The sequence below is a fragment of the Cricetulus griseus genome, chromosome 4, assembly GCF_003668045.3.
Source record: "Cricetulus griseus strain 17A/GY chromosome 4, alternate assembly CriGri-PICRH-1.0, whole genome shotgun sequence".
Lineage (NCBI taxonomy): Eukaryota > Metazoa > Chordata > Mammalia > Rodentia > Cricetidae > Cricetulus > Cricetulus griseus.
The window spans coordinates 35,174,720-35,278,273 of NC_048597.1; the positions used below are offsets into that span (position 1 = coordinate 35,174,720).

The window sequence follows — 103,554 nt, forward strand, 5'->3', positions numbered from 1 at the left end:
TGACTTTCTACTGAGCACGCCAAGGAATGTTTTCTTTAATTGAACATGTTCTACAACATGGCCACACCTAAAATGCTTTTCTGGACCAGTGAAATGACTCAGTAGGCTAAGGTCCTTTCAGGTGAGCCTGACAACCTGAGTTTTGTTTCTGGGTCTTACATGATAGAAAGAGACCAGACTTTCCAAAGTTGTCCTCTGGCCCCCACAATATGCTGTAGCACTTACCTTACTGTTGTACCCATAGATTAATAGCTTTCACCTCCTTCTGAGAAGCTTCTTTGTGAAGTAGAAGGTGATTAACACAGTGGCTAATGTGCAGAGAACAAGAGATTACCTAATCCTCAGCTCTAATTGGAACACATACACATCATCTCCTCCTCCCAAAGGTAGAAGATGCTTGTGTAACAGGGACCTAAAGGGCATTAACAGTCAGAGGCAGTGAATGACTGCAAGGAAACAGTGTCTTCTGGACATGGCAGGGCAGCTGCACATAGGAATTCATAGTGGTCATGACAGCAGGTACAAGATCTGTGCAGGCTCAAACCAGACCAAATCCCAGTATGGATAGGAGAATTGATCATGAAGTTCCTCTCTGTAGACAGATTTTCTGTTCTGCCTGGTCCCACAGAATGCCTGGCTGACTCTTCCATGAAGCAGGAATCCTGCAGAACTGTCCTGCCTTGTTTTGCAAGTTCAGCAGTCACTTTACTGTGGGAACTGTGTGTCTGGTTTGTACAACATACAGTCAAACAGTCCAGGCAAGAGCAGTTTCTTGCCCAAATGTCCAGTCTCGCCATATTGAAAGCAAATTCCATGTTCCTCTCTGATGAAATTGGTGTTGTCAGGAACAGTTGTATTTCATTGTCATGAAAAACTCTAATAATCCATTTTAAATACCATATTCTGTAAGTCTTTGAAAGGTTTTGAAGACTACCTATTCAATTAAAATATATCTCTGTATATCCAGAAAACCCAACATAAATTTTGACTGTTATAAATGACTATCTATAATCTGTGTTTAATTATACATTACATTTTTAAAAAGAGCTGTGCAAACACAATATTTAAACAAGAGTAGAAATATACTTATAACAAGGTTGACCTTAAATTTGTATCAATAAACCAAAATCCATACCAATGTAAAGTATTCATTTCCATATCATATAACCTTTTTCCTTTAGAAAAAGATTGGCTGTGATCATTAACCATTTATCACCAACCGCATTTAAATGAAAAAATTATAAACACTATTTGGGAATTTGAGTGTCATTCTCTCCAAACTGTTTCCTGTTGTTTAGGAGTGCTGTCAATCCCAAGGGGATCCTGAGAAAACCTAGAATCATGACCAAATCCTGGCTGTAGGAGTCTGTGAGGCTGCATGGTCTCAGCTGTTTTGGATGTTGGATCACCATCCAGCAGTTGGGCCACTGCTTCAGGGGTCTTACTTGATCAAACCATATTAGTCTGGAAGGAATTCACAGCTTTTCATATGTGGAAACAAAAGCAGAATCTCTTTTCCAAACTAACACGTCCTTAGACTTAAATTTTAAAGTCAAAGCATTTTCAAAATATCTAAGTTGGATTATCCCAGCAGCATTTATAATCAAATGTCTTTTAGCAGCTGTTGCTTTTTCCTCATCAATCAAACAATTAAAAAACAGCACAGTAACATGCAGTATCTGATTCTGTGTGTTTTCCATCTTTATGTGACTTTTTTATTGCTGTATTTCTTTTACTTTTATTTTTTCATTTTTATTTCTTTTACTTTTATTTTTTATTTTTCCATTTTTTTGAGACAGGGTTTCTGCCACGGACCACCCCAGGCAGGTATGGGAGTCCCTGGGATTTGGGGTCCTCAAAGACTAGGTGGGTAAGGATTCATTGGTGACAGAAACAAACACAGAGACAGTTTGAATCTGAGTGTATTTTGCAATTCTCAAACAAGGCTTTTTTTATAGAGATATTTTCTTTTTATATTTCCTTTTTATTTTAATTAGAAAGAAAATTATTTTACATGTCAATCCCAGGTCCCTTTCCCTTTACTTCTCCCATGCCCCCCCCCAACTAACACCCTACCTATCCCATACCCTTTCTGCTCCCAAGGGAGGGTAAGGCCTTCCATAGGGGGTCTTCAAAGTCTGTCTTATTCTTTGGGATAGGGCCTAGGCCAACCCCCTTGTGTCTAGGCTGAGGGACTCTCCCTCTGTGTGAAATGGGCTCCCATAGTCCATTCCTATGCTAGGGATAAGTACTGATCCACTTCAAGAGGTCCCATAGATTTCCAAGGTCTCCTCATTGACACCCACATTCAGGGGGTCTATATCAGGTTTCCCAGGTATCAGTCTGGGAACCAAGAGTTCCCCCTTGCTCAGGTCAGCTGTTTCTGTGGGTATCACCAACCTGGTGTGGACCCCTTTGCTCATCACTCCTCCTTCTCTGCAACTGGATTCCAGTTCAGTTCAAGGTTTAGTTGTGGATGTCTGCTTCTACTTCCACCAGCTCTTGGATGAAGGCTATACAATGTCATATGAATTAGTCATCAATTAGAGATATTTTCTTAGGTGATGTTTTTGTTAAGCAAACTCAGACATATGACATTATTGTTACTTGCCACAGCAACGCAGAAATCCAAAACATAGAATTATCCAGGGTTAATCAAAACACAGAATTAACCTTGGTTAACATAGAATCATCCAAGGCTAACTGCATATTTTTAAAAATAAACTTAACATATTTTTATGGTCAGTTATTGTTTAACATCTATTACCTAGTTCTTGTGAGTTTTTGAAATATTGAGCTACTTTAGCTATTTTAACTCTTTCTTATTAAAAAGCTTTCTTTACCAGATACTTAAGCTCACTCTCAATGACACAAGTACAGCCATATGAAATTTTACTGTTGGGAAAGTTTTTACTATTTGTACATATGTAAATGACATCAATGATTTGGAAAGTGCTGGTTTTTCTGGACATGAGGTCATGGCTAGTAACTCCATCTCAGGGGATGGTTTCTTATCTATTTCTCTCACTTGAAATGTCAGCATAGGCTTTCAGGAACATTTAATTAATATGAAAAAGGAATACAAGAACAAACAGAAATTGCCACCAGAATCACAGTCCAATAATTTTCTTCAGCCAAGAGTTTCATAACCAGTTTCAGGAGACCTCCTCCTTTTGAAGTTATCACCTCAGTCTGTGGAACTTGTCACACAGAATCTACTGGATTTGATGTGACAGGTTTCTCTGTGTAACTTTGGTTGCCCATGAACTCACTCTGTACACCAGGCTGGCTTTGATATCACAGAGATCTGCTTGCCTTTGCCTCCTGAGTACTGGGAATAAAGGTGTGTGCCATCACACCCAGCTACTCTATTTCTTTTTAAAGGACTTTATCTGTTTTTCTTTTTTCTCCCAGGCCTACACATATTTTTAAACACACTGTAGCATTCTGGGAACTTCTGTCCTGGGGACTGCAGGCAGGTCAACTCATCACCCCTACCCCCACAAAAAGGCCTCTCATCATACAATAATTAAAATACCAAATGTAAAGAATAAAGAAAGAATATTAAGCAGCAAAGGAAAAAGGTCAAGTGATATATAAAGGCAAACCTATCCGAATTACACCTGACTTTTCCATGGAAACTCTGAAAGCTAGAAGGTCCTGGATAGATATTCTACAAAGACTAAGAGACCACGGATACCAGCCCAGACTACTATATCCAGCAAAGCTTTCTATCACTATAGATTGAGAAAACAAGATATTCCCTGACAAAACCATATTTAAACAATACATAGCCACTAATCCAGCCCTACAGAAAGTTCTGAAAGGAAAACTCCAACCTAAGGAAATTAACTACACTCACAAAAACATAAGCAATAGATAATCCAAGTTTACCAAAAGCCAAAAGAAAAATCAGGGTAAATCCACACACAATACCACCACCACCAAAAAATCCAAAACAAACAAGAATTAACCCTCAACAGTCCTTAATTTCCCTCAATGTTAATGGTCTTAACTTGCCTATAAAAAGACACAGGCTAAAAGAATGGATACAAAGCCAGAATCCATCCTTCTGCTGCATACAAGAAACACCTGAAATTCAAAGACAGATAGTACCTCAGACTAAAGGGTTAGGATAAGATTTTCCAATCAAACGGACCCAAGAAACAAGCTGGTGTAGCTATCTTAGTATCTAACAAATTAGACTTCAAACTAAAATCAATCAAAAGAGATGAAGAAGGTCATTTCATATTCATCACAGGAAAAATCCATCAGGAAGAAGTCTCAATTCTGAACATCTATGTCCCAAATACAAAGGCACCCACATTCGTAAAAGAAACATTACTAAAACTTAAATCACACATTAGACCTCACACAGATATAGTGGGAGACTTCAATGCCCCACTCTTACCACTAGACAGGACAACCAGACAGTAATTTAACAAAGAGTCAAAGGAACTATTAGAAGTTATGACCCATTTGAGATTAAAGACATCTATAGAACATTCCATCCAAACACAAAAGAATATACCTTCTTTTCAGCACCACATGGAAGCTTCTCTAAAATCGACCACATACTTGGTAACATAGCAAACCTCAACAGGTACAAAACATAAATTGAATATCAGATCAATTTATGTGTCTTATCAGATCACCATAGTTCAAGTTAGATTGCAGAAAACCTACAAACTCCTGGAAATTGAACAATGTGCAATTGCACCATTCCTGGGTCAAGGAAGAAGTAAATAAAGAAATTAAAGACTTCCTGAAATTCAATCAAAACTGAAACTCTTAGAAGAGAAAGTGGGAAGTACCCTTGAATGAATTGGTACAGGAGGCTGCTTCCTGAACATAACACCAGTAGCACAGACACTGAGATCAACAATTAATAAATGGGACCTCCTGAAACTGAGAAGCTTCTGTAAGACAAAGGACACAGTCATCAAGATAAACTGGCAGCCCACAGACTGGGAAAAGATATTCACCAACCCCACATCTGACAGAGGGCTGATCTCCAAAATTTACAAAGGACTCAAGAAGCTAGTCTCCAAAACACCAAATAATCAAATTAAAAATGAGGTACAGAACTAAATGGAGAATTCTCAACAGAGGAATCTAAAATGGCTGATAAACACTTAAGAAAGTTCTCAACATCCTTAGCCATCAGGTACATGCAAATCAAAACAAACCTGAGATATCTTCTTACTCCTGTCAGAATGGCTAAAATCAAAACACCAATGACAGTTTATGCTGGAGAGGATGTGGAGAAAGGGGAACACTTCCCGACTGCTGGTGGGAGTGCCAACTGGTACAGCAACTTTGGAAATCAGTATGGAGATTCCTCAGGAAAATGGGAATCAGTCTACCTCAAGATCCAGCAATTCCACTCTTAGGCATATACTCAAAAGAAGCACATTCATACAACAAGAACATCTGTTCAGTTATGTTCATAGCAGCATTATTTTGTAATAGCCAGAACCTGGAAGCAACCTAGATGCCTCTCAAATGAAGAATAGATACACAATGGAGTACTACTCACCGAAAAAAAAAAAAAAAAAAAAAAAAAAAAAAAAACAATGGATCTTGAAATTCGAAGGCAACTGGATGGAACTAGAAGAAACCATTATGATCAAGGTAATCCAGTCACAAAAAGACAAACATGGTATGTACTCATATACCGATTTTAGACATACAGCCTACAATCCACACCGCCAGAGAAGGTAGTAGACAAGGAGGACCCTAAGGGAGACATACATGGTCCCCTGGAGAAGGGGAAAGGGACAAGATCTCCTGAGCAATTTGGGAGCATGGGTGGAGGAGAGAGAGAGTAGAAAGAGAAGGGAAGAAGAAAAGGGGAGGAGAGAACATGAGGGAGCAGGAAGATTGAGTCAGGGGAAGAATAGAGGAAAGCAAGATAAGAGATACCATAATAGAGGGAGCCATTACAGGTTTACAGAGAAATCTGGCACTAGGGAAATGTCCAGAGATGTATAAGGATGACTCCAACTAACAATCTAAGCAACAGTGGAGAGGCTACCTTAAATGCCTTCCCCTGATAATGAGATTGATGACTAATTATAAGCCATTTTAGAGCCTTCATCCAGCAGCTGGTGGAAGTAGAAGCAAGATACCCACAGCTAAACACTGAACTGAACTGGAATCCAGTTGCAGAGAGGGAGGAGTGATGAGCAAAGGGTTCAAGACCAGCCTGGTGAAACCCACAGAAACAGCTGACCTGAACAAGGGGGAGCTCTTGGGCCCCAGACTGATAGCTGGGAAACCAGCATAGAACTGAACCATGCCTCATGAATATGGGTGTCTGTGAGGAGGCCTCAGAAATCTATGAGGCCTCTTGTATTAGATCAGTACTTATCCCTATCATAGGAATGGACTTTGGGAGCCCATTCCACATAGAGGGATACTCTCTCAGCCTAGACACATGGAGGAGGACCTAGGCCCTATCCCAAAGGATATGACAGACTGAAGATCTCTCATGGAAGGTCTCACCATCCCTAGGGAGCAGAAAGGTTATGGAATAGGTAGGCTGTTAGTGGAGGGTAGGGGAGGGGGAGAACTGTAAAATTGACATGTAAAACAATGCTGTTTCTAATTTAAATAAAAATGGGGGAAAAGGAAGAAGAAAAAAAAAAGAAAAAATAAACTGTAAATTGACATGTAAAACAATGCTGTTTCTAATTTAAATAAAAATGGGGGAAAAGGAAGAAGAAAAATAAAAGAAAAAAATAAACACACTGTGAACCCTTTATAGGTTTTTTTCTTTATCTGAATCAGTCCTTACTGTATATCCCTATCTTTTTCTGACCACATGAATCTTTAAGCAGCATGGCTAAAATTAAAGCAGCAGCTGGCCCCACCCTGTTCCTTGGCTTTCTGAGAGTTTAGTTTCATTTCTAGCTTCATGTTTATTGCTACATCTGTGGAGTTTCTAGGAGTTTGTCACCATCAAGAACCATGCTGCTCATAGACACCATTTTATTGTTTGGTAGCAGGGCCTCTTAAAAGAGCCCTACAGTTTTTGCTGCTAATGCTTAGTCAGATCACCTCTCTTAAAGGAGCCATGAGCCTCTGCTTGTTTGTAGCAAGCAGAGTTCACCGGAGAAAAATGCTGCTACCTAGAAGCCATAGTTGACTTTGTTCTTTTGTTTTTAGAATCCCCTTTTAAGCTTTTGTCAGGTTTTATGTGGAAATTCTTTTTTTTTTTTTTCCGAGACAGGGTTTCTCTGTGTAGCTTTGGAGCCTATCCTGGCACTCGCTCTGGAGACCAGGCTGGCCTCGAACTCACAGAGATCCGCCTGCCTCTGCCTCCAGAATGCTGGGATTAAAGGCGTGTGCCACCAACGCCAAGTTTTGCTCCATGGGTGACCATCATTTTGTAGTTGGAAGTTTCTGTTGTGCCTGGTCCCGCAGCCCTTCAGCCCCAAATAAACACATTGATGCTTATATTAATTATAAACTGGCAGATTCCTTACTGGCTAGATCTCTCTTAATTATTAACCCATAACTATTAATCTATGTATTTCTACATGACCTTATCTTAGCAAGGAATGCCTGGTGTATCCTATCTTCCCAGTAGCTACATGGCATCTCCCTCAAGGCTTTCTCTGTCTCCTCTGCCCAGAATTCTCCTAGTATCATGGCCCTACCTATACTTCCTGCCTGACAATTGGCCAATCCGTGTTTTATTCATCAACCAATAAGAGAAACATATATACAGAAGGACATTGTAGTATTGTAAGACAAACTCCCATTTCTGGAGTTCTTACCTTCTACACTGATGCCAACAAATCAGGTAAGGCAGGTTATAAAGCAGGTGAGGTAAGTAAAGTAGTTCAAAGTCCATATACATCTGTACAGAAGGCAGAATTATATGCAATTCTCATGGTACTTAAGGATTTTACAGAACCTCTTAATATAGTTACTGATTCTCAGTATGCAGAGAGAGTCGTGTTACATATTGAGACTGCAGAATTTGTTCCTGATAATACAGAATTAACTTCTCTGTTTTTACAATTACAGGAAACTATCAGAAACAGAAGTAATCCTATGTATATTACACATATTAGATCCCATACGGGTCTGCCTGGCCCACTAGCACAAGGCAATGATGAGATTGATCGTTTATTAATTGGAAGTGTGCTAGAAGCCTCAGAATTTCATAAGAAACATCATGTAAATAACAAAGGTTTAAAAAAGGACTTCTCTATCACTTGGCAACAAGCCAAGGAGATAGTGAAAAACTGTCCTACTTGTTCCTTTTATAATCAAACTCCATTGCCAGCAGGTTGTAATCCTAAGGGCATTCAGAGAAATGAGGTTTGGCAGATGGATGTCTTTCACTTTACAGAGTTTAGAAATTTGAAATATGTGCATCATACCATAGACACATTCTCAGGGTTCCAATGGGCTACTGCTCTTAACTCTGAAAAAGCTGATTCTGCTATTATACACCTGCTAGAGGTGATGGCAGTTATGGGTATACCTACACAAATAAAAACTGACAATGCTCCAGCATATGTCTCTATGAAATTGGAACAATTTTTCAAATATTATAACATAAAGCATGTTACTGGTATACCACACAATCCTACAGGACAAGCAATGGTTGAGTGATCTAATAGAACACTTAAAGAGATGCTCAACAAACAAGCTTAAAAGACTAAACCCCCCAAACATAGGTTACATAATGCTTTATTAACACTAAACTTTCTTAATGCCAATAAAAAAGGACAAACAGCTACAGAAAGACACTGGACTAAGGAAAAAACTGCTAAACTCAATCAGCCAGTATACTTCAAAGATGTACTAACCTCTACATGGAAACCAGGACATGTATTACGTTGGGGTAGGGGTTTTACATTGGTTTCTACAGGAGAAGAAAAACTTTGGATACCATCAAAGTTGATCAAGATTCGACTAAAAAAGGAAAAACCTCTCGACAAGGACAAATGACAGGTATTCTACTAAGGTATATCTTATAAACTAAATAGAAACCTCCCAAAGGAAAGGGAAATGTTTTGCTTTTATCTTCACAGGAAAACTCATCTTCAAAAGACAAAAGACACTACATGGGTAGATACTTAAGAAGAAAAGGTAGCTATAACCATCAAATAGAAGGAATGTGCCATACGGTAAACTTTACAGCTGTCTCTCAAAAAACTCTATTTCTCTTTATTTCCTAGTCCCTATTCAATTAAACCAATGCTGGACTTAGAGGTGGATTTGGCTTTCCTCCTCTAAAATCCAAGCACATTATTTAACTAAGCTTTAGTGTTTCTGTATTGTATCAAGAAGCCAATTGATGTAATACAGAATAAAAGAAGAATTTGGGGACTGTCTTTGTCTTTTCTTGGATCTTTCTCTCAAGGTGTACACCCTTTCATAATTGTTATGCTCTCATGGTTGCATTCCCTAGCATGTGTACATACACAAGCAAACATTTCTCTGCTAACTGTTTATGTTTGAGTCCCACACAGCCAATAAAGACCTGCCTGACAGCAATCCCTGGACACCCTGGAAAGAAAATGGGCCACATCTCCTCGACTGCACTGGATCCAACTTGCTCCATTTCAACTGACACTCTGGCCAGAGGTTCGGGTACTGACTTCAATCAAGTTGAGGATTTCAAGCGAGACCTTCAATCAAGTAAATCCCATCTAACATGGACTGGATACTAACATTTTCTTTCTACAGGACCCCATATGACTATCAACGTCCCATTTCAACAGGAAGTAACTTGGAGAATACTACGCCCCCTTTCCCCATTGTTGTCACTTAGGATAGTGTATATACCTAGTTAGGAATAGCTTATGACTTTAGGGTTTAGTTATATTTTACCTTTATACTGTTAAGTTTTAATCCTCTTTTAGACTAAAAGGGGAATTGTAGGGGAAGCTGTAGCCACGCCTTCTTAGGGGCTGGCTACAGGAGTACCTGAGGGCTTGTGAGGGCGTGGTCAGAGTGAGTAGGGGGACTGCGTTTTCGGTTTCTCTTTGCTTCTTGCTGTACAGACTACCACCGGCTGGCTGGTTCGCTCTGTAAGTAAGGCTTTTCCCTATTAAATACCCTTATATTTCTACCTGACTCCGTATTGGTAATTTCATACTATAGGACATCTCCCATCACCCCTCCTTGATGAGGAGATTGGCAGTTGGTTGCTGCTGGGAGGAGACAGATTTCTCTAAGACTGTATGTAGCTCCTGGTGAATCAACAAGTTTCATTGGATGGCCCCATATGTCAGAGTATTTGGATGGCACAAATTTATTTAGATGATGTTTTCTAAGGATAACAAACTGGGTGTGTCGGGAAGGGGATGATTATCTGGGGAGAACTGGGTTAAAGCTGAATGGTCAATAGCTAGGCATGGGAGGAATAGGTAAGGCTGGCAAGCAGAGAGAATAAATAGGAGAAATTTAGGCTCGAGAACAAGAGAAGGAAGAAGAGAATGAGGGAGAGAGAGAGATACCAAGGATCATCCAGCCAGACATAGGAAAGCAAGAAAAGTAGGATATACGGAAAGAAAAAGTAAAAAGCCATGAGGCAAAATGTAGGTGAGGAGAAACACATTAAGTTGTAAGAGCTAGCATGAAATGAGCTAAGGCTGAGCATTCATAACTAGTAAGAAGTCTCTGTGTCTTGATTTGGGAGCTGATTGGTGACCTAAAAGGGAAAGCCTGATGCAGAGACTAGAGGACAGTATTTGTTGGTGTTCTTCAAGTACTTTCTCCATTTATTTATTTATTTATTTATTTATTTATTTATTTTGAGACAAGTTGTCCTCTTGTCTTGAGATTCACCATGTAGGCAAAGATGACTGTCTAACAGGGATCCTCCTGTCTCTGTTTCCTTAGCACTGGATTTGCAAGTATGTGCCATCATGCCCTGCTCTTCTTTTCGTGTGTGTGTGTGTGTGTGTGTGTGTGTGTGTGTGTGTGTGTGTGTGTGCGCGCGTGTGTGTGTGTGTGTGTGTGTGTGTGTGTGTGTGTGTTTTCTTAATGTGGGCTGCAAACTAAAGTTTGCAAGGCAAGCCCTTTATTGACTGAGATATCACTCCAGCCCATGCTTTATTGTGTTGAGTCAGCTGGTGCCTTTCTACACACTAGTATTTGTTTTACAAAATTGGTTATGATAATGTTCAGTGCATACATGCTTGGAATTGTATCAGCTGGATGGATTGATCCCTCAAGCAAAGTGAGATGATGTTCATTTCTATTGAGTAATTTTGGCTGGAAGTCTTACTAATTACTTTTCTGTTGTGATAAAAATATCAAGGCCAAAATAAATGCAAGGAAGAGTTTATTTTGGCTTATGGTTCTAGAGAGATAGAGTCTGCCATGGTCAGGAAGGCTTGGCATGGTTGCAAGATCTCGATGATTGTATTTTTTCATTAAAAAAATTTAACATTTATTGATGCTTTGTGTATTTCACATCATGCATTTTAGTCCCACTTATCTCCCTGTCTCCTCAAATTTGCCCTCTGTCCTTGTAGCCTCCCCCCAAATCAAAGCCAAATTTAAAAGAAAAATAAAAATCCAAAAAATAGACACAAAACAAAACAAAAACAAAAGAAAACAAACAAAACAGAAGAGTCTTGTCCTGGTAGTTATAGTGGTCTAGGGGTGGTGGTGGTTACAATCAACCAGGAGCCACCAGCCCCACCAGGGCTATTTTCATCATATTCAAGAAGCTGTGACGCAGAGCCAAGGGGCAAGGCTACCTCCAATGACTTCCTCCAACAAGTCCCTACCTCCTAAATATTCAATAACCTCCTCAAACAGTACCAACATCTGGTAACCAAGTTTTCAAACACATGAGCCTATAGAAATATTTCTCATTCAAATCACCACAGAAGTCCATTTTTTTTCATATGTAAGCATGGCTACCCTTGCTCCCACCTCAAACTCATCTATTTTGTAGGGTGAAAAGGGTCAAAGAAAAACACTCTGACCCTGACTTGACTTTAGATCAGGACTTGAAATTCCACCAAACCCTGAGCTTGCCACAGTACTTGTCAGGCTTCAGAATCCAACCTATTCCCTAAGCACAGAATCCCACAAATTCCTGAGGTTCCTGAGCTCAAAATGCCACCAATCCCTGAGCATGAAATACCACTAATTAATGAGCTTGCCCCAGAATCAGATCACAAAAATCCACAAATCCCAAGCCACCCTGGAAAGCCCCCCCCCCACAACCCAAGAAATCCTGAATAAGATCTATACTCCCTTCAGTTTCTCCCTGCTGTTTCTCATCTAAGGCAGCCACCCTCCTGGATTCTTTCCCAGTAAATCTCTTGAGTGAATTTTGTTGTGCAGTGTGACACTTTTGCTAGAGCGGAGCCCAGCTTTAATAACTTTCGCAGGAGCAGGAACAGAGAGGAATAGAGTAGAACTGTAAAGAAGTTTGTTGGAGAAGCTTTCCCCTAAAGGAGTAGAATTGTTACACTCCAGGGGACCTAAGCAGAGCTGTAACACTTCCCTGGGGAAACTTTTCCTTAATGCAGCAGAGTTGTAACATTTCACCAGACCTGAGCAGAGCTGTAACACTTCATAGAGCTGTAACAACTTCACTGAGGAAACCCTCCCCTGTTGGAATAGAGTTGTTACACTTGTATTGAGGAACTTAAGACCAAGTTTCTCTGTGTAACAGCTTTGGCTGTCCTGGAACTCTCTCTGTAGACCAGGCTGGCCTCAAACCCACAGAAATCTGCCTGCCTCTGCCTCCCAAGTGCCACCACCACCACGGCTAACTTTCTTCTTTACTACACAAAATATGATCCAACAATAAAAAACAAACATCTTTTTCCCTTTTCAATAAGTCAAATGGTATGGCTTTATAACAAATACGTTTGAACACAGCCCAACTCTGTTACTTATTCAGAAAGTGTTATTATAATTTACTGTATCTTCACTAACAAAATATTTAGCCCCTAAGGCAGCAATCATTTATAGTAATTCTGGTATCAACATCAATGGGAGAAAATGGTTTAAAAATGCTGCAAAAGCCATTCTAGATTGTAGTACAGAACATCCCAGAAAGAATATGAATATAAGTTAGTGATTTTATATATACAAACTCCAAGGAGTTGCATTTTTATTTATAGGTTTTAGAGTTTCAGTGGAGATAACTGCTATATATCTGAGTTTTAAAAATATATGATTTGGTAGTTCTTTCATATGGCTTTCAATATTATTTCCTTGTTTTCTATATTTAGCATTTGAACTATAGTGTGATACAGAGAAGTGTTCTTAAGAACACTTGTGTTTGGATAGCTATCTCCTTCCTAGATTTGGGAGATTTTCTTCAATGATTTATAAAATATACTTCCTATACTTTTAGCTTTTACTTCTTCTTTGTCATGATACATAAGTTTGACATATTAGTAATGTTAAATATATATATATATATATATATATATATATGTATTGTATTGTTAGCTTATTCATTCTTAGATGTAGTCCTTTGCTGTCTGAATGCCTTAATTAATCTACTTTGTCTTCAAGCCTGTATATTCTGTCTTCCTTTTGATCTATTGATGGATTTTACACTGAGGTGTTTTTTTATGTTTTAATTGGGCTTCTCATTTCCAAAATTATAATTAGATTTTTTTCAAATTCATAGAACAAAATAGAACAAAGATGGAATAAAATAAATTATTGGAATTAGATGAAAGAAAGAAACATAAAACTGAATTGCAAAATTATCTTCTAATTGATGTACTTGGATTGGAGAATTTTCTTTCTGGATCCTTTAATGTTGGAACCCATAAGGTATGCAAAGGGGAAGGCTAAACATAGTGGGTTGTAACTGAGGCCTGATGTGGTTTCTCCAAAATTCCATTAATAGATTCGCATTATATATAGGTGACCCATGTTCACATTTCCTGCCACCTTAGCAATTAAGGCTATTTTGATTCTCGATGGGATGTATTTACACCAAAGGGTTTTTGCCAAAGTGCCACTGAGAGCTCCCACTAGCCCTGAAAATTCAGAAGCATTTGTACTAACCAGACACTTATGCCAGAGTCTCTCTGTGTGATGGGCTGCGAGATAAAGTACAAAGCCTCCAGAGGCTCTGATGAGATTCAGTGGCATGTGAGTCACATGGACATGCACTCAGTCCAGAGGACCTCAGTCTGTTCACATGTGAGACCTCTGTTGAAGTTAAAGCTTATCTCTGAAGTCCAAGAGAGCAGAAGACAAATATGGATCATTGTGCTCTATGCTGGTGGGAGAGAGTGGAATGACAAGAACCGAACAATCCACTGGCCTTAGTCTCTATGCTTTCAACCAAGCAACCAGTTGTGCTCACTCTGTTGTGCCTGAAATTCAACTGTTTGTATATTTCATGGCATCACAGGTACTCTGTAAATAGAAGTGCTGGCATAGTTAGTGGCTTCATTTTCTTCAAGTGTCTTTATAGTATAAAATGCAGTTACATAAATCAATCTGAACTGGTATGATGGGGAATATCCTTCTGTGTATATGTACTCTTATTGGCTAATGAATAAAACACTGATTGGCTGATTGGCCAGGCAAGAAGTGATGTAGCTGGGCAGAATCAGAATATAAGCAGGGACAAACAGGAAATCACTCTCTTCTCTCTCTTCTCTGTGGAGACACTGAACAGTTGAGATGTAAGATGCTAGAGGAGTAAGAGGTCTCTGGACCCTTTCTCTAGTAAGATAAGACTACATGGAAATACATGGGTTATTAGAAAATGGGTGAATAATTAAGACTCAGCTAGCAAATAAGAAACCTTAGCCAAAGGCCAACAGTTCCATAATTAGTATAGCTCTGTGTGTCTCTTTGGGGCAGAGAAGGGTGGCAGGACCTAGCTGGGCCAGAGAATCTCACATTATACTGGTAGGGCAATGCACAGGTGCTGAGTGATTCTGTATGCCTTAGTGATACCAGTCCATGTCTCAGAATAACACCAAACACATTTGTATTCACACACAGCTAGTCTTTATATAGGTCAGCTGCATTTCCCTAGTGTAAATACCTTCCCTTTCCTTTTATAACATGCTCCAAATTTCTCACCACATGGGTATATGTCAACACGTCTATATTTAGCCTAACACTAATGTTAGTGTTTATTGTTCATGTTAGAAACCTAAAGTTTACATCTCCAGGTTTCACCTGTCCTCCACATGTTGTTTATTGTTGCATTTCTGTCCCTTTGCACACCACTCTCCTCTCCCTGCAGCCACGTACCTGAAGTTTTATGCTATGTTTGTGGGCATGCTAGAAAGTACTGGGGGTCCCTAATTCACCATCTTCATCAGAACTCTTTGGTTTAATTTTTTAATTCTTAATTTCAGAAGTCTTTCATTTCCCTTCCTTTAATTCCCTTCAACAACTAAGGACCCTACAGCTTTGAGGTGTTCCTATCAGATGCTATGTGTTGAATTTTTTCTTTCCCATGAAAATATGGATAATTCATGAAAGGTAAAAATATCTATTTGAATTCTCATTCCCATTAGGTACTTTCTTGACTCTCAATAGGAACCTTTTTGGGTTACTTAATTTATTTTACAGGGTTATGGACTGAGCTTCCCCAACTCACTCATACGATCAATACTTAAGACAGACAGCAGAACAGAAGTTCAATGTTTGTTCAGAACTAACTATGGGAAGCTTCTTCTTTATTTATAAAAATAGAAAATACTGAAATCAGAGATTGCTTCAATAATATATAATATGATGTAGAAAGTTGAAATTACACTCAATTTACATGATGATGCTGTTTTCTTTCATAATATAATAAAATTCCTAACCTAAAACTGTCTATAAGTAGTTGTATATCAAATATATATATATGTGTATATATATATATTTGACTCACTTTTACCTATAATTATTAATTCACCTACCAAAAATAAGTGTGAAGTACTGTGGTCATTTCTATATGCAATGGAGTTATTAGAAGTAGTTATTGGGGCTTGGGGGAAATTAAAAGAAAAGTAGTTATTGGTATAAAGATAAAAAATGCCAATAGTTGGAATACATGTGCTTAAAATTGAATTATGGGTTTCTTCTGAAATTCAAAGGAATATGAAAAAATATTTTCATAATATCTATTAAGAAAGAGAAATAGTCAAATCTCAGAATACATACCAAATAATTGTGACAGCCTTCACAGATTCCTGTGAAGGAATTAACACGTTAGTTGAATTTTCATCACTGTAATAAAATATCTGAGATTAAACAACTTAAAAGAGGAATGGCTTATGTGTGCTCACTGTTTCAGTGGTTTCAGTCCAAGGTCAGTTATCTTTGGTTTACCTCTTAAGTGGGGCAGCCTAGCATGGTGGAAATGTGTGGTGAAGGACTCTACTCTCATGTTATGGTGTCTGAGAAGCAGTAAGAAAATGAAAATGAGGCCAGGGACAAAACACATTACCTAAAGGCATGCTCCCAAAGAGCTGACTTTTCAAATCGGTCTCCATCTACTCATAAGCCTATCGAACCCTAAGTCTTCATTATCCAGTCACTTCCCCAATGCCAACTAGGACTTTAACACATGGCTCTTTGGGTGACAACTTAGATCCAAACCACAAGTAGTAATATGTTACTTTCTCTTAGTGCACAGTTATACTTTGTAAATTGAACACATTTAAAAAAAGTCATTTAAGATATATAAGGACGCTATGTACACATAGGGGTACTATACAGTACCTTGCCATAAGAGCAGTAAGTGCCAATAGAATTGAAGCTTTCTTTTATCTTCTCAGTTCCTAGTAAAAATTCATAAGGAAACAGAAAAGACCCAGTATAATCAAAATAATCTGGAACATCAGAAACACTGCTTGGTGTATCACTGTCACTAATTTCAACTTATACTACAGAATTAAAACCAACATGGTCCTGGCATAAAAACATACATAGAATTGAGGGTCCAATAGTCTGTGGTCCTGCAGTCACCTGATTTTTAGACAGAGGCCAAAAACACACATTGCGGGAAAGAAACATCTTCAACAAATATGCTGGTTGGGCTGGATGGCAACATGTAAAAGAATGAAACCAGATACTTATCTCATCCTGCACAAAGCTCAAAGATGGATCAAGGACCTCAACATGAGACCTGATATCCTGAATGTGATAGAGGAGAAAGTAGGGGATGTTTCAACTTATAGGCACAGGAAAGTACTTCTTGAACATGATCCTATAATACAGACATTCAGACCAGCATTTGACAATAGGACCCTGTAAAATGAAAAGCATCTGTATAGAAAAGGCCATTATTGTTTAAGGGAAGAGGCAACCTACAGATGGAAAATCTACAAATCTCATAGAAGGTTGGTTTCCAGAATATACAAAGAACTTAAAGAAACCAACTATCAACGAAACAAACAAAGCATAAACAAAACCAATTAAATATTGAATCATGGAACTAAAGAGAGGGTTCTGAAAAGTAGAACAAATGGCTGAGAAACATTTTTCAAAAATGTTCAACATCTTTAGTTAGGGGCCAGGGAGATGTAAATTCATATTACTTTGAGATTTCATTTTACCCCAGTCAGAATAACAAATATTATCAAACAAATGGGTTCCCTCTGAGGACTTGAGGACAGCATCACTTCTCTTACCCTTTCCAAGCTTGTGGAGGCCTCCTGGTCACCTGGATTCCCAGGCTTCCACCACCTTCCAGCCAGCAGCACAGTTCAGCCTTTCTCATCAACTCAGACCTTCGTGGTCATGATTCTGATCCTCTTGCCAGCCATATTCGAGCCTTGAGAATTACACCACATCTTCTAGATATCATTCATCTCTCTAGCCCCAAATACTTAGTCACACCTGTAATGTCCTTTTTACCATATGAAGTAACCTATTCCAGTTTTCCAGAAATTAGGTCGGCTTAACTTTGAGCACCATTGCTCATACAATTTCTTTAAGAACAACAGCTAGAGGAAGATTCTCTGGCAGTCATAAGAACAAAGTTTTTAAAGCTTGCCATCCAGGGTAGATGAGAATAGAAATTAAAAATAAATTCACAGGTTTCAAATCAGTGGGGCAGGCAGAAAGATGTGTGCTCTTGTCTTCAATACCAGCAATTATTGGGATCTACTGAAAAGCCCAAATAAACCCAAACAAACAAACAAACAAACAAACAAACAAACCCAACCCTTTAGTGCCAGAGCCATAATCACTGCGGATTCTATTTCATTAGTCAGGATGGACCTAGGAATCCTCATGCTCAAATACTTACTAGAAGATATGGGAGACCCAAGGTTCTTCTTTTTTTTTTGCAATAAGAAAATTTTAATATTGTCACCACAAAATAAAAATAAGAATTACATCTACCTTTCATAAAACTGTAAGTCAGTCACATAAAATATCTAAATTTTTGAAAATTAAAAATCAATAACAAAAAATATTTCATAATATCATTTTTTGATTACACAAGCTATTGTACAAAGGCACTAGAGGATACACATCAAGGCTGAGAATAAGTTAATTTTAATTATTTGTTTAGTGTGACGTTTGCTCAGAAATTTTGAACTAGCAGTTAGTTCACTATTGTGACTAAAATAATTTTCCCAATAATTTTATTTGAGGAAAAATAACAAATATTATCATTACTGGTCTGAAGTTTTTGATTGCACAGTGAGAATTAGAGAATAGAAATATCAGCAGAGCATGCCCCTTATCTCTGGTATTGTACCAAACATTTCAAAATATCATATTTTTCATTCTTTTTGTCTCTTCTTTAGGCAAGACAAGGAGACTGGAGATATTTGGTAATGAAAAATGACTTTTTCTAGGTAAGCATCAAGAATATTCAAATCAATAGATGGATTTTCCTGGCCAAAATTAATAATGATAACTATAATAATGATCTCGAAAAATGGGCTACAATCTTTCTTCTCTATGAGCTCTATTAAACTAGGAAAATAGAAACACTTCCTTGTCCATCATTTCTGATACATTATTTGGAAGTCTATTTTTTTTCTTCTTATATTTCACCTTTATGATTGTTTTTTTATTTAGAGAATACTTTATTAGTTTTTGTAATCAAACCCACATAGATAAGACCTTACATATTTAATACAGTGTGTTACTCCTGTACAAATGGAAAAAAATTAAGTTCAACATTTCTAGACCAATATGGCTGTTAATTTCTGTACAATGCCAACTCAACACAGTAAACTGGGATACTTTTTTCCAAAGTTGACAGCACAGCTAAAGTTTCCAAAAATTCAATATATATATATATATATATATATATATATATATATATATGTACATGCTTTTCCAGGTTCTGCAGTCATTTTGAAAAAAAATGTAGAGACATCCAGCACACTCCATTTAAAAAATAATTAAGAGACCCAAGGTTCTTGAATCAGATTATTCACATATATGGGCAGCTTTAGCATTGTACACTTGGTCCAGAACACATACTTAAGCTGTTTCACCTCAATCTAAACAATGAACAATGACATTAATAATAGTCTCCTGTAAGGCTGAGGGTAGGAGGCATACAAACATACCTTTGTCATATAGAAGTCACTGTCTAAAGTCAAGGTTGTTTCTGCCTGAAAACCACATAGCTTTCCAGGGGGTGCCTCATTTTGTCTGATGGAGGAACTCTGGGATTTCTGTGTGGCCAAGTTAGAAAGCAAAGGATTGAGAGACATTGAACAGACTCTCCACTGCCCTGTGTCATTGACATAGACTCTGGAAGTTCTCACTCCAGTGTCCCAAGGAAGGGTAGTATTAGGACAATAGCTTCAACTCTCACAGAACACATCATCAGCCTAAAATTCAGAAGGGCTGGAAATTGGAAAGATTTGATAAGCTGTGTGGTAGTTAAGGCTTTGCTGCCCTCTATAGTTGTTCTCAGCCTGGCCATGTAGACAAAACTCTTAAGGAGCTGTGTGCTCCTTAAGCCTCCAGAGAAAACTTTTGAAGAGTCATAAAAACATATGCACGATATCTAATCCTCACCCATGGCTTATTCAATCAGAATCTCTGTGGGTGAGTCTTGGGACTTTCTCTCTCTCTCTCTCTCTCTCTCTCTCTCTCTCTCTCTTCTCTCTCCCTCTCCCTCTCCCTCTCTCTCTCTCTCTCTCTCTCTCTCTCTCTCTCCTGATACTAATTCTCTTATATCTCCCTTGTAGGGTTGGTTGGTCTACCACAGGAAGTGAGAATCAATGTGGATGGATAGCAACCAGGTTCTTAATGTTTACAAAGATGTTCTACAAGCACCAATTAATTTAATGATCCTAATAATTACTCCCTACTTAAAGATAATAATAAAGAGCTGAATGCCAGAGAGATTATAATATACCTTACAATCCTCTTATAATAAATCCAGGTGTCAACCATAAATCTATGTCTGGAACAAATAACAAACAATTTAAATGTATTGGCACCACCTATCCACCAGTTACGTATGTGCTCTCAGTTCCATGAGATTGCATTTTCCCCATCTTACATTTGATATGAGTGTGCCAGAAAGTCATGAAATTTGCAGGTAAATGGGTGGAATTGGAAAAGACTAGGTAACCCAGATCCTCAAAGACAAAGACTGCCTGTTCTCTCCTATATGTGGATTAGCAGTCACTGAAGAAGCCAATCAAGTACAGAGGAGCCATGGGAGGACATGTAATACAGGGGGAAAGGAGAAGAAAAGACAAAACAACACTAAGAATGTTTGAAAAAGTCATAGTGAAACACTGTATTTTATAAGTGTAAATTTTAAAAATGCTTGAAGATTCAATGCCTTTTATTCAGATCAATAAATCATCATTTTATTTAGATCATGCCAGTTTGAAACTTAAACTGCATACCTGATTATTTTACAGCAGTAAGCACTCTTCAATCAAAAGACAGTTCTCAGTAGAAATGAAGAAGAAATTGTAGCTCTCAAAGACACAGAGCTTGATGATTGATAAAGTTCTGAGTTGACACCAATAAGTTCATCTTGAAATCGCTATTTTTAATTTTGGTTTAAAACCTGACAATATCAGTGTGTTTACCACTCTAGAACCAGTGGGACTTGGGAGAGTGGAGCTGACAAATGAGGCAGATTAAATTTTTGTGCAATAGCCACCTTCATTCAGAGCATCAGACAATTTATCATCTGACGGTTAAGAAGAGTCACACAAGGAAAGTGTTCAACCACAAGGACAAGCCGCACATGGAAAAAAAAAACCTGTTTTTCCATAGAGGCATATAAAGGATAGATTAAGCATTTATTGAATAACAGCAGCAAGCAATAATGAGCAAGCTGAAGTAAACTCATTCCTATCTGCTACACCTAGGAGAAGCACAAAAACACATTCCAAGAACAAATCCATGTTTTGAAGAAGCTGGAGTCATGAGAATCTTGTCTTGGTTCCTTTAAGTTTTCTCACAAGCACTCAGTGTCAGAAGTCTCCTCTCAGGACTCGGTTCCTAATTATTCCAAGAATAAAAACCTTGAAAAACTTTGTTATGTTAAAAAAGGACAGCATAGGCAATGATTCTCATGCTTTAATCTTATCATTTCAAGCTTAAATTTTTCTTATAACTGTAAGACATTAGTCATCTCTCTCTTTTTTTTTTGATAACATAGCCCCTTTCCCATTTACATGCAGAAAAATCTTACCCATATTCTGAGTGTTAACTGCTTATTGTAATTGTATCTTCTGTAATTTCTATTGTGGAAAGGATATTTAACATGAAGATGTAGAAGAAGAATCACATATAACTCATCATTTCACATGGATAAGTTTTTTAAATGTACATTGCTTAGAGGCATTGTGATTAAAATATGTCATCTTCTGTCCTTTGAATTTTCTTATTCTTGATTATTAAAAATGAAATAAAATATACCATTTTAATAGGTTTTAAGAAGGTAAGAGTATCTAAATTTGTAAGGCATTATGCAATTATCATATTAGGGAGATGTCCTTCTGTATGCTTTGAATATATATATTTCTCTTATTGGTTGATGATAAAGCTGTTTTTGACAATGGACAGGTAGGATGTAGCCAGGCAGGAAGTATAGGCTGGGTGACCAGACTAGGAGAATTCTGGGTAGAGGGACACAGAGAGTGAGTCACCATGGAGATACTGTGTAAATGCTAAGGGAACAAAAGGGTCAGGTATTCTCCAGTAAGCCAATACCTCATGAAGACACATAGATTAATAAATTGGGTTAATAATTACAAAAGAACTAGCCAATAAGAAGCCTGAGCCATCAGCCAAACAGTTTCTAATTAATATAAGCCTCTGTGTGTTTATTTGGGATTAAACATCTGTGGGGCTGGGTAGGACAGAAACTTCCATCTACATTCATGCTTTTTAATATAGCCACCACACACACACACACACACACACACACACACACACACACACACCTTAAATTAGGCATTTCCCAAATAATCCTTTTATTTCAAATTAAAATAGTGGACAAAACGAAGTGGTCACAGGTTTTGTTACTCAGTTGCTTTGGTGAATTCTAAAGGTAGACTGAGTCTTGTTCCATCGTGCCTTACGCACAAAATGATACACAATTCCATGAAAATGGTTATCATGAACACACATGACACAATTTCATTAAAACAAATAATACTTAGTAAAACAAAGAGAAGGATTTTAACTATCTTTGGGGAATCTGCAAGGCTGTTTTTTACTTTCTGCTTGTTGTTTTCTTGGGGACCCTCTGCTCTGTAAGGTAGTCATATTGGGGATTGGCCCCTTCCTTTTCTGGATATAGAGACAATTGTCCTTGCAATGCTAGGTTTCTATATCCTGGAAAATCAGACATGGCTTCAGGTGGTGGTTGATGGGAGATGGCTTTTGGTGCACTTACATGCTAAGTAGTTTAGCCTTTGTGTTTGCAGCAGGTCTAGTGTCTGCTTCTGTCTCAAAAGAATCCTTTAGTGGACAGGTCTATTGAAGAGAGCCTACAAGAGTAAACACAGCTATTTGATTCTTACTCTCCCTTTGTCCATTATCTCTTTCATTTTTTCATTATTGATTATTGAAAAGGAAGTATATGACTGCTGAGACCATGTCCCATATGAAACTTCTGAGGCTTTTTGCATGTGCCAGGTACTAGGTGACTAATGAAGTGTTCACCCAGAAGAACTTGTCCCTCAGTTTTAATGAGGGATTAAGATGGTTGAATTGTTTGAAAGCCTCAGTTGTTTGATAACTAGGGTAGGGATTGTTCTTTCTTTTCTTGAGAAATCTTTGTGTTTTCACAGTTGAAGTGTTTCTTCAATGTGTAACATGATGAAACTTTGTTACTATAAATCTTTCTGCCAAAAGCCACCTGAGCCCCATTGCCACGTGTGAGCTTTACGACAGCTGCCTGCCCGAATTAGGCCCAAATGAATACACAGAGAGACATGTATTAGTTACAATGCTGCTTGGTCAATGACTAGGATTCTCATCTGTTAGCTCAGTCTCAATTATCATAAATCTATATATTTTATAAGACTTATCTTATTGGACGCCTTATTGGCGTCCCTCCTGGCTGGTGGATCACATCGTGCCGCTGGAGCAGGAGCCGAGGGGAAAAGAGGGCCCTTCCTGTTTCTCTTTCCTTAAATATGAGTCTCCTTGCTATGTCACTTCCTGCCTGGATCAGCACTTCTCTACTACATTTCCCAGAATCCTCTTTGACTCTTAGTCCCGTCTAACTTGCTGTCTCATTGGCCAAACAGTATTTTATTCAATAATCAATAAGATAAACATATACAGTAGTACATTCCCCATCAAAACTCTATCATAGTTCTGTGTTTACCAGCCCCTGCTGGGGTGTTATAATCCCAAAGAGTGGATTCTTGATTTTGGAGATCTGTGCTTCTGGTAGATACTCAGTAGGATTTTAAGCAGTTACCAAATGGCCAAGACTAATTCTTCCTGAGTATAGATCTTTCCATGTAAGATCATAAGCTAAAGTTTAGGCCAAAAAGTCACTAGTAACTTAAGATAAATACTTAGAGATGGTTCCTAGGTTTTCCTCTCATTGACTGACGATCATGAATTCCAATTGTTCCAAGGGTCTGGGCATTTCCCTTAAGAGGAGTGCTTTGGGCTTAGAAGTAGAGAGTTGATAGGAATTTCCACTGCTTTTTTATTATACAGGGCTTGCCTCCTTGTTCTCTGATAATAGTATAAGCTGGAGAAAATGGAATAAGAGACTATGTGGAATAAGAGAGGTATTTTTTTCTTGGCTCTTATTACCTGCAGATTTCCTTTTAGAAAGCGGTGTTTGTACACAAACAGAATCATCTAGGATACTGTAAGTGTCCCCTTTGTTCTCCTTTAGTGTGATCCCCTTTCCTGTTAGAGACCACAAAGCCTTGAACATAAGATACTTTAGATCATTTCCTCTGTTTTCCACAAAATAAATCCAGCTATAAGGCAGTGTTGTGTTTTCAGCTCCTATACTTTGTCCAAACCTCCCCATAACTCAGTTTGTTTAAGACAGGGTTTCTCTGTGTAGCACTGGCTGTCCTGAAACTCATTGTAGATCAGGCTGGCCTTGAACTCAAAGATGTCTCTGCTTCTGCTTCCTAAGTCCTGAGATTAAAGGTATGTGCCACCATTCCCTGCCTGGCTAAGATTATTCTAATTCTTGAGGATGCATCATAGCATGTACTCCCTGAGTATTGTATGACCTGGTTGGCGGAGGGAGAGAAAGAAGGAGAGGAACACAGAGTGGGAGAAGAGGGGGGAAGGGGGAGAAGGAAGGGGCTATCCTGTCTATTAGTCTATGGGAATCTGTGTAACAAAGCAGTGAACTTACTCTGAACTATAGATGGGACAGAATACAGAATGTTCTTCCCATGAGATAGCCTTTTAGGAACAATTGCATAAACTATGATAAGTGAATGAACTTGCAAACAAGGACATGAAGGGAATGCCCTGGAATGTCCACATTATCTCTGTGGAAAAGGCATAGTCCTTTTCACATGACAACAGATGACATAACACCAGGTATGGTCTCTCACTATATTTGTATTTGTTTAAGCTAACTGTAAATATCACCTCATGTTTTGATTGCTTCAATAATAAAAATGGGAAGTACTTTGCACTACTCTTGAGTTCTAATGCCTGGAGTCCCATGCTACACTATACAGGTCTTATGAGTATCCTTCAATTTGTAAGACTTAGCCTCAATGGCTATGGGGTGGATTGACATTACTTTGTGTCTTTTTATTGGGTGATTAAGACTGTTGATATTGAGATTTACTGTTGAATAATGCTTATTAAATCCATGTTATTTTGTAGTTGTGTTTTTATTTTTTCTCTCTTTTGATTAACTGTTCTTGGAATATATATTCTTTGTAATTTTGGGGGGTATAGTTAACCTATTCAAATTAAGTTTTCCTTCTAGTGCCTTTTATAGAACTGGATTGTTGGGTAGAAATAGTTTTAAATTGTTTTTAATCATGAAGTATTTTTTATTTATCTATTACTTGTGGTTGATGGTTTTTCTCGTAGTCTGGACTGGCATCTGCAGTCTTTCAGAGATTCTAGAACATCCATCCAGGCCCAAATAAATGGTAATATATTGCAAGGGTTGGCTGAATAGGGCCACAAGGAAGAACTAGGGGGACCCTTTGTTCACATCACAGAGTAATAGACAGGAATAGAACAGGATCCATCTTTTTTCTGCACCCAAGAAACACACTTCACCATAAAGTACAGACATTATCTTAGGAAAAAAGGAACTCCAAGCAAATGGAACCAACAAACAAGTGGACATAGCTATTTTAATATCTGACAAAAGAGATTTTGAACTAAAACTCATGACAAGAGACAGGAAAGAACATTACATACTCAGTAATGGAAAAATCCACCAATGGGATATTATAATTCTAAATATTTAGTATTTGTAGTTGGAATTTTCTTTGGGCTGTCAACTAGCTCCCAAGTAAAGACACAGAGACTTACTATTGATTATGAATGCTTGGCCTTAGCTTAGGATTGTCCCATTAGCTCTTTTAACTTAATTTAACCTGTTTCTATTCATTAAAATTTTGTCTTGGAGCTTTATACCTTTCTTTCATTTTGTACATCCTACTTTCCTGCTTCCTCTGTGTCTTTCCCCTGGTGTCTCTTTTTCTTTCTTCTCAAGCCTAAATTCTTCCTCCTACTTACTCTTCCTCCAGACATTCCCTTATGCCTCCTCTCTCACTACTGGCTGTTTAGCTTTTTTTTTTTTTTTTTTTTAAAAAGACCAATTAGGTGCCTTAGGCAGACAAGGTGAAATAGCAGCACATCTTTACATAATTAAACAAATGGAACACATCTTTACATAGTTAAACAAATACTCTGCAACATCATTCAAGTTCATAAAAGATACACAACTACAGCTAAAATCACATATTGACCCTGACCCAGTGATAGTTTGAGACTTCAGTACATGACTCCCACCAATAGACAGGTTATCCAGAGAAATTCTGTATTAAATAACATCATAAATCCAAATTAATCTAGCAGACAGCTACAGAACATTCCACTCGAACACTAAAGTATACACTTTCTTTTCAGAAAACCATGGAACTTTCTCTAAAATTGACAACATATGAGGTCGCAAAGCAAATATGAACAGAGGTAGGAAAGTTGAACAACACCCTGAAATAACCTATTTGTCCATGATGGATTAAAACAGGATATCAACAGCAATAGAAATGGCAGATAGCTTGAAAACTTATGAAAGGTAATTAGTTCAATAATGAATAAAAATTGGGTAAAGACAGAAATCAAGAAGGAAACTGAAAACTTTTAGAACTGAGTGAAAATAAAAATATAACAGTTCTAAGAGGCAAATTCATAACACTAAGTCCAACAAACTGGAGAGCTCACATTAAAAACTCTTAATGATATACTTGAAAACTCTTGAAAAACAGAAGTAACTCAGTCTTGTTCTGACTCCATTTTGTGCTTGCTTAAGATAGTTCTCCGTCCTCTACCTCCTTCCCTATCGGTTAATTCTCCCTTGGCAACACATTTGAGATTCTCCTTTTCCCAGGAACTTTTATTATCAAAGTCATATTTGTTACTAATAAGATACCACAACACAAAAATAAAAATAGTGCACATTGCAACCTCAATGAAATTCAAATAGTTAACAAGAAAAACTACAAGTTCAGAGGTTGGGTATTGATGTTTATAAAAGCCAACTGCTTAAGCATTTACATTGATTCAAACGTCAATCTCTTATTGTCTCTGTGTGGTGTCTTGAAAGAAAATGGTCCCCAAAGGGAGTGGCACTATTAGGAGGTGTGGTCTTCTTGGAGTGGGTGTGATCTTGTTGAAGAAAATGTGTCATGGAGGCAGGCTTTGAGGTCTCATTTTGCTGCCTGAGGGACCAACCTCCAGCAATTCAGGGCTCAAAGGGAAGCCACCAAATCGGAGCATACTAGACTTTTCTATATGAAGGGGTTAGGGAAAAAGACACACAGTCTCTCTTGATAGTTCCTTCTCTATTCTTCTGTATTCTTTCTACAGTGTATTTTTTTTCTACAGATTATATACCCCAACCAAGTTTTTCAGGTAATATAGGGATTACAATGTGATTTTCCCTGTTTTTCAAGTGAATGAATACAAAACAAGCAGAAAAAAACCAGCATGTTTTCCATATCACTCACATGATTAAACATTTTACAAATTACAGGTGAAAAACAAATTATCCCAAGAACCTATATACATTCATGCCCAAGCGACTTGTCTGAGGTTGACTGTGTGATCAAGCAAGGTATTCTTCTCAGTCAGTTCTTTTACTGGCAGGTGCACTTTGCAGTTACAAAGAAAAGACCTATCACTTTATTACTTATCTTGAAAGGTAATCTTAAAAGGAATCACAAACCTAAATATTAACAGATGAAAAATAATCAGCCAGCTCTACTTTAAACCTTTAGGGTACATACCCACTCATCAATAGTTTTTGTATCATGAGATTGAGGCAGAAATGGGTATAAGGAATTAATAATCACCTTTGGTCATCAACCAATGCTTGCAAGAAAGGCACTTCAACTAATAATAATTGGGTTGCTTTGTTCTGGTTCCCAGACCATAACAAGATTCACATTCAACTATGTGCCTTTCTAAAACTTTATATTATCTTCTTGGTTTTTTTTTCTTCCAAGCTTTTTAACAAAAACAAACAAACAAACAAAAAAACCCATCTTAGTCTAACTTTTTATTTATTTATTTATTTATTTATTCTTTAATTACTACTCATATTTACATATCCACCCCCCATTCCCTTGCCCTCCCATCCTCCCATGTTCCCCACCATCCCCCCCCACCCCCCCAACTCCTCCCCAGGGATAGTGAGGCCCTCCACCGGGGACCTTCAAAGTCTGTCATATCATTTGGGGAGGGCCTAGGCCCTCCTTGCTGTATCTGGGCTGCAATAGTATCCCTCCATAGGGAATGGGCTCCCAAATTCCATTTGTGCTCTAGGGATAAACACTGGCTCCACTGTTAGAGGTCCCATAGACTGCCTTGGCCTCCTAGCTGGCACCCACATTCAGAGGGCTTGGTTTGGTCCAATGCTCTTTCCCCAGCTTTATGACTAGGATCTCCATGCTATCAGTAGGTCAGGTCCACTGTTTCTGAAGGTCTCTTCAGTCCTATCTTGGCTCCTTCGCTCATCCCTCCTCCCTCTCCACAACTGGTTTCCAATAGTATAGTTCAGTGCTTAGCTGTGGTGCCTGTTTCTGCTTTGAGCAGCTACTGGATGAAGGCTCTAGGAATGGTAACCAAGGTAGACGTCAATGTCATTATAGGGGAAGGGCATCAATGGCATCCTCCTTACTGCTGCCTGTCTTCTTAGTTGGGGGTCATCCCTGTGAATCCCCTAATATTTCCCCTGTGCCACCTCTCTCCAAACCTGTACTGTCTCCCTCTATCAAGACATCTCCTTTCTTGCCCTCCTCTATTCATACCCTGTCTCAGTCCTCTTGTTCTCCTCCCCCCTCTCTTTCTTGCCTCCCACCTCTTTCCTCTCTTCCCACCTGCCCCAGGCTCCCATTTTGGTCAGGGGTTCTTGTCCCCATCCCCTTCTACCCAGTGACCCTGGATGTTCTGTACCAGATCTTCTCTAAGTTTGGCACAGTCCAAACTCACATTCACCAAGAATAACCGGTTCCAGGTACTGCTGCAGTATGCTGACCCTGTGAGCGCCCAACATGCCAAACTGTCGCTGGATGACCAGAACATCTACAATGCCTGCTGCCTGTTGCGCATTGACTTCTCCAAGCTCACTAGTCTTAATGTCAAATACAACAATGAGAAGAGCAGAGTCAGAGCCCATCTGGATCAGGGCCAAGTCATTGCCCTGACTTGCCCTCTGGGTCAGCCAGACTGCGCTGGACCAGACCATGGCTGCAGCCTTTGGTGCACCCGGCATAAAGTCAGACTCTCCGTATGCAGGAGCCGGGTTCCCTCCCACCTGTGCCATTCCTCAGGCTGCAGGCCTCTCTGTTCCTAATGTCCATGGAGCATGCCCCCCTGGCCATACCTTCTGCTGCTGCGGCTGCTGAAGCTGGCCTCATTGCCATTCCAGGCTTGGCAGGCGCCAGAAATTCTGTCCTTCTGGTCAGCAATCTGAACCCTGAGAGAGTCACACCCCCAAAGCCTCTTTATTCTCTTCGGAGTCTATGGTGATGTGCAGCGGGTTCTGTTCAACAAGATTCTGTTCAAGAAGAAAGGAAATGCACTTGTCCAGATGGCAGATGGCAGTCAGGCCCAGCTGGCCATGGACCACCTGAATGGGCACAAGCTACATGGGAAGTCAGTGCACGTCAGACTGTCAAAGCATCCGAGTGTGCAGTTGCCTCGTGAGGGACAGGAGGACCAGGGCCTGACCAGGGACTATGGTAGCTCACCACTGCATCGCTTCAAGAAGCTGGGCTTCAAGAACTTCCAGAACATCTTGCTGCCCTCAGCTACTCTCCACCTCTCCAATACCCCGCCCTCTGTGTCAGAAGACGACCTCAAGAACTTCTTCTCCAGCAAGTTCTTCAAGGCTTCAAGTTCTTCGGGAAGGACCGAAAGATGGCCCTGATCCAGATGGGCTCTGAGGAGGAGGCGGTGCGGGTGCTGATTGAACTGCACAATGAACTGACCTGGGCGAGAACCAAAACCTTGTGTGACCTTCTCCAAGTCCACCATCTGTGGGCCTGCGACAGCTTTCCACCATTCCAGAAAAGCCACTTTAAAAGCAGCTGAAGTGACCTTACAGACCAGAGATTTTATTTTTTTTTAAAGAGATCAGTTTACCTGTTTTTTTGTTGTTTTGTTGTTGTTGTTGTTGTTTTTTAATAAATCTAGTCCACCTTGCCATGGCAGGATATGGCTTGGACCACAGAGGTCCAGTCAGGCCAGGCACCATGCCTTGAGGGGCTCAGGCACAAGAAGGCCACAGCGGTGCCCGGAACACTGCCGCTTTCTCGCGTCTTAACAAACCAGCCCACCTTGCGGCTGCGCTCTTAGCCTCTTAGACCACCAGTCTTGTCTCTAGACCTGCAGGTGAGCCAGTGGCCTGCACCAGAGGCTCCCTATGCTATGCAGGAACTGGGGCCACTGCCCCTACCCTTAGGGGGGAAAAAACTCCTCCCACCCATCTTGATGCATATCAAACAGCGATGGCCAGTAAACACAGATATAGCTCACACATCTTCAGTGGGTTGTTGAAAAGTCACAGTGCTTATTCCATGGATTTTCCCATCTTTACTTTCCAGGATGTTTGCGTGGACCACCACACCGGCCACATTAGCGACTTACTTCAGTTTCATCCAGCCAACTTTTTAATACAGATCTGCTACAAATACTGGCTTCCAAGTCTTCCAGCCAAGGTCGTGGCTCTACTTGCATGTTCACAGTTGGTATCTTCTTTGACTTGCTATGGTCTTCCATTCAAACTATGCTTGTTTAGAACTTCAGCGGCCTTTCTCATGCCCCCTCCATCTTTAATTCGACAAAATTGACTTTCCTACAGCATCTATTAGGAGCTTCACATGTTACCTCACCAACTTATTCTTTAACCAGGTTTTCAAGATGCTTCCATTTCTCATCAACAGGTATGACGAAGGGCTGGCTCTGTCTCGTATCTTTTAGCTGGGTTGTTATATGACTGAAAGTGATTGTCTCCTTTTTGTGTTTTTTTTTTTTTTTTCTTTCCTCTCATTCTGAGTAAGCCATTGTCCTTCACTCTTCAGGCCTGGAGCGTCTTGGCTGCTTGGTACATTGGGCAGATAACCTTCCTCCTCCATTTGGACTCTGTCACTTTGGCTGCCACTTTAACCCCTATCTCCTCTGCTTCTAGGAATCATTGTCCTGATTTCCATGGTTTTGACCATGGTCCAGATATATTAACCAAAACAATAAATGTAAACTAAAATAACTGAAAAAAATGTAAGTAAAAAAAGAATTGTCATGTTGTATCTGAAATAATTGCTATGCTCTGCAAAGAATGAACATTTCAAGGTTACTCTGACCCTCATTCAACTTTGATGTGAGTTGTGATCTGTGTGAGTTTTGCTATTACAATTTCCATACTACTGAGCTTAGGTACCAAGAGACTCCAAGGCACTAGCCTGTTCTTGGTCCAGCTAGTAAAAGATATACTTTTAAGTGGGTTAATCAGAGTGGTTGTCAGTATCTTTCTTCTGTTGATTATTATAAAACAAGAAAAAATAACACCCCAAAAGATTAGTTGGGAAGAAAAAAAGAAAGAAAAAAGAAACTCAGGGCTGAAATCAAAGAGAAAATATAAATCAAAGAGTTAATGAAATGAAGAGTTCATTGTTGGAGAAAATCAACAAGATTAACAAACCTTTAACCTTAAAAATGTATAAAAATCAAATAATGCTGCTATGAACATAGTTGAACAGATGTCCTTGTTGTGTGAGTGTGCTTCTTTTGGGTATATGCCTAAGAGTGGAATTGCTGGATCTTGTGGTAGACTCATTCCCATTTTCCTGAAGAATTGCCATACTGATTTCTGAAGTGGTTGTACAAGTTGGCACTCCCACTAGCAGTGTAGGAATGGTCCTCTTTCTCCACATCCTCTCCAGCATAAGGTATCATTGCTGTTTTTGATTTTTAGCCATTCTGACAGGAGTAAGATGGTATCTCAGAGTTATTTTGATTTGCATGTCCCTGATGGCTAAGGATGTTGAACTTTCTTATGTGTCTTTCAGCCATTCTAGATTCTTCTATTGAGAATTGTCAATTTAGTTCTGTACCCCACTTTTTAATTGGATTGTTTGGTGTTTTGGAGACTAGCTTCTTGAGTTCTTTGTAGATTTTGGAGATCAGCCCTCTGTCAGATGTGGGGTTGGTGAATATCTTCTCCTACCTTGCTAACCAAAAAAGTGAAAGACCTGTATCATAAGAATTTTGAGTTTTTAGAGAAAGAAATTAAAGAAGATACCTGAAAATGGAAGGATCTCCCATGTTCTTGGATAGGTAGGATCAACATAGTAAAATTGGCAATCTTGCCAGAAGCAATCTACAGATTCAATGCAATCCCCAACAAAATCCCAGCACAATTCTTCACAGACCTTGAAAGAACAATTCTCAACTTTATATGGAAAAACAAAACACCCAGGATAGCCAAAACAACCCTGTACAATAAAAGAACTTCCGGAGGCATCACCATCCCTGATTTCAAGCTCTATTATAGTGCTATAGTCCTGAGAACAGCTTGGTATTGGCACAAAAATAGACAGGTGGACTAACGGAATTGACTTGAAAACCCTGATATTAACCCCCACACCTATGAATGCCTGATTTTTGACAAAGAAGCCAAAGCTATACAATGGAATAAAGAAAGCATCTTCAACAAATGGTGCTGGCATAACTGGGTGCTGGCATGAAGAAGACTGCAGATAGATCCATGTCTATTGCCATGCATAAAACTTGAGTCCAAATGGATCAAAGATCTCAGTGTAAACTGAACCTATTAGAAGAGAAAGTAGGAAATACCCTTGAACGAATTGGTACAGGAGACTGCTTCCTGGACATAACACCAGTAGCACAGACACTGAGATCGACAATTAATAAATGGACCTCCTGAAACTGAGAAGCTTCTGTAAGGCAAAGGACACAGTCAATGTACCCCACTTTTTAATTGGATTATTTGGTGTTTTGGAAACTAGCTTCTTGAGTTCTTTGTAAATTTTGGAGATCAGCCCTCTGTTGGATATGGGGTTGGTTATCCATAGCATAGGAATGGACTTTGGGAGCCTATTTCATATAGATGGATACTCTCTCAGCCTAGACACACGGGGGAGGGCCTAGGCCCTATGGAAAAGGATATGACAGACTCTGAAGACCCCCATGGAAGGCCTCACCCTCCCTGGGGAGTAGAAATGGTATGGGATAGGTAGTGTGTTAGTGGGGGGCAGGGGAGGAGGGGAGGGAGAGGGAACTAGGATTGACATGTAAAACAATCTTGTTTCTAATTTAAATTAAAAAATGGAGAAAAAAATGTACACAAATCACCAAGAGGAAAACTTTAATAATATAGAGTCACCCCATTCAACTTAATCCTTCAAGTGGCTTTGCATTGCCTTTTAAATCAAATCAGATGTTTGTGTCAAGCTAAATTCCAGGAATTATCCTGCCAAGCCTATGTATCCACCTGTTTCCATTGCCTCATTTGCTAAGGTAAGGGAAGGCTGTCAGGTTTTGAGTGAAAACAGGTTTAACTGGAGAACACAAAATGACTGAGCCAGAGAGTTACACTTTGTTTTCTCGGTTATTAGATCAAGCATGGAAAGCACTTCCATTAGCATCTTTCCAGCACTGAAACCTTTTACAAGTTTCAAAACAAATACGATGCTGGGCCTAAAACCAAGTCTCTGTCAAAGGTCTTTACTTTAGACACACAATGTTCTGACTCCTCTGGCAACCCCAGCCTGTTTCCTCTTCACCACCTACAATTAATTTTAGGCAGTTCATTTCCTTTGCTAGGCATATGTCTGTTGTGGGCCAAGATGGTGGAAGAGATTGTTCTAAATGCCCTTGAAACTAGATAATAAAAAATTGGTTGTTGATGTTGTTACCACTACTGAAAATTCTTTGGTAAGAACACGTCTACCACTGGGCGTTGTTGGCCCACGCCTTTAATCCCAGCACTTGGGAGGCAGAGGCAGGAGGATCTCTGTGAGTTCAAGGCCAGCCTGGTCTACAGAGGGAGTTCCAGGACAGCCTCCAAAACAATACAGAGAAACCCTATCTCAAATAAATAAATAAAAAAGAACATATCTACCATTGTTTACTAGTTGCTTAGTGAACTAAGTGCAAACACAGATCTGGACACAGTGGTTTCCTGGTTGGTTTGGCTTGGACATTTTAGGTCTTAGTGTCTAAAGAAGCTCTGTGTGGATGCATCCAGGACTCTTCCTCCATCTCACCACTGAGCACTTCTGAGAGTCTATTGCCTTACCACAGTGATTTCTGGACTTTCATTGTCTTTGTTAACTAATTATTATAGCAATGGCGGCAAGTCTCACATTTTAGTTTCATGAAATCTATTGACTTTCAATAGATTTCATGTGTAGGGGAATATTTGATCACACTGTGATCAAAAAAAAAAGTTTGCTTTTGCATTAATTAAATAAGATTAACCTTGGGTCAGGAGGTTGAGCTAGCAACTAGTTGACAGAAAGTAACCATAGGTCATCAGAGGGCATCTGTAAGAGATAGAGAGACACAGCAGAAGTAGTAGGGAGGGGTTTTGAGTGGCACGACTTTTTCAGTTTTGGCAGAGCAGAAGAATGGGCGTTTGGAAAGCAAGGAGAGAAGGTTAGCTAGTTGCTATGCCACCTGTCTGAGGTAGCAGGTTTTTATCCCAGCCTTTGAGTCTCAAGTTTTATTTATAAATAGAATGATAGAGATTAAGTTATAGCTACCTTTAGCTGCAGTGGCCGAGCTGCTGTGGCCTGATCGGCCAGGCTGCTGCCAGAGAAGCAGGCTGATAACCGCAGAGTCAGAATTGCTGGTTGAAACAGCAGGTAGATGAAGGCACAGCCACCATGCTGAAGGTAAAACAATATTTGGGGATATATCAATGTGCATTTTTGGGAAGCATCCTAGATGACTCTGAGGTAAATGGTGTGAGTGTTACAGCTCTGGAGGTAAAAGTATCCTGACTTTTCAGGAAGTCAGGCTATACCTGGAGCTGCAAAGGGACAGCTCCGGGAAGCTGGGGCTGCAATAGGACAGCTTTGGAGGCTGAGGTGGGATGGGGGATGGTCTCCCTGCAGGATGTAGCAATCCTGCCCCTCTCCTAGGGAGAGCCATTATAGCTGAACTCTGCTTAGTTCCCCCAAGGGAAAGTCCTCACCGAGCTATCCATTTCTTCTGCTCTGCTTAGATCTGTCCTGAGATGTTACTTCTGCTTCACTCTGATAAACTGGAAACCCCTGCAGAAATGTAGCAATCTCCTCCAGCTCTGGTGAAAAGTTCCTTTTTCTGCTCCACTCCCAAGGGAGTTTCCCAGAAGATGCAACTGTTTCTTCTGTTTTGTTTTTTTTTCTACTTAGCCCCCTTAAGAGCTCATCTGAGGAAAGTATCCTCTTTGTTTTTTCTGCTCAGACCCTCTAAGGGGAAGTCTCAGCAAAGGTTCTTCTGTTTCACACCAGCAAAAGATCCTCACCTGAAACTCCTTTAAGAGATTTATTTGGGAAGTCCAAGAGAGTGGCTACCTCTGCCAGGGTGGAAAGGGACAGCCCACAACTGAACAGGCAGAGGGGCTTATATAGGGTTTCTTAGGGGTGGAGTTTTCCCAGGGAGAAATTTTTGTGCTTAGGGATTGGTTGGTTTAGTTGGTCATGGGCAGAGTTGGCTCTGGTGTCAGGGTCAAACTATGTTTCTTTCACTCGCCTGTTTTGGCTCTAGTTTTGGGGCTGGGGTGTATTTTTTTCACTGGCTCTGGTTCTAGGGCCAAAGTAGGTTTCTTTGGCTCTGGTTTCAGAGTCATGTTGGGTTTCTTGCACTGGCTCTGGTTTTAGGGTGAGGGTAAGTTTCTTTGGCTGGCCTTTTTACCCTACAAATGGTTCCAGGATCTGCCTTTGCAAACATGGGATAAGGGAGAATGACTCCTATGTATGGTTTATATCTTGGGTAAAGGAGGCTAAACTTTAAGAAGTTCTTTGACTAATGAAGATGAACATGACCAGATTTACGTTTGCCTAAAACAACTAAAAATATCAGATGAAATACATTTAAAATGCATTATACAACCTTGAACATCAGGCAATGAGGAAAATAGAGATGGTAGAAGCAAAAAGAGGCATTCACTTTGCCCTGGTTACAGCCTGCAGGGAATTTTCATGGAGGGAAGTTTCAAATGCAGGTGCAGTCTGGATTTCTTGAGCTGAGAAGTTGAAGGGAAAAATCGAGGGTCACTGAGATGTCCATGGTCAGAATAGAAACATAAGTCCCTCACAAATAATGGGGCACTCCTGTGCCCTATTAACATTATACTAATTAAAATACTGTTTGAGACAGACATGGTGGTGCATACCTTTAATCCCAGCAGTCTGAGGCAGAAGCAGGCAGATCCTGTGAGTTGGAGGCCAACCTGATCTACATATTAAGTTCCAGGGCAGCCAAGACTACATAGTATGACCTTGTTGCAAAACAAAAATAATAACAACAGAAACAAAAACCAACTATTTGTAGAAACTATTGGAAGCTGTGAGTAAAACTTGGAGGCTATGATTTTACTGTGTTCCCCCAAATAGTCATACACTGGAGAATGAATCTTCAAATTTCCATTCAATGATTGTGTTAGTTAGGGTTGGTTTTTTGTTTTGTTTTTGTTTTTGTTTTTTGTTTTCTCCTGTGAGGAGATATTGTGACCATGGCAACTTTTAAAAAGGAGCATTTTATCAAGGTGGCTCACTTATCATCATGACAGGGAGCATAGCAGCAGCAGGCAGACACGGTGCTGGAGCTGAGAGTGCTACTTCTTGGCTTGCAGGAAGCAGAGTCAACTGACAGTCACACTAGGGAAACGAGCAAAAGAGACCTCAAAACCTGCCGCTGCAGTAACATACTTCTTCTAATAAGGCCATGCCTCCTAATAGTGCCACTCCTTTGGGGACCATTTTCTTCCCAACCACAATGATATATGGATGTAGGTCCTTTGGGAAGTGATTAGGATTCAATTGGATCATGAGAGTAGAGCCTGCATGATGGCATTACTGGCTTTATAAGGAAAGACACTTGAGCTAGAAACTTGCTCTGTGTATCGTGTGCTATAGGACGATACACCTTTTGAGAAGATGCCATTGATGTTTCTCCTAGCCTCCAGGACTGTGAGACATAAAATTATTTTCTTCATATGTCATCCAGTTCCAAGCATTCAGTGGTAGCATCCTAACTTGGAAATACAGTTGCTCACAAAGACCTAGGAATATTTTTGTTGTTTCCAGACTAGAAAACTCACAATTTATGGGATTTTAGATAGATCAGATAGGAAGAAGGTCTTTGTTTATTGGATAAGAAGAGTTAGCATCAACTTTCATGCTTCCCTATATGTACCTAATACATGATGTAAAAAAAAAAAAAGCATTTCCCCCACAGGCTCAATTTTGGTACCACCCTGGTTCCAGAACAAAGCCAAAGATTGAAGTTAAGAGAGCAATTCCACTCTTTAACATGTGTTAATTCTACCTTTTGAAATAATTCTCTAAATATCATTGGTTTACTTCACTTTTTTAGTCATAAGAGAGCCAACTGCACATATCATATCTGTATTTCCCTTCTCCTCATATGGTTTATGTCTTAAGCAGAAAGGAAATAAACAGCGTATAGTTAGTAGTTTCAGATGATGAAACCAGCAACAATGACTGTGGATGTTCATTTTTGAGTTTCCTTAATCTTTATATGGTTAGGTCATAGGATGGGTACAGTTTGGAGTACTTATCTACTTTCTTATATGTGGCCGAGTGAATGTAAACCGATTGCCTTAGAAGATTGGCCCAGAAGGAAACAGAGCCTTGGGTGGGTCTAATCCCACACAGAGCCCTTCTAGTTAAATGCTTACACACTGAACAGCTTCTAGTTGAATGCTTACACACTGAACACTGAACACACTGAAGAATTGTACAGAAATAACTAATCAGGAGACATTTTGGTGAGAGTGAAAAATAAACAAGTGTCCTTCCTACATTTCGCAGTCCTTTCCACACTTGCTACACTACTACTTACAGGAGAAGCACCTGCTAATATTTCAGTAATACTTTCCCAAAAGCAAAGAAGTAGTTGGGAGCTTAACTAATGGGCTGATCATTATTCCTCTATGTCTGTTGACACTAATTGCAGGTTGTCATGGGCCAGGTTTCTGTAGGTGTGGTAGAGCTAATGCTAACTGGCTATAAGTTCAGGAAGGAGCATGTTTCTGGGAGATGCTAATGTAGTCTCTGGGATGCTCTGGGGGTAACAGAATTTCCTCAAGTGTAAGCAGTACTCGTCTCTTCACCAGCAATGAGGAGCTAGTTACACAGCTCCACATGAGGGACTTGAACAAACAGAAGATTGTGGTAAGTTTTCAATACAGTCTTTTCTCACTAGTCGTTCTTGGCATAAACACTTTGCATATGAGTAAAACTGGGTGTAATGTGTTAAGTGTCAGCCTGTTTTATTTTATTTTAGAAACATTTCAGCATTAACTGAAAAAAACGGACCGAATTTTAACAGCCTCTTTCTTACTTGCACTGCCTCAACTTAGAAGTGAGCCATATACTGAACAAAGCAAGATGAATAACTCAGAAGATACAACTGGGCAGGAACATTTGAAGGTTAGTTTGCTATTGTGTTTCATTGTGTGAGTCTGTCTCCCTTGTAGCTCAGACTGGCTGCAACCTGATGGGGTTTGCTGAAGTATGTCTAGTTCTGGAGTAACTTTTGGTTTATTAACTTGGAGCAAGAATGTTTGATTCATGTAGACATTATGTAATTCTAGACTTCACTGGGTATTTGAGACCTGGTGCAAATCATTTACTCTCTTTGAACTTCAGGTTTCTTGTTTGTAATGGGGGTGTGACATCAGGTCTCCAAGGTGGTGAGGACTCTATGAGGTTTTGTTAGCAGAGATTCCAATGCTGTGCCAGTTGTGCGGTAAAGTGTGGTAAAAGATGTTTGTCTAGAGTCTGTCAGCTTTTGTTCTGGTTCCCTTCTAACATTGGGGCAACAGGCAAGTGACCACTGAGACAGCTTATCATGGATTGCAGCTGGCTGAGACAAAGCTGAGAGCAGCCTAATGATAATGACTCTGGGGAAATAGCTTTACTTTTATGTTGGATCTAACACAGTAGGCAGAAATGTTTATCTTTAGTGGTGACTTTTATTTCACTTGAATTCTGTGGCATTCTCCTCTCTGGACCTTCAGTACTCTGAGCTGTTGCAGGCTGAAGGTCTCATCACTGGCTCTAAATTTCTACCTGCCTTTTTGTTCCATCGATTCATCCGTGTGTTTGCCACTTATACATGAAAACATCTATCAGGTGTAGTTCTAAGAGCTTAGAAACCAGCAGTGAATAAATTCCCGAGGAATTTGCTCTAGGAAGGGTGTGGAATGCGCGCAAGGAAGCAAATTATGTATCAGTGATCACACAACGAATCAAATCCTTCCCACTGGCAGCTCCAGCCCTTCTGAATTTAGGCTTCTGATGATGTGTTCTCACTATGAGAGTTGGGGTATTGTCCTAATACTACCCTTCCTTGGGATACTGGAATGATCACTTCCAGAGCCTATGTCAATGACACAGGGCAGTGGAGAGTCTGTTCAATGTCTCCCAATCCTTTGCTTTCTATCCTGGCCACACAGAAATCCCTGAGTTCCTCCATCAGGCAGAATGAGGCACCCCCTGGAAAGCTATGTGGTTTTCAGGCAGAAACAGTCTTGACTTTAGGCAGTGACTTCTATATGACAAAGGTATGTTTGTATGTCTTCTATTCTCAGCCTTACAGGAAGACTATTATTAATATCGTGTTCACATTGTTTAGATAGAGGTGAGGCAGCTTAAATATGTGTTCTGGACCAAGTTCTGGACTAAAGCTGCCCTTGAATTTGAGTAAATTGACTCCTAATCCTGGGCTCTTAAAAGTCCTCTTGGAGGGATTTAAACATGATGACTCCTGCCTCCACCCTGATTACTGAATAGAAATCACTGATTGTGGCTCAGGTATTGGCAGGTTTCTTTTGATGTGAAATATTTTTATTGACTCTTTGAGAATTTTCTCTCAGATTGAGCCCTCAACCCTGTATCATCGTCAGACTTTTGTTATCTCTGTCTCTCTGTGTGTGTCTCTCTGTCTCTGTCTCTTTCCCCTCTCCTGTCCCTACCCTGTTCCTAAATTACCTACTGAGACCAAGTTGAGCTTCCCTGTACTCAAGGGTGTGGGACCATCCATTGGAACATGGTTGACACACCAAGGGACACACCTTTAAATGTACTATCTGTGGCAGAGCACGTACGTCAAAGACACCTATTCTCTGCCCTTTGGTCAGTTCTGAGCTTCTGCATTAAACCTTCTGCATTAAACACTATCTGCTGCACAATGAAACTTCTCTGGTCAAGTCTGGGACATGCATTAATCTATGGGCACAGAGATGAAAGGAATAGAGAGGGTGGTTTGCTACTGTGTCCATTCAGCAATATAATAATAGAACATTCACCCCTGGTGCCTCTATAAACCCAGTCAGATAGCTAATAGTTACCTCCATACCAGCATTTGTGCCGGTGTTTCACCGTGGACGGATTTTCCCACACTGGCTGTTATTGTAGCTCACAGCATCACAGCTGGTTAATGTGGTTAATATGTCTAATGTTGGAGAAAAAAGGGAATAATGGAGAAGAAGGTTTAAGTGGAGAGAAAGAAGAGTGAGGATGGCAAGAGGGATGATCACTAATACTAGAGGGTGGGGGGAAGCCTTCTGGAAACCTACTGCGTTATAAGCTACATAAATATAGTTTAGAAGTTTAACGGTAATAACCCTACACAGGGAATAATGTTTCTCCCAATAGCTTCTCAAATAAAGAGTTCAGAGCCACATGAGGCTATATATACAACATGGTGACAAATTATCCAGTTATTTAATAGAAGAAGCCCCTCCCCCAACCTTTACAAGATTGTACATAGGACAAATATAATGAACAGGTATGACATTCAGTCAAAAGTCCTGGACTTCATATAGACTATTAAATTTCAAGTCCCTTTTAATTATTAGTTGTAATATTAAGCAACAACCTTGAACATTCTTTTCAGGAAATTTTTGCTCAGGATTGTGAAATAATTTTTACATATTCTCTTTTAATTTTAATTTTTTTATTGATTCTTTGTGGATTTATATCATGCATTTCATTCCCACTTATCTCCCTGCCCCCCATCTACCCTCTGCTGTTGCAAACCCTCCAAAATAAAACCAAACTTAAAACAAACAAGCAAACAAAAAAAAAAAGAAAAGAATTTTGTTCTGGAAGCTGTAGTGTGGCCTGTTGAGACACACAGTTTACTCTTTAGTCCATTCATCTTTACTTGCAAGTGTTCATTACCTGGAGTCATTGGTCTGGCTCCAGTCCTCTGTTTCTGCCATACCACCTATAATGGATTCTCAGTGGGACTCCTCTTGGATATACTGCTGTTGTCTTGTCTTGTGTCATGGAGATCCTGCTGTTTTGGATCTGTAGGTTTGTCTCTTCAGCAGAACATGCTCCAACAGTTTGTGGATTTGGTGGAAGTCGGGGTGGGCCAACTCATAGCTCTATTCAAAACAAAACGGAGAAACTTCACAATTAAATGACACCTTAAGCCAAAGAGACCTACCAGATATCTACAGAATATTCCACACAAAGTAGCAAAGAGTATATATTCTACTCAGCACCCCATGAAAACTTCTCTAAAATAGATAACATCCTAGGACACAAAGAAAACTTTAAAGAAATACAGAAAAATTGAAATAGTCTTAGGTATCCAATTGGACCATTACATAATAAAGCTTGATATAAACAGCAAACAAAACTCTAGTAAGTCTATAAACCCATGATGATTAAACAGCTCACCATTGACTGGTGAATGGTTTAAAGATGAAATCACAAAGAAAATATTGTTGGAACTAAGTGAAAATGAAAATACAACACAAACCCTTTATGACTTATTAAAAACAGTTATAAGAGGGAAGTTTATACCCATAAATGCCTACATTTTTTAAAAATCACAAAGAGCACAAATAAATAATGAATTCTTGACTCAGCTCAAGAATTTGAAAAATCAAGAATAATCCAAATCCAAATCAGGATAGGAAGAAATAACAAAAATAAAACAGAAATGTTGAAATAAAAACAAAGAAAACAGTACATAGAATCAATGAATCTAATAGCTGGTTCCTTGAGAAGATAAAAAAGACTGACAGACTCTGCTCAATTAACTAAACTAAAAATAGAGGACTCAAAATAACAGAATCAGAAATGAACAGTGTAATGTAACATATAATAGAATTCAAAATTCAGAATATTACAATGGAATACTTTGAAGTCCTGTACTGTGATACATTGGATTAATTTCTTGAGCTATTCAAACTACTAAAGTTAAACCAAGATCACAAATAGACCCATAACAAGGGAGGAGGTTGAAACAGTAATAAAAAGCCTTCCTACTAAAATAAGCTCAGGACCAGATGGATTGACAGCAGAATTCTTACCAGATGTTCAAGGAAGAGCTAAAGCCAATGCTTCTTAAATTGTTCAAAAAATAGAAACAGAAAAATCAGGCTGGAGAGATTGCTAAATGATTAGAGCTAGGATTATAGAAAATTCAAGACATCCCATGTTCATGCATTGATAGAATTAATATGGTGAAAATGATCATTTTACTAAAATCAATTTACAGATTTCTTGCAATCCCAATCCAAACACCCACAGCATTTTTCATAGAAACAGAAAAACCATCCCGGAATTCATATGGAACAGACATAGCAATCCCAAGGAAAAAAGAATAATACTACTGGAGAGATTGACATTCCAGACTCCAAGATATATTATAGAACTATAATAATGAAAACAACATTGTACTGGCATGAAACAGACATATATACCAGTGGAATAAAGTAGAAGACCCAAACATAAGAACATAAGTTTTAGTAACCTGATATTTGACCAAAACATACACTGGAGAAAATATAGCAGCTTCATCAAATGGTTCTGTGAAAACTGCGTATCTATCACCCTGTACAATATTTATTTCTAGGCAGATCAGATACCTTAATTTGAAACATGAAATGCTAAAAATGCTAGGAGAAAATGTAGGCGAGAAGAAAAGGACTTTCCTAATAGGACTTCACTTGCTCGTGAATTAAGGCCAACAATTGACAAGTAGAACTTCATAAAGCTAAAAATCTTTTGCACGGGAAACAATCAGTTGAGTGAAAATGAAACTCACAGAAATGGGACAGAATCTTTGCCAGCTGACATCTGACTGAGGATTCAGATATAGAACATACAAAGAAAAACTAAAAAGAAACAACAAAGGGCCAAATAAATAAATTACCCAATTAAAAATGGGCTTGGGTTCTAAACAAATAGAAGAAATAATTTTTTTATCATCCTTAGCAACTGGGGACATACGAATTAAAATGACAATGCGATTTCCTATCTAAGTCGGAAAGTCTAAGACCAATGAAACAACTGGCAACAAATGCTGGTGAAGTCGTGGGGAAAGCAACCCTCATCTCTGTTGGTGGGAATGAAAACGGAGCAGCCAGTCTGGAAATCACTATGGAGCATCACAAACAAAAAACAAAGGCATCTAATCCACATATACGTGCTCAACAGTGTTCATAGCTGACCTTAGCTAGGAAATGGAAACAACTTAGATGTCCTTTAACAGATGAATTATAAAAATATGGTTTATATATCCATTATGGTATAGTATTCAGCTGTAAAAAAGCAAAACAAAATCATGAAATTTGCAGAATAACGAGTATACTTAGATAATATCGAGTAAGGTAACCCAGACCCAGAAAGATAGCCATTGAATGTTCTCTCATCGGCACTTCTTAGCTCCACATTTCCTGATGTGAGTACATAACATGGAGTAACTACACAAGTCAGAAAAGGGTAAAGGGACCATGTTTGGGGGCTATTGAGAGGGAGGTAGCAGGTAGAGGTGATGTGAGGCAGTAAATGGAGAAACAGCCTGACGCCCAGACTAGGGAGGAGAAGGGAAGCCAGTACAAAAAACAGAGGGAGAGTGGACAAATAACACCAAAATGATAAAGTCTCAAGGAATCATACTTTATATTTACCTAAAATTATACAATACATGTAAGGGTATCTGTATGCAATGCGCACATACACACACACACACACACACACACACACACACACACACACACACACAAACACAAACACACACACCAGAACCAATCATGAGAACAATATAGGCTATTGCTGTTGCCCTTGGATGCCTCTTGGAGATTTAAGATCTATTACTGAAGACAACACACACTTAGGACAGAGGACTTGGTTGATTCAAGCTGTATCTAACCTGAAAGTCTTCCTGCAGTCTAGTTTCCATTGTGTCAGAAAGTACTTTGCAAGTTGCCAAAGGAGGGAATTAATTAATAGTCCTACCCAGATGTAACACCTATGAACCACAAACAATGACCAGCATGGCAAGATATCCAGAAAGGTGTCATATTGGCACTCATGTGTTGGTGGTAAGCAACAGCTATCTAAGTGGATTTGAGGCCCACTCAACAGAACAGAAATTGTACCTGGTACTAGAAACATAGAAGGTTATAGATCTTAGAATACAATCTACTACTGCCATTTTGCTAGATTATCATCCTTAACATTTTCTGAATTGTCCTTAGAACCACAGATAACTGTAAATACTACCCCTCATCAAAGAAGCTTCTCTTTACAGCAAATTGAAGACAGTTTCATAAAACCACGCTTGGATACAAGCAAAAAGGTCAACAGATTGTGAAGTGCCTACCTCCAGAGTATACATCTCCAACACAACTCTTGCAACTATGGCTTAGGAAACTTGGCAGAAGAGGGTGAAGAGAACAAGACTAACAGGGTGTTTGCTGTGTGACTGCCTCTCTTCTAAAGGGAAGCATAACAAGACCTGAACAATTACAATTACAAAGAGAGATGCTGATGGAGTGAAGGAGTATGGGCAAAATCTCATAGGATCCTACCCCAGACAGAGAACTACAGGGAAATTCTTCATTGTTTTGATTGATAATTCATTTAAATTCTCTATATCTGAGCCTCAATTCAAAAATAGTAATCTTTCTTCATCCATGCTTATGTTGCAAAAATTAGTCATGTGACTAACACTTGACATGGTACCTAATATATGGTGTTTAATGGTTGGAGATTTTAATCCTTATAGGCATTACTGCTGTTATTGTGAGATCTACTGTGTATCCATGGCCACAAGAAGACAGTCTGCTGTATGAAGATGGGAGATTCCAGAAACGTTGTGCCTATCTCCTGTATATTCTTACTTTGCAGGTCCCAGGGGATTTCCAAGGTCATGCCCTTCCAGGATCTTTCTTGATTTTTTTGAGTCTTTGGTGGAATTCAGTGAATATTCTGAAGTATGTCTGCAAAAAACAAAAACAGACTTACCTTCATTCCAAAGTGTGGATCCGTCGAGCAGAACTATTGGATGGAATTATACTAACTGGCATGGTTTTATTTGGTGAGTGCTTTTAACTTCAGAATTCTCTCTCTCTCTCTCTCTCTCTCTCTCTCTCTCTCTCTCTCTCTCTCTGTGTGTGTGTGTGTGTGTGTGTATTTCCATATGTATGAAGATTTAATAGAAAATAAAGTACTAAAGCTAAATTTGTTTGCAAAATACTCCCCATATATATTCTAAATATAATTTTAATCTGAAGTCTTATTAGGAAGGTGATTGCTGTTATTTACTCAAAGATCATTACTTAATAAATTAATCATAGAATTTAATTTACCCACCTCATATTGGAGATTTTCCTTTACAAAATTAGATGGAATGAGTGAAATAATCTCGTATCAATTGCACTGATCCCTGGAAAGAAGCCTGGCTCTATTGGAAGTCCCTCTGACTGTAGGAAGTTTCAGTAACACATCAGTGTTGAGAAGTTTGGAAGAGCCAAAGGAGCCAAGGAGGACCTTGTTTCATGCACTCATTCCTTCCTTTATTTTCTGAATTTGAGCAGTGGTTTAGACTAGACCATTTGGAAGGCCTTTCCACTACCTTTGAGAATTCCCTAGAAACATGCTTTTTGAAGTTCTGCAGCTTCCCCATTATAAAAGACAAAATATTCTATTTTCCCATTAGGATTTTTCATGCTCTATTAATGACAATAGGTTTTTGCTATGGCTTTCAAATTATAGACTAGTCTTTTCCCACAGAGAGGCATTTCTCTGTCAGTTTCTATAGAGCAACAGATACGGTAATATCCTTAACAACAGTAAACAGTTTTTGGAACAGACTAGTCTACCAGTTGTGTCCATCAGGTCTGACCAGTTATCTCAGGGTTAGGGTTATTTAGGTTATATTTATTAGATTATATAACTAACTTCAGGTTATATTTATTAATTGTGGAAAGCTGAAACTTATAGAAGTATTTTATTGAGAACAATGGCTTTATGTTAATGATGTAATATCTAGATATAAAAGAATTGGCTACTTTCAGGTTGATTTCTTAAATCTAAACAACCAAATCTTTTGAGATTTCACTAAATTATAATGGGTACTTGAACCAAAATGATTAGTAATAAAGAATTGATTTCATAAGAGGGCAACAAATGTAAACATTCACTAGCATATCCTCCTATGTACTAGAAACTTAAGAGGAAGATTACTTATACTGTGATGTGTTCTCTTACAGGCGCTATCAGCCTACAAATATATTCTGTCTCAGGCAGCCAGCTGATGTGGATCCTGCGCTTGCACCACACAGTTATATATATCTTCTATGGGATTCTGGGTGTGTCTAAAATCTTAGGTGCTACCATTAATTCATTTCCAGCCTCCTTAACCAAGCTGGCACTGTCAAATGCCTTCTTTGGACAGGGTAAGTATCAGTATTTTTCTCTGGTCTTTTCCCAAGTGTTAGATATCAATGTAGCTTTTTATAGGGTACGTTTGGTGTCATGGCATAGCCTTGATTGATGAGACCATTTCTATCTGGGCCATTGTGAGATATTTGGGTGTCAGAATGTCAAAGATTTTCCTTCCTTACTAACTTATTTAGTACACTTAGGCCAGCAAAACCATCCAATGTATTTCATTTATGTTTCACCTTTTACCTTAAAAACTCATATATTAACACAGGATATTTCCTATCATCTACTAGCTCTTTAAAAATAATCATGGGACAAAACTCTGCTAGTATGTAATAAGTAACAACTCAAATATCCAGCCTTATTAAAAAATGAGGTTCTTGAGGCTATAGAAATAGGTCAGAAGTTCAGAGCATTTGCTGCTCTTGCAGAGAAGCAGTTTGATTCCCAGGACCAACCCAGGTAACAGGCAACTGCCAGTAACTTCTCTTCTAGACTCTACAGGTACATGCACTCATTTGTACACACCTACCTCGACACACATATATTTCATTAAAGATAGATCGTAAAGGATGAGGTACAAATTTTGATCAATGATAAACTACACATTTTGTTCATTAGTTTCTCATCTTATTGTAGGGTAAAGAAAGCAAATATTTTATGATGTTCCTTCATTTATTGTACATATATGAAGCACATTCATTATGGAATCATGAAATCCTCAAATAATCAGAAGACAGTCACTTCCTATCTCTTCCTCTTGCCTTTCTCATCTGTTGAAAGAACTTCCTGCTACTCTTTGAGAATGAGAACCAGATAAAAGATGAGTCCCAACAACCAATAGCGTGATCCTGTTGCATTATACATTCCGTGAATGTATTTTACCACTTTAAAGGAAAATATTTCAATAAATTTGGAATCTATTCATAGAATGAAACAATTCACATATTTACAACTTCTTGGGGACTTCCAGATAATATTGCCTTGTCCATAGTTATGATTTATGTATGTGTTTACATCTCCCAGTTGACTAATGTCCTGATGTGAGGCTTTGCCTCATTTATCGTATAATTGTATAATTTGTAATTCCCAACCTCATTAGGCTTTTTATTTATCATTTTGCACAGAGAAGTCTGTGTCTTACAGTAACTTGAAGATGCCATGATGTGTTTAAGGCAAAAATACATCTTAGAGGAGGGGAAAGGAAGGTTATCATTCCAACACTTAATTTTGAAGAAGCAGCAATGACAACTTGCAAAACTATGGATATCAGTCGGGACTTGTTCCTATGGCCAATTGTGTATTTGTTCATAAATGCCTTGGACAGAGGAAAAGTGAGAGAAGCTGTGAATGGCTTTTGGTTCCATTGAAAATGACAAATTGTTTTCCTCCCTCTACTAGCTTTCATCATGTACAACCACACTCATGGCCGATTCACAATGGATGTTTTTTTGCATAAGTTACTGGTTCTTGCCACCTTTTTATCAGGCCTGGTTTCCTTCATGGAGATCCTCATAAAGAATAATATAACTCTGGAACTAATACGGGCAAGTCTCATCATACTGCAAGGGACTTGGTTATGGCAGGTGAGTTGGGACTAGGAGGTGATGTCCATGTGCCTGCCTGCACCTGTAGCTTCTCTCATTTTGACAGAGCATATTGTTACATAATTCAAGACCTTCTCTCTGATGTGTTCTATGCAATACCAATATGGACCTCTGAGAAATTATATTTTTAAATGCTTAACTGCTGAAAAGGCAGATAGTACACATACCTGAATAGCCATTTGTGATACTTAAACATTTTGCTACCCAATGACCAGCAAGTTTGGAAATTAGTGGGAGGCAAGAAATATTTGTTGTGAAGCAACTATATAATTGATGTTGAAGGGAGTAGCTCACTATAAGCCATGCCATCCCTGAGCAGGTGGTCCTGGGTGTTATACGAAAGCAGGCTGAGCAAGCCAGGGGGAACAAGTTAGTAAGCAGTCATGACCTCTGCATCAGCTTCTGCCTACAGGTTCCTGCCTTGTTTGAGTTCCTACCCTAACATCCCTCAATGACAGCCTGTGATATAGACATGTAAGCTAAAATAAACCCTTTACTCCCTAAGTTGCTTTTGGTCATGGTATTTTTATCACAGCAGTAGAAACCCTAGCTAAGACAGTCTAGATTGAAATGTGTTCATATTTGGAGCTCAATCACCTTTGTTAAAAAAAAATCTTATTTTGAGACTGTCACCAAATTTCAGGTCATAGATCTAAAAGTCTGTTTTCTTGTGTTTTATGGTTGTAGAGAATATTAGGATTTTTGGAAAACTTTGCATGTAATAAGGAGCTAAGAGTATCTTATAGTTTCAACAGGAGATGTTTATGACAGGCTCATGTTTTCAATGCTCAATCGTACCTGGTGGCTTAATTTGTGCTCTTCTATCTTGGAAATATGTAGTTTTGCTTTTGACTTTTAAGTTGCTCTCAACTAATTGTCTGCCTTCAGTTTCAGAAAAGACTTTGAATTTTGACTTTCAAACATTATTGATGCTATTAAATATTTGGAGATGTTTAGGGATGATATAGATGCATTTTCTACTATGAGATAGATAGTTGCGGGTCTTCAGGTACCTGTGTAGTAAATGCTCAGCCATGAAAACATATAAAAAAGTAACATTGTATGAGTTTAGCAGATTATATTTGGGGTCATCTAGGTAGATACGAAAACCTATATGCATGCAGTAACTATCAAGGAAAAAAAGAGACCATGAATTTGAAGGAGAGTGGGTAGGACTATATGGTAGGATTTGGAGGTAGGAATGGGAAAAGAGAAGCGTTCTAATTAAAAACGCAATCTCAAATATAAACAACAAGACTCGATTGTGAAATATCCCTCACAAGTTCACACTCTGAATGTTTGGTCTCCATCTGGCAGTGCTGTTTGGGAGAAACTCTGGAAACTTTAGAAAATAGCATCTAGTTTGAGGAAATAGGTCTCTAGGGGCAGGGTCTTGGTAATATCTTGTCCCACTTCTCTCCTTTTCTCTGTTTCATTCCTGGATGGCACCCTTCTCCACCGTATTCTCCTGCCCACCATGTTCTGCACAGCACATGGAGCTGTGTGACTGTGGGCCAAACTCCATGAAATCATGAACCAAAATAAATCCCTCTTCACTTTAAGTTGCTTTTGTCAGTATTTGTCATAGCAATGAGGAAAGTAAAGACTACAGGGCCCAAAGTAAATTTCAGTCTTTCCGTGCGACTCTATGATTGTCCCAGCATCATTTAATGAAGAGACTATTAACTAATTTTGAAAACTCCATTAAATACCTTTTGCATAATGTAAAGATATATATGAATATATATCTGTGTGTTTATTTATGAAATACAGATTTTATTTTCTTGTTTCTATTATGTCTACCATTACAACAACACCAACATTCTAATTACTGTGCAGTTGTAGAAATTTTTAAATTGTGAGCTATGTAACTTTTCTTTTTAAAGTTTTGTTGTTATTCCGAATTGTTTGCAATTTATATGAATTTCAGGATCAGTATTTTTTAATATCTTGAATGAAGAGCATTTGTATTTCAATAGGTATTAGATTGTATTTTTTAGTGTTACTCATTTAATTTCAATTAGGGATTATTTGTTGCTTGTGTGTAAAGATTATATATGACTTTGGTGTTGAATTTGTACTGGTGGATATGCTAAATTAATTTATTACCTTTTAAGGAAAGCATCCTCAGTGTTTCATTACCTGCTTCTCTGGCCAGAGTCTATCACAATCTTGTGTGGTCTGATTTTGAAATAATAGAATGAATCTGTATATGTGAACTTTCTGACTATCTTCCCATAACAAAGGATGCTTAGTATTCATATTTTGAAAATTGATCATTAAATTTCCTTAAAATCTGTTTTAAAACTATGATTGAGTAGATATTGTCTGTTACTAAATTAGATCAAAACATAGTATTTATCAGACATCTCAGATAATGAAAGCTATCTTAATCACCAAACATTTAAAAATGTGGCATTGTTAGCAATATGTTTCTATATTTGAATTTTGGGGTTTTTATTTTGTTTTTTTTAACTTACAGATGGGTTTTGTTCTGTATAACCCAACTGGAGGTTTTGAATGGGATCTGACAGATCATCAGAACAATATGCTTCTTACCATATACTTCTGTTTGCATTGTATATTTGCCTATATCACCATTGGAGTGAATTATGCTGTTATTACTTGGTGAGTTAGCGATTTTTGTTCATGGATATTTCATTCTTTGGTACATGATCATCAAGTCCCAACAATATTGAAAGAAAACACTTGAAAGGTGCCATCTTCTTACTGCCACAGCTCAGTGGATTTCCTGATTCAAATCACCAGGCAAGAAGACCCCATTCTATGGTCTGTCAGAGCAAAGCTCTGATTACAGGGTTCTGTATTTGCAATATTTCTATCTAGAGTGTTCCACTTAGTAATCACTAGCCCTTGAGCACTTTAAGTATGGCAAATACCACATTAATTTCAGTAAATATAAGTATCTAATAAGGTCGAATCTCTATTTACTATGTTTAGAAACTACACTTTACTTTCCAGTCTCTCCCTAATCCCTAATACATTTCATTCTAGACTTTCCAATAGGGCATTTCTTGTTACCTGGCATACTCACATTAAGTGGCTATCTCTTGTTTTCAAAGAGCCTCTGATTCCTCTAACCTATTCATCTACCAGATGTTTTAACAACAGTAGTGCTGACTATTATTAGTTCATTTGTGTTAGTCCTCCCAGTTATTTTGAGCTGTCATAAGGGCACACTGCCAAACATGCATCAGTGAATCTGTCATTGCTTGTTTGATTATCTGTGTTCCAGATAAAAATTAAATGTATCATGCAGCCTTTGTTTATTTTGAAAGTCTTATATGCTATCTAGTTTGGCTTTTTTTATTGATATTGTAAAGATAATACCAAGATTCAGTACTATCTTTATATGATTAAATGGCTAACCAATTCAGTCCTGAAATTCAGGGTAAGGAGTTGTAAAAATCTGGTAGTAAGGTTTTCACCATGCATTTGTATCTCATTCACATGTGGTGGGTGAAGTATTACGTGATTGGTTTGGCACAGCATACTGTTTGTCATGCAGCCTAAATAACATGGAATAACCACCACCCAGAATCTCTAAAAGAGATTTACGCTATCTGTCAGTTTCCTAAAGTGATCGTTCAAAGCCTCATCCTGTCTCACATCTGCAATCTCAATTACGATGGCTTATATCTGGGAGCTATCTGCTCAGAAGTATTGTTATGCACTTGGTATATCTTACATTTAATATCTTGTGTTCCAAAGAACTTTTTCACAAGATCTCCTCTGTGGAAATAAGAGGAAACACTAGCCAATTCAAACCAGGTTTTCCAAGTGATAATTCATATGAGCCACTTTAATAAGCAAAGTAGAGATTATCTAAATATCAGACATATGACAGCTGATAGGTCAGCTCTTGTCTTTCTCATGTATCTGTGGAGTTTAGTGGCTTGTGATAAGGGCATACATAAACCAGAGAAAAGGAAGACAAAGTCACCAGGGGCTATGAAATAATTAATTCATAGGCTAGAGAAATGGCTCAGTGTTAAAGAGCACTTACTGTTCTCCCAGAAGACTCCAGCCTAGTTCCCAGCACCTAAGTCTTCTGGCTCCCAACCACCCATTACTCCTGTTCTCTGATACCTGATGCCTTCTTCTGGCCTTCAGGGTAGCCTCATACATGTAGTCTACACACACATATACATAAATAAAAATTTAAATAATTAATATGATATAAGCAATCACATGTACTTTAATTCTCTACAACAAATCTCACTAACAAAGCTAGTCGATCAACCAGCCAACCCTTTACATTTCATACATGTTGAACTTGTGCAATGAGAAAATGATGTGTGGCTTTGAGAAATGACAAAAGGAAGTTCTCAGGCTTTCACTTGTCACAGAGTACTAGCCTTTCATGCAGAAGTGGCTTGAAGGGTTGAGGAGGACAGTGGGGACAATATTAGTAGTCAGTAATCAAGGTCAATCATTTTAAGTGGTTTGTCTTCAGCTCTTAAGTAAAAAGATGTTTTAGAAACTAATCAGTCATCGTTTACTGGTGACGTTAGAATGATTTGGCAGAGGCTGAAGAATCCTTTTCTATTTACAGATGAGTAATGTGACCTTACTGTCAAAGTGTCCAAAATGTTACTTCAGACTGGCTAGGGTTCGGGTAGCAGATAGGATCAAGTTTCTGCTCTGTTGATGTTTGGTGGGACTTAGAGCTGGAGGAAAAGCACGGAGCATTGACAGGGCTGGGCAGAGCTCCATCAGAAGGCAGGCAGGAAGTAAAGTTTCTGTGTGGATGTCCTGATGAACTTTATCTTAAAAGAATAACCTGGAGGATTTGGCTTACCAAATGTCTTTCCATAGTCTTGTGCATTTCTGGGAACCACATCTTATTCATGTGGTCAAAGTCACAGTTTCCTTCTGGAAACCACACACGTGAATAGGTTTGCATATGTCTTAATACCTTTTCTCATCAGAGAATCCAAAAATCTGCTGAGCTTGGGCCACTAAGTAGCTTCCCATCTTCCAGTGTCAAAAATTATCATCACCACTTCCTTCTGAGTTTCTCTTGAAGTGAAAATAGTCTCAGGGGAGAAAATAGTTCTCTAAACTTCCTAACTCACTATGGAAAAGGGCAATCACCTGATTTTGAGTGCTCCATGCCCTGCGTAAAAACAAACTTCTGACAAGGCAAGGAGTGGTTAAAAATCAGCCCAGACTGCCCCTGCCCCTTTCTTGTATGGCATGGGATGACAAAGGTAAGGGAAATATGCACTTCCCCCCATACTTTGCTGCCTGCAACAGGTGGAAGAGCCAACCTCGAAGGCATGAGAATGAAAGATCTGGTCCTGCCCCTCACCAAGTGTGGCAATCTGGAGAGAAGCCCCTACACCTCACCTGGGGCAAATGGTAGAGGTGACCCTAGAGGTGTGAATTTGGAGGGTGTGAGAGCAGGAGCACAGGACCCACCTTTTGCTGTCTGCTCCATTGGGTGAACAAGCCAGGGCGGTGCTGGGGAGCACACCAGGGAAAGCTGGCAGGCTGACCAACCCAGATACCATCCAGGCCCAGAACCAGGACTACAAGGTAGCTCACCCCAATATCCACCTCATCTATGAACTGCTGGAGCATGTGACAGGGCTGGACCTACAGATCTAACGCTATGAGATCTTCATGACAAAAGGCAACAACAGGATATCCATGAGGACTCCCAGTGAGGGCCTAGTATCGAGGGTGTAGCAGAAGCTAGAGGCTTCAAACTAGACCAATGACTCATCGCAATGAAAGATTACAAGTAACGATGTATGGACTAAAGGGTATACTGTGTGACTCACTGAACCTCGCTCAGCTTTCATGCTGGGAATTTTGTTTGCTTAGTTTGGCTATGGCTTTTGGGGGGAGGCGTTACTTTTAAATTTTGGTTGGGGCTGGGAGGTTGCAAGGGCAGAGAGTAGAGGGGATGGGGAGGTGAGTGGGATCAGGATGCATGATGTGAAACCCACAAAGAATCAATGAAAAGAAAGAAAGAGAGAGAGAAAGGAAGGAAGGAAGAAAGAGAGAGGGAGAAAAAAGAAAGGAAGGAAGAAAGAAAGGAAGGAAGGAAGCAAGAAAGAAAGAAAGAAAGAAAGAAAGAAAGAAAGAAAGAAAGAAAGAAAGAAAAAAGTTGACTCAGAATTGCCTTGGGGCTCAACTTAGGCTACCACCCCTGCAAAGAGTCTTGGATTCGTGTATTTCCTTCAAACGAAGTGAAATCTTGGTCCGACTCATGGGTGGGTGTGGTACTGATGCTGAAACTCCACTAATCTCAGTTTCATCCCACCTTGCTCAGTCCACAGACTCTCTTAATTGTTTTATAAACAATCAAAATGTTCTTGTGCCTAGTTTAAGCATGCAATCCATTTTAAAGCCATAGTTACCTGTTTTCTTATACTTTGCTTTAATCCACATAAATTTTCAGGACTCTCTGACACCGAGTAAATACAATGTGCTTTTCTGAATGGCCAACTCTAGGCACAGAAATAAGCTGGGGTGTTAGCTGTCTATTCTCCCAGGTTTTATTTTAAGCTTCATATAACAAAGATTATTCTCCTATCCTCCCCATCCAGGTTGGTTAAATGGAGACTTAGGAAGTGCAGCTTCACACAAGTTCCACTCCTAAAAGCTACTGGGCAAGAACAAGAATCAGAAGAGATGTGAACTGGATGGTCAGCCATTCTCTCTTACATAAACCTTTTCTTTGTACTGAACCTTGCTTTTATTTTACTTTTGACCTGCATTCAATACACACAACGGATTTGTACTGTTTATGGTTCCAATTTTGCTAAAAGTGCTCAAATGTAACTATTTTATTTTTATCTTTGAAAGTGCTTTGAACAACAAGTTTATTTCAATACATGCTATTATAGTCAGAATCATATATAAAAATATTTGTTTTAATTTGCCACCTGGATAGTCTCTAGACTCCTAGTCTTGCTGTATCTGGAAATTCATTAAAAATGGAGCAACAAAAAGAAGTTAATACAGAAATCTCATTACTGGGCTATACCACTTTCTCATGTGACACAGAAAAAGCTGAGTAATTCAGAAATACCTTTCTGTGAGATATTCCCAAGGAGAAGCAGACATAAATCAGGACAGTAGCACATATCTTTAATCTCAGTGTTCACACTGTGAGATTGGGAGCATAGGTAGGAGAATTTCTGGAAGCTCTCAGCCTGGCCAATTCTATGTACATGCATCACTGTGGCCATCAAAGAAACCCTATTGTCAGGTGGAAGGTGAAGACCAACACTGAAGGTTGTATTCAGACAGCTACATATGTGTCATGGTATCCACATTCACTCACTTCATATATACTGACACACATATATACAGACTCATATCACACACACACACACACACACCACACCAAAAGAGAAAAGTATAATTTGCAGTAAGAATTCTCTTTTCAACAGTGATCTTTTATATGAAAATGCATCCATATGAATTTAACTTTTGACAGGATTACAATGGGTGAATATGGACTTCTTTTTATAAGGTTTGTGACAAAAACACTAAATGTTGTGTGTCTTCTAAAAAATTAATATGGATGATTTTGTTAATTCTTCTAAATACTGACTTCACCTGGTTCTAGTCACTCCAGCTGGGCTAGTCACTCCCAACAGTGACTGGGCTAGGACTAGCAACAGTCCTCTTTCTTCATTCCCTCGTTAATCACAGGAAATGATGACATCCATAAGGAAGCATTCCCTGGGGAGATTCCTTCCAGACAATGCCAAAAGGCTGTGCTGGATACTTGTCATTCGGGCACACTTTACCAGGCAAATGACACCATTTTAGATGCCCAAAGAAAATTAATTCTGTAACATGTTATTTGTAGGGCTTCAATATCCCTCAAGGGCTGTATGTTGAAGGCTTGCTAACTAGCCTTTGGGGCCTTTATGTAGGTGGTAGAACTTTTAGATAAGCAGTAACTGAGGGGAATCATGTTACTGAGTGTGTCATTTGAGAAGATGCTCGGCTCCCACTATTGCTCCTCATTTTCTGATTGTCACAAGATTAGAAGCTTCCCCGGCCCCATGTGTTCTTGCCACATTAGTTCTACCTTGTCACAGAGATCTTGCCACAGCAATGGAAAGCTGGCAACTACATTATAAATTTAATTTAGATGAAATTAAATCACTGCACACACTCTATACCATCAAATATGACAGCAAATAGCTGACCTTGGTAGTAGTTATTTCTTAAGATATATATTTCTTAAGTATATGGCAGTAAAAAGGTAATCTTATTACACCGTCTTTCTCCTCAGCCAACATGTTTCATAGCACAGATATCATCAGTAATACCACAAGTTGAAAGATACGACTGATCTTCAGCTTTGGATTTATTTCAAGGATAGAGTTCCTGAATTTAGAAATTAAAATAAATTCTGTTAACTGTAAGTGTTAGTTTTTGAAATAATTTGATTTTACCATTACATTTTTATATTAAATCATTTAGCTGACAAGAGGCATAAATTTAAGTGTACCACTAAAAGCACAGTGTGCGTGTCTTCTTTCATTTCTACATCCCCAACTCCTTTGGTTGCATTTTTCTCTGTCATAAAAATCAGTGAATTTCATTTAGAAACCATTGCTTTACTTCCTAATTTTTTTCTGTTTTTATTTGGAATTTTGGGTGGGAGTCAGGAAAGGTAGGGTGCAAGAGGAACAAAAATGTCCCCAGAAAAAACACCTTTTTACATAGCTTAAGTGAAAAGTACCTCATGACCAGGGCTTTTCAAAACTGTTCAGAACATGATAGGACAACCTCTACCCTGTGTAACCTCTTCAGAAAGCAGCTTGGGGAGGAAGACCATGTTGTATCTGGGTCAACTATGTTTAGTAATCTAACTACTGAGTAAAGTAGTGAAGTGAGAAAATTCCTTGGGCTATCAGTCTGCTTTTGCGAACTTCAAATAACAGAAAATTGAACATTAACAGCCATGAGGTGTCTCAGAGGAGGAATTACAGTCTAAGCTCTCAGGAATAGATAGAGAGGCTGGCTCCAGGCCATGCCATGTTTTCTTTTGTATCTTGTATCTTTGAGAGGGTACACAGAAGCAGTCCTCATGAACAGACTTAGTACTTATAATAGTTCATTTTGAGTGTCAATTTGGTGGATCAATGGACATCCAGATGAAACTTTGTTTCTAATTGTGTCTGTGCAATGCCAGTGAAATTAGTATCTGCAGTGAGAGACACAGGAATGTAGTTTATGAAAGAATTTATATGTAAGAATTAAGTGTGTAGGGATACATAAAGAAGGAGAGTTTAGACGATGTTAACAGCTGACACAGCTCTATTTTACCTACAGGTGATATCTCTAGCTATGTTTGCACATTGATTGGGATATGGGAACCAGAAACACAATGGCCAGAGTTCCAGAGAATGCAGATTACACACTTCAAGCTGGGCTTTTGTAACTGGGGTGGGGGGTTTCATTGAGGGCAGAATGAGCTCATTGGCTGTTTTCCCTAGACAAATTGCAAGGTCTGTCCTCTCTTGAAACTGTGTCTGAGGCCAGAGACACCTGCTTTTCTTTTCTTTTGCAGTCCCCAGGAACTTTGAGCTCTCTTTGGGGCCTTGGGTTTGGGAGCACAAAGGTCCTTGTGCCCACAGATCACCAGGGAAACCAGGAATGTTATACATACAGTATTGTCCTTTAAAATGAAAGAACATATAATAGAAGGCTAGGAATTGTCAGTGACTAACAGCCTGGTGATCTTCGTTATCTGTAGGACCAGTACACATCAAGCTCCTATAGCCAGTACTGGAGGTGTCTAGCAGTTCTAGTGACCCTTATAATATCTGTATAGCTATGGGTCTCCCCCAAGTTCCCACAACCAAGACCATTTGGTTAATAGCCCAAATGACCTCTGTGCTATCTGTATAACTGAGACTGTGCCAGATTCTTTCCCAGGTCCCTCCCTAAGCTAGAACCCATCTTCTTAGAAGAAACAACTTGTGGTTTGAATTTCAATATAATTATGCCTCTCTCTTAGGGTTTCTATTGCTATGAAGAGACACCATGACCATGGTAACTCTTATAAAAGAATGCATTTAATTGGAACTGGCTTAGAGTTTCAGAGGTTTAGTCCATTATCATCATGTTGGGAAGCATGGCCGCAACAGGCAGACATCATATTGGAGAAGGGAGCTGAGAGTTCTACATCCAGTTCTGCTGGCAGCATGAAGAGACTGTGAGCCACTAGGCCTGGTTTGAGCTTTGAAACCTCAAAGCCCACCTCCTAGTGATGCACTTCCTGCAACAAAGTCACACCTACTTCAACAAGGCCATACATCCCAATAGTGCCAGTCCCTATGGGCCTATGGAGCTGTTTTCATTCAAATCACCACAGCCTCCTTGTGTACAAGGGATTGTGTTACACCAAGGAACTTTTTTCAAATTGTACTGTGTTTAAATATGCTGTTGATAAACCACCTGACATCAGACTCCTGAAGTTTGATCCAGCCTAACTAAGTCAGGCTGAACTGAATTTTTATTGTTGCCCATTCATGAATTGTTTGCTGACAGGCATGATGCCTGCAGGGACTCCAACATATAACATCACCAGTTAGGACCAAGCCTTCAATAATGAACTTTTCAGTGGGATACTTCATTTCTAAACCACAGTAAAATGGGACAATACATATTATTATCCTTTACCCTTGTAATGAGATTTATACCACCATAACCCTGGTTCACATGCCTTTGGAATCAGACTGAATTATATACTATTCGGTTTAAAGCTCTTCAGCTTTTAGCTTGGTCCATTTGGGGACTCCACAAATTCTATAGAATCTCTCTCTAACTTTCCTGCCTAAGAGTCTCCAGTCCATTCGAACAAAATGGCTTTAGTTATTTAATAGAAAATCTCAAAGGTACTTAAATATTGGTTTTGTTTCTCCAAAGAGACCTTAGTGAGGGCTGTTACAAAAAGAAACATGAGGACAATGATGTTTCTGTCTCTTGGTCAAGTGATGGTGCAGTGAGGATGAAGCTCTCTATAACCAAGTTGCCGACTGCCTACCAAAGTCTCTTGCTTCTGGTGCACTGACCTTGGATTTCCCAGACACCAGATGTGATGGTTTGAAGGAAAATGGCCCCCAAAGGGAGTGGAATTATTAGGAGGCGTGGCCTTGTTGGAATAGGCATGGTATCGTTGGAGGAAATGTATCACTATGGAGATGGGGTTTGAGGTCTCATATATGCTCAAGCCATGGCCCAGTGTCAGACAACTTCCTGCTGCCTGTGAATCAAATAAAAGAACTCTCAGCTCCTTCTCCAGCACCATGTATACTTGCATGCTGCCTTGCTTTCTGACATGATGACAATGGACTAAAACTCTGAACTGTAAGCCACCCACAATTAAACGTTTTCCTTTATAAGAGTTGCTGTGAAAATAATCAACAAAATAATGGTAAATCGAATCCAAGAAGACATCAGAAAAATCATCCACCATGGCCAAGTAGGCTTCATCCCAGGGGTTCAGGGATGGTTCAACATATGAAAATCCATCAATGTAATCCACCATATAAACAAATGGAAAAAGGAAAACTACATTATCATCTTACTAGATACTGAAAAAGTCTTTGAGAAAATCCAACATCCCTTCATGATAAAGATCTTGGAGAGATCAGGGATAACAGGAACATACCTAAACATAATAAAAGCAATATACAACAAGCCAGCAGCCAACATCAAACTAAATGGAGAGAAACTCAATGGGATTCCTCTAAAACCAGGAACAAGACAAGGCTGTCCACTCTCTCCATATCTCTTCAATATGGTACTTGAAGTTCTAGCTAGAGCAATAAGACAACAAAAGGAGATCAAGGAATGCAAATTGGAAAGGAAGAACCCAAACTTTCACTAGTTACAGATGATATGATAGTCTATCTAAGTGACCCGAAAAACTACCAGGGAACTCCTACAGCTGATAAACACTTTCAGCAAAGTGGCAGGATACAAGATTAACTCAAAAAAATCAGTAGCCCTACTATAGTATAGACAATACATGGGCTGAGAAAGAAATCAGAGAAACATCACCCTTTTGATAGCCATAAACAACATAAAATATCTTGTGGTAACTCTAACCAAACAAGTGAAAGACCTGTATAACAAGAACTTTGAGTCTTTAAAGAAAGAAATTAAAGAAGATACCAGAAAATAGAAAGATCCTACATGCTTTTCGATAGGTAGGATCAACATAGTAAAAATGGCAATCTTGCCAAAAGCAATCTACAGAGTCAATGCAATCCCCATTAAAATACCAGCACGATTCTTCATAGACCTTGAAGGAACAATACTCAACTTTATATGGAAAATTAAAAACCCAGGATAGCCAAAACAACCCTGTACAATAAAGGAACTTCCGGAGGCATCATCATCCCTGACTTTAAGCTCTATTACAGAGCTATAGTCCTGAAAACAGGTTGGTATTGGCACAAAAATAGACAGGTAGACCAATGGAATTGTCTTGAAAACCCTGATATTAACCCACACATCTACAAGCACCTGATTTTTGACAAAGAAGCTAAAATTATACAATGGAAAAAAGAAAGCATCTTCAACAAATAGTGCTGGCATAACTGAATGCTGGCATGTAGAAGATTGCAGATAGATTCATATCTATCACCATGCACAAAACTCAAGTCCAAATGGATCAAAGATCTCAATCAAAGATCTTAATCCAGCCACACTGAACTGCTTAGAAGAGAAAATGGGAAATACCCTTGAATTAATTGGTACAGGAGACTGCTTCCTGAACATAACACCAGTAGCACAGACACTGAGATCAACAATTAATAAATAGGACTTCCTGAAACTGAAAAGCTTCTGTAAGGCAGAGGACACAGTCAAGAAGATAAAACACCAGCCCACAGAATAGGAAAAGATCTTCAACAACTCCACATCTGACACAGGGATAATCTCCAAAATATACAAGCAACTCAAGAAGCTAGTCACCAAAACACCAAATAATCCAATTTAAAAGTAGGGTACAGAACTAAATAGAAAATTCTCAAAAAAGGAGTCTAAAATGGCTGATAGACATTTAAGAAAGTGCTCAACATTCTTAGCCATCAGGGAAATGCAAATCAAAACACCTCTAAGATACCATCTTTTTTTAACTTTTTGTTTGTTTGTTTGTTTGTTTGTTTCCAACTTTTTTATTGGAATTATTAACAGGATTGTTTTACATGACAATCCCAGTTCCCTTTTCCCACCTGTCCTCCCCTACCCCCCCAATTAAAACCTTATCTGTCACATATCTTTTCTGCTCCCCCTGGATGGTGAGGCCTTCCATAGTGTGTCATCAGAGTCTTTTGTATCCTTTGGGATAGGGCCTAGGCCACCCCCTGTGTGTCTTGACTCAGGGAGTATTCCTCTATATGGAATGGGCTCCCAAAGTCCACACCTATGCTAGGGATAAATACTGGGCTTCTACAGGAGGTCCCATAGATTTCTGAGGTTTCCTCACAGAAACCCATGTTCCTGGGGTCTGGATCTGTCCCACGCTGGTAGTCCAGCTATCAAACTGGGGAGCAAGAGTTCCTGGATGTTCAGGTCAGCTGTTTCTGTGGGTTTCACCACCCAGGTCTGGACCTCTGTGCTCTTCACTGGTCTTTCTCTGCATCTGAGTTCCAGTTCAGTTTGGTGATTAGTTATGGGTGTCTGCTTCTACTTCCACCAGCTGCTGGATAAAGGCATATAAATCAGTCATAATCTCATAATCAGGGGAGGGCGATCTTGCTCCTATCAGAATGGCTAAAATCAAAAACACCAATGACAGTTTATGCTGGAGAGGATGTAGAGAAAGGGGACCACTCCTCCTCTGCTGATGGAAGTGCCAACTTATACAGCCACTTTGGAAATCAGTATAGCGGTTCCTCAGGAAAATGGGAATTAGTCTACCTCAAGATCCAGCAATTCCACTCTTAGGCATATACCCAAAGGATGCACATTCATACAACAAGGACATCTGTTCAATTATGTTCATAGCAGCATTATCTGTGATAGCCAGAACCTGGAAGCAACCTAGATGTCCCTCAACTGAAGAATGGATAGAGAAAATGTGGTACATTTACACAATGGAGTACTACTCAGCAGAAAAAAAACAATGGAATCTTGTAATTTGCAGGCAAATGGATGGAACTAAAAGAAACCATCCTGAGTGAGGTAACCCAATCACAAAAGACAAAAATGTTATATACTCACTCATATGTGGATATTAGACATAGAGCAAAGGATTACCAGCCTACAATCCACAACTCCAGAGAAGCTAGGAAATAAGGAGGAACGTAAGTGAGACATACATGGTCCCCAGAGAAGGAGAAAGGGACAAGATCTCCTGAGAATATTGGGTGCATGTAGGGGGGGGTAGTTAAGAGAAAAAGAAGGGGAGAAGAGGAAGGGAGAGGAGGACATGAGGTACCAGGAAGATTGATTCAGGGCAAGAGTAAAGGAGAGCAAGAAAAGAGATACCTTAATAGAGAGAGCCTTTATAGGTTTAAAGAGAATTCTGGCACTAAGGAGATGTCCAGAGATCTACAAGGATGACTCCAACTAAGAATCAATGCAATAGTGGAGACACTACCTTAAATGCCCTTCCCCATAATGAGATTGATGACTAATTTATAAGCCATCCTAGAGCCTTCATCCAGTAGCTGATGAAAGCAGAAGCAGACACCCACAGCTAAGCACTGTGTTAAACTCCTGGAATCCAGTTGTAGAGAGGGAGGAATAATGAGCAAAGGGATCAAGACCAGGCTGAGAACACCCACAGAAACAACTGACCTGAACAAGGGGTTGCTCATAGACCCCGGACTGATAGCTGGGAAACCAACATAGGATGGAACCAGGCCCCCTGAATGTAGGTGTCATTTAGGAGGCCTGGGAAGTCTATGGGGCTTCTGGTAGTGGAACAGTATTTATCTCTCATGTAAGAGTGGACTTTAGAGCCCATTCCCCATAGAGGGATACTCCCTCAGTTAGACACACGGGGGTGGGGGGGTGGGCTAGGCCCTGCCCAGAATGATGTGACAGACTTCGATGACCCCCCTAGGGAGCAGAAGGATGGGATGGGGGGGTCAGTGGTGGACATGAGAGGATGGGAGGGAAAGTGAACTGGGATTGATATGTAAAATAAGATTGTTTCTAATTTAAATTAATAAAAGAAAAATCAAAAACAAAAACAAAACAAAAAAAATGAGTTGCTGTGGTCTTTGTGGTCATGGTGTCTCTTCACAGCAATAGAAACCCTAACTAAGACAGAGGATATGTTTCAATTCACAGGAAATAGTTGCACAACATTCCATCTCCTCTTCCAGTACTTTTAAAGCTTCTTTTTGTCATCTCTTTTGCAATGTTCCTTGTGTTATGGAGGGAGTGAAATAGACAACTTGATCATTTCCCTCAGTCTAACGCTCAGCATTGAGACACTATGTCACAGCAATAATTGTTTTTTCTTAGGAGCTGGGCAGTTATTAATCCCTGTAGTTCATCACTTTTATTAAAAAAAAATAAAACTTTCCCTCCATAACTAAAAAGTTGTGATGGCTAATCTTGGTTGTTAACTTGACTACATCTATAATAAACTAAAATACCTGCAGCTGAGCATTCCTGTGAGAAATTTTCTCAATGGGACCATTTGAGGTGGGACAACCCTCCTTAAATGCAAGCTATGCTTTCTGGTTGTGGCCCACAGCAAATGACCTGGAAAAAGGAAATGTTTTCTTTTTTTCTACTTGCCCTCTTTCTCACTGGTAAGTTCATCTGTCCTGTTGCTGGGGCAGTTCTTCACTGATGTTAGAGTATATGTTTTTGGGATTCCAATGCACTAACAGTCTCCAGGCCAGTTCCACATCTTTTGAATTTCCATTAGCTATTTTTGTCTGCTGAATAAATAATCTTTATCCCAAGCATACCTTCTTGAAGGGAAAAGAACATATTCTACCCGCTCTGTGGTGAGAATTTTTCATCCTAGGGCAAGCTTAATCTCTCTTATCTGCATTACTTGATAATTTATGTATTCCCAGAGCTGTTGTGCAATCTTTAAAGCCTTTCTTTATCTCAACAATGCAGCATTTGACTCCCTGTTTTCCCCTACAGGAAACATGACTCAACACAAATATTGCCAAATTTGCTTTTGGGTGAACCTGACAGACCTGTTTGTGTTACCTGATTTCACCCATGTTTGACTGTGTTATTACCTTATGAGCCAAATTTTTATGTCTATGTAAATGAATCAGATATGCCAAAGCCTCTCCTGTCTCTTAAAGGTAACATCCCAGTAAGGGACGCCACAAGCCACCAGAGCCCTCTCTCATAGCTGTGTCCCGAACACAACCTTAGCTATCCCAGTGATGTGGGCATCAGGCATCACCTCTTAATGTCCAATTCCCTGTATTTTCTTTTAGTCCCTGATATTTATGGGACCCCCATCCAGAGGTAGCCAAGTATTCCTAGTGTCTCATCAGAGACTGGTTTCTCTTGTACTTCCTCAGGTTGTGCCCTTTTCATCTCAAGAAAGGCTGAGTATTTGTATTGCTCTCTCTGTTTCTGTGACGATCAGAATGATGATCCCCTCTGATGAAGTCTCACAGTCCTGTGGAGTTGGCCCTGAGAGCCCCTTTCATTGTTTAGTTAGTTTTCTCCCAATTAAAGCAATTCTGAAGCTGAGTATAGCCTGGTTAGCATAGATTTGTTTTTGTTTTTGTTTTGTTTGTTTTGTTTTTTAACATTAAGGTCCTCAGGCCAGCTAGTTTTATGTCAACCTGACACAAGCTAGAGTTATTTGGGAACCATGCAGGGAAGCCTGTGGGCATTTTCTTGATGATAACTAATGCAGAAGGCTGCAGCTTACCGTGAGTGATGACACCTTGGGTTGTGGTCCTGGGTTCTATAAAAAGCAGACTGAGCAAGCCATGAGGAGGAAGCCAGTAAGCAGCAGTCTTCCATGGCTGCTACATCAATTCCTTGCTCTAGGTTCCTGGATTGATTTCCCTCAGTGATGGAGTATGACCTGGGAATTGTAGGATGAAATAAACCCTTTACTCCCAAGTTGCATTTTATTGTCTATCAGGACAATAGAAACTAATTAAAAAACAAAGCCCCTGAGTCCCATGTATTTCCACACCCATTTTTGTAAAGATCAGACCTAAGAGGCATCTTCTATTCTCCCCTATCTGCATTATTCATTTCTTCTCACAGGTTCCAAGAGTTTAGCCAGAAAGGGTTCTTTGGCATAGGTCTAGTTTATATTCTCTTTCCATGGCATCTTTCAAGTTGCAAAACATCCATTTAATTCTCTCCGTTTTTCCTGTCAAGTCAGAGTCTAATGTAATAGCATCCACATGTCTTTGCCCTGTCCCTCCATTATATGGGCAAACTCTATCTGAAAAGACATCAGTTGCATTTCTTATTATCTACAACAAAAGCCACACAACTGACACCACAGCCTTCTTCTTATATCATACCAATTTTGCTACTTAGGGATTGCAATATATTCTGTAGTTCATCAACATTTTAGGGACATTTCTTGTACTTTCATGGTGGACACGATTCATCAAGAGGGCATGTCGCTCCATACCACATAAAGGAAGATGAATAGCTCGAGATTTCCCCCAATGGGTCTTCATTTTCCATTGCAAGAAACATTCAACTGTCAAAATAGTAAAAAGGGATACTATGTGTCTTAGGGTTACTGTTGCTGTGATGAAACACCTTGACCAAAAGCAGCTTGAGAGGAAAGGGTTTATTTTGCTCCTTGTTCCATGTAACAGCTCATCATCAAAAGCAGTGAGGGCAGGAACTCACCCAGGGCAGGAACTTGGAGGCAAGGCCTGACGCAGAGGACATGGAGGGGGGCTACTTACTGTTTCCCATGACTTGCTCAGGTTGCTTTATTTTATTTTTTATTTTTCAAAACAGGGTTTTCTCTATGTAGCTTTGTAGACCAGGCTGGCCTTGAACTTGCAGAGATCCACTTGCCTCTGCCTCCTGAATGCTCGGATTACAGGGGTGAGCCACCACCAGCAGGCTTAGCTAGCTTTCTTATAGAACCCAGGACCACCAGCCCAGGGATGGCATCACTCACATTGTGTTAGATCCTCCCCCATCAATCACTGATTAAGAAAGTGCTCTATAGGCTTGCTTATGGAGGCATTTTCTTAATTGAGGCTCCCTCCTCCTTGATGACTTTAGCTTGTGTCAAGCTGGCATAAAACTCGCCAGTACATATCATCCTACACCACACAGGGAAAGGTAACCATAGATGTTACATCCTCGCATGAACGTCTCAAAGTATATTACAGTGGCCATGCAACCGTTCTTCCCAGCTCATCGATGCTTCAGTTGGGCCCTGTTCAGGTCGAAGTTTAGCTGTCTTGACTTTAGCTGAAGAAATGTAAACATCTATTCATCCCAGATACTACATTGATGTAAGTCCAAAGAAATGATAGTATGTATAGCTTAGGGAAACAGTGAGTTTATCAGAGTCACATATAGGAGAACAAGTGAGAGGGTACTAATAGAAGTATGTGGGATTCAAAGACAGCATCAACAGAACAATGAAAACCCAGCCCAGCATGGAGGAGGAGTCATGAAAGCTTCATCCATGGAGCTCCCTGTACAACAGGCAGCTTGCCAGTCAGAAACTGTTTTCCTAGTATTTGTAATTTACTGCCTTATCACCTTCTGCAAGGACTTTGAAAATCTTGTGACTTCCAGGGGTTAACTGAACCTTTTAAGTTCCATGTGTTTCCTGAGTTTTGTAACTTCCATGTCCTTTCTGAGCCTTGTAAATTTCATGTGTTTCCTGAACCTTGCAAGTTTGTTTACTTCCTAAGATGTAGGAGCCTCTCTCATCTTCTAGAGGGCAACATTTCATTTGCAGGTAGTAGCTATATAACACTTCAGAAGAATCAAAGACAGATCCACCCAGAGTCACATTTTACAAACAAAACTCTAGGAATATTGGCATAGTTTTCAACCCCATCTTCTTTTCCAGCTCCAGGAAGAGTTTCCATATGGCAACTAATTAGGAATCCCTCTCTTTGAGACTGCAATATTTCCTCAAATCTCTTAGAATACCAGCAGGATGATAAAAAGGCTCAAGGTTTAAACCTGGCCATGGTGCTTCCCAGTCCTTCAAATTTGGACAAATGATTAACAATTTGAATCTCAATTTTTCATCTACAAAGTATGATACAAAGTTCTCAATTACAGATTGTTATAATGAAAATCACATTTTTAAAAATACTTGTCTTCATAGATACTGTAAAGTATGAGGTCTAGAAATGTGGCTTTTTAATTTCAGGAAGAACAGCGAGACTCAGGAGCTATAAATTTATACAAGGTTTTTTGCTTTTTTGTTTGTTTGTTTGTTTTGTTTTGTTTTTTTCGAGACAGGGTGTCTCTGTGTAGCTTTGGAGCCTGTTCTGGCACTCGCTCTGTAGACCAGGCTGGCTTTGAACTCACAGAGATCCACCTGCCTCTGCCTCCTGAGCACTGGGATTAAAGGTGTGCGCCACCACCACCCTGCTAATTTATATAAGTTTTACGACTGACACCAGATGTAGTAACCTTTTCAAGAAAATGTGGATTGGGAGGGTTAGCGGGAGCATTCTTGGATCCTGAAAATGTTCTGTGATTAACTAGTTACAGTAGCTGGTGGCACAGAAGTACACATACATAAAATTTATTAAGCTGCACACTTAAAATTTGTATATTTTACATACATGTCACTTACATCTATGTATGTACAGATAACAAATAAAGAAGCTATCCAACTTGTCCGGGAGACAGATTTTTTTCTATATCGTTTTTTATTTATTAGAAAAGCATCTAGCTTTCGCTATGACATGCCAGCAGCTCACTACCTTGCTAACTGCAGTTGTCTGTCTTTTGGATGTGGCCCTATTTTCGAGCCAGCCTGGAGCTGACAAGCATATTGTGAGGGTCACGCTTCATCACCATTGACAGCAGGAGATGCCACCACATGCCTTTCTTTGGCAGAGAGGCTCCGAGAAAACCAGGCAGTGGACTGTGCTGCCTGCCCTTAGGCTGGGAGGCAAAGCCCTGGAAACAGGAGGATTAAACAGCCTCTCAATTTAAAGAGACAAGGGGGAGGGGAGTGTGGGCTGCACAGTTTATAAATAGACATTGCTCCAGGCTGCCTGATGATGAAGTGGTTGTTTGGTAAATTTTTCTTTTCTAAGGATGCCATTATCAGAGACCATTTCAAACACCGGTTTCATTTAGTGCTCTGGGTAGGATTCAGCAGATCTTGGGCTGTATTTCTGTCAGTTTTGGGGGCAGGCCTTTAATATTTTGAGTCACATTTCCATGGAGCACAGAGATGATGATGATGATGATGATGATGTGTCTTTTGCCAAATGGATGAGCAGCTTTTGGGGTCACAGCTGGAGAGACAAGGACGAGCGAGGACTCCGGGACCATCACCGACCACATGAAGCCAGCTACAGGAAGGCTTCCCTGCCCTGCCCAGTGAGTTACCAGAAAGTCAGGGGGAGCCAGAGTGGCAGGAAGGGGGGGGGGTTCTCTTAGGAAATATTTCAGTTCTTTGGCTCAAATTAATATTTCCAAACCTTTGTCCATTCTTATAAAAAAATTCTTTGTATGTGTTTGAGTTGCCCTTTAAGAGGACTGGTTTTGTAAGGTTTAAGTAATAGTTTCTTCATTTTCAGTAGCCTAAGATATCGTGAACTGTTAATGTCCCTGATAAATCAGAAATCATACCACTGAGTGACAGTATATAGGCCCAAAGAGAGGAATTTGTAGTTGTCCTGTGTAGGTGTTGTGGGCCAATGTGTGGCTTCCAGTTTTGAAATAGTGAAATTAGTTCATGTATATGACGGTCTTTAAGGGACCGGAGATTCCACATAGCAAATCACACCTTTTCTTTTGGCTGCCATTGCTTTTATGATTAGAGAAGGAACAGCCCTCGCTCCCTTCCCACAGCAGCCAGAGGCACAGGGCACAATGCCAGAGGGAAGCTCCCAGGAGCGGGTAGGCAGGCTGAGCCAGGTTAGGACTCTTTGGCAGATGGCCAGCACATTCCTTTCTTCAGCTGCTGTGATACGAGGCTCCACATAGGCATTTACTTCACAGGTACAGCGCAATAATAATGCCATTTCTTTTTCACAAGTCACTTAGAGTTCCAGCTGGTAGAGATAGCTTACCAAAATCCAGGACAAAGTAAGCTCGTGGGTAAACCTATTTAAGGTCAGCTCCAGGGTCCCAGATACACAATGACTAAGGTAAAGTGTGCAAGGAAATTACTTTGGTTACCATTGATTGGTCAACAGCTGGAGGGATGAGACTTCTCTGAGACCCGAGCATGTCCAACAAGAATGGTCAACGGCAAAGGTCTGTGGGAGCACTTCCTCACATCCGTGTCCTTAGGTGAAGGAAAAGCGGGACTGGATGTTGTCTGTGAGACTCAGCTCCAACTTTCCGTCTCCGTTTTAACAGATATGCCTGCTTGGTGTGCTCTCACGCATTCAGCACAAAGAAATGAGAACCAGGAGTACAGTTAGTTTGCAGCTTCCAGGTACCGGAACCAGGCACAGATAATGAGAGAGAATTTGTGATTTACTATTTGTTGCCGCGGCCTCCTAGGGTCACAGGGAGTGTGGAAATAAAAACAATCTGCTTTACAAAGTATAGCTTCCCGAATAAACTTGAGTTTATTTTACTTTTAAACACATATAATCCATTTTGTTTAGAAAATTCGTGTTTAGCTTTGCTGTTTTTTTTTTTTTTTTTTTTTTTTTTTTGACAGGGGCGGTGGTGGTGATGGTGGGGAGACCACAGATTTATTGTCAACAGCATTTCTCAATGATATACATATAGTGTATTCTGCTTATGTCTAATTTGACCATTTCCTTAATTTAGCCTGGCTAGAGTCTCTAAGCAAATAATCTGTTTTGTAATTAGCAGATTAATATGCCTGTATGTACTTTAACAGAAAGACAGAGAAGAGGCTGTGGGAACAGAGCCATGTCGGAGGACAGAAAGTCTAAATGGCCGGAGTTTCAGAAAAAGAAGCATGTTGATTCCCCTTTCTTTTTTTTTATTTTTTTATATATTTGAATTACAAACAAGATTAATTACATGACTATTCCAGTTCCCTTCTCCCTCCCTTCCTCCCCTACTACTCCCCCCAACTAAAACCCTACCTATCATATGTCCTTTCTTCTAATCTACACCTGACTCAAAATTTCTGCTTCCTCATGACCTCTGCATCCTTCCTTTTCTTCCCTTCTCACTCTCGTAGCTTCCTCCCCCCTCTTCCCATGTTCTCAATTTGCTCATGATTCCCCTTTCTTTAAATATATAATGCTGCAACATGTAAGCCAGTCTGTGCTTTGTTATCCAAATATGCTAGAATTCTTCTTATTTTGGAACATTGTTGCCGATTTTCTTCTAAAGTTAGTTCGCAGAGAATTTCACACAGTATGTTTTGACCCCTTTTGCCTTCTTTCCTGTAACTCCTCCCACACCCACCCACACTTCCCCTCCTACCCCACTTTGTGCCTCTTTCCCCCATCAAGACCGATCTGCAATCTGTGCTGCTCAAATGTTCTTGGATGTGTGGCCTTCCACTGCCAGCTTGACCAACCTATCAGAGGCGGCTCTATAAGAGAAAACGAACCTTCCCTCCTCCAGCAGCTAAGGCTTGCCGATGGCTACTTGGCTCGGGGAGGAAGAATGTCACGCTGCCCTCTCCCCTGTCACCCTTTATGCTGGGATTCAGCTTATCTTGAGCTTTCACAGGTTTCTTCATGTTGTCATAACCACTGAGTTCATATGTCGGTTTCTCTACTGTGACCAGAAGACAGTTTCCTTGAAGTCATCCACCACCTCAAGCTCTGAAATTATTTCTATCCCCTCTTTCACAGGGACCCTTGAGCTTTTGAAGGGGGAGGTGCGGTATATATTTTCTATTTAGGGCAGGACATTCTGAAGTCAGTTATCTTCCGATATCTACTGTAGGCAATGGTGGGTCTCTGTGTTGATTGTCCTCAACTGCAATCAGAAGCTTCTCTGATGAAGAATCAGGATGCATTAATCTATGGGTATAATAATAGGGGTTAATGATTAATAGTTGTAGGTTCTCTCCTAGGGTCTGTGGTCAGCCTAGCAGTTGGTTCCTGTCCCAATAATGGTGCCAGGTATGGGTTTCATCTTGGTAGGGTGTCTTAAATCCAATCAGAGAGTGACTGATTACCCTGTGACATTCATCCCACTATTGCACCAGTGGACATGTCTTGTCAGGTCAGTTGTTACTACAGCTCACAGGGGGAAACATTTGGATAAGATTAATGATTATTTTTCTTCTTCAATAGCATGCCTTCCAGCACTGTGAAAATTAGCCAGTAGGGTATAGCTTGCAGGTGAGTACCAGCTTGATGGCTTCATATTCTGTATCTCAAGTATGTGGTGACCTCAGCAATAGGGCCTTACTGTCTAGTTCTGGACAATACTGGTCTTCAGTTTTTGTGTTCTGTTTTAATGAAGATAATTAATAAGGAGGTACTTAAAATATTGAGGTATTTATTTTCCTTTTTTTGTTTTTTTTTGTTTTTTGTTTGTTTGTTTGTTTTGGTACCTTCATCATGAGAACCCAAGCATGGACTTTGAAGATGGTGTTGTATTGCAAGTTCAAAAGGTTGGGCAAGCTTACCCAAAAATGCATGACATATGTCCTGTTCATGCAATGCCTGTCTCTTAAACCCTGAGTGGAAGAGGTGGCTACTGAGCCTATCTACTCTCCACCTTTTCCACGGCACCAAGTACTGTGTCTGACCCACAGCAAATAGACTAATAGACCTACCCCAGGGATCTCAGCAGAGTTAAAATTCTAACCATTGTGATGAGTGAGAGTAAGATTCCAGATAGGTGAGTTGCTTGTTAGTCTTGTAGCCTGGGTGGTGAAGACATCAGAAATTCATTTTCTTGGGGTTCTGGATCTTAGGGTGTCTCTGCTTTGGTTGAAGTGGTACCTTCTTTACTGGATCTTCTGTGACTTCTCTATAGTGAGCAAGTCCCTGTCTTCCTGTGCACCCACGTTTCTTCCTTTCACAAGACACCAGTGAAGTCAGATCCTTCTAGAGTCCCCCTTAACTAAATTGCTTCTGTAAAGGCCCTACTGCTAAATACTGTCACATTCTGAGTTGGTGGAGGTGCCATTGTTGGAAAGAGTCTCATTAGAGTCGTTAGAATTGGGAAAAAATATGAACTCTTTTACACAAGTACGGATTTGTGTAAGAAGTATGTAAGTCATCCTTTATATATGTTATGCCAAGTTCGTGAAACCCCCAAAAGACCACCAAGGAGCCGACTCACTGATGCAAATGCACAAGGTTTAATGTTAAGTTACAAGCCTTGGCAGGGAATCTGTCCAGCAAACTGGCACAGCAGCTGCAGGAAAATCGCACCTGGCCTCAATTGCAAAGGGTTTTTTAAGGGAAAAACCACAAGTAGGGTTGTACGTGCCTTGGCTGTTCAGGATTGGGTAACAGTAGGTAACCTTTGGATTCATTGATGTGGGGGCTAGGGGAATTTCAAAATTGTTTCTAACGGTTGCCCACAACAACAGTATGATGAGAAGATGCTATTTACCAAAAATAGTCATTGTCTGACCACCTGGATGGGGTACTTTGACCCGGGGTGGGCATAGTTTAGGTGCTCCTTGGAACTGTTTATGGCTCCTTGGCTGGAGCTGAATCAGCCTATTGCCACGAAGGGAATTTCTCAAGGTGGCTTTTTCCGAGGATGGAGTTAACTCCATCCTCTCCAGTTTACCTTACTCTTACAATATACAGGACTTTCTTGTGGGTTTTGTACATTTGGCTGTTTTGTGGGGAAAGTCCCAAGGTAAATTGTTAGGCAGGGAGGGTATGAAAGCATCTCTCCCCTGCCTTGCTTGCTGAATTTTGTCTGGGTTTGGTGTGAGTGGTTCTTTATCTTATTTTATCGAGTTAGGGCCTACTCTGTTACTCTGCTGGCTTAGAACTCACAGAGATCCCCATGCCTGTGCCTCCTGAGTGCTGGGTTTAAAGTTGTGAGCTATCACACTCTGCTTTTATCAGTGATTTTCACAGCCCTTAGGCAAGTGAAGAGTGATGGTAGTGGATGAGACGGCTGTAGAGAGGACTCCTCCCATAGCACTGTCCTGTCCAAGAGAGGAGAGCTGGAGAACTCATAAAGACCACAGCGGCCAGGCCGCTCAGCTGAGGTGCTGCAAAATGAAAAGATAACAGATCAGAGTTGTTGTTTTGGTTTGGGAAAGGGAAAGCAAAGGAAGTGGGAGTCGATACAAGTTGTAAACTCCCAGGAGTGCGCATTAGGCGAACAATACTAATCTAATAAAAATGATGATGATGGCTTGGACTAAAGAAATGATTGGTCTTGAGAGACCCTTGAGAAGGGGAATCTGCTGACTGCACATCTGAATGTTGAGGATGACTCCTCAGACTGTGTCCTGAAACCATGTCAATGGGACTGCCATCCCCCGAGCTGAACTGGGGATGAATTATGATAGGACATCTTCAAAAACAAAAATAATGTGAATATTTTATTTGGTTTCATTTTTAGGTTCTAGAATTCAGAATAGAATTGGATTAGTTTAAGTTATCCACCTACATACAAAAAAATCCAACTCATAAAATAAAATCCAACTCATAAAATAAAAACCGTTAGTTATAATCATGAAATGATAACCATTGCCATCATTGTAAAGATAAGAAACAGGTAAATAAATATATTTTATATGTAATAGGAGACCCCTGCATATTCATTCCAATTCTTTACAATTTCACTTGCGATGCCCCTTTTTACATGTCTGGGTGCTGTCTACTTAGTAGCATATCAATGCTCTTACTATTCTAGTTGCCTTCTTCCTTAGTCTTCACACCAAACCCATGCATGGGGTTCACACCATGCTTTAGAGGGTTAGACCACTCTGAATTGGTCTGAATTATGAATCTTACCAGTGAGTTTTATGTCATCTAGTGCTTTCTTCTTTCTCATGAGTGTGTTTCTCTCGGCTTAGGGAACTCCTCTCCCCTTTTTGTTTTTTTTTTAAACATTTAGGAAAACCTCTTCATGGTTTTTGTTTGTTTGTTTTTGCTTTGAGATGTTCAGGAAAATGTACATACCCTGGTCTCATTCGTCCAGGAATGTCTCTACCTGTCCAGAATTTCTAAAGAAGCTGTGCCAGGCACAATATTTTTGGTTGTCAGGTTTGATTTCTCTGCAGTCCCATGAAAACCTCATGTCACTCTTTCCTGCTCTATACCCTTTCTGTTGAGAAATAAGGCGTCCCATGCATTGACTACTCCTCACTACCTGTTATTAGTTTCTTTATTTGTTCTAACTTTGGAGTCTTCTGTTTAATCTCTAACCTTTGAAAAATTCCCTTTAACTCCTGTGGTGTGTTTGTGGGGACTGACTAGGTTACAGGACATGTGTGTATGCTGGGGGAACTGATTACAAGTTACAGGACATTTGTGGTGTTTTTCGGGGGAACTGACTATAAGTTACAGTACACTTGTTTGAGTTGAGTCTGACTACGACTTTTGACCCGGGTGTCTAATAACTGGAAAGTTTTCGATTTGATATTCACAAGTTCCCCTGAGCCCTGGCAAGGTGAATATTTTCTCTGCTCGTGTTACCCAGCAGATCCCACGCTCCCCTCATTCTTCCTTCTTATAACTTTTCTGTATTTCCAAGTAGCTTGTCTTCACCTCCTGTATTCTTGGGTCTATTCTGCTCTTGGTGCCTCTTACTGAGTTTTAAGATTTGCTTAATGTTATATTCACTCCCAAAGGTTTTAGTTTTATCCTTAAAAATTGCCTTCACGTTTCTGTGAAATTTCTTTACTAGTGTATCAAATCAGTTCTCCGTGTCTCTCTGGAAGTTCATTGGGTTTACTGAAACAGCTCCTTTAAGGATTCCACTAGGGGTTACTACCTAGACTAATGTAGTAGATTTCTGTCGCCTGCTAAGGTGAGATCATGGATTTCTGGCAGTTCTTACTGATATGCAATGCTGTCTGCACATTGAAGGGTTAGGCATTTATTTGTACCTCTATTTTTGTTGTATAGTTTGTTGTTGTTGTACAGTTTTTTCCAACTTTTTTTTTATTTGAATTAGAAACAGGATTATTTTACATGACAATCCCAGTTCCCTTCTCCCACCGGTCCTCCCCTACCCCCCACCAACTAAAACCTTATCTGTCACATATCTTTTCTGCTCCCCCTGGATGGTGAGGCCTTCCATAGGGTGTCATCAGAGTCTTTTGTATCCTTTGGGATAGGGCCTAGGCCCACCCCTGTGTGTCTTGGCTCAGGGAGTATTCCTATTTGTATGGTTTTGTGTGTTCCTCCTTCTTTTCCCAAACCTAAAGTTACTTCTGCCGTTTTATCACTAGATGGCACTAGTAAATTGTTAAAAAGCCTCACTGTTAGTGTGTATTTCAACACTAGGGGGAAATCCAAGCTCAGTTTTAGTCCAAACTAATATGCTGTGTAACAGAAATCAAGTGGTATCTAAAAAAGGTGCTGTGCTCCCACGGCTTCCTCCTTGGCTGAAGCAGATCAGAGGGCTTGTTCATAGTCTCTGGTCTGTAGTTAGACTGTGGAGTCTGCCCAGTTCCTGGAAACCTTACTGTGGAAGGACCAGCTTCTAGTCTCAGGCGCTCATCTTCCTTCACATTCCCCAAGTGGAAAATATTCTCTACGTGTTACACTGTTTGGACTTTTGGAGAAGCTGCAATAAGCAGTTATGTGATCACCGATACTACAATGTTGGCTCACACCCTCAGCCCAAGCTCAAAGCCTATGGAGAGAATGCAGCACCCATGCAAGACAAAGGGTCACACTGCTATACACTGCCAGTTGTTGAGGTAGACTCATCACTTCCAGACTGTTATAACCAGCTACACATAGTGATGCAGACAGAGGTGTTTTTAACATTTTTTATTAATTTGTTTTTTACATTTCAATCCCAGTTACCCCTCCTTCCTCTCTTCCTACCCCCCCCCCACTCCCCTCTCCACTTCCCATTTGCTCCTTGGAGAGGGTAAGGTCTCCCCTAGGAAGTCTACTAAATCTGTCCCATCTTGAGGCAGGACCAGGACACCTCCACACTCCCACCCCTGTGTCTAGGCTGAGCAAAGTATCTCTCCATATAAAATGGGCTCCACTAAGTTCATTTGTGCATTAGAGTTAGATCTTGGACCCAGTGCCAGTGGCCTCATATATTGTCCTAGCTACACCCTGTCACCTATATTAAGGGAGTCTACTTTGGTCTTATGTAGGTTCCCCATTTGTCAGACCAGAGTCAGTGATCTCTCATTAGCTCAGGTCAGCTAATTCTGTGGATTTCCCCAACATGGTCTTGAGTCCTTTGTTCATACTATTGCTCCCCCCTCACTTAGATTGTTCTCCAGGAGCTTGGTCCAGTGGTTAGTTGTGGATTTCTGCATCTGCTTCCATCTGTTTCTAGAAGAGGGTTCTAGCTTCTCTGGGGTTGTGGACTGTAGGCTGGGTATCTTTTGCTTTACAACTGGTATCCACTTGAGTGAATACATACTATATTTGTCTTTCTGGTTTTGGGTTACCTCACCCAGGATGTTTTTTTTTTTTTCTAGTTATGTCCATTTGCCGGCAAATTTTAGGATGTCATTGTTTCTTACTGCCGAGTAGTACTCCATTGTGCAAGTGTACCACATTTTCTTTATCCATTCTTCAGTTGAGGGGTATCTAAGTTATTTCTAATATCTGGCTATTATGAATAAGGTTGTTATGAATATAGTTGAGCAAATATTCTTGTGGTGTGAATGTGCCTCCTCTGGTATATGCCCAAGAGTGGTACTGCAGGGTCTTAAGGTAGATTGATCCCTAATTTTCTGAGAAACTGCCATACTGATTTCCATAGCAGCTGCACAAGTTTGCACTCCCACCAGCAATGGAGGAGTGTTCCTCTTTCTTCACATCTTCTCCAGCATAAGCTGTCATTGTGTTTTTTTTTATTTTTATGGCCATTTTTAAATTGAGCTATACACATTTTTCCCCCATTCCCCTTCCATCTTCCCTGTAGGTGAGTTTTTTGTTGGGACCTAGATCAGCTCTGTTCTGCTGGCTGCTTCCCAAACAACTACTCAGAGACTTCTTATTAATTATAAATGCTTGGTTGATAGCTCAGGCTTATTCCTAACTAGCTCTTACAACTTAAATTAATCCATTTCTATTCATTTATGTGCTACCCCAAGGCTTGTGCTTTTACCTCTCCTGAATATCCTGCTTCCTTTCCATCTGGCTGATGACTCCTCTGACTCCACCCTCATTCTTCCCAGCATTCTTTCAGCCCCCAAATCTTGCCTAACCATCAGCCAATCAGTTTTTTATTAACAATGAGAGCAACACATATTTATGGTGTGCAAAGATTGTTTGCACAGCGTAGTGGTGACTGGGTGGTATGCATCTCTCTGGCTTTGGGACTGTTGCAGGTTCTGACTGTGGCACTGTACCACTAGTCCGTCCCTGACTTCTATTCTTGCTCCCTGTTGTGCTGTCAGACATTGTAGGTAGTTTTGTAAATACAGTCCCTTGGTTTTCTAGACTGATGCTAAAGTGGGTAACTTTAGTCTGGCTCCTACAGCCACAAAGATGGGAAGTCTCGATATAGGTGGGTAGACTTGCCTACTCCACACCTGGTAAGAATATAAGATGAAACATAGATCTGTCTGTCTGTGTACCCATCTTCACCAGATGCTAGGGGATGCCTACAGCTTTACTCTATAAGACTGGGCTTAAATCTGGAACCTTGGTTTCCATTTGATGTGAGTTTCACTGTAACATGCCCTGGCCCTGAACTACAATGCAAAGCTTTGTCATAATTTTATCCTGTTCCACAGTGTGTTGCCTTTTTCTTCTGCTGCTGCTCATAGTTAAGGGGGGGTGTTCCTTGGTGTTTGTCTAACATGGTTCTACAGGTTTCACCTGTAGTGTGCACTGTCCTGGGGCTGTGGAGCTCCTGGCACTGGATTTCATGGCAGGGGCCTGATGCTGGTTTTCAAGTCTAAGGGCTTGATTTAGTCCCTCTCCCTTCCAATGCTGTACATTGCTTAGAGTTGGAAGAGGAAGGATAGAGGCAACTCTTCTTGTCTTCTTCAACATGTCTTTCCCTCTTACCTTCTGAAAATCAGGTGCCAATATACTCTCTCCTGGCTCCCTCATCTCCTGAAGTTTGGTGAATGAATATCATTCAAATTGATGTATCTATTGAGAAGACGTTGCTAGTGGATCCATCATTGTGCTGTCATCTGCATTCTACAGAATGTAACCCATGTTCTGATAGACTGAGATTAGTTATAAAGACCCAGAATAAACAAATACGGCAGAAACAAAGGGAAAAATCAGATCAATTGTTTCCAAGTTTCTTTTCTTAAAAGACTGGATAGGGTGACGGCAGGAAAATGATTTATTGGTTAATGTGAAGATACTTTAGGTCTCAATCTTTGCATAAAGTTCAAACCAGGGGTGACTTCATTAGCATGCCCATCAAAACTAGCCTGCTTGAGAAATTCAACTGTCTCATTTCTTCCGAGTTCTTATTTCAATGACTTGGAGATTTAGCATGGGTGACTCTATTTTCATTTTAGCCTGATCTGTTGGAAGCCAATTCGGATGCCTGGACCAAAACAATGGCCTTCAACATCTCAGATATATATGTCAGTTTGAAAGTCTATGGAACACCACCAGACATTGAATAAGCAGCTCAGGAGAGAGGTCAGCATTACTTATATAAATTAGGATTATAGTTAGAAATTGAGATCTAGACAGGTGTAGGGAGATAGTGTAGAATGAAAAGAGAAAGAAAAGGAAGGGACTAATCTAGAGCCTCCAACACACACACACACACACACACACACACACACACACACGAGCTGAAGGGATAAGTGACCAAAATGTCTGAGCTGCTATGACAGACAGATCTAAGAAAGTTGAAGATGTACAGTGATGGAAGGGAGAAAGAAGCATGTTTCCAGAAGGACTCCATGGGAAAACTAAGTTGAATATGACTCAGTGACTGAGATAGACAAAACACTGTGAAGAATTTGGCAACATGGAGATAAATGTCTCCAGTACAAAGTTTACACTGGAGTATGAAAAAAACGGAGTGTCGTAGTTCTTTCAGGAAATTTGGCTTCTCTGAACTCTGCCCTTCGTTTATTTTTAAATTGTGACCTCAACATTGATGTCATTGTATTATATGATCTTGTCTAGAAGCCTTCATGATATGATTGTATTTGCTCTGGATATTTGCTAGGCATTGATAATGTGTCTTCATATAAGCTTAATTTTATATAGCTTTTGATATATAGTAGTGATTTTATATGTTAAATCAGTTGTTCCTTATAATTCCTCCATTATTTTCTTTTTTAAAAGGCCATAAATATTCATCTTTACATTATAAAACATTTGTTAGTGTCACTAAAACTTTTAAAGGAATGTTCTGACAATTTCATTCATGGCCTGGAGACCTCCACTGTCCTGTTGGTAGAAAAACAAGCAATAATGGTAGCCTGGAGATACTCCGCATGATATTTTAACCACTAATTCTGCTGCCTTATGGCAGGAGAAGCTCTTACTGAGAAAGAAGATACAATTTTCCTAAAATGTGATTTCTTTAGTTGTTATTTTATGTGTTCTGTCTTTGTGCTAGTATTGTACATACCCATTTTGAGGAAAACTTAAGAAATTTCTATATTCCTAGTTCCCTGCATTGCCCGGCATTTCATCGCCTGACTGCCACCCAAGACGACATTCTCATGAGGACCAGGGATCCCGAAGCCATCTTCCCATGCGGTATCACAGAAAATGCTCAGTGGACGGGTCATTCAAGGAGCCACTGGGATCACAAAGAGGAGCTCATCCCCAAATGCAGGAATTTTCAGAATCCTTTGAACAGCACCCATGTTCTCCCTCTTCGGTATGCAGCAGAACTGGACTGACATTATTTGAGCCATAGGGAAGGAAACCCAGAGCTCTTGTCAGTTTTTGAAGAAGCAAAGTCTAACTTCTTCATTCATAGCTTGTGATAAGAGGATTGAAAACATCATTGAGTTTTTTTATGATAACTTAATATTAAATATCTATTTCTTATCAGCTCAAAATCAAGTACATTGTAAAATGTCAGTGCAAAATCAAAACTTCAGAATGCATATTCTTTTAAACATTTCCCAGCTTAATAATCCATATAGTTGTCTTAATGTAGCTGCATTAAATAGTGACATTTGCCAGTGAAATTTAAAGCATATATATTAAACAGTAGAATTTACCAGTAAATTTATACACATTCACAAAGAGGGGGTAGAGAGAAAGAAAAGGATTCACACACACACACACACACACACACACACACACACACAGAGAGAGAGAGAGAGAGAGAGAGAGAGAGAGAGAGAGAGAGAGAGAACTATTGATTTTAGCAAAGATGCCAGGACATAGGATAACAAAAATCAGAGGATGCTCAAGGCTCTTTTAAAAATGTCATTATATTTCCTGGTAACACACACAAGTTTCCATGTAATCTATCCCTAGATTACTTTTACTGTTTAACACAATGTGCAAGCCATGGGTGCTCTTGTTACAGTGTGTTGTTTAGGGAATACAAACAAGAAAAAGCACTGTACAGTTTCAGTACAGATAATTTTCCCTGATTAATTTTGATAATTTGTTGGTTGAATTCACAAGTGTGGAACTCAGGGTTAGGGAAGGTTGACTGTGTTTCCTTTTGTTTAAAAACAAAATTGTACTAACCAGTATATTTAATATTTTTATAACTCTGTATGGTGGGAAATTACCAATACAGAGTCAGGTAGAAATATAAGGGTATTTAATAGGGAAAAGCCTTACTTACAGAGCGACCTAGCCAGCTGGCGTGGCAGCAGTCTGTAGGCAAGCACAAAAGAGAGACTGAAAGAGAAAACGCAGTATCGCTCTACGTCACCCTGACCACGCCCTCGCAAGCTTGGTTAGGCACATCTGTAGCCAGCCCCTAAGTAGGCATGGCTACAGCTTCCCCTACAACTCTGAGCATGAAAAGAGGTCAAAACTGCATCTGTGTCCTGCTCTTCACCAATGATGTTAGATTATAATTAATTCCTTTCCTTCTGTCCCCTTTCCTATCCTTCCCTTCCCCCCTCTCATCCTCTGCTCCTCTTCCTTCTGCTTGTCCTTCCCTCCTTTCTTGATAGAGGATCTTGCTGTGATGGCCCTGCTGTCCTGGAGCTTACTACATAGCCCAGACTGGCCTTGAAAACTTGATTCTCCTACCTCAGCCTCCTGAGTGCTGGAATTTCAGGCATATGCCAACATGCCTATCTAAATTCTTTTATTTTGACATTAAAACTCAAATTGGATTGTTCTGATTTTCAAATGATTGGGAAATAAATAGTTCTGATGGTTTTTCGAACCTCTTTACTGAGATACGATGCATACACCCTAAAATCCATTCAAGTGAAGGGTTTGCTTGATGGCTATGACATACTCAGAAAGCTGGATCGTCATCAGCCACTATTAGTCTAATTGCACTTTAGGCTTATTATTTTAAACACTTTCATTGTTTGAGAATTTCATACATGCATGGAATATGTTTTGATCAAATCTACCACCTTATTTTCTCACCTCCAACTCCTCTATCCCCAATCATTTTGTCCTTCCAGTTTTCTGTGCTCTCTTTCCATCTTAAAAAAACAAACAAACAAAAAAAACCCCAACCCACTGATGAGTCTACTTAGTGCTGCTCTCTCTCTCTCTCTCTCTCTCTCTCTCTCTCTCTCTCTGTGTGTGTGTGTGTGTGTGTGTGTGTGTGTGTGTGATAATCTATTGCTGGAGCACAAGCAGCTTCTTAAGGACCAAATCTCTGAAGAAAGCTGACTCTTCCTTCTCCAGCAACCATCAAATGTCAATAGCTCCTCATCTAGGTGTGGAATTTCATGAATCCCTCCTCCATTCACTGGCCAGCTTGATCTTGTGCTTGCAGCTAGTCTCTGTCAGATCATTATTGATGAGTGTCTTACAGATAATCTAGTATCAGTAAGAGGAAAGCTAGTCTAGAAGAAGACATCACTGTAGCTTTTCTTTTTATATTTCTCTGGTAAGGAATAGAGACATCCATGACTGCTAAATATAAATTCTGATTGCATGAATATTAGTGATTGATCAAATGAAAAATTTTGTCAGAACTTTCCCAGAGCTTGTCTAATTTTTAATTTTCTCTTAATTTTTATCTCAGCCCCATTATTTGTTTCTCTTTCTGACCTTCAGGAAAGACCCATATTGGAGAGAAATAAAGCAGATTTATTTGTTTACTCTGTAGAGGAACCAACACGACAGCTGCTTGAACCAGACACCTCCGTAAAGTTGTACATGAAGGGCTGAGGCAGCATGTGACAGCCACTCATCATAGTATATGTTCCACAGGCCCTTACCTCCTAAGGCAGCTATCAATGCCATTGTTTTGCTCTGAAAGGCACTACCTGGGCATCGAAATGAAAGAACTCTCCCCCAAAGTTCCTTGTCATGTAGCCCTATTGGAGTTATCATTTCACCACTAGCTCTTCTTCATTTCCCTTTAGGCTTATGTTTTGATGCTTTGTCTCACTCCATATATGTGAGGAGAAGGTAGACTCCATATAATGCTGATCCTAGAACAACAGTGTGTTCAATAAAGTGAAGTCCTTACTGTAAATGGTTCCAGCTGATCTACTGGAGAATGTTGACTTGGTTGGATGTCCTTCCTAAACACTGCATTCTTCACATAGCCCTTACACTAAAATTTAGTAAAAACTCTTTTGCTTTGTGGTTAAAACCATCAACACATTACATTGGGTTGATGTTAACTTATTATTAGAAAGTAAGCCGTGGAAGTCTGCTACAAAATCAGAGCTTTCTTTCTTCCTGTCTAGTTGTTGGGACAAATGTGGGACAATGTCAATTGCTGGTGCATTTAACACTTTTCCAATGCTCTTCCAGGGACCCAAGGGCAGGAAGGAGAGAGATGAAAGACATTGCCCAGGGACTGAAATGAGATCCCACAAGAAACTGGAGGACAGAAGGAACTCAACGAAGGACGCACATGGAGATGCACCCATGGCTCGGCTAACTGAGAAGGGGCCTGAATAATGCTTTGTTTCCACATCTCAGTGACAGATGTCACTGGCTGTTTTGAGACCCAGTTCTTCCTCCAGAATGGCAGCTGGAAAGGGTGTCTGCAGATATTGAGACTGAAGTGGGCAGTTGGGATGACTGCTTCTCAAGATGACTTGTGTCACATGCCAGATGACTTTGACATCTTGAGTGTGCAAACTGCTTTTTATGTCTTTCTACAGTAAGAAAATTAAGGGTATTTGAATAGAATAAAAGGATTCCTGAAATTGTAAAATGCCGTTTCTAATGAGCCAATTCCTTTTCCATATCAACTCTCAGATTACCCTAAACAAAAGCCATTGTTATCTATAACTGTACTTCTTGTCCCAAGTAATTATACTTGGGTAGAAGCCATTACTTAATGAAAATTAATAACTAGCATGCCAAGTATTAGCCTGAATGTCTTAACACATCATTTAAAACAATCCTTACTACACTGAGGTGACACCTTGTATTGGGGGTCTCTGAAAGTCAGAATTAAAGGGACATGCCATTAGCTTTCTTGTCAGTGTGGCAGAATTCCTGGCATGAACAATTTCAGTTTCATAATTTAAGAGTTGTCAGTTTCTCCTGGCAGACAGGGCATGATGGAGCAGAGAAGTTCACATTGTGGTGGTCAGGAAGCAGTGTAAGACAGGAGTGGAGAGGGCAGAATATGTCCTTCAAAGACACACTCTTGGTAACTTGCTTCCTTCAGCCAGGCCTCACCTTTCAGTCTTCATCACCTCTAAAACTATCACCATGAGCTGGGGACAACACATCCACCATGAGCTTGTGTTGAGATGATGCATCTTCAAATCCTAACTCAGAAACACACATCAGCAGATTTAGTAGGGGAGTTGGCACACCTATTTATGAAGTGAGAGAGATCTCATGATGTGCTTTCTGCAAGCTAAAGAACCAGGTAGTATGGCCAGGCTAAGTTCAAAGCTCTTAGGACCAGGGATGCTGGTAAATTTTCTCTGAGTCCAAAGGTCCTGACCCTACCTAGAGGGTCCTTGACTTTATTGTGTTTGTTTGTGTGTGTGTGTGTGTGTGTGTGTGTGTGTGTGTGTGTCTTCCTCAAACACCTCACAGTCTTGCTAGAAGACTGTCCTGATTGTTACCATCCATGATTGTTTCCAAAGCTTTTGCTTTTGTTGCAGAAAACTTTAGCCATGGTTCTGATCAATAGCTCCACCAAAGGACTTTAAGAACCTGAGACAGTTCTCTAATTAGTAACAAGAGGAACAACCTTCTCACCCAGAGACACCACACATGCATGCCTTTCCCTTTTCCTTTCTAAGGAGCAGCACTCTAACCCACATGAAGTCAGTCTGCTCTACAGCCCCTTGGGCTGTAACAGGAGTCTAGATAAAGCTTCTCTTGGATGTTTACATTGGCTGTCCTTGACTCCAACCTCAAGCAAAGCAGCCTGAGCTGGTAGCATTAGCTGCTGGTACTTCAGGTGGCCAGAAGCTAGAGCTGGTAACACTGAGGGAGCCACACTGCACTTTTTCATGATTTTTTTTAATCCTAATTGAGCAAAAGTGTCCTTGGCTGATTGGCAACACACACAGGAATGGCACACTAAGTTACCCCAGCCCTCTGAAAGTGAATCACCCCTTTCAATTTCCTTTTTTGTAATTCAATTTTTTTTAGAAGGAAGAGTTTATTTTGGCTTACAGTTACACAGGTAATAGGGCAGACATGGGGCAACATGGGGCAGGCATGGCGGTTAGAACACGAAACTGAGAGCTCACATCTTGAATTGCAAGTGCAAATCACAGAGAGTGAGCTGAAAATATGGCAAGATTGCTGTTGGTGACATGCTTCCTCTTGCAAAGCCGCCTTTCCTAAACCTCCTCAAATGGTGTCAACTGCTGAAGACAAAGTGCTCAAATAACAGAACCTGTGGGAGCATTGTGCATTCAAATCACCACAGCTGGAGACTGTGAAGTTCTTGGAACATGCTTACCAGCCAGACTGACTAAATCAGCCAACTCCAGGGTCACGGAGAAACTTTATCTCTATTCTCTCCTCCCCTCTTCTCTTCTCCTTCTTTAAACACCACCATTCTATCAAGTGCCTATAGGCTCAGCATCCTCGAGCTAAAAAGATATTTGTGTTATGACTTTAATGCTTCTGTTTGTTTTAATTTTGATACAGTTTTTATATGATATAAAACACTAGCATTCTAACAGAGATAATGAACATATTGAGATTGACAGATTTCAACAGAAAAATCAAAGGCAAATTACAGCTGCTGCCAATGCAGATCTCCTAAGGTAGACTCTGTGGGGCCTTAATGCCTGAAGAGATGATTGCACCTACTCCACAAGCACTCTTAACTGCTGAGTCACCTCTTAAGCCCCTGGGATGGTTTTATCCCCTGAACTATCCTCATTAGAATTACTTATAGAGGTGAGTTTCTTCTGGAGGCACATTTGACCCAGTTCTGCTTATCTTAAGATGATTTGAATTTGTTCTTAATATTGAGAAATATCAAAATGAAGCATGAAACTAAACAGAGAGTTCTCAAAAGAAGAAACCTAAGTTCAATATCCTTATCCATGAGGGAATACAAATTAAACTATTTTGATATTTTTCTCTTACTCTAGTTAGAATGACTATAATTAAGAAAATGGCAGGTGCTGATATGGATGTAAAGAAAGGGAAAAAGAGTTGGTGGAAGTGCAAAGTGGTGTAGCCACTATGCAAGTCAATGTGGCGCTAGACGTAGATCTATCATATGGTTTAACTATACAACTATTATAACCAAAGGAGTCTACATCTCACAACACTGATAATTACACATGCTCAAAGGTATCTATAGTCTATTACAGAGATTCTTGCTCATTCATGTTTATTGCAGCTCTATTCAGAATATCCAGGAAATGGAAACAACCTAAACATTAACTGATGAGTTAATGATGGAGATGTGCACATTTAAACAATGGAATATTTTAAGTTGCTAAGATAAATGAAATTTGAGGGTAAATGGATGGAATTGGAAATAAGCATTCTGAGTGAAGTACTTTACACAGAAGAAAAAATGTCCCATGTTCTCTCTTATGTGTGGGTGCTAGTTTGAATTGTTAGATATGTGTGTTTAAATTGGAATACTCTGAATGTAAAAAACACAAAAACAACACAACAACAACAAAAAACTTGTCAGGAGCCAATGAGGAGGTGGTTCAAGACAGAGGAAATAGAACACAGTGGTATGAACGATGAATAAAAGAGTTAAGTGGGGTGGGATATGATCAGGGTGGAAGATGGATTGTAGGGAGGGATAATTAACACCAATGGCTTTTGGAAAAGCCAAATGGAAATCTATTTCTGTAGTAGCTCCCTAAAATTTACACATATACAAAAGGAATTGCCCAATTACAGGGGGACAATGCTTCTCTCAGATACCATAGGCTATCAAATAAAAAGCTCTGTGCTGGGATTGGGTTACTCTTAGCAGGGATGAAGGGGGTTGGTCAGTGGGGTTACATGAACTCCAATAAACATTACAGGATATTGTCACTGATCTTGGTTATCCTTAAGAATTAGACAACAACACCCTATTGCTAGAAAAACCACATACTTGAGTCATCCGATGTGAAGAAATCAAGTTGGTACTGATCAGGAGCTTCATCCCTACTGACTATCTTCCAAAATACTGACAGATACTATGCACAGTCCTAGAGATAGAAAAGTAATCATCACTCTTACACAGCTGGAAATCCTGTGACATACAGTAACAACCAGCCTGGCAAGATATGACCATTGGTATACTAGTGGCATAAATGCTATTAGAGTAACCAACTACTTTCTCATTGCATTTAAGGCCAGCTCCACAAGGCAAAAGTCATTCTTGATATCAATAACAAGGGTATGCACCTAAACAGGTGATAAGTCCTAAGGAAGAAGCTCCTACTATTATTCTGAAAAATGAAATAATAATTAAACTGACTCCTAAAGACTTATTGTTATTCACATAGATAAATGCATCTCTCAAACCTCAACTTCATATGGAAAAGCAAAAATCCCAGGATGGTGAAAACAATCCTGTACAATAAAAGGATGTCTGAGGCATCACCTAACGTGACTTAAAACTCTACTATAGAGCTACAGTAATGAAAACAGCTTGGTGTTGAAGGAACCGGCTTCCCTTTTGGCAGCCATAACAGCCGAACACATGCTTGCCATAAACCTGCCTTGGTCACGTAGAGGTCAGATGCCTGTCTCGTGACAAGGAACCCATCAGAAGTTAGTCACTAGAAAGTCAGATGCCTGTCTCATGACAAGGAGCCAATCGGAAGTTAGCTGGTGGCGCTATGCTTTACGACCCTGGGTGTGCTTTACGGACAAGCGCACGACAATGACGTAGAGAGCATAGCAACCACCCTGGGAGGGCCTATGAGCCATAACAACCAGTTGACCAATCAACACAGGGCAAGCCCTCCAAGCCTGGAGGCACACCAATCGTAAGCCTGTGCGTACCCCTAGACACTCCCCTTACGCTGCCCTATAAGATCTTTTGGGAGACCCAAGGAGCCGTCTTTTCTAGCCGTCCGCCATGGCGGGTGGGTAAAAGACCCGAGCTAACATGGGGTTAGTTCGTTAAACTACAATAAAGCCTCATGCAGTTTGCATCAAGCTTTCGCCTCCATTCTGTGTTTGGGGTGGCCGTCGTCCTGGGCTAAGATTCTGGAAGCCTCAGCTTTCTGAGGGTCTTACAGTGTTGGCATAAAAACAGACAGGTGGATCAATGAAATTGAATTGAAGACCCTGACATCAATCCACATACTCATGAACACCTGATTTTCTGACAAAGAAGCTAAAATTATAAGATGGAAAAAAGAAAGACTCTTCAACAAATAGTGCTGGCATAACTAGATGTCAACATGTAGAAGAATGCAAATAGATCCATATCTATTGCCATGCACAAAACTTAAGTCCAAATGGATCTCAACATAAAACCAACCACACTGAGCCTTATAGAAGAGAAAGTGTGAAGTAGCCTTGAATGAATTGGTGCAGGAGACCACTTCCTAAATAGAACACTAGTAGCACAGGCACTGAAAGCAACAATGAAAAAATGGGGCCTCCTGAAACTGAGAAACTTCTGTAAAGCAAAGGGCAAAGTAAACAAAACAAAACCACAACCTACAGAATGGGAAAATATCTTCACCAACCCCACATCTGACAAAGGACTGATCTTCAAAATATACAAAGAACTCAAGAAACTAGGCATCAAAAGACCATTTATTATTTATTTATTTATTATTATTTATTATTTATTTGATTAGTAATCAAATAAAATTAGGGTACATATCTAAACAGAGAACTCTGAACAGAGGAATCACAAATGGCTGAAATATACTTAAGGAAATGTCAATAATGCAATTCAAAACAACTCTGAGATACCATCTTAAACCTGTCAGAATGGCCAAGATTAAAAAAAATTCTGATGACAGCTTATGCTGGGGAGGATGTGGAGTAAGGGGAACACTCCTCCATTGCTGAAAGGAATGTAAACCTGTGCAGTCACTTTGGAAATCAGTATAGCAGTTTCTCAGAAAATTGGGAATCAGTCTACTTGAAGACCCAGTAATACCATTTTTGGGTATATATTCAAAGGATACACACTCACACCACAAGGAATATGTTCAACTATGTTCATAGCAGCATTGTTTGTAATAGCCAGAACCTGGAATCAACCTAGATGGCCCTCAACTGAAGAACAGATGAGGAAAATGTGGCACATTTATACAATGGAGTACTACTCAGCAGTAAAAAACAATGTCAGCTTGAAATTTGCTGGCTAATGGGCAGAACTAGAGAACACCATGCTGAGTGAGGTAATCCAGACCTAGATGATAAATACAGTATTTACTCACTCATACATGCATATTAGATATAAAGCAAAGGACAACCAGCCTACAGGCCACAGTCCCAGAGAACCTAGGTAACACAAAAGACCCTAACAGAGATGTAAATGGATCTGCCTAGGAAAGGGAAAAAGACAAGATCTCCTGAGTAAATTGGGAGTGTGGGGGCAAAAGGGAGTGGAAGGGGAGGATGGAAGGGGAGTGGGGAAAATGTATAGCTCAATTAAAAAAATTAGGGGTTTCAGTACAGAAGACAGGAAAACAGTTCCCTGTGAAAGAAATGTATTCTAACGTATAAACTTAGGAAGCAAGGAAAGAGAAAAAATAAAGCAAAACTTGATAAAGTATTTTCTGTTTAAAGAACAAAAACCTGAATTCACTTAAGAGATAAGAATTTCAATGGATTAAATTGGTAGTAAAGGCATAGTTTGAGGGAAAAGAAATCTATTAAGAAGAGATGCTATGGTTTGAGCATAGCATGTGTAGCATTGATGCTCATACATTGCAACCCTGGCCATGAGCGTGGTGGTGTGGGAGGTAATAGAACAGAAGGTGAAGCCTTAATGGGAGGTCTGAGTCATGAGGGAAGCCACCCTCAGAAGGAACTGAGGTATCTTCCTTTGGATTTCTGAGCTCAGGGAAGATTGGGTTGTTGTAAGAGTGACAGCAGCCCCCACATTTCTCTCTGGCTTTCTGTTTGGTTTTATCTATATAGTCACTGATAGAATGCATACTGTTTCTTTATCTTGGCTATTAGGAACATTGTACTACAAGAGTGCACTTTTTAAATTTCCACTGGGAGTGTATGGGGTGGGAATTTTGGACCATACACTAGCTGTATTCTTAAATTCTTGAATTTAAAATCTCAAATCCTAAACTCTTCCCATAAGGCTAGAACAAATTATGCTGATTTAAATTAAGAGTTTAATTTAAAACTTTGTATTTCTCATTTATTGTGTGTGTGTGTGTTCCTAGTGTCTGAAACCAGCAGCAAGCAAGCAAGTTTTACTTAATGACTGAATGAATGTGATTTCTATTCTTATACTTTTCAGGATCTCATTTTATTTATTTATTTATTTTTTGGTTTTTCGACACAGGGTTTCTCTGTGTAGCTTTGGAACCTATCCTGGCACTCGCTCTGGAGACCAGGCTGGCCTGGAACTCACAGAGATCCGCCTGCCTCTGCTTCCCGAGTGCTGGCATTAAAGGCATGTGCCACCAACGCTGAGCCAGGATCTCATCTTTTTTTTTTTTTTTTAATCAGGTAGCTTATTAAAATTCCTTAAAAATTCAAAGGGGGGGGCGCTGGAGAGATGGCTAAGTGATTAAGGGTGATTTCCACTCTTGGAGAGTTTTCAAATTTGTTCCAAGAGCCCACATTAGGGGGCTCACAACCGACTGTAACCCTTCATGTCCTCATCTCCTTCTCATGCTTCTTCCTTCTTCCTGTTGTATGGAAAGTCTATCTCCCATCACAGGACATATTCATTGCTGTGTATAAATTACCTCCAAGTGTTGTGGTGGGAGGATAGGCATAAACACAAAATGGTTATTGTGTTTATTTGCTTAGGCTCTCCAGTAGGGATGGGCACTGACTAACCCATTATTATCCGTGTAAAAGAGATGCTGCACTGATAATGAGCCCTTTTAGTATGGCGAAGGAGCCAAACCTTCTTTAGGAACCTTTTGTCATATCTGACATGCTCATATTAACTGCGGTTAGCTACTATGTATCCATCACTCAACTACTATGTATCTATTTTATTGTTCAGCTACAATGTATCCATCACTCACTGTATTATTGTGAACAGTGGCATTCATTGCATCCTTTGGTTTGTAACTGTAGTAAAATGATTAGTCACTGTTTTCAGAGAAGTATGGAAGCAAATGGAAAAAAAAGAAGATATGAGTAAAATAACATTATAACCTTCTAAAGACCACTAGACTCAAGAGTAACTGTCTGAGGCAGGAATGCCTTCTATTGAGCTATTGGAATACCAGATATATCCAGCTCAGGAGAATTTTAATAATTGGCATTGGTACTATCCTACTTCTTCTCTCTGGTCATCTCTCTAAATAAAACAAAGACTTTTCTCAGTACTGAGTTGAAGTCTATCTATTGGTAGAATTTCTTTTTTTTTCCCAAGAGATTATTTTTTATTAGTTCAAATTAGAAACAAGGCTGCAATTTCATTCCTTTTTTTCTTTTTTCTTTTTCTCAGTTGATGGGAGCAGATACAGAGACCTACAGCCAAACACTAGGTGGAGAGAGGGCCCAAATTGGAGCTCTCCTACAGGTCCCTCCCCTTGGAGCCCTGAGAACCCCCAAGGAAGAGGGAAAGGGGGAACTGTAGGAGCCAAAGATATTGGGGATGCCAGGAGACCATGGTCCACAGAACCAACAAAGTAGGGCTCATATGGACTCACAGAGACTGAAGTGACAAATATGAACCCTGTAACTCCCAGTATTCTATTAACTCCCAATTCCACTTTAATGAGTTTTTGTTTTTATTTTGTGACTCATTTTGTTTAAATAGGTATGGCTGTAAAGCTAGCTGTTGGATATGACTAACTCTCCAGTGTTTACATCACTGAAGACAATGGCTCCCTTACTCCAGAATTCCTCAACTACCCTTAGCTCCTTGAGGTCATCCTCATGTGTTTCCATATACATTTTAAGATTTTTTCTATGTCTGTGGAGAATGAACCTGGAATTTTGATAGAGATTGCACTGAATCTGTAGATTACTTTTGGTAGGATGGGTACATTCATAATATAAATTTTGATACACGAATATGGATGTCTTTCCTTCTTCTAGTGTCTTTCCAACTTATTTGTCAATGTTTTCAATATTTCATTGTAGATGTCTTTAATTTCCTATGTTAGGTATGTTTATTGGCAGGGTTTTTTTGTGTGTGTGTCTATTATAAAGAGATTATTTCTCTGATTTTTGTTTTCATTAGTAGATAGGAAGACTACTAATTTAGATGGGTTAATTTTGTAATCTACTACTTTGTTGAATGTATTTCAGCTCTAAGTTCTTTTATTATTTTTTGATGGAGTCTGTATGGTCTCATACATAGAATCTATCACCTTCAAGTAGGGGCACTTTATTTTCTTCTCTTTCTATTTTTATCCCCCCTTTTTTCATTCACTTATTGTTTTAGGAACAGCTTCAATCACTATATTGAATGGGGAGTAGACAGAGTGAACACCCTTATCTTATTCCTAACCTGAATAGGGATGCTTCAGGTTCTTCTCCAGTAAGCACGATGTTGAATATAGGCTTCTCATATATAGCTTTTATTGTGTTGAAACATGCTCCCTTCATCCCTGGCTTCTCCATGAGTTTGATCATGAAGTGATATTAGATTTTGCCAAAGGTCTGGTCCTGTTTTGTAATTGTTTTTGGAAGCAGTTTTGAATTTCTTAAGAAATTATATAGTAGTAACCCGTAACATTTCTGTCTGTCTATCCCTCCATACCTAGTCATCTCTTCCCTCTACCTTCATCTCCCCCTCTTTTCTTCTCTTTTTCTCCTTTTATTTCAGTTTCATCATTCCTCTTTACCTCCCTCTTCCCATGCTGAATGGCCCCAAATCATTAGTAACCCTATTTTCCCCTCCTCTCTCCTCTTTTCTCTTCTTTCTCTCACATCATTTTTTCTTCTTAAAGGCTAAGAATTAGAGTAATTATATTTTATCTGGGCCCATGAGGAGGTATGTGTATAGAGAAGTAAGGGTGTGTGTGTGTGTGTGTGTGTGTGTGTGTGTGTGTGTGTGTTGTTTATATTGCTAGTCTGCATGTCTCAGAACTGAAGATTCAGCTGGGAAGGTTAAAAGATTCATTAAATTCAAGAGTATTAAATATGTATTTATATAAATAAATATAATGAGATTAGTTTGAGTCAGTTTTCTCCGAGTTACATATATGAAAAGTAGGCATTTTGCATGTGTATGTGTGTGCATATGTGTGGAAAGATGCTGAAACTATTCTTTAATGTTGGACTGAAATAGAAGATTATATATACAGATATATATATATATATATATATATATATATATATATATATATCTGTAAATGCATATGTGTGCACATATTTTTGAAATTTCACACAAAATGCCCATTATACTTTGTGCTGCATTGCTTATTGAAAAAATATGACAACTTTCTTAAACATATACCAAACCATAACTATCTAGATCAATCAATTAACATGTTTTATATGCACACACTTGTTCTTTGAGAGAGACTAAGATCAATGACATCTCAAAGAATACACCTCATTTCCAGATCTTTATTTCTTGGTATTATTTTTCACTAAAAGGAACCAGAGATATCATATAAATGAGTGACAGATACCAAGGCTGGTGTAGGAAAATATCAGTTGAACTTGTATTATATTCTTGAACCAAAAATAAGACAATACACAATTGTACAGTTTATGTCAAGACATGCGGGAAAGACACATTAGAGGTTTGGCTTGAATGCATCAAGCCCTGGATTTGATCTCTGTTCCACATAAACTGGATGTGATGGCTCAGGCCTGTAATCCCAGAACTCAGGAGGTGGAGGCGGGAGGATCAGAAGTTTAAGGTTATCCTTAGTTATATACCAACTTCAAGGGCAGCCTGGTACACATGAAATGTATCTCAAAACACTGTGAGCTGCTAAGTTAAAGCACTCATATTTGTGAAGTCTGGGGAATTTTTTTTTTTTTTAATTTTATTTTATTTTATTAGTTCTAGTTAGGGAACAAGCTTATTTCAAGTCCCTTCTCCCTCTCCCTCCCCTCACCCCCAAACTTTCTCCCCCACCCCCAGCCCATCCCCCCAACCCCATCCACCCACTACTCCCCAGGCAGGGTAGGGCCCTCAACGGGAGCTCAGCAAAGTCCACCAAGTCTTCCTATGCTGATCCTGGGCCCTTCCCCATGTGTCCAGGGCCAGAGTGTAACCCTTCATATGGGATGGGCTCTCAAAGTCCCTTTTGCACCAGGGAAAAATACTAATCCACTACCAGAGGCTCCCTGGAGTGCAGAGGCCTCCTTATTGACATCTATGTTCTGGGGTCTGGATCAGTCTTGTACAGGCCTCCTGGACAGCATCTGGGGTCGATGTGCTCTCCCTTGTTCAGGCCAACAGTTCCTGTGGGTTTCTCCATCCTAGTACAGACCCCTTCGTTCTTCATTCCTCCCTCTCTTCAACTAAATTCCCGATTTCGGCTCATTGTATATCTGTGGATGTCTGTCTCTGTTTCCATCAGCCACTGGGTGAGGGCTCTAGGATGGCATAAAGAGAAGTCATCAATCTCATTTTAGGGGGAGGGTTTTTAGGTTATCCTCTCCACCATTGCCTGGATTGTCAGATCGTGTCATCCTTGTAGGTCTCTGGAGATCTCCCTGGTTCCTGATCCCTTCTCGGGCCTACAGTGGCTCCCTCTGATATCGTTTCTCTCATCTTGCTCTCTTTCCTCTATTCTTCCCCCAACTCAATGTTTCTGCCCCTCCATTTCCTCTCCTCTTCTCCTCTTCTCTTGCTCTTATTGTAGCAGCTCCTTCCCCCCCCCACCCTCATGCCCCCAATTAGTTCGGGAGTTCATGCCATTTCCATTCCTGGGGACCATTTAACCCTTAGAGTCCTTCATGTTTCCTAGTTTCTTTGGTGAAGAGCATTATATACTGGTAGTCTTTTGTTCTATGTCTAAAATTCATATATCAGTGAGTACATACCTTGCTTGTCTTTTTGTGACTGGGTTACCTCACTCAGGATGGTTTCCTCTAGTTCCATCCATTTGCCTGCGAATTTCAAGATTCCATTGCTTTTTTCTGCTGAGTAGTACTCCATTGTATAAATGTACCACATTTTCTCAATCCATTCTTCAATAGAGGGGCATCTAGGTTGTTTCCAGGTTCTGGCTATTACAAACAATGCTGCTATGAACATGGTTGAACATATGTCCTTGTTGTAAGTACATGCCCTATTTGGGTATATACCCAAGAGAGGAATGGCTGGATCTTGAGGTACACTGATTCCCATTTTTCTGAGCAACCGCCATACTGATTTCCAGAGTGGTCTTACAAGATCGCACTCCCACCAGCAATGGAGGAGTGTTCCTTTTTCTCCACATCCTCTCCAGCATAGATTGTCATTGGTGTTTTTTATTTTAGCCATTCTGACAGGCGTGAGATGGTATCTCAGAGTTGTTTTGAGTTGCATTTCTCTGATGGCCAATGATTTTGAGCACTTTTTTAAGTGTCTTTCAGCCATTTCAGATTCCTCTGTTGAGAATTCCCTATTTAGTTCTGCACCCCACTTTTTAATTTCGTTGTTTGGTGTTTTGGTGGCTAGCTTCTTGAGCTCCTTATATATTTTGGAAATCAGTCCTCTGTCAGATGTGGGATCGGTGAAGATCTTTTCCCATTCTGTGGGTGGTCGTTTTATCCTACTGACTGTTTCCTTTGCCTTGCAGAAGCTTCTCAGTTTCAGTAGGTCCCATTTATTAATTGCAGACCTCAATGTCTGTGCTTCTGGCGTAATGTTCAGGAAGTGGTCTCCTGTGCCAATTTGTTCAAGGGTTGTTCCCACTTTCTCTTCTAGAAGATTCAGTGTGGTTGGATTTATGCTGAGATCTTTGATCCATTTGCACTTAAGTTTTGTGCATGGTGACAGGTATGGATCTATCTGTAATTTTCTGCATGTCCGAATCCAATTGTACCAGCACCATTTGTTGAAGATGCTGTCTTTTTTCCATTGTATAGATTTAGCACCTTTGTCAAAAATAAGGTATCCATAGGTGCGTGGGTCGATATCAGGGTTTTCAATTCGATTCCATTGGTCTATCAGTCTATTTTTGTGCCAATACCAAGCTGTTTTCAGAACTATGGCTCTATAGTAGAGCTTGAAGTCGGGGATGGTGATGCCTCCAGAAGATCCTTTATTGTAAAGAGTTGTTTTGGCTATCCTGGGCTTTTTATTTTTCCATATAAAGTTGAGTATTGTTCTTTCAATGTCTGTGAAAAACTGTGTTGGGATTTTGATGGGGATTGCATTGAATCTGTAGATTGCTTTTGGCAGGATTGCCATTTTTACTATGTTAATTCTACCTATCCATGAGCATGGGAGATCTTTCCATTTTCTGGTATCTTCTTTAATTTCTTTCTTTAAGGTCTCAAAGTTCTTATTGTACAGGTCTTTCACTTTTTTGGTTAGTGTTACCCCCAGGTATTTTATGTTGCTTGTGGATATTGTGAAAGGTGATGTTTCCCTGATTTCTTTCTCATTGGATTTATCATCTGTGTATAGTAGGGCTACTGATTTTTTTGAGTTAATTTTGTATCCTGCTACCTTGCTGAAGGTGTTTATCAGCCGTAGGAGTTCCCTGGTAGAGTTTTTCGGGTCACTAATGTAGACTATCATGTCGTCTGCAAATAGTGAAAGTTTTACTTCATCCTTTCCAATTTGTATCCCTTTGATCCCCTTTTCTTGTCTTATTGCTATAGCCAGAACTTCAAGTACAATATTGAAGAGATATGGAGAGAGTGGACAGCCTTGTCTTGTTCCTGATTTTAGAGGAAACGCTTTGAGTTTCTCTCCATTTACTTTGATGTTGGCTATTGGTTTGGTATATATTGCCTTGATCATGTTTAGATATGTTCCTGTTATTCCTGTTCTCTCCAAGATCTTTATCATGAAGGGATGTTGGATTTTGTCAAAGGCTTTTTCAGCATCTAGTGAGATGATCATGTGGTTTTTCTTTTTAAGTTTGTTTATATAGTGGATTACATTGATGGATTTTCGTATGTTGAACCATCCTTGCATCCCTGGGATAAAGCCTACTTGATCATGGTGGATGATTTTTCTGATATGTTCTTGTATTCGGTTGGCCAATATTTTGTTGAGTATTTTAGCATCGATGTTCATGAGGGATATCGGTCTGTAGTTCTCTTTCTTAGTCATATCTTTGTGAGGCTTGGGTATCAAAGTGATTGTAGCCTCATAGAAAGAGTTTGGCAATATCCCATCTGCTTCTATTGTGTGGAACAGTTTGAGGAGTACTGGAATTAGCTCTTGTTTGAATTTCTGGTAGAATTCTGCAGTGAAGCCATCTGGCCCTGGGCTTTTTTTGGTTGGGAGGCTTTTGATTACTGCTTCTATCTCATTAGGGGTTATAGTTCGATTTAAACTGTCTATCTGATCTTGATTTAATTTTGGTAAGTGATATTTATCCAGAAAATTGTCCATTTCCTTTAGGTTTTCCAATTTTGTGGAATACAGGTTTTCAAAGTATGACCTAAAGATTCTCTGGATTTCCTCAGTGTCCGTTGTTATGTCTCCCTTTTCATTTCTGATTTTGTTAATTAGCATGCTCTCTCTCTGCCTTTTGGTTAGTTTGGCTAGAGGCTTGTCTATCTTGTTGATCTTCTCAAAGAACCAACTCTTTGTTTCATTGATTCTTTGTACTGTTTTCCTAGTTTCTACTTTGTTGATTTCGGCTCTCAGGTTGATTATTTCCTGGCGTCTACTCCTCCTTGGTGAGTTTGCTTCCTCTTGCTCTAAAGCTTTCAGTTGTTCTGTCAATTCTCTAATGTGACTTTCCTCCAGTTTCTTCATGTGAGCACTTAGTGCTATGAACTTCCCTCTTAGCACTGCTTTCAGGGTGTCCCATAAGTTCGGATATGTTGTGTCTACATTCTCATTAAATTCTAGAAAGTCTTTGATTTCTTTTTTTATTTCTTCCTCAACCAAGGAATGGTGCAATTGGGAGTTATTCATTTTCCACGTAAATGTAGGTTTTCTGCAATTCGTATTGCTGTTGAATTCTAGCTTTAATGCATGGTGGTCTGATAAGATACAGGGGGTTATTTCAATACTTTTGTACCTGTGGAGGTTTGCTTTGCTGCCAACTATGTGGTCAATTTTTGAGAAGGTTCCATGTGGCGCTGAGAAGAAGGTATATTCTTTTGTGTTTGGATGGAATGTTCTATAGATATCTGTTAAACCCAGTTGTGTCATAACTTCTTTCAGATCCTTTGTTTCTTTGTTAAGTTTCTGTCTAGTAGTTCTGTCCAGTGGTATAAGGGGGGTGTTGAAGTCTCCTACTATAAGTGTGTGTGGTTTTATGTGTGGTTTGAGCTTTAGTAATGTTTCTTTTACAAAAGTGGATGCTTTTGTATTAGGGGCATAGATGTTCAGGATTGAGACTTCGTCTTGATGGACTTTTCCTGTGATGAGTATGAAATGCCCTTCTTTATCTCTTTTGATTGCTTTCAGTTTAAAGTCTAATTTGTTAGATATTAGTATTGCTACCCCAGCTTGTTTCTTGAGCCCATTTGATTGGAAAATCTTTTCCCATCCTTTTACTCTGAGGTATCGCCTGTCTTTGAATTTGAGGTGTGTTTCTTGTAAACAGCAGAAGGATGGATTCTGTCTTCGTATCCATTCTGTTAGCCTGTATCTTTTTATGGGTAAGTTAAGACCATTGACATTCAGGGATATTAACGTCCATTGTTCATTGGTTCTTCTTAGTTTTGGATTTATTGTTGGTGGTATCATTGCGTGTGGATTTTGCCCTTCTGTTTCTTTTTGTGTTTGGTGAAATTCGATTAACTACTGACAGTGTTTTTGTGAGTGTAGTTATGTTCGTTGGGTTGGAGTTTTCCTTCCAGAGCCTTCTGTAGTGCTGGATTTGTTGATATGTATTGTTTAAATCTGTTTTTGTCGTGGAATATCTTGTTTTCTCCATCTATAGTGATTGAAAGTTTTGCTGGGTACAGTAGTCTGGGTTGACATCCATGCTCCCTTAGTGCTTGTAGGGTATCTATCCAAGACCTTCTGGCTTTCAGAGTTTCCATTGAGAAGTCGGGTGTGATTCTGATTGGTTTGCCTTTATATGTTACTTGGCCTTTTTCCTTTGCTGCTCTTAATATTTTCTCTTTATTCTGTAGATTTGGTGTTTTGATTATTATGTGTCGGGGCGACTTCTTTTTGTGGTCCAGTCTGTTTGGTGTCCTGTAAGCTTCTTGTACTTTCATAGGCATATCCTTCTGTAGGTTGGGGAAGTTTTCTTCTATGATTTTGTTGAATATGTTTTCTGTACCTTTGAGCAGTATTTCTTCACCTTCTTCTACACCTATTATTCTTAGGTTTGGCCTTTTTACGGTGTCCCATATTTCCTGGATATTTTGTGTTAGGGTTTTGTTGGACTTGAGGTTCTCTTTGGTGGATGAATGTATATCCTCTAGCGAGTCTTCAGTGGCTGAGATTCTCTCTTCCATCTCTTGAATCCTGTTGGATACACTTACATCTTTAGTTCCTGATCGTTTATCCAACCTTTCCATTTCCAACATGGTCTCATTCTGTGTTTTCTTTATTGTGTGTATTTCAGCTTTCATGTTTTGAACTATTTCAAGAGCTTCGTTCACTTGCTTGGATGTTTTTTCTTGGCTTTCTTTGGATTCTTTAAGAGATTTATTTATTTCTTGAATTTTTTGGTTTGTCTTTTCCTCCAATTCATTTAATTTTTTGTTTGTTTTCTCTTCTATTTCTTTAAGGGATTTTCTTGTTTCCTCTTTAAAGGTCTCTATCAACTTGCTGAGATAATTTTTGAGGTCCATCTCATCTTCATGCTCTGTGTTGGGCTTTTCAGCTCTTGCCGGAGTGGAGTCCCTAGGTTCTGGTGGTGTCATGTTGGTCTTTGTGTTGTTGAGTGAAATCTTATTCTGTCTTCTCCCCATATCCTTTTAGTGGGTGCGGGTGGGTTCTCTCTATCTCCTCTTGTGGCCCAGTGGTGTGTGGGGGCTAGGAATTCGATGTCCACAACTCTAGATGATCTCGACGCTCCTGGTGGTCTCCTCGCTAGTTCCTAGTTTCTTGGTCGTTCGGCGGAATGGAAGAGTGGGGTGCTACCAGATTTGGGGCACAGGGAGCTCCTCCCTGCCTGGGCTTGTCTGGCCCAAGCCGGCAGGCTCAGGAGGGGGTGGTGGGATGGGGGTGGTGTGGTGTTCTGGCCTGGAGTCGGGAGCGGGCAGGAGCTCACTCACCTAGTTCCAGGTCAGTCTGCGGCGGCGGAATGTAAGAATGGGGTGCTAGCAGATTGGTGGGGCAGGGGGCTCCTCCCTCTCTGGGCGTGTCTGGCCCAAGCCGGCAGGCTCAGGCGGGGGTGGTGGGATGGGGGTGGTGGGGTGTTCTGGTCTGGGGTCGGGAGCGGGCAGGAGCTCACTCACCTAGTTCCAGGTCAGTCTTCGGCGGCGGAATGTAAGAATGGAGTGCTAGCAGATTGGTGGGGCAGAGGGCTCCTCCCTCTCTGGGCGTGTCTGGCCCAAGCCGGCAGGCTCAGGAGGGGGTGGTGGGATGGGGGTGGTGGGGTGTTCTGGTCTGGGGTCGGGAGCGGGCAGGAGCTCACTCACCTAGTTCCAGGTCAGTCTGCGGCGGCGGAATGTAAGAATGGAGTGCTAGCAGATTGGTGGGGCAGAGGGCTCCTCCCTCTCTGGGCGTGTCTGGCCCAAGCCGGCAGGCTCAGGAGGGGGTGGTGGGATGGGGGTGGTGGGGTGTTCTGGCCTGGAGTCGGGAGCGGGCAGGAGCTCACTCACCTAGTTCCAGGTCAGTCTTCGGCGGCGGAATGTAAGAATGGAGTGCTAGCAGATTGGTGGGGCAGAGGGCTCCTCCCTCTCTGGGCGTGTCTGGCCCAAGCCGGCAGGCTCAGGAGGGGGTGGTGGGATGGGGGTGGTGGGGTGTTCTGGCCTGGAGTCGGGAGCGGGCAGGAGCTCACTCACCTAGTTCCAGGTCAGTCTGCGGCGGCGGAATGTAAGAATGGAGTGCTAGCAGATTGGTGGGGCAGAGGGCTCCTCCCTCTCTGGGCGTGTCTGGCCCAAGCCGGCAGGCTCAGGAGGGGGTGGTGGGATGGGGGTGGTGGGGTGTTCTGGCCTGGAGTCGGGAGCGGGCAGGAGCTCACTCACCTAGTTCCAGGTCAGTCTGCGGCGGCGGAATGTAAGAATGGGGTGCTAGCAGATTGGTGGGGCAGGGGGCTCCTCCCTCTCTGGGCGTGTCTGGCCCAAGCCGGCAGGCTCAGGCGGGGGTGGTGGGATGGGGGTGGTGGGGTGTTCTGGTCTGGGGTCGGGAGCGGGCAGGAGCTCACTCACCTAGTTCCAGGTCAGTCTGCGGCGGCCAGTCTGGGGAATTTTAAGACTCAAATAATTTTACAATGTGACTCATTATCCACATAGATAATATAAATAATAATATAAATAAACAAATCATTTGGGGAGAATAAAAAAGCCAATTCACAAATGTAGACATGTTTTATAAATATTTTCACATAAAAATATTTATTCCTATGAAAAATGGTAATATTAATGTCATCTAGCACAATAACTACTTATTGTGATGATTTAGTTGAACTCACTGGGACAGACATAACGGCTAAGTGGAGCTGTGTCTACAGAATGGCAGATGCAGATCATTTGGAGGAAAAACTGTAATATTGCCCAGCACAACTCTCTTGGTCTTTATTATCCACAATAAAATATATCATTAAAGGAAAAATAGCAATTCTTTCCATTAATTGGCATTTAAAGTTGATTTATATCATCTATGATTTTAAAATGTGTCTTCTTCTGGTCTTAATAATTAAATCTCTTCTGAAATTCACATCAAAAAATTTATTCCTTAGGAAGTACAAATATGCACAATTAACATATATAACTATACAAACAGGTGCAATTTACTTCAAGGTAGAAAGCCTGGTAGACAACATCTTACTAAGGGATTACCAAAAGCACATGTGTAGGGGAAGGTAAGCCACGCCTGTTAGAGGCTGGCTACAGGTGTGCCTGACCATGCATGTCAAGGCGTGGTCAAGGTGAAGTCAGGATGACATGGCATGGGCTCTTAAGGGACCTCAGAGCATATGGAAACCCTTCTCTCCTTCCCCTTCTCCCTGGCATCACTGCTCGGCTGCCCTTGGCACGCTCTGGCTTGCGTTTCGCTGGTATTTATCTGAATAAAGGTATCTTGAACCTACAAGCTCTCCCATCACACATGTAATGGGACAAATGTATGAAAGATACACTGAAGGAAACACCGAAGGATTATTGTTGTGGTTTGTTTTCAAAAATGCATAAATCATGGAACTATCAGAAACCCCAGTTGAGAGAAACTGCAAAGCAAGTGGCCTGGAATCTTAAAAGAAATCCAGATCAGGAAAAATATGAAAAATTGTAGTTGGAAGCAAAAGCCTAAAGTAGCAACAATAGGGGTTTGATCATTAAGAATCCATGCTGATAGCCAGGAAATCTGGGAGAAAGTCCTGAGATTTTTGTGCTACACATAAGTTAGTCCGCAGCAGTCTCATGGATACCCTGGAGTCCGTTATGATGGATAGCTTATCATTCACAATGACATCAGTAGCTAGAGCATCAGGATTTGTGCTAATTCCCAGGATCCCCAATCCTACAGGATACACAATGAAGATCAGGGGATGAATAGACATTTACTTTGTGGCTTCCCAACCCTAAAAAGCCCCAATATTGAAAGAAAACTTTTCATGCTTTGCACTGGAACATGACATTATCTTTGCTATTAAATGAAAGGGCATTTGCACCAGGAGATGCTCTTCCAGGCTGTACAAACATTTTTGAGAAGATGTTTGGAAAAGAGCTGTCAGTGTTTCTATTATAGGGACATCTATGGAGAAAACTGTCTCCCAACAACATCCATCCCTTGCTTCTACACCATCTTCAGTAGGAACCCATTTTCCTGAG

General features: G+C 40.0%; 2 protein-coding genes and 1 pseudogene across 2 annotated transcripts; all 3 read left to right on the forward strand.

The window, feature by feature from the left end:
* The first annotated feature begins 26,657 nt into the window (after positions 1-26,657).
* On the forward strand, positions 26,658-30,468 carry LOC100759056 (annotated as a pseudogene).
* A 152-nt stretch (positions 30,469-30,620) lies between these two features.
* On the forward strand, positions 30,621-55,336 carry LOC100759339 (transmembrane protein 45A-like). The gene is made up of 6 exons (XM_035444109.1): positions 30,621-30,860; positions 45,519-45,708; positions 46,883-47,068; positions 48,459-48,643; positions 51,147-51,292; positions 55,246-55,336. Exons 1-6 carry the CDS (start codon positions 30,621-30,623, stop codon positions 55,334-55,336), a joined length of 1,038 nt encoding a protein of 345 aa, XP_035300000.1.
* Positions 55,337-68,979: 13,643 nt separating this feature from the next.
* Positions 68,980-83,907, forward strand: Lnp1 (leukemia NUP98 fusion partner 1). The gene is made up of 3 exons (XM_027413353.2): positions 68,980-69,193; positions 80,495-80,710; positions 83,758-83,907. Exons 1-3 carry the CDS (start codon positions 69,032-69,034, stop codon positions 83,905-83,907), a joined length of 528 nt encoding a protein of 175 aa, XP_027269154.1. The 5' UTR covers positions 68,980-69,031.
* The last annotated feature ends 19,647 nt before the right edge of the window (positions 83,908-103,554 follow it).

Excerpts from the sequence above, each read along its gene's own strand:
- LOC100759339 (XM_035444109.1), top strand. The coding sequence starts at position 30,621 with ATGGCCAGTAAACACAGATATAGCTCACACATCTTCAGTGGGTTGTTG. Across the intron at positions 45,709-46,882 it reads AACTGGCATGGTTTTATTTG|GCGCTATCAGCCTACAAATA; the intron begins GTGAGTGCTTTT and ends GTTCTCTTACAG. Across the intron at positions 51,293-55,245 it reads AATTATGCTGTTATTACTTG|GTTGGTTAAATGGAGACTTA; the intron begins GTGAGTTAGCGA and ends CTCCCCATCCAG.
- Lnp1 (XM_027413353.2), top strand. The coding sequence starts at position 69,032 with ATGGAGCACAGAGATGATGATGATGATGATGATGATGTGTCTTTTGCC. Across the intron at positions 69,194-80,494 it reads AGGCTTCCCTGCCCTGCCCA|TTCCCTGCATTGCCCGGCAT; the intron begins GTGAGTTACCAG and ends CTATATTCCTAG. Across the intron at positions 80,711-83,757 it reads ACCCATGTTCTCCCTCTTCG|GGACCCAAGGGCAGGAAGGA; the intron begins GTATGCAGCAGA and ends ATGCTCTTCCAG.